This window comes from Astyanax mexicanus, chromosome 2 (genome assembly GCF_023375975.1).
Source record: "Astyanax mexicanus isolate ESR-SI-001 chromosome 2, AstMex3_surface, whole genome shotgun sequence".
NCBI lineage: Eukaryota > Metazoa > Chordata > Actinopteri > Characiformes > Acestrorhamphidae > Astyanax > Astyanax mexicanus.
This window is the reverse complement of record NC_064409.1, coordinates 47,462,624-47,584,519: the sequence shown is the minus strand read 5'-3', so window position 1 is coordinate 47,584,519 and position 121,896 is coordinate 47,462,624. Positions and strand designations below refer to the sequence as shown.

The following is a 121,896-nucleotide window of genomic DNA, read 5'->3' as shown; positions in this document are numbered from 1 at the left end:
TTTTGCACATTGCAGTGAAGATTTGATTGCATTAAAGAGGCCAAGTTAAATGATGAGCTTTGGATCACAAACTCCACTTTGACTCATCCTTGAAGAATTGTATGGAGCACCATCAATCCAACTGACGACCATAGACCAATATGAAGAGTAGATCCGGAGCAACCTATTCTGGAAATAGGTTCTGGAATTCTGGAAATAACTTATACTGAAATATCAAGCTGATCAGTTGAACCCCTATTACGAATGCACTTTGACATTGTGTACATGCAAGCTCAGTAAAAAGATGATTTAGCCCTAAACAGAGTAAAGTAGACCTTCAATAAACAGACCACACCCCAAGTTGTAGGTTTTACGCTTTCTTAACATTTGCAATATGATACATAAAGGTAGTCCAGTGTTATATATCACTTCATGCAAATCACATATAAAAAAAAAAGAAACAGACCACACAACTGTTGAGATCCAGTAATACAATTGTACAGTACCTGATACATCAATGAATGCTTTGAACATTGCATTGAACATTGCATTGAACAACACTTATAGTAACAAACCAACCTAACCTGCACGATGCAGAGTGGTCCGCCACAAACATACTGCTCTTCAGACAGTCTCTGTTACATAGACACTCTGTTACAAGCTACTCTTTACAGTAGCTCATGTCAACTTACATCAACTTCCTCTCTTCCTGCCTTTTCACATTACATTAACATCCTCTTCGTTATGTGTTGGATGCAAGCAGATAAGATTTCTCTGTTTGCTTCCTTATATATATATATGAGTACAGCAAGTAGCTGAGAGCTTAGTTCAGGGTGTGGAGCAACACCTGTACATTTTCTTATGCTTTTTCTTTTACACACACTCGAATCCACATCATGGCAAACCAATTAAACCACACATCTCTTTCTTAACAAATATCTCAGATATACTGGAATGGTCGGCATTTCAAGACTAAAGGCCTAAATAGTAACAATGTTTTAGACTCTTATCTGAACTGAACTGTTGTTTTTGTCTCATGTCATTCACCTCTTTTTTCAAACACTCGTCCTAAAAAGAAAACTTATTTACATAAATTATTACATGTCTGATGTACGTCCTGATCTATCATAATACGTACAATATTACATTACATTTTAAACCTATTGATCATGTACAGAGTTCAATTCTCAGGTTTACAGGTGAGCTACAAGCAAAAGTGTAGAGCCTCTACCTCATGAAGAACCACGAGGAGACTACGTTCACATTACAAGACTCACTGACTAATTTAGATTTTTTTGCCCAGATCGAATTTGGCAGATCATATTCATAAATGCAGTAGACCTGTATCTGCTTGTAAAGTGAACAAACCTGTCTCTAAATCAGAACACCTAATAAAGACTGGTTAAAATATGATTGGGAGTGTTTGTAATGTTCAACATGCCGTCTCTTTAGGGACTCATTATGGAGATGTGCATTACTAAGTCACAGTTTACAAACTATTCATTGGAAATACATTAAAATATTTGTATCCCCAGCAGCACTGGACAGCGCTGCGTACAGGCAAACAGATTCATAAAATATGATCTGACCGCCCTACTTTATGATGCATGCCCACAAATGGGACACACATCTAGGACCGCATATGAAAGTAATTAAAATCTGATGTGATGTTGTCCACAAAGCCCTGAAAATTGGTTTCAAAATAGGGCAAATAAGGCACTTGACCTGTTAATGTGAACATTGCCACATTGTGAGGAAGATGCTAAACAAATGCTCTTTACTTTTTGACACCCGTCATAACAAATAATGTTAGTTTGTAATAAACAACTCAGGCTGTGTTTGCCTCAGTCTGCACAGACATGTCTATGGATGACGCAGCTAAGCACTACTGACAGACACAGATGTCTCTAGCACAGTTATGATGCATGTCATTCATCTGTGTACATTTCAGCTTAAATCAGGCATCACACATAAAAAACTTATTGTCTCCAGTTCTGTTCAGCTCATAAGTAGTCAACTAATAAATAATTACAACTCTTTTCCTGTTTGTATTGATGCTCATGTTGCCCCTGCTGTGATTTGAAATTCTGAGTGTGTATATTTCAGAATGGTTGAGGCTCAGGGTCCTCAAAAAGTTCAATAGCTAGACAGTCCATGTACTGAATGGTGCATTGTGCCAAGGCATAGTCCTCCAGTTAGTACAGATTTTACTTGATCATGATGGGGTTCGAACTCCCCAAAGGACCCATGATCAAACCTTCATCTGTCTCTTCATGAATAGGGAGTGGTGGAGTGGAGGCTGTAGTCTGAGAAGGTCCAGTACTGAAAGAGCCACGTAGGTTGAGGTTAAGGCAGAAGAGGTTCGGCAGCAGCTGCCGCTGGTACTGGTCCACACGCTGGAAGGCATCCAGCACAGACGAGCTGCCCCCATATACCCAGCCTGGCAGCAAGTTGGCAGCACTGAATGAAGCCGGTGCAGACTGAGCGTGTTTCAACTCCAGCTGATAGGAAAATCTAAAAGAGAAGAGCGAGAGTGTTGGCGTCTTTAATTGCGTGTGCATGTTGTATGTAGGTTGACTGCATCTGTTTTTCAGTGCTTGCAAATGTGTGTGTGTGTGTCTGAGTGTGGGTTCTTACCGTGCAGACATCTGTTGGGATACACTCCTCCCAGCATTTTGTACAACATATTGCAGCAGCTTCACTGTCTGATCTTTAATCCAGCCCACATCCTCCTGTACATCAGGCAGCCACTCCAAAAGTCTGAAATTGAAAGAAAGAGAGAAAGAGAGATTGAGTAATTATATACTGCTGTTCTATTCAGTCCAAGTTGAGCATTTGGACAAAACAATACTTTTGCCTAGAGAAGTCAGGACCAGTACGTCCTTTTCCAAATCCAGTGCAGACACTGAAACATATAATTTTCTATAAAACACAATAAGCTTCAATATAAGCTTTTTTGACTAAAAAAATCAGCCCAAAACCCCAGACTGTTACTTCACAGTCCTAAATCATTATATTTAGCTCCAACCCACAACCATAAGATCTGCTAGGTCTCATTTTGTGAGAATTTGGTGTTCTTGTGCAGCTCAAACTGGTGTCGGTTTTCGGTCTGGTCTTTTGTGACAGGAAATAACTGACTAAAAGCATTTCAAAGATGACTGCAGAGTGAACACACTTTCCTATAAGAGCTTTGGTACCAGCGCATTTCAAGCCCTCTGCCAGAAACAGGTAGATAGATGAATTTGGCAAGCCAGGAAGCTGAGAAACAGCTGAGAAGCTAGTGGGTGCTAGAAAAAATCTTGTTGTAAAGTTGTGAAGGTGCCATTTAAATATGCACAACACTCAGTGTAGCACAACTGACAGAAAGGGGAAAGCACCATTCAGAGAAGCACAGCTGACAGAACCACTGAGGACAGTCACAAAAGTATTGTTTGGGGGAGCACAAGCAATAGCTGTAGAAAGAGGACATTTAGGGAAAACACTAAGGCTAGCGCCAATGCTAACCGAGCTGTTGAAAATGTTGGAAATCTAAGCTTACTGTGAATAAACGGGAGAGCTTTACTCACCCAAATAAAATGTTTTCAGGAGAGAAATCTGTGTTGACTAATATTCAGTGCTCGTTTGACTGAAATGTTTTTTCTTTTAAGAATTTTTTTTACCTAGGTGCATCAACCGGCTAGAAGGGAAACATGGCGACACCCTTGTTTCTTACTATTGTTGCTTAAAATGCGGCTTATAATCCGGTGTGCCTTTTGTTTAAAAATAGACCAGAAAATAGACTTTCATTGATAGTGTGCCATATTTCTTATACATCAATAAACACCTTAAAATACTCAGTAAATTAAGTCTGACACCTTTCAAAACACAAACTAGATAATCATGCTGTTAATACTCAAGCCACCCTTCTTTGCCACATAACACAATGTTAGTGTGTGCTGACAGTAGCCACAATGCGCTCAGTAAAGTTTAGCATTATCCTGGTTATGATTGCTCACCTCTGTCTCTAAACTTTAAGATTTTTCTTTAATAGAACCACCAGAACATCCTCCCACTATGAGAAGATCTGTAAACTGTACTAACTACTTTAACCAAGAATAACCGTAAATCACCTGATACTCATCGAGACAGCTGACTCCAGTGGGAGGGTATAAGGGATCAAGATGGTTGACAGCATCCTGACAGGAAACATATTACTTAGAGACTCCAGGAGGGTACGTCTTTCTCTGCAGGCCTCCACCAGAGCTGGAGAATTAGAGAGAGGGATGGGCGTTAACCAGAGTAAAAATAAGAAAAATAATTATAGCATACTATTATATGTAAAAAAAAAATGCTTTCAGTTTTAGACATTTTTAATACCTCTGTGCAGTCGTGGAGGTAAATGTTCAAAGATGTGTTCCTCTATGTTGGAATGAGCATCATGGTGTAGCTCCCCTTCTCTTGTATGCCTTTCCTCTTCATCCTCATTATCAGAGTCTTCCTCACCCATTACAGCCCCGTTCCCCAAAGGACGGTGTGGCCGCCGGTACTGTAACAAACCTAAAAAACATTAAGCAAAAACACACACACACACACATATATTTTAGATTTTTGTGAGGAACATTACACACTGGTAGGTGTGCAAAGTGTTTTACTTCCCCTAAACTCTAAAGTCTAAACTACTATCAGAGACCACTAGAGGGCACTGCTACACTGATGAACACAACACCACGAAGCACTCTGGATTTAACCCCGCAATACATCACAGTGTGATAAGGCATATCAGTGACTAACATTCCCAAGAAGAAGCAGCTAGCAGTTATGTTGATCACCCATTATCAAAATATGATTACAGCAATACCTAACCTGTTTTCTTCCCTACAAAATGTTTTATGATGTTCAGTTCAGGGGGCTCTTTCCAGGAATAGTTCTGGTAGTAAATACCTGTATCCAGTGGCAGCCACACAACTATAAACCATGACTGATCAACCCCTACGCTTTTCAACTGCACGCTGCTTCGGAAAACACTGTTTGTTACCTCAAAAATACCTTTACTGATTGTGATTGAGTTCAGTTTTTACTTCATCAGTTAAAAGTTACACTGTGTGTAGATATGTATGGTGAATTCCATTTGTGACTGAAATTTTACGCATGTAGTTATATGGGACTTCTGCTTGTTTTACCAGCTTACGAGAGTCCTCTTTGGCCTTGTTTTTCATTTTCTCCTCAATTTGGAAGGCCCATTTCCTCCTATCACCTAAAAATTCCCCAACACTAGGAGGGTGAAGACTAGCAGACGCCTTCTCTGCTAGATGTAAGGCCAGCCACTGATTCTTTTAAAATGACCATTGATGCAGCGTTGCTGAGAAGGATCCGTGGATTACTGCCTGAATCAAGAAAGCTATCTGATGCACATGCATGGACTGGAAAGTTGTTTTTCCGCATTAATCAGCTTATGAAATACATTTGGTGCCCAAATTTTCACCTAAGGTCCTATCCAGACGGGATTAGTTTCTCTTGGGGATGTCTGTGAAAAATATTTCACACTTTTAGTCAGTAATAAAACTCTTGCATCCGGACTGCAGTTTTTGGCTTTCTTGGTCACATGACTTTGCATTGTTACGTGAGGAATTGGTTCAGTAACTTCTCCATTTCCACTCGCTGTTGTATTCATTAGGATCTCTGTGGAAACACATGCCCAAAGTGTGTGCCAGTGGACAAATACCTATTTTATCAAACGTGATGTGATGAAACTCAAGAGATTTGAGTCCGGACGGGACTAAAATTGTGATCATGAGTTCATCGAAAAACAGTAGGTAATTCAACCTGTCATTTTCTCAGAGAACATCTGAGAAAAACACTTACATGGTCATTCTGGACGAGAATAAAATCACAGAGGACCCCCCATAAAAGAGAAAATTACCCCAGGACCCCTGAGAAACTAATCCCGTCCAGATAGGGCTTTGGACTGTGTATATCTCGGTCTTACCGTTTATCTTTAGAAAATGCAGTGCATCTTTGTATCCTTGCTTGCACATGGTCTTCATCACCTGACAAGGTAACAAAACAAGAAAATATTAATTTTAACAAGAAGGTCAGTGTTTCAGTGTGTAAAATAAATATCATATATTATAATAAGCGCCTGCATTTGTGTGTATGTTGTCGTATATGTATGTGAGTATATGAGCACATATGTGTTAGAGGTTTACCAGTGGGTCAGGAGGAAACAGTGCTCTGGTGACTCTGTACAGGTTGGAAAGTGTGAACTGGATGGAGGTGTTGGTAAATCGGAGCTCGTGCAGGTTGGTGGAGCTGGTGTCTCGTGGGCAGATATCACTCTCCCCAGAGAACGGAGAAATTGTGATGGTGTTCTTCAGCTCATACTGAGGCAAATTATCACTGATTCCACCATCCACATACCGCTAGAGAGAGACAGAAAGAAAGAGAGAGAGAGACTTTTATAAACTGTCACTAAGTAAAATAAGAGCCTTTATGACATTAAAAACCCAACAAGCTAAAGTAGAAGCAATTTGCTGTTGTAGGTTTTACAGGGTGGGTGAATGAGGTGGACAATTAGGTAAAAACAAATATCATTATATCATTTATAAAGAGCTGATGTATCTGAACCGAGTCGATGCGCTTTCCTCCGAGCGCGCTGTGATGCTACTCGGCAATGCTGCATCAGCAGCAGTTCAAACAGAGGAGGTGGCTGACTTCACATATATTGGAGGAGGCATTACTAGTGAGGGTGTTGAGGCATTATTAATGATAGGGGGAGACCTAATGAGTGGGTTGGGTAATTGGCCGTGTAAATTGGGGAGAAAATGGAAAAAAATAAAAAGTTTAAAACCAAATAGGTTTCATAGCTCTATGGAGAAGATCTATGGAGATGTGCCAGTTTTAAAATCTGTTTTGTTTTCTTTATATGTGTGAGTTTTTTTCTGTGTTTGTGTTAAGCCCTTTAAATTGCCACTGTGGTGCCAAATTAACATGCCTTGTTTTGCCTACAACCTATTACAAAATATGTTGGAAATATGCTTATTTGTAGAGGTTAATAAACGATTCCAAATATATGCATTTTTCTATTTAACAAGGCTTTGTGATTGGCTAAAAGGAAGTGATGGAAGGGTCTCCGACCCTGGTCATATGATATTTTATTTCTAGGTACCACATCAAAAGGAAAAACAGCATCCTTAGGAACACTGTGACTCCTCACACACTTGGCAGTACACACACACGCACACATCTTTGTCAGCAACAGAGAACACAAGACACCCACACGCACAAAGGGCTACTCATACACACACATTTACACACTCGCACAACCCCAGAATAATGTTCTGGCACTGCTCTGCCCGATCACTGCCAATCCGCAGATACATGCACACACACGTACACACACCCAATTACATCCAAGCATCCTCCCTCAATGGCACACGTGGCAGAGGGAAGGCCTGTCTGTGGCCAGCAGCCTTGCCAAGACCCACAGGACACGGCGCTGGTGTATCACAAAGCCTAAAGAGCTGATGTGAGAACAGTGCTCCTTCTTTTACATCATGCAGAAAAACAGCACTGTTGGGTAAAGCCTGCTGTCAAGAGCAGCCAATACATCAGGTCTATTTTTTCAGTACAAACAATTGCAAAATAAAAATCTGAATCCTCCCTGAGGGGATTTTCTTCCCCCATTCAGTGACTCACTCACTCTGGACTCGTCTGAACTGCAGGCCTGTACCATCACACTGTGTGTGTTTTGTGTACAAGGTCCACAAAGTTTAGGTCTGCTCTCTTGAGTTTCTCAGGGTCATGTACATTTGCCTATAGCCTAGCAAATACTGCACATATCATAAACAAGTGAAAATAAAGACAAAGAAAAAAAGAAAGAGTAGAGAAAAGGGGCAACTCATAATATCCACCAAGGAATAAACAATACAAGAACAAAAGGTCAGAGCATGTCAGAGGTCGACTTTTACACACATTTCTATCCAACAGTCCAAACAGTGTTTTCAGTCCAAATATTTATTTATACCAGATGTTTTTTTAGGTACTGATCTGTTTTTAACTTGTAATCTATATATTTTTCTTTAAAACTCTTATAAATAATCTGAACCACAGAATTGTTCCTCTTTTACAATGATGAATCCCACTCTTCTAAATAAATAAACTGAACAAATCCCAAATGTGAAAGCATTGATGAAAGCCAGAATCTTTGTGAAAACTACTTTTTAAAAATGCTTTTTTTCCTTGATTTTTTTTAGTTAATAATGTCAAAAAAAGAAAGTACGGTAATTTCTGTTGATTGTATCATTGTTATGGCTAAATCTCGCAATAAAAATATTTGTAAAAAAAAAATGCTGTTATTATCGACATATGGAAATTCAGATATCACACCATAATTCTTATGTTTTCCATATTTTCCCATCAGCTGAACAGATTTAACTGAATAATGAAAAATTTAAATTGTCTTAATAATTTAGACTTTCTTTAGAGAATATTTGAGAACCTCATATGCTTTTTTGAAGAGTTTCATTTAAGAACATTGGGCCTTATTCACCAACTATTAATTTATGTCTTTGTTTTCTTCTACATTTATACCACCCTTGTGTCAGGACACAATCAACTGTAGCAAATAGGAAGCTAATTGTCATCTGATGAGGGGGTAGTGGCAGGCAATTAAAAATAGCTTAAACTAAATTGAATAGTCTGATGGTCTGGACCAAACAAGTTTAGGTGTGAAGGCAAAGTAAACTGTCTTCGTTATTCCTGGATGTTTTATCAACTGGTAATAATTACCAGCAATTCAGACAGTTTGCATTGCTTTATATGATCAATTAGCAATCCTTTCAGTGTAGTAAAAGTCACGGAACATAATGAGTTAACGGTCACTTTCTTATATTTCGATTTCTCTATTTTTTTATTTGTAAAAAGATTATACATAATTAATTTTAGCTCATAACCAGCTGATGTAGTGCATGTAGATACTGTTCACTAAATACTACACAAATTACATTATTGAATACTGTAGTGTATTTACAATCAGATTCAATATCAAATTATAGTTTATGATCTGGAGCCAACATACTCAATAGTGCCTTAAAGCATATATTGGGAGGCATTTTACAGCCATAGCTCTTATCTTAAGACACATTGTACATTTTTTTCCTTGAATCCAGCCCTGGATCTGTTTACACAGCTCTCTTATAGATTTGTCTGTGTTTGCACTTTGACATGTACAGATACAATTCCAGGTAAAGAACTGTTACAAACACATTAGATCTTATGAGACATCCTGTGTCTCTGATTTGAATAATCCATCTTTACCACATTACATAACTTTATTAGATTGATATTATTAGATTAGTCTCCCATCTTCAAAATAATCTCATACACACACTATGATTATAGAAGGAATTGGAAGGTTTATCTCCATGGATACAGACTTTGCTTTGGTACATATTAACTGTGATCACGTTCAGTGAAATGGGTTTATGAGGAGGATGACACATGAACACAAGCACTACTCACCACTCCCTGCAGGGTCGGAGGTATAAGGCCACAGTACACTGGAATGTATGCACTGCAAACACATGCCTGAGGACACACACAAACACACACACACACACACACAAACACACAAACACACACACACAGTAGAGTTTATTCTTGTACTTTTGTTTACAGACCACAGATATTTTATTTTGCTTTTGCATAGTCGAACCACTTTCTATTGTACAAGTTTCATTTTGGACAATCAGTAGTCATTAGTCATCTGAATAACTCTGTAATCTCTGTTTATGACAGCATTTAGTCCAGGTGTCACTGATCCCTTGAACTCAGATTGGTGGTAAAGTGAAATGTTTTTGCACTGAGTTGTTTCCCAGTGGCTTAAATTGAGAAAACTGTATGTGGATGTATTGTAATGTTATGAATGTAATGTTTTCCTGTGTTTATAATTACCAGTGAAAATATTAATAAATCATTAATAAATAAATATTATATACCAAACATATAATTATTTTCGAGCACATGTGTTTAATGATGCCTTTGGGTTTCTGTTCATCCATATCAACTGAGCTTCAAAGCTAGATTAAATTAGTAGCAGAGTTTAGTAAAATAGACAACTGAATTCATAGTAAAAAAAAACACAGCCTAAGTGATTCCCACCATCCCACAATTGGTATTGCCATGGGTAATCCAAGGTGGTTGCCATATAGAGGTGCTAGGTGGTTGTAAAGAGTTGCTTGTTGGGTGGCTGGTTGAAACTATGACTAGGTAGTTGCTAAGGTATCCGAGGTGGTTGCAAAGTTGTGGCTATACATTTGCTATGGAATTGCAAATATAGTGCAGTTATGTTTTTTATGGGCTGCTAAATTGTTCCTAGATGGCTGCTAAGGGTTTGCGAAGTTTCCAGGGGGTTGTTAAGGGGATGCTGCTGTGTTAGTTGTTATGGCGCATTTATCATAGGTCTATGAGCTTATGTATCATCATTGTATTTCCTTCCTAATAAACTTCATGCAGAGAGATTTCTGAAATCACACCCTTTTTGTCATAGATATTTAAAATTTATTTGGGCAACCACAAATGTTCCATGCAATGTAAAACCTTGCCTGTGAACAAGGGTACTTCTGGCTGGTTTCACTAAGTGCATTTAATTACACTCAATATTCATAACTATTTACATAGATAAGTAAACAAACAGCATACTGATTTCTTAGATCTGATTAAGACCTAGGAATTTTATTTAGTAATTGTATAGTGCATTAAATGGATAATTATCTATTTTTTGCAGGTATAGTTATTAAGTGGATGTTTGGGAATCCTGGTCTACTTCAAAAATAAGATTTCTGAGTTTTGTTTTTTGAGTATGACACAAAAACTTGACTTAAATACATCTTAAATGCAGTCTCTGACTGGTTCATGTCTAAGTACAATTTAGAGAAAGTCTATTTTGACTAAACTCAATTAAAGAGTCCCAGTAGAGAACCTGGATTTGAATTTATGTGACAGGCCAGATTAGAACCTCTATGAGTCTGTATGTTTCACACCCCTTCTATAATGTAATCCTTGCTTGAAATCACTCTCTTTTAAAATGTACCTGCAGTCTGATTACTTTTTTACTTTTTCACTGGGATTACAGTTATTGTTTTTGTATCCAGGTTATGTAACACTGTTACATATATTCTATTATTACCCAAATCTTCACAAACATTTTATAATTACATAATTATTATATATTATTTAAACAATTACATATGTATTATATATAATAAATAATAAATGCCTGTCTGTCTGTCTCACCTGCACCAGTTCCTCATTGCTGTTGAAGTGGGTCACTAGTACATTCTCCCCATCTGTAACGCGGGTCAGGGAGATACCCAGTCTGCCTGTGGCTTTCTTATAAGCATCAGGGGGCAGTAAACGGTGCAGCAGGATTCGCAAAGTCTTCACCAGGTTAAAGGAGGGATGCATTGGCCCAAGAAACCGCTTCCTTGCTTCCTTTGCTACATCAATGTTGCTTGCCCCGACCTCCCCTAAAAACAGAGTGAGAGAGACTTAATGTATTGGACATACAAATCCAGGATGAAAGAAGGTGGACTTTAACAAATATCTCATATTTCCTGTTTTATAATCCTCCTGTAGTCCATGATTCTGAGTTTTCCTGCCCCAACACGTCTGATTTAGCTAAAGAAGGATTTGCTCATGAGGGAAAAGCACATGCTGCCCCACATAGAGAATATGCAGCATATGTTAAACATGCACCAAGTGCACATCAAGTGTCACCGGTGGACGTCAGTGGACAAGACCTCATCACATAGCCTGCATTTTTAGCTCTTTGCCAACACAACAAACATGCTGGCTGCAGAAACATCCTCATTTCTGAGATCTACCAGTTCTGTTTTCCTGTGGGGTTTTGCATCACAAGATGACCAAACAAAAACTTAACATAGTGCACAATGTCACTATGTAAAAGCACCCATATCCTACATTTATCTTCTATATTATATTACCCTCTGGAAACCAGTTATGAATATTTAATGTATTTTTGGGCAGAGTGGCTGCCATTATGTGTTGTTTACCATTGCACTACACAAACAGTGAATTATACAGCATAATATGTCATTTTTGCATTTTTGATAGTTTCCATACAATGACAGAATAATACGTTTTTGCATTTTAAGTGTTGACATAGGATAAATAAACAAAATTCAGCCAGTTCCCAGTTGCATAAAACACCTTAAGTGAATTGTTTCACTTAAAGTTTGCCCTTAACAATCATTTAAAGATAAGTGTGTTGTAGATAAAAATGCCTTACGTGCTATCTAAAGGCTTTCTTAAGGGAAACCCATAAATGTCAAAGTTCTCTTAAGTAATTCCCCAAGTGTTGCATAAAGTTCCTTAATTGTCGATTCCCTTAGAATGATTTAAGGGAGCTAAAACCTCACCTTATCTCCAAAACAAAATAAAATATATATATAGAGTTTTTGAAATTAAAGATTTATACAGCTTACAGTTAATAATTTATCAGACAGGAGTGCCACATATATTATGTTCAATTCAGTTCAAATACTGCACTGTTTACACATGCATGTTCGTGTATGTGTGACATTTATCCAGCCAATATTCAGCTCTGGAAAAGAGAGCACTTCAGTTTCTGAATCAGTTTCTCTGATTTTGCTATTTATAGGTTTATATTTGAGTAAAATTAACATTTTTTTTATTCTATAAACTACGGATAACATTTCTCCCAAATTCCAAATAAAAATATTGTCATTTATTTGCAGAAAATGTGAAATGGCTGAAATTACAAAAAAGATGCAAATCTTTCAGACCTCAAATAATGCAAAGAAAACAAGTTCATATTCATAAAGTTTTAAGAGTTTAGAAATCAATATTTGGTAGAATAACCCTGGTTTTTAATCACAGTTTTCATGCATCTTGGCATGTTCTTCTAAAATAATGAGTTTCTTTGAAAACCTCTGGAATATAATCAAGAGGAAGATGGATGATCACAAGCCATCAAACCAAGCTGAACTGCTTGATTTTTGCACCAGGAGTAAAGGCATAAACTTATCCAAAAGCAGTGTGTAAGACTGGTGTAGAAGTACATGCAAAGATGCATGACAACTGTGATTAAAAACCAGGGTTATTCTACTAAATAATGATTTTGGAACTCACGCACGGGTATATTTATTTAATTCATGGCCCACTTGTAAGCCTCATTGTATTGGAGGTAGACATGTCTTGTAAAATTATATTACAAAATAAATAATAATAAATAAGATGTGGTATAGAATTATGCAATAACCAAAAGATGGGTTGTTGCCCTCGTGGCTTAAGGCTTATACTTATGGAAAAACTTTGTACTGGAGCACAAGGCAAATGCATATAATAGTAATGAAGGATTATTATGCAAAATCTTTACTGTTTCTGTTTCACTTCCACTATATAGTGAGTTATCTGACCAAGAGCGTGCTCGCTGTTTAGAGAAAAAATAACTCGCTTCTAAACTAAACAAGGCACTAAAGCTGTCTTGAATAAAGGAGGAAATGTGTAAATGTGTAATTTCAGGGTGACTCGGTCCTCCAGGGTCTAAACAGGCTCTGTTGTTGTGAAACTCACCCATACAGGCTCCGCTGACCAGGGCAGAGGCGGTCAGGGCTCCGGCCGAGGCTCCATAGATGTGCCGGGCGTTCTCCACCAGAAAGGGCGCCTGTTCCTGCAGACAGCTGGCGACCCCCACATGGTAAATACCCAGAAACCCACAGCCGGCGAAGGAGATATTCCAGGGCGAGTCGAGGGGAAACATGCTGAGTTTATCTTCTTCTCTTAAAGCGCGCTATGAGAGGTTAAAGTCGCTCTGTAGTCTTTAGGTTAATCTGGACTCTAGTTCAGGCCTTCATTTCACAACATAACACACCAGGTCACATCCTCACTCTGAACACATGCAGCTCTGTGTACCGGGCGTCAGCTGCTGCAGTCCGCGCTCACGGAGTGTAGATCTGTGTACCTCGGGGTTCACCGCTGAACAACGCTGAACCTGGTCCAGAAAGCTGCAATAAAGCGATTTAAAACGTGTTAAAATGGTTATGACGGGCAGTTAGCAGTCCTCGTGTCCCCCAAACCGCTTATCTGCGCGCTGTGGGTGTTGTTCAGTAAGTTCTCGTAACGCGGCTGGTTAAGTAACCTGTTTTGGAGAAGTTTCTCTCCTTCATAGCAAAGCTGTCAAACTCCGCTGAGGAGGGCCCTTCACTTAAATAGGCGGGTAGAGCAGCTCCGACCAGCCAATCAGAGGCCAGGAAACCGGATCCTCCCGAGCTGTCAATCAAACCGAGCGGCTTCCACGAACTGCTGAGTACTGACAGTGTTTTCAGGACCACAGCTGAGAGCTGAAGCGTGTTTTTACACTTTAATACACGAAACAGCCGTGCGTATTTCACTCATCAATACGTCACTACCCCTGGCTGTCCATTAACGTACTGAAATCAGTGTAATCTGAAGCACGTTAATGGTCTAATCATCATCATTACATGGCTTTTTCATTTGTTATGAATGATGTTTGCCACATTTGTTACAGTGTGAACGTCATGTCCTTTCTATGCTTCCCTCAAAATGCGATCTGTGAAAATAGGCATTCACTGGGGATTTTAAATCTAGAACACACTCCATCAAAAGCAGCAGCCAGTGTTTTTTCCTCAGTTTTATTTTGGTAAAGCTCTTTTTTCATCATCCTCTGTCCCATCATGAAATGTCCCCTGGGTGGGCTATAACCTGCCCTGCACATACTCATGAGTTCATTTAGGGGTGGAAGGAGACTGTATTTGTTATCTTCTATTATAAAGGGCAAACATCTTTTCACATTAAACCTGATTCTCAGCACAGCAGCTCCTCCTCCTCGAAATACGCCACTTCATCAGGAGGTAAACAACACAGCAGGACCAGCCAAGGTCTTTATTTCACATTTTAAAATATGTTGTAAATGAGTTAATGGACTGTATTGGATTATTAGAGTAGTAGCCTATGAAAAGCCCATGAGCTCAACAGTCCAATTTCTAAAAAACATTTTGCGGATAGGGTATGTTGTAAAGAGCACTCCAAACCTTAGTAAGATGGAAGCCATACTTTACAGGTAGTGCAGAGGCAGGCAACAATAATTATTTACAAATTTACAATATGTTTTGACTAGGAACAAAAACAAAGAAACTCTACAAACAGAGACAGCAGGGGAGCCAAAAGCAATGTGGCCTAATCTGTGTCTGTGTCGAATCTCAGTCATGCAGCTTGCCATCAGCTGCTGGAGGCCTGAGAGAGCACAATTGGCCTTGGTTTCTGTACAGTATTGCACAAAATTAGCCATTTCACATACATTTTTTGCTGTCCAACAACATAGTGCCACATTTTCAGTGCTATGTAACAATTCAGCGGTGCACTTTAATATATGTTGTGAAAAACAATGCACCATATCGAACATGGAATAGCTATAATCATTGGGTTGTTTGGTTTGGAGATTCATGTACAGCTTCTCTGAGAAAAGTTGATGGTCCTATTGTTGTATTATCTGACGCAATTTGCTGTTGCCCAAACTGCACACTACCATGTCAAACTCTGTTGCTCATAGTCGACATCATATTCCAAAAGTATTCACTCACCCATCCAAATCACTACATTCAGGTGTTGCATGGCCACAGGCATGTAAAACCAAGCACCTAAGCATGCAGACTGCTGCTACAAACATTAGTGAAAAATGGGTCACTCTCAGGAGCTCAGTGAATTTCAGTGTGGTACCGTGATAGGATGCTGTCCAGTTGTGAAGTTTCCTCACTACTAAATATTCAGCAGTCAACAACATTCATAAAGTGGTTGCCTATGTAAGATGACAGAGCGGGGTCAACAGATGCTGAGATGCATAATGCACTGAGGTCAAGAACTTTTCATGTGGCCTTTAGATCATCTTACCTAGTATGTAGAGAGCTTTGCATGGAATGGGTTTTCATGGCTGAACATTCAAGTCTTACATCACCAAGTGCAATGCAAGTGTTGGATGCTGTGGTGCAAAGCACGCCACCCCTGGACTCCAGATCAGTGGAGATGTGTTCTCTGGAGTGACAAGTCACCCTTCTCTGTCTGGCAATCTGATGGATGAGTGTAGGTATGGCGGTTGCCAGGAGAACAGTATTGTCTGACTGCATTGGGCCAAGTATAAAGTTTGGTGGAGGGAGATTATGGTACTCGGCCCATTAGTTCCAGTACAGGACACTATAAACAGTTTAGGGATGGCCCTTTCTTATTCCAACTTAACTGGCCTGCACATAGTACTAATGGAATGTCACTCAAGTTTATATGTGTGTAACGGCATACGAGTGAATACTTTTGGCAACATAGTGTATCTCCATTTTCTCAGTATCTTTTTTAGGTAATGTGGATCTGGCAGTAGTTCTTAACATTGTGTACTACACATTGTTGATAAAAATTAAATAAAAATGCTTAAAAATGACTTAAAATAAACACTAAATAAATGACATGGACTTCCACTGAAAGACAAAAAGGTTTTTTTCTCTACTGTAAAGTAAGGAGATCTGATGTTTTGATACAATACTGATGACATATTCACTATATGACTATAATACAATTTTGCTATGGTGTTGTTGCTGGTATAGTGTATATGCTGATGTATTTCGAAACACAAGTGATATTTTCTAAGAATGTGTTGTAAATGTGCTCTGACAAAAATATTACTATCCTTTGACCTCCTTCTAGTAGGCCACATCTTGCCAGATGTGTCTCGAGGAAAAGGTTTTACCAAGTATATTTGAGAGGTCAATCAATGGGCATCATAAGGGGGTAAGGCATTTTAGCTCATTTACTCTATATCTCACTTTAAGTTAAACACATTTCTCACATATGTAATCTGCAGTAGTTTTGTTTTTCTTCTCTTGTGGACCACCTGATTATGATTAATAGTCTTGCTTTTCATTTTCCATGTCAGGCACACCCAGTTCATAATGCTATCATCAGACAGCTCCAGTGAAAATAAAATTCTTTGGATTCTTAGGTGATGATAACTGCATCCGCTGCTGCTTCTTCTCTTCCCCCAGAAGAAAAGTAACGGTATCAGGAAAATATGCTGTCAGTCTCTGGGGCAGGACGAATCTCTGAGCACAGCAGCTGGGGCATGCAAACGGAACAAAACAATAACACAACATGTCCAGGCAAGGAATAATAACAACCGAAACACCAGCAGTTATGTGCAGTAATGTCTGAATGATCCTGTGTTTCTAATATTACTCTTTTCCTCTTGGACTACATGGCACTGCCACTGGTGATTCATCGCCAATAACTCTTATGATCTAAGACAGGTTCTAAATATGGTTCTAAGCTGGAGTTGGGAGAATGGTGTGTTTCTGAGCGCAAAAGTAGGCTAATCTGAGACTACATTACATCATAGGGATTTTCTTTTCAAAAGGGTTTTTAATCATATTAGTCTTATAAGAGGAATCACTGAACAGCACCCAGTTACAATAGGACTTGACTAATGACCTACAATAGGCTGCCTTGGCAAATGACGCCGTTTAGAAGTTTACGTAATATCATTATTTTACATTATTATATATGATTATATGGTAGTAACATAACACAGGAAGATGATACATCCTGAGCCTCAGCCAGGATGTATTATTGTTCACTCAACAAACAACACCAACAACAATTTAATACTGGCTTAACAATGATCCAAAAGCACAGAATAACTCTTGTGTTCATGGTCCATTACTTTAGCTGCTGATAAGTATTTAGCTATTGTCATTAGTTATTAGCATTTTATTCCAATAAAAGGCCAGATTACTCAGCTTCAATTCAGACATGACAAAAGTAATTTGATTCTTTTAAAAAAGTAATTCAGTTCTTTTGCAAATGTAAAATCAAAAATATTCAAATCTTTTTTTAAAGGTGATTTGAATCACTGTTTAAAAAACATTCTGGTCTTTCCATTGATGCAAATATTTTTATTTGATTATTTTTTTATATTTATTCCTTTTAATTTGATATTTAATATGGCATCTCAGGATAATAATCTCGAGATAATTAAATACATAAAAAATACAATAAAAAAATCTCGGCTGCATTACCTGCTCTAGCATTTAGATGTCATCAAAACACTATTCAGTATAATCAATTTTTTAAACTGGGTCCCCAAGGCAAAGTGGTCCCTAGAGAAGAGGGTCATTTAAAATGTGTTTTAAAGGAGCAATTTGTAGAAAATTATGGAGGACCAAATCTGCCAAAATAAATAAATAAATAAAATCGTATGTAAATCACTTAATAAAAGTAATGTGGTGATTAAAACTGTAAAGAATAATTGTAAATAATATAAAAATAAATACATATACCTAAAAATAAATATCTTAATAAATTGTTTTTTATTCATGTTTATGTTTATTTATTTACATAATTTCTGCATTCATTCATTTCCTGGATAATTTATTTCTGTATTCATATATTCGGTATACTCATAATCAGACACCACAAGTCTGCTTCTCCATTGTCACTGATTGCAGGTCACGTTAGCACCTGTAGCATAACATGTTCATATGAAATATCGATATAAAATCACCTGTAGTCAAGTGATATTTCATCTATATGTCCTGTGGGCGTGTTACAGTAGCATTTTTTACAGTAAAAAATAAATAAAAATGTGTCTCTAAAGACTACAAGTGATTTTAGATTGATCGCTGCAGCGATTCCTGCTATTTTCAGCAAATTTCCTCGGAGAAAGGGAAAAGTTGGGTGTTTTGAGAAAATCTAGTGTTTGTAGTTTGTTCTCTGTTCCTCTGTCATTTGAAAGATATCATTTGAGAGAGTTTAGGAGGTTGCATGCGAGCAAGAGAACGTCCGAAACGCGAATCTCCGCTTAATGTCGAACAATAAATTAACTTTACCAAGCTGTTAATTTAATGCCATATAACCAAGTGTTTACCTGCGTTAATCCTGTTATTTACAAATATTTTAAAACATTTTTTTTTACCAATATTCACAAAATATCATGTACTGAAAATTTCAAAGGTATATTAGGCAAGCTGTAAGCATAAGTCTTCCTAAAATCTGACTTTCTGTAATTTGCTTCCGCACAGTCACTGGTTGTTTACCAATAAAAGGAAAAAAAAAAAAAAACACATATACTTGGGGGTTAGATCTGAATATTGAAGCTCAGACTGGACTGAGATGTTCAAGTCTGAACACAACCTGCAGATTATCCTCAATTTATTTCACCAATTCTCACTCATTCTTATTATTTTCTAACCAATTCTCACTATTATCTTAATACTTTTTATTCATTTTTGTCATTTCTCTCTATGTCTTTTTCAGGGTATTTTTCAGAGGAGGAGCTGCTAGACTACCTGGACTGACTGGATGAGCACCACCCTGACATTGTTGTTTTCAGTACCCTGGCTTTGGTGTTCCTCTGTCCATCCTTACCATTCCAAGGACCGGATGGCTTTTATCAGTGCAAATAATGTGAGAAGACTCCAGGAGCAAATAGTAAATAGTACTCAGGCAGAGAGCATAAAACGTACACATCAAGTTAAAATCAATAAGTTAGTGAACACGGAGCTTACTTTTTCATGTAAATCAGCTTTATCAACTAATCAACTTTAAAATGCACACAAACTTTTTGTCATTTTAAAATTAGAATTAAATATTTTAGTTAATTAGCATTAAAAATCCATATTTAATTTTAGAATATCTTGATGTCCTGATTTCCTCTTGCCACCATTGTAAATAGGCCTCACTGATTACAGTAATCTTGGACACTAAGGCCTGTATAACACTCACTTTAGCAGCCTTAAAAAACAGAAAAGATCATTATTTGTGAATATAAAAAAAAAAAAAATATATATATATATATATATATATATATATATATATATATATATATATATATTATTTATATATATTTATATATATATATATTTGTAATGTTAAGTTATTATAGTTAGTGTCTCACTGCTGCATTTTGGTTAAAACTGATGAAAGTTAACATGGTCTGTAAACATTCAAGCTCATTGAGTACAATAATAAAATATATTTGTTACTGTGTTCTGGTAACCCAGGACACTATCAGCGTTTTTTCCCACGTAGCTTGTTTTTAACACCGCAAAAACGCACACTACAGTCGCCTGAATGGCGAAAGAGCAATAGGTGCAGTTAGTGGCTAATGCTGCTGCACCCAGCCTTAGTGATGGAGGAAGTTTACTGAAAACTCACCCTTATATTGCTGTCTATAGTGCTGAGTGGCTTTACTGTTTCTGACTGGTAGAATTCATAAATAAGGTGCATCATTTTTTGGGACAATTAAAGGATTTTAAGATTTGCCTTGTAGTCCGAAAAATACGTGTTTCACACTAGTAGCTGGTTAGTATTTTTGGTTACTGAAGTTAAAGGAGAACTCCGGTGTAAAATTGGTCATTATCAGTACAGTGACGGTGGCGCCCGGTGATTAGCTAACGCTACGAGTTGTAAACAGTGGTTTTTAATAAGCTTCTTGAACACTTTTAATGTTATTAATGCCTCATTTTGTATGTCAGGGCTCTCTGGGTACTACCAATGAGGTGTGGAGCTACTTTTAGACAGGATAACGGTGTAAAGAGCAATTAATCAGGGCAAAATATGCCCCGATACTGCCGTGCTGGGCATAAAGCACAAAATTACTGAAATATCAGAAAGCTGTAGGAGAATAGAGGTGTGCTATTCAACAAAGGTTAGTAAGTTAAGTTACTCTTTATCATGTTTTACTACACCATTTGCTTTAGTGGTCATTATGGAAGGTTCTTAAAACAATATTAAAACAACCTGTGTGTGTGTGTGTACTGTGTACTGTGTACTGTCTCTTTAAGGAGCTGTGTCCCGCCTCGTCCTGAAAGTTCCGCGGTGGTTATGATTCTGAGTGGCGGGTGAAATATGGGGAGCACTGTTTTGACAAGGAAGTAACTTAACTAATGTTAGTTTAACAGCCTATCTTCACCACGTTCAGCTTCATTTGGCAGATTAACGCGTCTTTGGGCTGATATATTTAACGCTATATTTACTGGAGGCGGAGAAAAACCCCTACAATCTCGGAGAGGTGAGTGTTTACCGGTTATTTACACAGCTAACCGGCTAAAGCTTAGCAGGAAAGTTTTCTATCTGAAAGCTGCTGGGAAGCTAACTCATCTAAACTAGCATGGGTTAACTGTGTTCAGCACAGGCCAGTGTGGGTGTGTGTTCTGCAGTTACCTAGCCAGTTAGCAGACTGGGCTGTTTAAAAACTTCTACACTCTCTGCTGTAACTAACTAACTTAAATGTGATTAATATTAACAGCCTACTGTCAGTGTATGACAGCTCTCCATCTAGCTAGCTGGTAAGCTTAGTTTGAAAACAAGGCAGTGATTAGTTGTCTATAATTAACAGTGTCACTGTAGGCCTGGGAAATGAGCAGAGGTGCTGTTTGAGTTAAAATAGAAATAAAGCTACCATTTTGACATCTGCTTGTCTTAAGGTAAATAATCTCTGGTATCATTCTTAGTTCAGCAGTCTTTTAACAGAATGTCATTCATTAGTCTGACAGTGCTGTCTAGTAAAATTATCATTAACACAAAACACTGAAGACAAAGAACCACGTTGTTGTATATAATTACCTGCAGACAAGCAGATGTTTTATTTACTTTACTTTACTTAATAAAAGCTGTTTTAAACACAGGTTCATAAATTAGTTTTTATTTACTGCTGTTCTATTTCATACTTTCTGCAGACATAGGGCATTCCCAAATTGTACCCTGTTGTATTGATGTTAAATTGTGTGATTGCACTGGATCCCTACTTCACTGTATGAAAGTGTTCACTGTATATTGATTGATGTGCTTGTGTAGTGCTACTTTTGTGTTGATATGATAAATGTTTATGCATACTGGGCCAGCAGTAACGACTTTTACTCCTTAAGGTTTTGCATTATGTGGAGTAAAAAGTACGATAAATCCTATTTTTTTTCACAATGTGAGTTTTCAGGATTAAATTAGAAGGGGTGCAGTAGCATTGTAAATAACAGAAAACCCAAACTTCATTACCTGCAGACACCAGCAGAGGGGGCTCTTCATCCTGCAGACTGTTATCACGTAACCTCACTAGTCTGAGGGAGAGTTCATCAGTGGGCGACATTGCTGTAAAGTACTATCACAATATTTTAGGCTATTTTTTTTAACAGTATTCTTGGCGCATTGATATATTTAAAGTATATATTACATCAACAAAATAAATATTAAAGTTTTATTTATAAATATTAGAGTATAAATATTAGAGTTAGGTGTGAAGAGACTCATCTCAGGAGACCAGACTGAAATGTTTACTATATAAATATTTGTTTTGGTTACATAAACCTCGCGAGACACATTCAACACCTGTCAAGGAATATCTCAAGGCAAGAGATATTGTCACACCCCTAATTAGTGTGTTTAATACTAGACTAACACAAATAAAGTAACAACAAAAACCTACCGCAAAACTAAAGTGCTGCATTTTTAGTGCGTGCATATAAACTGCAAACAAGCAATTAAAGTAAATACTGGAAATATTAAAACAATGCTAGACATAGTAACTCGCAAGAATATTGCGATATCACAATATACATTTTCTATCGTGTCAATATGTTTTGCTATATAATTGGGTACAATACAATATGACACACCCCTAGTATGCACATCAAACTACTTTATGGTCTGGGAATATGAGTGCTACAAAGTTCAGAAAGTTCAGTTTGTTTTTTAGAAAAACAAACCTAAATTATTAGGAAATTCATATAGGATCATATTTTTCAAATCAATATTAGAATTTCCATGAACATTAAGAAATTCAGATTGCAACATTACATTTTTGTCTGTTTCGTATACCCCTGGTAAAAAGTAAGATATTTGTCTTTTGATTTGATATTTGAGAGAATAAAAGGTAATTCAAAATTGACATACTTCAGTATTTAAGTATGGATACAAGCAAAAACAACTTAAGTTAAACTTCATTCTTTTATTAACTGCACTTACTGTGTTACTGTCCTTCACTGAAAATATAAAAATGTTTTTTAAATGTCCTTTAAAATGTGAACTGTTGAGCAACTGAGATTTGAGATTTATTCACAAGTCTTTCCTTTCTCCTTCACCAAAGGCAGCTTTAAAACTTATAAGGCCCACATTTGAAAAATACCCTTATCCTATGTAAGAGATTTGCTTTTAGTACAAGGTGTTGAATGGTACTTTCAGTATAGTGCACCATATGTGTAAAACCTATTTACGCTAAGAAGATTTTAATAGCTATGTTCACTGTGTGTGTATGTGTGTGGTCATGTACTGAGGCCATTGCAAATGTCTTGGAAAAAGAACTGAGAAAAAATAGTTTTCTAAAACGGGTGGGAGCTCTAATTGGTCCAGTAAGGAAACAAAAAAACATTTGAGAAGCCTCTTTCATTAGTTGCATGGCTACTAGTGTTTTCTTTTTTTTGTTTTTAACGCTTCTCAGTCTTTTCAATTTGCACCTCTCTACTGCAGAATGAGTGGCGTCTCACCCTCCATGCATGGGCTTGCCTGGGCATGGTCTTCTCAGCGTGGACCGGTTTGGTGATGTGATTGAGTGCCAGCTATGGAACTGGAGGCTGAGATGAGGTGTCACATTTATGTTGTGACACTTCTACTCTCTGCTCTCTCCTTTCTCATGCAAAGGATAAAGAACTGAAAGGAAAAAAAAGAAAGGAGAGAAAAGGATGGAGAGGGAAAGGATGGAGAGAGAGAAGACGTATGAAGAAGCCTTTACAGACCAGTATGCAGAGGATAAAGGGCGTGACGTGTCCACAGGAGAAGATCAGGGAAGAAGGGATTCTGAAAGGATTTTGGAAACAGTTGGAGTGATGACTGTGGAAACCAGGCCTGAAGACTTGAGGAGTAGGAATACTGTCCAGTCACTGGAGGTGGAGAGTAGACCTGCTTGCAGTGCAGGTCAATATACAAATGAAGTGGAAGAACTGGGAAATGATGCCAAACTGAAGACGGAACTTTTAGCATCAATACAAAAAGCTCAGCGAATGCAGGCGGAGGATATGAACACAGCTGGAAATGGAGAAAGCTTTCTTTTCCTTCTCTCTGCTCCTTCTACCTCTTCTTCCTCATCAAGTCCTTTGCCCTCCACTCTCTTCTCTGCTCTCTCCATCTCTTCCTCCTCTCCACAGCTGTCTCTCACTCCCCCTCTGCCCCCTTCAGTGGAGCTGGATGCAGTGTTAGTGGAAGGCAGGCTGGTGTTGGATGTGTACCGGGGCGGGGGGGCAGTGATGCCCGCTCTGTGGGAGAGTGTACCCGAGCGGATGAGGTGGCTGCAGTACGTTCGGCTGGGCTCTGAGGATGAAGAGGCTCTGGAAGCAGCTCTCAGAGTATTGCCCTTACTCACTCAACTACGCTCATTAACCATTCGAGGTACCAATGCAGTAACATACTGACATAATCATTAAGCCTTAAAAAAAAAAAAAAAAAGCTGATGACAGAACTACATTATTTTATATTTCAATTTCATGTCTGAATATTACTAATAATTAAAATTATTTATTAAAATAAAAAATATATATATTTAAATGGGTGTATTTGCATTAACTTGCTATTATATCTGTGATATTAAAGTTGCATAAAATCATCCTAAAATGGAAATAATATAATTTATCACATTTATTTCTAGTGCAATTTTTTGTCCCAACAAAAATAGCTATCCTGACTGAACTAGCAAAAATTCTGGTGCAAAGTATAATTTGAATAATGCAGTTATCTCACCTGTCGTGAGTCTGCTCTGCATGTGTAGCGGCATTTTTATTTTTATTTTATGTATTTGTCATTGCCTCTCACAAAGAGCGGATAAGAGAAGAACAGCACGACTGACTATATTATTGCTGACAGACATTCTAATATAAACAATAATTAAAAACAAAGAGTGATATGGTGGTCAGTAAAACATTATCTTATACTATAGGTCAATAACGTAGTTATTGCAACAGGCCTGAAATTCATATTTGTTGGGGTCATAATTTTCAAACCAAAAGTGCTTTTACACTGTTTTTAGGTTGGTCCAAACCATAATAGCTGGTGTGAAACCCTTGACAGAACCATGATTTAGTTTGTTTGCAGTATGAAAACTCTTGTGTAGATGGCTCAGACCAATTATAATTCGGACCAATTACAGAAAGTTAAAGCAGGCTGTTATCACCCATTCAGCAATAGAAGAAGAAGAATGTGGCTGGTGAAATACAAAAATCTTACATCCCTTTGCGTTTACTTTCATCACACAGCAGTAGGGGTACAACAGATTATAGTTGAGTATATTTATCTACTGTAACTGTAAATAAGCCCTTATTTATTAACAAAGGGAATCCGAGGGGAATATCTTACTATTTTTCTTTGTATCGCACATGCACAAAATGGGCAGTTGGATTCTGACATTGAGCCAGAATTCAGCACAACATCTTGATGAACTGACAGCATTTTACAAACCAAACAATAGCAGAAACATAGCTAGCACGCCTGTTTCAATGGCTGCAGCACATTGTTTGCGTGCTGTTGTCTATACCTGGCAACCCTGAGTGTGGAAATGGGAATGAGGAATTGGCTGTGAACAGATTCAGAGGTGTACAGCACAGTTTAAATAAAAGCATACTGTCTGAATCTCTGCTGAAAAGAGCTGCCAGTGATTAAACGTATTTGATAATGCATCCTGTTTATGAATTGCTGCAGAAAATATAATCCTAAATGGTCCTTTATCTCCAGCTGCTGACAGTATCTGCATGATATTGTGCTGGTTGTTTAGACAATTGCATGAATGAGTAGGTGTTTAATTGGCGTTCGTAATAAAAAGCTTGTTCAATATATTTAATATTCAGACATGGGATGCAGTGTAAACTCTGTTTTGACAACCTAAAAAAATATTCCTTTTTGTCTCTTCTCTCTTCTCTTATCTCACCTCCCCATCTCTCTCTATCATGTAGGACACCGCTTCTATGATGCCCAAGGCGATCCCCTCCCAGGCCTCCTGACCTCTCTCCCTCCCTCCATCTCCTCTCTTTCACTCCTCGTTCACCTGGATCTCTCCTTTAACCGCCTCTCCTCTCTGCCTGATTGTTTGCTCTCTCTGCCGCACCTCTCAGAGCTGCTTCTCTGCCACAATCAGCTGGTCATGCTGCCAGAGGAGCTGGGTACTCTGGTGTCTCTGCAGAGGCTTAATTTGCTGGGGAACAGGCTGGAAGCTCTGCCTCCAGGAGTGGGGCTTCTGCTAGAGCTACAAGAGCTAGACGTGTCTTTTAACCAGTTGGATGGTCTGCCCGAGGAGCTCGGCCTGCTACACAATCTGCATACGCTGGAGCTCTCCAATAACAAGCTCCAGAAATTACCAGAGACCCTGGGTGAGTGAGAGGGAGGAATAAACCCACAAAAAAAGCTCTGGCCATAGATTCCTAATTATGTCCTCATAAAATTTGGATTCCATTTGTATAGGAAACAATTCAATGTCTCATAAATTGTTAAATTGGGGCAGTGGTGGCTCAGAGGTTAGAGCACCGGGCCATATACAACAAGGTTGTGGGGTTGAGCAAGACCCTTAATCCTTAATGGACATGGGTTCTCATAAAATCACTGTGTCTCTTCTGAATGAACTCACTAGTGTGTTTGTGTGTGTGTTCATGGCACAAATGAGTTAAAGCTGAGGCCAAATTACTTCTGTGCCCGGCACAAGCATGATTTATAGTTCTTGTCTTATCTTGAATGCATAAATGTAACTAAAGAAAGTCAGTATTGAAATCAAACAATATTCCACTAGTGTTCTAAATTATATAGGAATATACAGCCTTTTTAAGCTCCAGCAACACTTGCGCTACATATCTGCTTGCCCCCTTAAATTGTGAGAACTGTAACTTGTAACATGTGTAAAATTGAACTTGCAATTGCTATAACATGTAGAGCACATGTCCACTAAGAATTGCCTTAAACACATTCTGCCGTGCAGGATCTCTCGGTTCACCATGGAGCGTTTCTGTGACGTTTTATAATTCAAATTAACCAACAGAAATAGGCAGTCATAAGTTTAAGATTTTAATTTTTTTATTTAACCTGATTGTAAACTATTCTTCTATGAATCCATATTCTGCCATTTTCAGCTTCTCTTCTGCGGTTAAAAGACGACATTTCGACACAAAGCAAACCATCATGCACCACGGCATGAAGCGGCACTCTCCATTGGAAAGACACGTACCATTAAGAGTGAATTTTAACTGTATTAGTCAAGATCTCAAGAAAATAAGCCATTATATGGATCTGTTCAGACAAAAAAGTGAAAGGTGATTGTTTCCCACCTGTCCGACAGGACTAGGTTTGCTAATGAATCTCACATTACTACCAATCTGAAAAAAAGTGGGAAGGCAAAGCATATGTTTTTTTTCTCCCTTTTATCAAAATGGGGGTGCACATGTTTTAATATCTCCTGTGCTACGGCACTAGTGAAAGCTAAAGGGAGGACTAATAATGTTGTGATGATTATAGTTACTGTAGACTGTCTCTTTTCTTTTTTCTCTTTTCTTTTTTCTCTTTTCTGTCCTCTGTAGGTTCTTTACACTCACTGAGGGTCTTGTCAATCCACAGTAATGAGTTGCGGAACATTCCTGAGTGCGTGAGGTCCCTCCCTCTGCTAATCAGACTGGACGATGGGAACAACCTGCTGGGTCGCCCCCCAACCCCACCACCACTCCCTCCTCCACCAGCAGGTTATCTAATGCACTCATTTGGATTCACCATCTGTCTCATGTGCTCTGTGCTGTACTGAACAATATAAGAGAGATTCTGCTTCAAATAATATATACGTAAATAGTATGTATGTATATAAATAATAACTTTATGCTGCAAATCTATGAACCTCTCAGCTCAGGTTGAGGCGCCAATTCCGGAGCTTCACCTCGCATTCGACCAGCACAGGTAAATTGATTTCACTTATGTTTAAAGGTAATCACAATAATTACATTATCGACTTATCGTACAATAAATGTACAAAATTGTACAAAATCTTACAAAATTATACAAAATGAGTATAATAATGTCCTCAGTAATATTTAATAAGCGTGATATCTATTGTGTTTATTTGTATGTTTGTTTACAGTGAACAATAACATTTAAACACTATTTTAGTCAGTCATGCAGTGATCAATGTTTCAATAACTGTGATTTCATATATGGGGTGGGCGATATGGCCCTAAAATAAAATCACAATATTTCATAGTATTTTTGCGATAACGATACTCTTGGCAATATGACAAAACACTGAATAAAACATTTCTTAAAGAATACACTACTGCAACAAAATTAAAATTTAATTTTATTACTGCATATGATGATTATATGACACACCCCTAACTGAGATAAAAAAAAAATACAAGAATTTTATCAGAAGTCAATAATCCAGAATGTCATGATACTAATAATGCACTCCAAATATCTCCATATATCCAGGATTAAAGTAAGAAAAATGATACTGGACATATATAATCTGTTTCTAGTAGATCTATAATGGGAAATGAGAACAGTGTGATTTTTTTTTTTTTTTGGTAGAAACAGTATAAAAATTAGTACCCTGTTGTGATAATTAGGGGTGGGTGATATGGCATTATATTTCAGGGGATCATACTGATCATCATAAAATCATATTCACAGTAACATTATTGGTTTGGACATATTTAGATTTAACCCTATTTATGGTCAGAATTCCCAAATCAGCCCATTCCTATCATTCCAAATATCTTTTTCTCTTCTACCACCTTTTTGCTGCCCTTCACGTTATCTAGATTTATGTTATCTCCTGCTGGATGCCACGTGTTCATTCCGGGAGGAGCAGAGCTCCTGTTTCCACGCGGATGTGTTCAAAAGCTTACACCACTCAAGTGGGCTGAGAGGAAACCAGACAAGAAGTGGGTACAGCTGGAGGAGCATGATGTTCTACTGAGCCGTCCTTTAGAGCTCCTCCCACATGGTGCTACATTTGAAAAGGTAACTTGAGGCGTATTTATTCAGATAAGGATATGATTTATTACTGTGGAACTGCTACCCCTGGTTCATTTAATGCTGTGAAGCTAATATCAGAGACAGCAGAAAGCATGTACAGCTGGATGGTTGCAGTATGATGTGTAGCGTCACCTGTCCCCATATGGATTAATGACAAAACATCCATTTTACTATTTTAATTATCTTCTCTAAACTGTCTTTCCATTGTCAAACAGTTAGTTTTCTTTCTGCTAAACAAAAACAACTTAATTCCAAAAGCTGTAAGACTCTTAATCTTCACCTAGCCAACACACTGCACTGATACTTAACAAGGACAATTACATATTTAAAACAACACTGACACTTTACCCACACTGAGACACTTTATCATGTTACTGCTCTTCATTCACACTTATCCGTGCAGTCTGGACTTCATGTTGCTGCTGCTTGCCTACTTTACATATTTTTGTGTATTTATCTTGATATCTATTTTTTTCTATTTTATTTGATTCTATTTCATTTTATTTTATATTTATCTATTTTAACAGTTGCTCTTTTGGGTGTAAACTAGAAAGTGAGATTACAGTTTCTGTATCACATGACGTGAATGACAATAAAATCTCCTTAAATCCTTGAAAAATCCTTCATATTTTTTAAAACATTATTCTGTTACATCATACGAAGGAGAGCTTACACTTAGGAATTACTTCATCGATATCCTTTGCTGGTTAAGCTCATCAGGTGTACCTGAATCACACCCATTATTTTGATAATATAGCATAACTGAGTATCCAGGGGAAAATCTGCCTTTCTTCTGTGGTGTGCTGTAAGCTTATTGAAGGCAGTCTGTGAGACAACCTAATAAGTACCTAATAAGTACACGTATCTGGCCCCACCTCCTATCTCTACTGTGCAGACTCTGATAACATGGTCCATTTTGTTGGCCTTATTACTACAGTAGGAAAGGGAATGGGCCCCCACAGCTGTGTTTTCTACAGTCATTTTAAAATCACTTCTTTCTTTTTTTTGTCCTTCTTCTCCTGTTCCACAGCCTGTAGAAGTATGCGTTCCCTATCACAGGACTCGTAAAGGGGAGGTGGTAGTTCGGAGGTATGATGGGCGGTCCTGGAGTACATTACTTACCAAGACGAGAAGAGGGAGCCATAAGCACAGTAGCAGACCCCTGGGGCGACCTGCACGGGTAACACACCAGTGATCTTCTTTCAGCTAAATGTTTCATATTCTTTAATTATTCTAACAATGTATGTGTTAGTTGGACCTGTTTTAATTTCTGGCTTGTATGTTTGTGTTTGTGTGTGTACAGCTTGCCTGCTGCAGTGTGACACAGTTCTCCTGGTTTGTGGCTGTTTCTCGTCCTGTCCGAGACAGTTGCCCTGTACCTTCAACCGGAGCGCTGCTTGTGTCTCGCTATGACTCCGGGATCAAACTCACCTTTCCTGCCAACTGCACAGCACAGACACGCATCGTCACACTACAGGTGTGTATCTGTGTGCAGAAGAGAATATACTCAACATTACAGAGGGTGCTGTTGTAGTTATGCCTTTTGTGTTTTAGGAAACATCATATTCATTTAATAAAGACTAATTAAAAAATGGAGGGTGTCAAAGAATGCATTTATTAAATATTTTAAGGTGTTATTTGATGTATTTAATAAAGTTTGTGACTCTTTTTGTGAAAAATCTTAACATACATTATAAGCCCCGACAATACATTACACAGTCTGGTTATTTTGCAACTAAATAATTTGAGTTTATGTGAAAAATGCTTGAATGTTACATTATAAGCCATCTTACAACCATGTTATTGTACTATACTATAGCATTGTTTTTGTTGTGTCTTCTCTGGGCAATGTACTGTTAAAAGCTAAAGAGACAATAGTCAGTTTAGGTTTTAGCCTTGCCTCGGCTCACTTTCTGTTTAGTGTTTTTTTTGAGGGAGTAGGTGGTGAAGAGAACAGCTTGTAAAAGCTAGCATTGGCTCACATTAGCTTTTAGTCTAGCACTGACCCTGTTTGCTCCCCAATCTTTTCCCCAATAATTTTAAGAGCAGATATAGGAACAGCCAGTCACAAGCCCTCTTTTACCTGGTAGCAACATGTTATTACATAACTAGCAGTGTCTGGTGATTAACTGCTCTCCTGTAACATCACCACCATATTCACCCGAATGTGCTGTTGTGTTTTACAGTTTTGTGCTTTTTCTCTGCCCCAGGTGCTGCAGGTGGCGCTGTCTGAGCTACAGATTTTAACTGGAGACCCCCATGCCAGTGCCAGCCCCCTCCTCTGCCTTTCCCAAACCCCTAGCATGCACTTCCTCCAACCAGTCAAAGTGCAGATCCCCCTGCCTCCTGGACTCACTGGTAGATGGTTCCTGCTCACTTTCCCCTTTCTCCCTTTTCTCTGTGATCACATTGCTCTGTCTGTAGAGGATGTAGGGTTAGGACAGATGTGTGTGTGTGTGTGTGTGTTTGTGTTGCAGGACACACAGTGGACATGTCTCGTTTGCACTTGCTGCATGGTGATCCTGTAGCTCACACCTGGACTGATGTAACAGCTCAAGTGTCTCTCTACATCACACACCTCTATGCCATCTTTTCTGTAACACACTTCTCTTGGTGAGTAGTGCTAGGCCCATGTGTAACTGTTTACTGTGTGTGAGTTTAGATAAAGCCTACATTAGTGTGAGTGCTGTCGGTATTGATCTTCCAGTGGAAATCCAAGAAGTGCTTCATGGATGTTCAATGGATATTTATGGAAGCTCTTTGTTTTTGCAGGTACTGGCTGTGGTACACCACTCAGAGATGCATCAGTGGAGTGGTGAGGAAAGTGTATCACAGACTAAAACAGTTCAGAGTTCAGTTTCTGGTGCTGCAGAGAAAAACAGACCTGGCACAGGTGCTGCTTCAGTGCCTACCATCAGATAAGGTTTGTATGCACGTGTGTATGTGTGTGTATATACAGCTCTGGCAAACATGAGAATGGAATATAATCAAGAGGAAGATGGATGATCACAGGCCATCAAACCAAGCTGAACTGCTTGAATTTTTGCACCAGGAGTGACGGCATAAAGTTATCTAAAAGCAGTGTGTAAGACTGGTGGAGGAGAACATGCCAAGATGCATAAAACTGTAATTAAAAACCAGGGTTTTTCCACCAAATATTGATTTCTGATATTATATATAATATATATGCAATACTTCAGTGCTTTATACAGTACCTGTCAAAAGTTTGGAAGTTCTTTTTACGTTTTGTAACATTTTGTAAATTTAAAGTTGAAGACATTAAAGCTATACAGGAACACAGGGCAAATGACTTTGTAAACAAAAAGTGGTAAACAAAAAAAAAAAACAATATGTTTGTATGTATCTTTGAGAACAGATCTGCACGCTCTTGGTATTTTAATCTCAGTGTCTTCGTGAGAGAGAGTCACCTGGAATAGTTTTTTTAGTGTCTTCAAGGAAGAAGTTCCTGGAGGCGCTGAACAATAGCTGCTGCTTTTCCTTCACACTGTAAAGCTCCAGCTCATTTTAAAACAACATCTGTTTAGGTCACAGACTTTCTTTTTGTTTACTATGTAATACTATATGTGTTCCTTATTTTTTATGTCTTTAATGTTAGTCTACAGTGTAGAAAATAAATTAAATAAGAAAATACAGAAAATACATTGAATAAGAAGGTGTGTCCAAAGCTTTGACTAGAAAGTTTTTTTTTTTTTTAATATAATAGATCCTTTTGAAAACATTGTATGTGTGTGTTGTTTCTGTGTGTTTGTGCAGGTAGATGGTAGGTTAGCTTCTCTGGTAGATCAGTATGATGGTCCTCAGCCATCGGATGTTTGTAACCTGCTGGAAGGCGAACAGTTTTTTGCAGGATTTGAGAGGGGCATTGACATCAGTGCAGGTGAGAACACACACACACACACACACACATTTTGTATCAACTATTTAAAAAGAAACACAGGTTATAGGAAGATTCAGTCTTCCACTAAAACTTTCTTATATGAGGTTTGTTTGGTTTACAATTGCACTGAATAATTCTGCACTTCATGCAGGTGCAGTGTGTGCCTTCAAATTTAGTTTAACCAAAGACATCACCCCTAATATTTGTGTAGTCTGTTACCCCACTATCCTGCCACTAACTGCTGTCATTACTTTTCCTTTTTCTTCAGCGAGAAAGTCATAAAAAGTCATATGCACTGTGATCTTGGTGTTTAGAATCACATTGTGTCGGATTTGTGTCTGATTTCAATAAACAAAATCAGTATTAAAAAAAAATCTGTCTGCTTTCATCTAAACTACGTGGTACCTAACCCATAAGAGCCCAGACCCAGTTTTTAATATTGAGTTTTAAAAACAAATTAATTAAATTAATTAGGCAGCATATTCATTTATTTTATTTTTCTTATTGTAATAAAAGGTTAAACAATTTTTTAAGGTATTTAAGTTGTTAAATGATTGAAACAGACCTATAGAAGTGTCCTCTCCAGCAATAATCCAGTGCTCCTATATTCTGTAAATAAGGTCACAGGATTACACATTAGCTCACTGTCCTATGATGCTCTCATGATGTTCAGGAACTTTGCACAGCTCCTAAAGTGTCTGTGACACATACGCCACCATGGGCTCTTTAGGGATAAACTGGAAATAGCTGTAACACAGTATTTGGTTGCATTTTGTTAGACCGACCAGACTGCAGTGAGGGCAGACTGGCCTTCACCTTCTACTCCCACCTGAAGAACATCAAAGAGGTGTATGTCTGTCCCACCGACAAACAAGAGGGCACTATCCGAGGACAGGTGAGAAGGTTGAAACCCTTTAAATAGATGTGACAGTACTTCTGTTTCATGTCTGATCATTCATAGAAAAACAGAAAGACAGGATCTGTGTATTGAAGTCCTACATTGCTGTAATGGGATGTTCTCATGACTTATTGAGTGCTTTATTTATATGGTATAGAAATTTCTGTCCAATACGATTAAATAATTGCTTTAAAAAAATCATGCGTATGTAAAGTAATATTTGACTTTAGAAAGCATTTTTTAAATGTGCATATTTTTTTTTAAATAGCCTTTTGTTTTATTTAGTCCTACACTTACCAGTATTTGTGGTTTGTGCTCATTTTTTTTTAGGTTTCATTCTATAGAGGTGAGGTTCCCAGTGATCTGCCAGAGGAAGTGGCACGGAAAAGGAAAGGCCATGACAACCAATGGATGGCGACACTTCCTCTCAGACTTCCTGTAAGATTGCTGCAGTGAATATAAATGTGGAAGAAGTTGCCCTGAACACTGATATTATGGCCGGTTTTCCATATAATCCAGGGGTGTACAATCTTAACCACAAATTACCGGTGTGGCTGCAGGTTTTTTATTGTGTAAATCAGTGGAAAAAGGTCTCCTTCTGCTAAAATCCACTTTTTCTTGTTCTTTGTAAAATACTACAGGTCTCTCTGAGTTGTATATGGATGCTGCACATGAAACTTCAACCTTCCTTGCCTGCAATGCCCATTGTGCAAATATCACATTAGTGTTATAATTTAAAGCAGTAATTTAAAGCTAAGGAACAAATGGTTAGAATTTATCTATGGAGCACCACCAGCGTAGTACAATTGAAATACGTAGGTGTGTGTTTTGAACCGTTCTGTTTACACTAGTTAAAAGTAAAAATCCACCTCAGGTTTTGTTTCAACTGCCTGGGCGGCTCTGCTGAGGCCCAGCCAATAAAACCCTGGGGTAGATTTTTACTTTTTGGACCTGATCTCTAGTGTAGGGTGTAACTATAGGATCTACATAAGATTTTTGGTTGATTTCGCAGGGACTCTAAGACTAGGTCAGTGGCTTAACTGCACTTAGCAGGGTATTACACATGTTGCAAAGTAACGTATGGCATTGCAAAGACTTTGTAAAAAAAAAAAAATCTTTATTTTAAAACGTTTCTAACCGCTGTCCGTCTCGCTTCCTCGTTATACCGGATCACCGAAGCACTTTTTTCACAAAAAAAAAAAAACAGTTTACATGAGACCACAACTAGACATTTTAAAATGAATGTAAAAACGATGGAATGAGACCTTTTTTAAGAATGAAAAACTGAAGCCAAACTGGTAATTTGTAGATAATATCAGACAAACCAAGTAAAATGATCATACTCAGTAGAATTATGTGCTAATAAAAAGTAGAACCCTAAACAGATGAAACCAGTAGAACTTGCTCTTGTAAAAATGTATGTTGGAACTCTACTCAGACTTGTCAGTTGAGGCTGAAATAGCATCAGATTCTTCTCTCACGACCTACATATTTCTGTTTCTCGCTCTCGTTTTCTCTCTACCACACTCTTCTTATTCTCTTTCACCTCCAGGGTTCTGACTGTGAGGGCAGTTTGTATTTGGAGAAGCAGTATCCTCCTCTGAACCTGGGTGACCCAGAGAGTGGCTATCTGACTGAGACCAACCTGCTGGCCATTTCGTTACGCATCAGCCAAGACTGGCGCTGCATTGGCATGAATCTGGGCATCAGCTACCAGGAGCTGGATCGCATCCAGTACAAACACAGGTGTGCAATGGAGTGAGCAGTTCCAAGACAGCAGGGCCTGGAGTGCTGCCTACCACCAGATGGTGCTGGTACACACTCCAGAGCCTGACTTAGGGCATAACTACTGCGCTATTATTCAAATATTTCTTCACTGTTTTTTGTGCATGTATATGCACCTTATATGTGTGTTGGAACAGTGAAGGTAACTTTTACTTCTAGGAATTTTACTGAACATTCTCTCTATTCTCTCTATTCTCTCTAATTACTGATAATAATCAATAAACTAATAATAATAACGATGATGATAATTCTACATTAAATGAACTATATTCTTTGGATCCAAAACATTCATTACCATGCACACAACAATTAACACTTCTTTGGTCCACTACTTATATTTGTGAACACATATGTACATATATATTTGTGTGGCTATGCCTTTATCTACATGCCTATATACCTACATATGTATATTTTTGTATGTGTGTGTATGTTTGTGGGAGTAGTGAGTATGCTTAGTCATGGTTGTGTTTGTACTGGTAAGATAATGAGGCGAGAATATGAATATGCATGGAGAGTGAGAGAGAGAGAGAGACAGAGAGAGAGAATGAGACATAGAGAGATGGCAAGCAAGGGAAAAATTTTGCGTGTTTTTGTTTAATCTCTTCCCTGTCACTCATCAGTGAGCCATCTGGGACACTGCAGGAGATTATACACACACACACACACACACACACACACACAGAGAGCAAAAAAAAAAAAAGCTCAATGTCATTTCCTCTGTTGATTCGTTTTCCCCTCTTTGCTCTCCTCAATCTTGTCTTTGTCTTTGAATCTCAATATCTCTGTCCAAACGTCAGCCCGCCTCTTCATATCTCACTTATTCTGCCCATATTTATGTGCATACATATCTCCCTCCCCCTCACTCCTGCATTCTGGCACTCTTCCTAGTCCTCACTCTCTCTTTTTTTTTTTTTTTGCTCTCAGCAATTTTCACATGGTGGTCTAGATTTCTCTTGCCTGTGTCAAATAAATGGTGGACTGAATTAGAAACAGTTCCACCAGTGCTCAACAGACTGATCCCGGCCTTCAGAGCATCTGTGCTGCATAGCACACACTGTTGCATGTTCACTGCACTACTAGTATGCACACACACATCCTGTTATTTGCTATACTCACTGTACTTACTCACATAAAGTAATAATTGTTTTGCTGCTCTACCTTTTAAAAACTGAACGGTTTACACACTTTACACACCGTCTGTGTGACCGATTCTGTTTACATTTCACTTCATCTGATTTAAGTATTAGGATAAATTCTAAATACCAGCCACATAAAATGCAAATGTAACCCCCCCCCCCAACACATTTATGTATGAAGTAGTAAATTGAGGTTTGCTTTAGATTCTGTGGATGCAGCATAATAATTAAAAAATATATTACAATTCACTTTTCTAACATATGGGACCTTAAATGTCTAAATCTCTCAAAAGGTCTTATACATTCATATCTGTTCTTCCAGAGACAACCTGGGAGCGCTGGTGTTGGAGATGCTTTTCCATTGGGCGAGAGCACAGCAGAAGGCCGGAACAGGGGCAGTCCCTCGACTGATTGACGCGCTGGTGGAGAGCGGCAGACGGGACCTGGCAGAGGAAGTGGAGGACATAGTGAATCTGGGGAAGAGGAAGTACATAGAGTCCCTAAAGAGAGTGGGCTTAGAGACAGAGAAACCAACAAGCTCTGCTCAAGCTGAACCAAGCTGACACACACAGGGGAGAGAATATCTCCTTACCTCCACATAATGTACACAGAATCACACTAAGTGTGCAGGACACACAGACAGTGTATATAATAAACAATGGCAGAACTGTACAGTATTTATCACAAGCCTCATCCACACCCACAAGCAGCGTCCAGCAGGGTGTCCCAAGGGGCTGGGTTCTCACTCTGTGTGTTGTTGCTATGGCTGTGCTGCTGTTGGGCTGAATCAGCTCCTCAGAGAGATCTTGCTTAAACACACACTCTGACTTCAACTACCTGAGCCTTAAAGCAATCTGCAAAACTACACATACAGGTTTCCTGAACCACCTAGTGAAACTGGTACCTAAGCAGAAACTTGAACTCTTGTCAGGGTGACTGTTTTATGACCGCTGTATTTTCTGTATAATTTTAAACTCGTCTGGGATGGCTAACCTGAAAGCACCATAGCAAGGGCTGCACAATATTTAAAAAACTGACTATTTAATTTGCAATATTACGTTACAACATACCAGACTTTTCACTAGAGGTCACCAAAAGTCAATGATCCAACATGGCATGACATTACTAGTGCACTTCATTTGTTTTTAATATTAGAGTAAAATAAATTATATTGGGCAGATATAATCTGCCTGTGGTAAAAGAATAGTGTGATTTTTTTAATTTAATTTTTTTTACATCAAGCTGAAAAAGTTTATTATTTAATTTAAATGTCCCTTACAACCTGGCCTGTCACAATAACCGTTTTGGAAGATATATTGGGTCTTTATTTTAATGGGATAAACAATATTATTGTTATTTTAAGACCATTGTATTAACTCTTAAGCGATTAACTTTTCATTATTTAGAAAATAAAGACATTAGAGTTAGAATACATATACAGTTTTAGTCAAAAGACACATCTCTTATTTCAGTGTGTTTCTATGATTATTACATTGTAAATTTAATATTGACGACATTATAGATGTACAGCTGCACATGCAGAATTACTTTGTAAACAGAAAATGTTAAACAAACCAGAACCACACTTAGCTTTGAGGACTGATCTGCCCACTCTTGGTATTTTAATCTCAGTGTCTTCATGAGGTTGAGTCGGAGTCGGAGTCTTGAAGGATATCCTGGACGTGCACAATAATATTTGCTGCTTTTCCTTTACACTGTTCTCCAGCTCATCCCAAATCACCTCAATCCAATCTCATTTGGGTTTAGATCAGGGTCAATAAAAACATAATTCCATAATTTCCCTTAATTGTTTATACCTTTGAAATTAAACTACAATGTAGAAAATAAAGAAAAACATTACATAAAAAGGTGTGTCCAAACTTTAACTGGTAGTGTATATCATTTTAAATATCTTAACACAAATAAAATAAAACATCACTTGTTAAAAATACTGTAAAAACTGGGCGAAATTGTTTTGTAGTCCATATACTGATATGATAAGTTGATAGTGTAATTATTGTGACAGGCATAACTTTTTTTTTTATTATAATATTATGTTTAATTAATTTTTCCCAATTTCTTCCCAATTTACACAGCCAATTACCCAACCCACTCATGACAACCCCCCATCTTCTGATCCACTCGGCACCCAACAGGCATAATTTTACATGACATTTCACATGCCTACTTTATTATGATGATGCTAAAGTAAAATATTGTGCAGCCCCAATCTTAGCACTAAAATTCTGTACACTAAACATTGATGTTAATCTTAAAACTAAGAGGCTTTATAGACAAAATCATCCATAAAACCTTGAGACTTTTGGACCAAAACAGAATATGTTTGTTTATGTATTTGTAATTATTTAATGCCAGCCTGTCTGGATATTTTAAGGAAATGGACTGAATAATGTTTATTAACACACTTATAAATTTGCTCATTAATAAATGTGCAGTCTAGTGTTGCTTTTTGCCTTTTCTTCTTTGTGAATTTGTGTTTTTATATTTTTTAAATAGAATAGAGAAAGAGAAGGTAGAGCAGCATCCAGCCCCGCACTCATCTATTATTTTTACCTCAAGGTCATCGAGTGCGGGGGCGTGGCCTGACTGTGACTCACCGCTCCGGCCCCGCCCCCTCTCCTCCTCCTCTCCTCCACTCTAGCGTAGCGCCGAGAGACTGCAGTGGCGCGCGTTTCCAGCAGAGGGCGGGAAACAGTCGGCGCGCGCTTCATTCCTGCCTGCATTCCTTATAATCACCTCTCCTCACATCTCCTCTTCCTCCCACCCCTCAGCGCGCGCGGCCCCCTTTCTCACTCACTACCTCCCTCCTCCTCCGTACGGCTCTGTGGGACGTAAAGGCTCGTAACGCCGGCAGCTTTTAACTCCTCTCCTCCTCCTCTCCCAGACTCTCTCCTCCTGATTCCGGCTGAGGCTGCGGTGGACGAGCCGAGGTGTGTGAGAGTCACAGCGGGGAGATAACGGCGCTCAGCACGGTAAGGTAGTTCAGCTAACGGGTCCCCTCAGCCCGCTCTGCTCTGCTGTGCTGCTGGAGGCTGTGCTCCATAGTAACGTCAGGTTAGCTATAGCTATAGAGCATATGCTAATTCTGCAGGGAAGGATGTGACTGGGAGAAGAAGGCGTGTGTGATGGGAGCGCAGATTTTTTTTCAGATTTTTAAATTATTTATCTGCTTACCACTGTGTAATTACTTATAGTAATATTGTTGCCCACATTTAATTTTTTGTTCTTGGGGATGTTTGAAAAAAATGTATATATATATAATAAATGGTTTAATCTGTTAACATGAATGATACATGATTTTTAACTAGTTGTCATACAGGAATCTAATAGTTTAGATTTATATTACGCATATTTAGCGCAGCTAAAGCTAGCTTTATATACTCTAATACAGATTAATGGCGCAAACATCTGTTTTCACCTGAGAGGTCGTGTATATATGAGTATTTGTATTTGTGTGTCCTCTGATTCACCGCTCTGTGTGCTTTTCTCTCTGTGGACAGTGGGGGGGGGGGGGGGGTGTTGGGGGGTTATCCGTTATGTAGCGCTTTGCTCGCTCTTTGCTAACGCTATTATTGCGCTTTTTATCCCTCGAATATCGCTAGCTAGGTTAGTTAAGCCGCTGAACACAGACACGCAGAGCTGCTGCTGCTGCTCTTTCCCGTCTAACGGTTTCACATGGCGGTTGTAGCTGTAGAGAGAGAGGGGGGTGTATATCGCAGCGCGTCGTAGGCTACGTAGGTCCGTGCGTGCGCGCTCCCGCTCAGCGTTGCTCACGCGCAGCCGGTGAAGCCGTGATCCAGCGGTGTTGTGATGCAGAGGAGGAGGCAGAAAAAAAACACGAAACGACTCTCGTCACGCGCTCCCGGCGGGATGTTCTGCAGACTGCCCGCCTGCTCGCTTCTCTCTCTCTCCGGCCGCCTGCAGTGTGTCAGCACGAGCCACGCAGCAGCAGGCTCGACCGGAGCGAGCTGGTTGGTTCAAACAGAGGCGGGTCCAGCCTCTCCTTCCACACTGAACTCAATAACCAGCCCAGTTACACCGAGAACTGATGATCTTACAGGAGTCTCTACACAGCTGAGCTAAAAAGAGGGATAGCAGGGTATGCGCAGTGTGTGCACGTGCAATATTCACACCACAAGATGAGCACGAGCATCTGTCACAAGACAATTAAGTCATACATTATCATGTCATGCAACAACTTGCTTGATATAAAAAGAAATTCTGCACTTTTCTCATATTAAAGGTAATATCTACCAGAAAATCTATTTAATCCAGTTGTGGCAACACCAGAGAATTTATTTCAGAAGGGTACCCCCAGACTTGTACTGGGACCCCAAACTGGCCCCCACACTAAAAACCTGATTGGCTAACTCACAGACTTATTTCAGAGAACAGGCCAATCACACAGGGGGAGCCTTTCTCTCCCTCAACTTTTCTTTTACAGGTTATGGGGGAAAAAGTATGTGGCGCTTGCATGCGCGATTGTGTTCACTCTTGGGCCAGTTGTTGTAGATTCTGGGAGATTTTATGTGACTTGCGAGCATCAGGGAGCCATTATTGATATGCGGAAGACTCCCGCAAATTCTGGGGGACTTGGGAGGTCTGCCTCACAGAGTATATTATTATCATGACATGTTGGATAATTGGCTTTTGTGAAAATCTTTGATAAGTCAAGTCAAGAGGCTTTTATTGTCATTACATCTGAGTACAAAGTACACAGTGTACAATTAAATTACGTTTTTTTCCGGAACCGGTGCAACATGAAACAACAATAGAACAGACAGCATACAGTGCAACTGTGCAATGAATGTGCAAAATGGAACTATGAAACTACAATAAATACAGCAGACATGAGTCAGTTAACAGATTGGACAGTGCAGTACCAATACAGTACAATTGAAATGTGTGTGGTAAGGAAAAGGTGCAGAGATATGTAACATACTGTAAGGAATAGGCTATACATGATCACAGCAGTTACTAAGGTAATATGGATAAGATAATATACAGTACGTAGTAAAACAGTACAGTCTTTGTGTGTGAGTAAAGAGCGGTGGGGGGTTTTAGTTCTATAAAATCTCATTTTTTTAAAATACAGTGCAACCCTATTAAAAAAGCTAAATGGGTGAAAGAGGGTCTGATTAAAAAGTAGAATAAAGACTGCGATAGCAGTATATAATAACTGGTGGTCTTTGGTCAAAGGACTGTAGCTAATTAAGACAACATCTGAATAAATGGCCCTGAGTTTTATCAGCAAGGCCATTCCCACTGGAATGGGTGTGACCCACCAGTTGATAAGTAGGGTCAGGTGCCCCTGCTGAGGACCCTATCCAGCAGTAGTAGTAAAGTGCAGCGTATCATATTGTATTGTTCAATACAGTCCTCTCGATTCAGTGCACACAGGCACAGAACAATACGTTCAGCACTATAAATTATTCAGAGATTATACTGCATGAAGTGTTTTGTGAAAAATGAAACAAGCAGGCATTACAGTGGCATGTGGAAACATTGTACACCTCTGTTCACATCATCAGGTTATATTTGTGCAATATCAGTTTAGATTTTTCTCCAATCAAAGTGTAATATTTTCTTGATGTGTTGGAACTTTTGAGGAAATCTGTAAAAAAAAAAAAAAAATATATATATATATATATATATAATCCAACATTCCTTTTCTCACTTAGCTTTTTACTAGGGTTGCACAATATTGGAAAAACTGATATATATATATATATATATATATATATATATATATATCAGTTTTTCCAATATTGTGCAACCCTAGTAAAAAGCTAAGTGAGAAAAGGAATGTTGGATTTCCAGAAAGAATAAAAGTAAGATAAAACATTTCTTTTAGATTTAGAGCAAAATCATGTATTTCTATCTTTTACAGTTTAGCAAAAAAGGCCAAGAGCAAAAGTTTGGGCACCCTGCATGGTTAGTACTTACTAACATTTTTGGAAAATACCTTAACTTATAAATGCCTTTTCTAGCAGCTACAAGTCAGTTTCACTTCTTGTTTGGGGGATTTTTATGTATTTCTTCTTGCAAAAGGCTTCTAGTTATGTGAGATTGTTGGGCTTGCTGAACTGCTCTTTTTCAATGATATTTAGATCAGTGAATTCTAAGAGCTATGGCATCACATTTGTGCTGTGCTTCTTTTTGTGTGTTATTTTGAGATGTGTTCAGGATCCTTATACGGCTTTAGAGGCCGGATCTTTTTATCAACTCCAGCTTTTCTAAACACAGTATAATGTTTGAAACTGAATAACCCAGTTACAATGAGAATGGATGACTTTATGGAAATCTCCTCAGAGCTGAGTTAAAGAAAGATAACAGGGTTTTATAACCAAATGTTTGTACTCCTGGTGATCAAAAGACTGTGACAAAGGTCACTGAAGATTCATGTTGTGTTTTTCCCAGTTGGGAGGATGGCCATCAAGCCTGTTAACAGTGGAGGTGATGTGACCCAAGAGTTTACAAGCAGAGTCCTCTTCTAAGAGCCCTGTTCAGTAGCAGTAGCGTGCAGCGTATCATGTTATGTTGTTTAATTACAAGCCCCTCAATATAGTGCACACAGATAAAGAACAATGTTCAGCACTATGAATTATTCAGAGATATACTGCATGAAGTGTTCAATGAAAAATTAAACAAAAAGGCAAATTTGGGAACCACTGTTTAAAATATCTGTTTCTGTCAAGAGTATGTGTAATATTCACACCGCAGGATGTGCAACATTAAACACATCATGCAACGTTTTAACATAAAATCTGATACTTGATACAAAAGGAAAGTTTCCACTGGTCTCATTTTACATGGTGTACCTACAAGGTTACATCTGCTCAGCATTTTTTATATGACTCCAGTCTTCAAGACATTCTTCTGTTTTTAATATTGTGAAAAGAATGACTAAATATCACAATGTATTTTTTTAGTATCATGCAGCTCTAGTGAGTAAAAATGACCCAATGTCCAAAAAAGTATGAATGTAAAGATAACTCATTTTTAAAATATTTATAGCAAGATCACTCTAAGTTAATCTTTTGCAGTTTAGCAAAAAAGAAAACGTGGCCAGAAGATCCTGCAGGGTCAGCATTAAGTAACATCCTCTTTGTTGAGTATCGCAGCTTGTACATGCTTTTTTCAGTTCTTGTTTGCATTCTTCCTTGCTAAGGTTTTCTAGTTCTGTGAAATGAGTGGGTCACATTTCTGCACTGATCTTTTGAGTTCTCCTAACATATTTTGGTGATGTTTAATACAGAAGACTGAGTGCTGCTTGAGATAGTCTATTGTAAAATCTTAGGTTATGTTTGGGATTATTATTTTGCTATATAAAGCCATTGCCTTTTCATCTTCAGCTTTTCTGAAGACATATGTGATGTTTTGCTTCCAGAAGTTACTGAGATATAATTATTTCCATTCTTCCCTCTATTAGGGAAATGGCCCCTCTATCAGTGAAATAGCGCCTCTATCAGTGGTTTCAGTATAAGCCCAATTATATGATTGATCCTTTCCAGTTCTTTATGTTTTTTCTGGACTCATCTTTGAAGGTCATATTGAAGGTGAATGTGTCAATGCACAGTAGATCAGTGTCCTTCTACTCCAGAGTCTGACAAATCTTTCTCAAGGGGTTTGTCAAATCAGAATTTGAATTTCCTTTTCTAGCAATCCTTCAGTCAGTTCTCTCAGACCTTTTTTAGTCTTCTAGAACCTCCACCATTTTTGTTAACCATCATTACATAATTACAGTGCAAACCGAGGCAATTACTAACTAAAAACCCTTTGCTATCTTCTTATAGTGTTCTCCTGCTTTGTGGACATGTTTGAAATCAGTGCAGAGTGGGTTTAGGTAAATGAAGATGTGACCGGTCCAGAGCACAGAGTGGTGTATGGGTAGCATGGAGGATTAAAGTAGGAGTAATGGAGTTATCAAAGTCTTCAACACTGATGGCCTGCATTCTTCACAGTCTGTTGAGGTAATGAGAGTGAGATGTGACAGTGATGTGAAAATGACAGAGGTTAATAGAGTTACACATTTCCAGTGAAGTCATGAAGATGTGCAGCCAGCCAAACCAGATGAGGAAGAATTAGACAGAGGCAGAAGTAAAACAAAACAAAAAAAAAGACATCTAACATGTGTTTGAAACACTTATAGGGCATAAATATACATTATAACATTAAAATCTAGGCAGTGATGCATGTCTTGTAACATTGCTTCTGCACATCACCTGAGTGAATTTAGGATGAAGCAATCGTTTAGGAATTTCAGCAATATTTCACAAACTCCCTTCACATTCACAGACTCAGAAATACTCAGAAATAGTTGGGAAATTGACTGATAAGCATGCTCATGGTAATTTATTTGCTTTTGTTTAATTATTAGACACATAAATGAGGCCATAATTAGATGGGAAATATAGACCCATCAGAGAGGATGAATGAACAATTTGGCTGCGCAATATTGAAAAAAACTTACAATGTTATACATTTGTAGTTCTGCAATATATATTGCAGTATGAATATGAACCAGTGGTCAGCATTCCTAATGCCAAGCATGGGCTAGATTGGTATAAAGCCCAAAAAGTATTGAGTTAAGGGGTAGTCGATCTCTGTGTGCCTTCATGTTCTCTGAAATAAACCCTTTTTTAAGACTTTCAAACCTTTGAAAGAAGGAATAAATAAATAGGTGTCTCAGTACTTTTATCCATTTAGTGTCTTTCAGGGCCTGTAAATGGACTGTGTGTACAAATGGCTGTCATTTCTAAATGGTGAATGCAGTAAGCTGTTGTGGTAGTCCTCTTGAATTATAGCTGGATGTTTGTAGCTTCATTTCAGGTCCATGTTTGTGGTGTACAGAACTAAAATGACAAAACATTTTTTCTCTGTCCAAATACTTAAACCTGGACCCACAAAGGTCTAGATAGTGAAAGAAATACAGTTCCCTCAATTTGTATTTAAAAGGTCTTTTGGTTTTTAGCTGTATGCATTAGCTGTGTGTTATTGGTTTGATATTATTGGCAGATACTAAATATTTTAATTTTTAGAAAAAGCAGTATTGTGCCATCTAGGGGTAATATTTAACCAAGTATCAATTAAAACTGACATTCAAACAAAACCAAGTTAAATTTTGAAGTAATATGTTCAAATAATTGTGCTAGTAATTTGAGATCATATCATCCAGACATCCTGCCATCTGTACAGAAGGTACTGTGACTGCTTAGTTTAATCAAATTAAGGTAGATGAAAGTGGCGACATGAGCGTTCTGTACTTCCCTGAAAACAAACCTAAATGTGTGTGTAGTTCAGCAAAGAACCCTAATGCACTGCTGCCTGGTTCATGAAGCAAATGCCTAAATAAACAAAGTGTGGACCTTTAATTACGCAGCAAAAATGTGTTATTCACAGTGGCACAGTAAGGCAAGGAATCATTCAACATTTCATATACTGTATTCATTTTAAGCAAAGTGTTTCCACTATATGTATTTATTGTCACCACAGCTTCAGAATCTGATGAAACCTCATGAAATTGCAATTACAAAACATGTAAAGCATGTCAAAATAACATAAATAACATAAACATAAATCTCCCTGACACTATTCTCTATAGCAATGCTCTGATATGCAACGCCATACTATGCTACTGATGTTTATCTGCTGCTGGGCATTTTAAGCCTGCCGCCACTGCTGAAAAATTCCTACAGGAACCATTAACATGGGTTCAATAGTTGACCTAGATCTGGACAATATCACAATTTATTTCTTAAGTGTGGTCAACATATGATTAAATTCAAGTATCAATATGAACAATATAAAACCCCAGAAAAACTGATTCTGTAAATAATGTATACTGAAAAACTGAAAATTTTGTAAAATTTTTCCTATCATGATCAGTTGATTACACTGATACAAAATTACAAAATTACTGTCTAGCTCAACAGAGCCTTTTTTGGTTCTATGTACCATTTTGATCAAAAGACTTTTTTTTTTCATGAAAAAACAGGCAAATAATACATTTCAACTTTCAAATGGTACTTTTTGTACCTAAGAACCCTTTAAGAACTCCTTTTTCTGCATGTCTTGTTTTATTTTTTTTTTATGTTGTTTTGCTACATGTGGTGTGTTGCAACTATCATTGGGTTTTTAGCTTAGCTGCTGGTTATGATGACATTTTATAATAGAGAACAAAACACAAGGTCATCTAATATTCATAACACAGATAGAATGTTTTCAGCCAATCAGATTGTGTGGTTGGAGCTATCTCTACTGTATGGAAGCAATTTATAAATGCATTTTATCCTAAATGAATTTGCATCCGCTCTAAATATTTAGCAGGCACAGGAGTGTAATCTGTGATTTAAGGCCCTCACTCTCCTCCTGATGTCTGCATATTTACAAACTACTGACATTGCAGCATTACTGCATCCCTGAGTGCAATCAGAGCTCATTTACCCAGAGCGGAAAAGAAGGGAATAAGAACTTGGGCAGTTTTCACTGTGGGCTCCACTGGACCTGCATATGATACAGCTGGATCCAGACTCTAATTCCCATGCGGAAGGCAGATCTCTGCACTGCTAAGCTTGTACTGGAAGAGCCAATAGGGGATTTTTAGTCTGGACTGTGAAGGCCTGAGTCTACTTTACAAGCCACTGGCTTAGATGACTCTAAATCTCAGTAGGAAGCATTTATACTCCCGCCTAATTATTCAGCACATTGCTCTGCAATTGCCTCTTTCATTCCCTTTCTTTCTCGTTCACTCGTTTCTTTCTTCCTCAGTTCCATTAACACTCACCACTAACAGTCAGCCTCTCTCCAGCACAGTCAGTAAGTCAATCAGCAGGCACTATCACTGATTAGCACTGGTTTGTTTCTCCTGCGGTCGATCTCTTGATGGAGCACACGTCCTCTCGAGCTGGACTCTCGAGTTCATTGCTAACTGAGAAGAACGCCGTGCTAGCCAGAGTTCAGTGGAAAGCTTTTTTTCTGTTTTGTTTGATTTGATAGACTAACTAAACATTTTCATATGTCCCTTTGCTTTCTGTGTAATTTATTATACTTAGGGTTGCAACGGTATGAGATTTTCACGGTATGATAACCGTCTCAGAAAATACCGCGGTATCACGGTATCACAGTTTGTTACATATATTATTAAACTGACCCTTAAGGAAATTACAACAAAGGTTTTTTGTTCAATTAACTATGTATTGTAGAAACCTGGAACAATAATATAGATAATGTCTCCTTAAAAAAAGAAGCTGTACACCATCAGGTGAAGAAAACCAGTTTTTTCCACTACTCTTAAGGACATTAAGGGTGTATATAAAAAAAAATATATATATATATACATATGGATTATAATATATATATATATATATATATATATATATATATATATATATATATACATACACACATGTTACACACATTACATGTACTCTAAGAAGTAAAGATCCTGTATTTAAAATATCCAGTACAATTATTTAAGTTTAAATTATTTAATATCTGATAAACTGAGCCTGGGTCAGTGTCTGATCAACAACTGTTGTAAACGTCCGTTTTACTGCCAAGTTGGTATATAAGCAGATACTGCAGAAAGAGGGGATTTATTTCTGACATGATCCTCACAATAGAGATTTCTATTTTAAGGCTTTCACACCGAGTCTGGTTTTAACATATAAAAAACAGGCACGTCAGAATTTTAAAATGAACGCATGTAAATGAATGGCGTCTTTCACATCCAGTCCGGCCAGGACCTTTACACGGACACGTGAATCCATTTTAGCACGCACTTCACGCCTGTACCTGCGTGCCCAAATTTCGGATAACTCAGCGCTTTTGCGGGCGCTTACCGCATGGGTTGTGCACGACTACAAAGAGGTTTTATTTAGGTTCAGATTAAAATTATAAACTAAACACATACTTCGCGCTGCACAGCGGGGTGGTGTTCTCGGAGATGGGAGAACAGGTTTGACGTATGTCCACCTTTAGCTGTGACTTTACGGCCACATTGATTACAAATCAGATAACCATCCTCAGGTGCGTTCGGCGGATATCCGAAATAGTCCCACACTGCTGATTTTAGTTTAGCCTTTTTGTAGGCGGACGGAGATAATGTTTAGTCTGATGCACTTTCTGCTGTTCTCACCGCTGTGTGCTGAGGAGCTGAAGCGGAGCAGAGTTGCGCATGCGCGGGTGAGTTTCTCCGCTGGCTTGCGTTTTACCGGTAATAAGCAAACACACACGGTATGATAACCGTGCATTTTAATACCATGGTATACCGTGAAACCGGTTACCGCTGCAACCCTAATTATACTATAATTATTTACTTTTTGATCATATACAGGTGCATCTCAACAAAACTGAATATCATTGAGAAGTAACAAGGTTTAAAGCACAGTTAAGAGTAATTTATTAAAACAGTAAGCTATTGATTCTTTTAGTTTTAGAAGTAAAATCCATATAACCTTCTACATGTTTACCTGGAACTTTAACCTGGTGTTTTAAAGAGTGAAATAAACCACAACAAATTCTGAGAATGCTTGTGCCCATCATCTTTATCTCAGCTTGGGGATTAACACCATATTGAGTGACACAGTCGAGAGAGGGATCATGACCGCTTAGTCTCTTGTTCTTTTGTAACGTTATGCTAGACATAAACCCGCAGCCCTTATGTTTATGGATAATCAGAAAAATTACACCATACTGTGATACAGTTATTGAAGAGAACAATGACTGTGAACACATGTAAGCTTAAACATGACATAATTTTCAGTACAGGACTACAGTCTTGTCCAAAGATATTTTCCAGTCTGTCCAGCTTTAGCAGGGTGTGATGTTGCCCAGGATAAACACTGATTCACAGATTGTTGTACAGATTATTGTCGAGTCCAATGACACCACATGACATCACATCCTTCGATTAAAGCAAAGGTGGGCCACATGATACACTGGGATTGTTTTGGAGCTCTGGACTAATAGACTATTTTTTTATTTATTTTTAAAATGCAGTATGTATAGTTTTTATAAACTATTATACATTGCGATAAAAATGTGAAGCAGGCATAGTTGAAACCATATTATTATTTGTTCCATCCATCCATCTATCCGTTTGCTGTCCGTCCGTCCATCCATCCATCTACCTTCCTGTCTATATTTAATGTTTTTTTCATCACTTCAGGAAATGCTTATCTAGTTATGACTCTACATTTTTGGTTTGTTTCGTTATCACATTTTCCTTTTCTCTCATGCAAACACACACACATTTTGCTCCTCTCACCACTTTGAGACCATGTTGAAACCATGACAACAGAAAGCACTATAGCGAGCGAGAGACACAGAGAGTCACAGAGAGTGTAAATGATATGTCTGTGGGCACGTCCACGCTTCCACATGACCAGGAGTTCCACTTCAGGCTGCTGGGTAAAATAGACGCATATGAAATGATTAACAAAATTATCAGTGCTATTATCATGTTCAAAATTCAGTTAGAGGGTATCACATGAGGACATTACAGAACCTTAATTACACTACAGCTCACACTTTCCCAGATGGCAAGGTTATTTCCATACAATTGTCTGCTGGAGTAGCTTCTAATATTACTGAATATTTTACAGTACTAATTAGATTCTGCACAGAAAGCAAGAACACTGTTAAAATTGTATCTATGGGGTCCTAATGTTTAATGGTTGGTAACCAAAATAGTTTTAAATTGCTGCATTGTGATTTTCTTCAGGTCTGGCTCACTCATTTTGCTCTCAAATCACCATTGTCTCACTAGAATCTTGTATGTTTTATATTTACTTCAGTCAAAGTTCATCATCAGTTTAAAGAACAACTTGCCCATTCCCACAACTTAAAATAAAGACAAACCATCGTTAAAATATATATTTTTCTTATTAGGTGAAGTACTACTTAGAGATGCTGTTATGTTATTTAGGAAAAACAAGTAATTGAAACGGTTAATGACTATTCTAAGATGATTTATCATTATTTTGAGATAATGTCTCATTATGATAATTTCTTGTTAGGATGCTTGTTTGTAGTTTTGGAACTGTTCCTTTATATTTAAGTTTATTTGAAGACAATTTTCATTATTTTTAAAAACTTTCTCATTATGTTGAGATACTTTTTAAATGAAAAAAAAAATCTTTATTTATAAAAATAAGATGAAATATAAAAAAGAACAGAATATTGTTTTTTTTGCACAAAATTGAGCCGATAAATTATATGTAAAGACAGTAGGGCTTTGGGGAGAGTCATGGTGAACAGCAGGTCAGAAAGCTGAATGTGAGAGCGCTGATGATGAGGTAAATAATGCAGCTTAGGATGTGAGGCAGTAGTCAAACAGAGAGAGGCTGTGTTGCTCTGAGAGACCAGTGATCTTTGCTCCTCAGAGAGCGAGAAACGCATCGGTGTGAAAGTTAGCATTAGCGTCGTTGTGAGCGCGTGATCACGTGTGCTGGTCTCGGATCCATCTGAATAATCTGCTCAGTTAAAATGAGCCTCATGTGCCTTTAATTTATGGGTGACACACACACATACATGAACTCGCACTCACAGATGCTTACACAAAAGAACCGCTCCCTTATCAAACCTTTGCTTTTTTGGACCACTTGGACTTCTTGGTCTCGCAGCCTTTTTTTTTCTTGATCCTTTCTGCCCATTATCCACAGTTTTTATCACCCTATTTCTTGTCTGCTTGTTAATTGAATAGCATGTTAATTGTGTAAGTAAAACAGACCTGTCTGTTAATGCATTCAGGTCTGTGTATATTCAAGAAAGAGAAAGAGGAAAAAGAAAGAGAGAAGTTGTATTTTAACCATTTTAATAATTAATGTCACTTGAAGCAGTATTGCATGTGAATTGTTATTTTATGCTCTGAGCTAAGGGACACAGATTTCTTGACAAGCTGAAAGATGTAGAATGGCACTGAATGTGAAATAAGGATGTGGAATGATCTTGCAGGTTTTTATACAAATATGTTGGATCACACAGAATTATGCAGGTCTTTTGAGCTTTATTCTGCTCATTTCGGCTTTATTTAAACTGGATGTTTGCCAGCATAATAAAAAAACAAGCTGTACAGAACTAGAACAGTAATTATAGCTGAGGTAGCTTAGCCTTAGCATCTATTTGGTTACCAAACTGTGTACATTTTATGTAAATGGGATTTACTGTGGGTTTCTGTTGTCTAGTTTAATGTAGTAGTGTCAAAATTCTGTGTGCAATTGAACAGTCATAAAGTGTCTGTGCGTTGGTGTTCAAGAAGCTCTTAATGCATTGTGAATATTATTTTTGACAGTAATGCCTGATTAGCTTTTTTAATTAACCATTCTCTCCTCTCCCTGTCTTTTTTTTTTACCCTTTTGTCCTACTTCCTGTATCCCATGTTTCAAATGAAAAGCCCTCTGCAGAGTTTTGTAACTGCGATTTCATGCAATTTCATAAAATGCTGAAGCAGCAGCGACCATAGTTTTGCAGTGGTGGCCTGAGTTAGCAGCATGCTGAGCCTGGAGTAGCACTGATAGAGACTGTATTGTTCCTATTACATTTGAATGGAGGGAATTTCAGGGAAGCAGTACAGTCACTTAAGCTGTGTCTGAAATGCAAGAATTGCTGCATATTCAGACAGGATTCTGAGTCAGGAAGGAACACAGTCATGTCTGAATCAAAATTCAGTAATCTGGCCTTCTGTTGTATTAGGGTAAACAGCTAATGATAACACAGATAAGTGTTCATAAATATCAGCTGTTGACACTTTGGCCATGTCAGGAATTTTTTTTCCTGTTGCTTTGGATACAAAGACCTTCACGACTGCACTGCTTTCCCCTAAGCGGGATGTGGGCAGCAAGGCATTAAGTCAGCAGTTTTGTGTTTCAGACATAGAGGTAGGTAACCAGCAAACGGTGCAAGATCCTCTTTCAGAGGCTGAGCATGTGATGTAAATACGTAAAGACATGTGATGTGACCAGAAAACTCCCTACAAAAACCTCCCAGAATTCTGTGTTTTCAGAATACACAGTATATATTATACGTTACAGTTTAGAAATACTAATACCTTCACTTCAAATAAAAAAAAAAAAACTTTATAATGTTACATACTGCTGCTATAATTGAGCACTTATTCCTCTCTCTCTGATGGAAGCACTGGTGTTAGCAGTACTCAGTATTCAGAGTTCAGAGAAACTGACTGCTGCATTTATATTCTCCTCTATTGCAGTCAAGCTTACATATTCACACTCCACAGTACTGACAGACCTAGATATGTTTGCAGGGATGTGTTTGTGTGTGTGTGTGTGAGTTATCGTAATTTATGTGTCTGCAGAGGACAGCTGTCTATGTAGGACAGTGCATGGTCTTAAAGAGGTAGCTCAGTGGATAATAAAATGTACACCTTTAATTTAATCAATCAACCTAGCACTATATGCACTGGAGACACAAGGATAACGTAAGCTAAACGTAATGGAAGCTAATGGCTAACACCACAATTTTTAGTTGGAATGTGTGTCCTTATGGGAATTAATCATGCTGGTGAAGAAAGTTAAGTATACTTTATCTAGCTTTACTTTAAAAGGCAAGGCAAGGCAAGTTTATTTATATAGCACCTTTCATACACAACGGTCATTCAAAGTGCTTTACAAATTAGAAAATACACAGAGAAATCAAATAAAAAAAAACATGTAAAAGATTAACAGTAAAAATGGAAATAAAAACTAAAATAAGAATAAAGCATGATTGATTAAAACATGATTAAAACAAAGAGGATTAAATTAAAAACATGTAAAAGAACAACAAGGAATTAATAAGAATAAAGCATGAATAAAACATAATATAAAAGTGCCGTTACAGAATATAAGTGGGCGGAGCTGCAGTGTTTTAAGCTGAGCTGAAAGCCTGGTCAAACATGTAGGTTTTCAGTCTAGATTTAAACATGTTTAGTGTTGGAGCTCTTCTAATGCTCTCTGTTAACTGGTTCCATTTAAGAGCAGCGTAGTAGCTAAACGCTGCCTCTCCGTGTTTAGTTTTTACTTTAGGCGGCTCTAACTGAGCAGTTCCTGATGATCTGAGAGTTCTGCTCGGCTCATACTGCTGGAGCACATCAGATAAATATGCTGGTCCTGCACCATTAAGACATTTATAGACCAGTAATAGAACCTTAAAGTCTATTCTGTAACATACTGGTATCCAGTGCAGGGATTTAAGGATGGGGGTGATGTGCTCCCTTCTTTTACTCCTAGTCAGAACTCTGGCTGCTGAATTCTGAATCAGCTGAAGCTGTTTGATGGTCTTTTTTGGGAGTCCAGTTAGGAGTCCATTACAGTAATCAATCCTACTAGAAATAAAGGCGTGGATGAGTTTCTCCAGGTCTGATTTAGACAGAAATCAGGTGATAAAATGCTGATTTGGTGACTGCTTTGACATGACTGTTAAAAGTGAGATCAGAGTCCATTTGTACACCAAGATTACGCACTAGTTCTTTAGATTTCAGGCTTTTTGAATCCAGATAGGCAGCTAGTCTGTGCCTCTCATTACTATTCCCAAATAAAATAATCTCTGTTTTATCTTTATTTAATTGCAGAAAGTTCTGTCCAATCCATTTATTTATCTGCTCAAGGCATTTACACAGTGAGTCAATGGGACCATAGTTGTTTGGGCAGAGGGCCATGTAGATCTGAGTGTCATCTGCATAGCTGTGGTAAGATATCCCATAGTCACGCATGATTTCCCCCAGAGGAATCATATATAAATTAAATAAGAGTGGCCCAAGAATTGAACCCTGGGGTACACCACAGGTCACTGGCACAGTCTCAGAAACATTATTTTCCATTTCCACAAAGTATTTCCTTCCTTGAAGGTATGAACTGAACCATTTTAGGACAGTTCCAGAAATTCCAACCCGGTTCTCAAGTCTATCTATGAGAATGTTGTGGTCAATGGTATCAAAAGCAGCACTGAGATCAAGCAGTAGTAGAATAGACATTTTTCCTGAGTCTGTGTTTAAGCGAATGTCATTGATAACCTTAATTAGCGCAGTCTCAGTACTATGATTGGGCCGGAAACCTGACTGAAATTGGTCTAGACAGTTATTTATGGACAGGAAGTGCATAACTTGCTTGAAGACAATTTTTTCAATTATTTTTCCAATGAATGGTAGATTAGAGATTGGTCTGTAATTGTTCAATAAGTTTGTATCTAAATTTTTCTTTTTTAAGAGAGGCTTCACAACGGCTGTTTTTAATGCATTTGGAAAAACACCCGACATGAGTGAGGTATTTACTATTTGAAGAATGTCTTCTGATATTGAGTAAAAAACATTCTTTAAAAACTTGGTTGGTAATGTATCAAGACTGCAGGTGGATGATTTGAGGTGACTCACTGTATCAATTAAAACTTCTTCATTAATAGTGCTAAACTGGCACATGTTGACTATGATGCTTTTGCATGGTTTTGGAGAGCACATGGGCTCCTTGGTGGATAGAGATGTACTGATGGCTTGTCTGATATTGTGGATTTTAGTATTAAAAAATTTAGCAAACTCATTACATCTCTCAGTTGAAACTAGCTCAGGGGTCATATATATAGGTGAGTTAGTTAGTCTGTCAACCACAGTGAAAAGAACTTTGCTATTGTTAATATTATTGTTAATAATGCTGGAGAAGTAGGTTTGTCTACATGTGCACATTATTTTATTGTAATCACGCAGTCTATCTTTAAAAATGTCTTTGTGAATGTGAAGCTTGGTTTTACGCCATCTGCGCTCAGCCTTTCTGCATTCTCTCTTTTGGAGCTGAACTGCAGCATCATTTCTCCATGGTGCTTTCTGCTTGCATGGCATGGTTTTAACTCTAACTGGTGCAATCTCATCTAAAACTCTAGCAGTTTTTGAGTTAAAACTATCCAGCAGAGTATCTACAGAGTCTGATGGTTTGCATGGTGCAGAGCACACTTTGCTCACAAAACGTTCAGCTGTCATGTCATTTATCTGCCTTTTCTTGTACCTAATCTGTCTGGTTTCACTGTGTATTGAAGTCCACATTTCAAAGAAGACACAGTAGTGATCTGACAGTGCAACATCCTTAATAGAGGCTGATATGTTGAGACCCTTCGAAATAACCAAATCCAGGGTGTGACCATGACAGTGTGTGCTTCCAGTCACATGCTGAGAGAGTTCAAAAGAGTCAAATACATCATAGAGTTCTCTGGCATAATTATCCTTGGAATTATCAATATGAATGTTAAAATCACCAGCAATAATAAAATGATCAAATTCAGTAGAAATAAAAGACAGCATATCTGTAAAATCATCAATAAAATCAGCATTGTACCTTGGAGGCCTGTAGACAATTATTAGTAATATTCTTTAGAATTTAGCCATGTCTCTGTTAAAAACAGAAAATCAAGCCCATAATTTGTAATAAAATCATTAATTAGATAGGACTTGTTTGTAAGAGATCTGATATTTAGTAGAGCTAACTTACTAACCTGTGCATTTTGTTCCAAAGACTGTGGGTTACAATTTATATACTGCAAGTTGGATATATTCACATTATGTGACCTATACTCTCTGTTCTTTCTGCTTCTGATAAGAACTGGAATGGGGGAGATAACTGGCACACAGGGTCCGTACTTGTTTTGAAAACATGTACTGCTGACTTCACCATTGTAGCAGCACGGACCCAAAATATATCAGTTTGCTGGATTACTTGTGGCGGCCTCTTCCCTTATGGTGGAGGGAGGTGGGAGGGGCTCCTGCTGGTGAAGAAGTCGAGAGCGGAGCTGTCTGTCCGGTGGTTTAGGAGCTCGTCTCTTCTTTTTGGGTTGTGGGGGGAGTTTGTTTAATACTTCCTCATGTTCATGTTCACTGGGCTTCATTTTGGTCCCCTTTTCTAACTCCTTGATTGGGGAGTGTAATGGTGGTGAGAATGGGGGTTGCTGGGTCCGTGAGGCAGTAGGTGACTGTGGAGGAGAAGTTGTGCTGATTTTTCGCTGTACCTGAGGACTCGCTGACAGAGAAAGCGTCAGTCTTGTCCCTGCAGATACCAGCTTCTCCATGGTTGCTGGGAAGTTCAGGTGGGGTGATGATGGGGTGGAGATGGAGGATGATGATGATGAGGTGGAGATGGAGGATGGTGTGGAGTGTTCATGCAGTTGCGGTGTTTCCGGCAGCTGATACAGCAGATCATGGCTCCCGTCCGATAACTCCGCAGTCTCTGTGGGGGGAGGATGTTGTGTCTCTGTAGTGCAGACAGTGTCCTTGGGTGTTAAAGCTGACGTGTCTTCACCAGTGGGAACAGAGAAGTTGCACAGAGAAAAAATGAAGTTCTCTGACAGGAATTTGACTCCCCTCTTGTTGGTGTGCAGTCCATCTCTCCTGAAAAACTCTCTCTTCCCAAAAAACAGATTGAAATTGTCAATGAAGTTCAGTCCAGAGCATTCCAGAGTATTTCAATCTAGTCCAATATAGTAACTGACCAGAGTACTCATGATAAAATCTTGTTTCTGAGAGAGGGAACACTTAGCTAGCTAGATCACTAGATACATTTAGCTACAGGCTAACTACTTAAATCACTAAATTCTATATTGTCGCTGTCCAATGAAAAACACTTATCTCCAAAACAGCTACTTTACAGGAGAGAGAAAAAACCTTGTAAACTTTCAGTGGAATTCAATGTAAAAAGAGTTTATTTCAGGTCATTTTAAAGAGTTTCTATTGGTCCATTCATCAATAAATCTTGGCCCAGTGTAAGGGACAGTTTGTAAAATATAGTAAACTAAAATTGGACAAAAATAGAGATGTGTTTTTCATAGGACAGCGTCGATATGCAGGTTCATGGTGTGACTTAAATTCATTAAGGGACACCAGCCTGTGGCCATCTTAAATGCACATAAATGAATGAGTCGGCAGAAATTTGGCATGTAAGACACATAATATTCGTACAGTCCTCGTTTGAAGATACCATTAACATGTTTTAATATAGCAGTATACGATGTTACCATCATACTGCACAAACTTACTTTCTACTAATACTGATAAGATTACAGTACAATTACAAATCCCTGTTTTAAATCCCTGTTTTAGATAACAGCATGCCCTACAGTGCTAAAAAACATAACAATTAGCCTATTTTAGATATTTTAACAACTTAATGTAGGACATTGTGTTGCTGCAGGTAACATGTGTTACATTTTGTGGGTTCAGTGCTCAATCCCAGCCAACAAACTCATGTGGGGCTAACATGAGTGGAATGTGTGCTAGGTGGGTCTCAGGTGGGCATGAGGTCTGAGTGGATTTGTACATGTGTTGTTACTGGGAGATGGTAGGGCTTCCCAAATGGGTCCAATCAATGCAGCCCATCTTAATCTCACATCAGTCCTATCTGGGCCTTTTGTGCAGTGTACAACCCATATGAAGCCCATGTTTAACCCATCCCGATCCCATCATTGATATCCATATGTGTGACCAACACTGAACCAGTGGACAAAACCTCCTGGTTCCCTGTTGGGCTGCCCATACAGGCCCCATATGAGTTTTCCTTTTGGTACTCTGTTTCCATCCTGAAAAACAAACATGGTAGGTGAGTTGACTAAACTGCCCCTAGGTGTAAATAACTAGGATTGGAGGGAACCCTGTGAACCCTGTGATGGACTGGCATCCTGTCCAGGGGGTCTTCCTGTCTCGTGCCCAATAGTTTTAAGTAGGCCTTGGACCCTCCATAAACCTTACTAGGAAGAAAAGGCTCATAAGAGTGGAGGTCTGCACCATGCTAATTGCTACGTTGTAAGCTTCTATTTGTTTTGATTAGTGCTACATGGCTAAAATAGCCATGTCTTTTGTTCAAACTTTAAAGAAGCAAGAAATAGCTACTCCTAAGTGTGTGTGTGTGTGTGTTTGTGTGTTTTATGATCTTGGGTGTGTGCAGATGATAGGTCGGCTTGTGAGTAAGGTCAGTAAGGGGTTTAGAAGAGTTTTTATAGCAGTTACAAAGTGCAGAGTCTATCTACAGAGAGCAGTGCAAGGTTTACACCATTCACAAGTTGCTTACTCACTATTTTTTTTATTTGCCAACTGCTTATCTGTTTCAGTTCCCAGTCAGTATCAGGAGAGACTGGCTCTCTGTGTGCCATGAGAGCTTGATTGTGTGTGTTTGTGTGTGTGTGTGTGTGTGTGTGTGTGTGGTAGGAGTAACAGTGAGTAACACTGTGAATCTGAGTCACGTTTTGACATTTTTATGTTTTTTTTTTGTATGATAAACAAACACTCCATCCTTGCCCAATGCATTTTAGGTGGAGATACATGGAGGTAATTCAGAAATCAGTGTTTTCACTGTTGTTTTTATGGCAACAGGAAAAACTACATTTTGAAAATGATGATATCATGATGTAAGCCTGCATAAGCTTGTTCTCATCTAATAAGAGAGTTCTTAAGGGACTCTTTTATAATCCTGCACAAAACATTCAGAGCTCAAATCCATTTAATTTGACCATGGTAAAATATATTTATATATTTTTTAGATTTTATATAAGGTTTAGAGCCCTTAGCACCCTCTGTTGGGCTGGTGTGTTCACACGTGTGTAAAGAATAACATTTTCAACAATATTCTATTTAAAGCAGCACTTCTTTTCTTGCATATGTGTAATGTGATATATAGTTAGGACTATTTCTGATCTGTTTTGTCAGTAGCCTTGTTGCTCAGTACAAACCTGTATTCAAATGTGTGCCTATAAACAGTGTTCACCCATTTGAATAGTTTACCCTTTTATTGCTTTTATAAATGGGATCATTGATTTTTTTTTATTTTTTTTTTACAAAAATTCTGTAGACAATTTCTATTGAACTGTGTCCTCACTGTTCATGAGGCTGGTCTGCTCTGACCTGCTCTGCAAATTTACATTGCCATATTGTCAAATACATGTGACATATTCTTTTCATTTCTTAATGATGGGTTTAACTGAACTTAAGGAGATTGACAGTATTATATATTTATATTATTTAATAAATGTATTAATTATTATTTATAATAATACTTTTATAGTAATAAATAATATGTTTTAAATGTAAAATTAAATAATAAATACGAAATATATTGACCATAACCAATTTATAACAATTTATAAAATCCAAAAGGGTCAATATTCTTTATGGGCATTGTATGTACTGTATATAAGCTAAGTATTAAACTGTGTAAACTGGACTAATTAGGGGGAAAGTAGAGTAACCTAAGTTCTTGTTTGAGTGGAGGTACATGTGCTTGTTTTACAGTCCCAGCAGGAGAGTACAGTGAAGCAGAGCAGCACTGAGGGAGGGAGCATGAATGAAAAATAAACTACGGCGACGGGAAGGAGGAATATGAGACGAGGCTAGAGTTCAGCAAGAGAGAGGGATGGAGAAATCAAGGTCTAGAGATGCAGGGTGAGGTCAGAGGGAGAGTTAAGGAGGAGAGGAGATACAGAATGAAAAACAATTACAATTTTGAAAGAGTGTGAGCAAATATGTATTTAAGTATTTATTTACAGGTATGACCATTAAGAAAGGTATATTATGTACAGAAAGAGAGAGAGAGTATTTGGTCATTTATTCTCACTGTATTTCCTGTGACCTGCTTTGAACTCTAACACACACACACACACACAATTCAGCATGAGGTAAGGAGAGATAAAGGAGGGAGATGAAAGCAGTTGAGAAAGAAGTGGTGCAGAGATCTGAACGTGACTTAGCAGAAATCAGAGCAGTAACTGGTAGCAGGAGAGAGGTGAGAGGGAGAGGGGGAGCGAGAGGGAGAGAGAAAAAGGAAGGAAGGGCGGAGAGGGGAGGAGACGGAGCAAGGGAGGAGGATGAAGTTTGGTGTGATTGGTTGGAGGGAGGGGTGGAGCGAGCGAATAGTCTCCAAGGCCTCACACACACTCTCACATCTGATAAGCATCACACTTACAGCTTTCTGTAACTGTGTGTGTGTGTGTGTGTGTTCTGACAGTGTGTACTTTTCACTGTGTGTTTTAGTGTCCAGCAGAGCACTGGCAGGGAGGAATACAGTATTTCTACCTCTTCCAGATCTATACTTCAAAAGTAGTGATACACCACAGTAGAACACAGCAAACACAGTGAAGCACAGTAGAACACTGAGAACTCTGAACGTTTTTAAAACGTTTTTAACACTTTGCAGTGTTTTGTAATTTAATTATACTAAGAAAAAGGGTTACAGTTCTAGTTAGTTTATCTTCAGCTTAAAGCTGGAATCAAGTGTTCCGGACAATTAAGTTTTCTATCAAAATTGCAAATATTTTTAAAACAGAAGGAAACAGCAAAATACTAAACACTTAAAAATCTTAAACATTTTTTCCTTACTGTGAAACAGAAGTTTTTTTTTTTACCATTCTTTTCAAATCAGATTTGAGTCATATGTGGTCGTAAATCAGATACCTTTTCAATTTTGTTGCCATGTGACATCAGATCCAATTTCATGCGTCTTTTTGTCGAGACACGTGCGTTAAATCCTAACAGATTTAAAAAATAATAACGTCAGCTCCAAATATATACAGTACATGTCACAGCTAAGCACAATATACCCACTATAGGAGTTTGAAAATCGTGACCCATATAAAAATTTTAGCACATCTCACACTCAATGCCTGCGCTGGATGGTGATAGAGGTAATATTAATTAGAAATACAGTTCAGTTTACAGTTCACATTCACAGGTTCTTAAAGGTATGAGGGAAAGAGATATTATTCTAAAACTTATGCCTTTTCTATAATGCAAGTTCGGTCATTTAGATCATTTATTTGAATAGAATTAAAACATGTAAATAGCTTTTTGCAACATTTTTTTACTTTTTCAAGTTTTATTACATTTTTTAGGTTGAGGACCTCTTCATATTAACTCCTTAAACTCACTGAAACCACTGGTAGTTCCTTGCTTTTCCAACAGGTATAACTGTTATAACTTAGTAACAACTCAACTTACTTTACATTGCTTTGAAAGTTTGTACAGATTAGTAATCCTTAGGGTGTAATAAATATTACTTTGATACTCTGAACTTTGTTCTGAACTCATGTAACATTATTGTTCTAATTTTTGAAACCTTGACAAAATGACACAAATCAAACAGTGCCGTCCTTTTATACATTTATCTACAACCCTGTTTTATTTTCATTAAAGAAGTTTCACATTTCTTTAGTAGTAGGACACATTGAAAGCTTTTTATACTTATTATCTTTGTTAATTTTGCTTTCTGTAAAAAAAATGCAAAAGAAAAACTTAGGCTGATCAAATTCACCCCAGCGTATCATGGGCACTGATTGAAAAGCCACTGTAAAAACAGAGAGCTGTATTGGAGACTGAATAAAATGTTCATTATGCAGTGTGTCTGGATGATCTCCAGTGGGAGACAATAGCTAAAATAAATCAGAGAGCTATTCTGAGAGTTACAGAGATATGCTGGCAGACTCTAAACCAAACTGATGCAGTGACATGAGTGTGATGCATCTTTCGCTATTTTATAGTATAAAATAAATGCATATTTTTTGCAATTTGGTCAAGTAATGGTCAGTAATTGATCTTATATGACTGATTTAGGAAAAAAAGGATTCAGAAAAATTCAGAGAAAGTCTGAAACCTTGAGCCTTCAGTTTTAAACAGTTACAGCACACACACAGTGTGCAAATGATCAGGACACACACTGCTGTGCTGCAACATTAGAATTGCAAAAGCCATCCCTGCAATAATGATTAACAGACGATATATTGAACAGCCCTGATGTCTGTGTGTGCGTGTGTGTGCGTGTGTGTCAGCTGGTGTATCTGGTATGACACAGATGGGGTCTTGGCCTGCTGCAGGGAGAGTAGTGGAGCTGAGTGAATGATGTAAGTGAAATTAGGGGAAAGATCAGAGGATGATCCGGCACTGCTGATTAAAATATTCCTGTGGACAAATAAGGAGCTGAAGCTAACAATACACTCTCCTTCAGCATTTAACCCCCATTCACTGTGTATCTCTCTCTCTCTCTCTCTCTCTCTCTCTGTCAGATACCCTCAGCTTAACCTGGACCAGCGGCTGGACTCACACACTCACCCCAAATCCCTGCAGGATTAAACAGACTAACTGACCAACAGACGGACAGTCAAACTGATACCCTAAAAAACTCACACAGACAGAGGAGTTGTGGGCCACATAAATGGCTAATAAACAGATCAGGTGAGCAGCTTTATACTGTATTTCTCATATTTCTAGCTATTCCATATAATTTGGTCTTATTTTATTAATTGAATTCTAAATTGTAATTGTGTCTCTTTCCTTATCTCTTATTAAAATTGAATTATTTGACTGATTATTCTAGTTTGCCTGCCAAGTTAATAAACGGGGGAGTCGCTGGGCTGATTGGTGTCACCTGTGTGTTTCCCATTGACCTGGCCAAGACCCGCTTACAGAACCAGCAGAATGGATCTCGGCTCTATACCAGCATGTACGCGTATACAACCCTGCTCTCAGCATGCCTTCACATACAGATATATAAAAATTACACTCTAAACTGTTCTAATGATATTTTGGGTCTCTATATATTTGTTTATACCTATGTGTGTGTGTGTGTGTGTGTGCGCAGGTCTGACTGCCTTATCAAAACCATTCGGTCGGAAGGGTATTTCGGGATGTATAGAGGTGGGTGCTCTTGTAAACGTTTTCAAAAGGTCCCACCCACAATATATATTTTTTTTCACTGATCTTTTTGTTGTACATTTTGAAAAACTTTAGAACAAAAACTCAAACATATTAAATATCAAGAAACATTTATATATCATAAACTAGCAGCAATAATAAAATAATAATATAATGGAAATATGAATAATTTAAGAAAAACAATTATTACATCTTGTAACATAAATTATACTAATACTAATGGTCAATAAGCTTTTGGTAAATGCTCTTTTAGGTGGAGCTTTATAAAAACACTGATGTCAAAACACAACACAATATCTTACTCCCTATATAGTGATCTAAATAGAGGCTTAAACCACAAAATCTACGTAAACACTGTTCTATTACAAATATTTTCTGTTCTAGTTAGATTTTGTATTGATAATTCTGTGACTTGCCGTAGTACACTACAGTGCGGGATTCAATCTATGTTTTCTTTTTCTTTGTGGTGTTTTAAGTCACTGTTTATGAGGTATTTTCACGCCATACAGTGCTAGTTGCTTCACTGCAGTGTTTTAAAATGACTGGGAGCTAAATAATAAGGGCAGTAAATCGGACTGGATTATATGATATTAAACACGTGATAAAACGGTCAGCATGTCTGTTTAAAACCTGTTTTAAATCTGTCCAAAATGTCACATTATATGAACTGTTTACTAAAGACAATGTGATTTGACAGCAGTTTAATTAGCAGCACATCTTATCTAAACTGTGTGGCTGTATTATTTATAGAAACACAACACTTTGAGAGAGATCAGTGCCAACCAATGCTCAGCATTTAAAAACACAGACCGGATTAGGTGATAAAAAACTGAATCAGGACATCCCTGCTTAATCATGTTTTATTCTGCATCCTGTTATCTAAAAATGTCAAGCTAAGCTTCCTCTGAATGGAGTAGGTCAGTATTAGGTGCAGTAATCTGTGTCTGTTCTGCTGACAGGTAAAATGTTTCCTGTCTCTGTTGTGTTTTTTCAGGGGCTGCGGTGAACTTAACTCTCGTTACTCCTGAGAAAGCCATAAAGCTGGCCGCCAATGATTTCTTCAGATTCCACCTCTCTAAGGATGGGTGAGACACATACACACACACACACACACACACACACACACACACACAAACACACAGACAGACAGACATATACTTTATGTACAGTATATGCACTCACAGTGCAGGTATTCCCACACACATCCATTCACACACAAAGGGAATAATTGTGTTGCATACCGTCATCCTACGTGTGCACTCGCGCTGCATTACAGTGCATGCCTTCACTGCAGAACATCTGGAATCAATTGTTCATAAGGGAAAGCATAGTGTTTCCAAGCTCAGCCTGCTATCACATGGCAAACATTAATATTAAACACAGGCAGGCCACTGTAACTACCCACAATCCTCTGCTCGAATGACACCCCACTCGACCTTCACTGGCCAAGACTGCCGTCCATGCCAGTCTCCATAGCGACCAGAAACAGTGCCGGTGAATTATTTACTGGCTGGGCCGGTTCACAATGTGAATTATTAATTTGGATCAGGAGTGCATGTGTATTTCTGTGTGTGTGTGTTTGTGTGTTTGTGTGTGTGTGTGTGTGTGTGTGTGTATTGTTTGCATGCATGAGTGTGTGTGTTGTGTTTGTGTGTGTTAGATGTATGGTCAAATTTAGTGGAAGCGATTAAATGCACATTTTCAGATGCACATTTTCAGATGCACATTTTCAGTTTGCCTCACAGTAAAAGTTAATATTGCTCTGAATGTCTTTCTCCTTTTCTCTCTCTCTCTTCCTTTCCCTTTCTCTCTCTATCTCTCTCACGCACACACACGCGCACACACACACACACACACACACACACATATACAGTGTGTCTCACTGATTCACTCTCCGTTTCAGGCAGAAGCTCACGTTGCTCAAAGAAATGCTGGCAGGCTGTGGTGCAGGTACATGTCAGGTCAGTTCTCACACACACACACACACACACACAGATACAAGCACCCTCCTTCTGTTATTCCACAAACAATGGCCAACTTGTGCTGGGTGTTCACAGAAGGATAATTAGTCAAGTAACAGCCTTGAAGCTCAACATGAAGGCATTAAACAGAGACACACACACACACACACACACACACACACAATAATACACATAATATTAGCAGACACATTATCTATGCAAATAGCTGGAGATTTAAACATAGTTGCAGTGATTTACCACTACACACACACATACACACACAAACACACACACACACATGCTTTTCATGCTTTACTTTTCAGACAAACCACAGACTCCATAAATATCACTAGAGCAAACTGTTCCCCAAATATCATCAGAATGATATTAATAGAACTGCAGGAGTGCTACACCTGGCCGGTAGAAGTGGAGGCCCAATAAATAAGCCCGTTCCCTCTGAATCCACATTTTTACATTATTAGCTGGTCTGGATGGTTTTAGGAACGGAAATAATCAGAATTGATGAGACATAATAATATCAATAACTGTTTTAAGACTAATGCACTTCTGCACTAACATATATTAGTGTAAGTGTGATGTTTAAAGGTTTCTGTACTCTAAATATGTCCTCTCTGCATAGAGTCACCAAGAGTTAAATAAAGGCTTTCAGAAAGGTTTATGAAATAATTAATTCTGGAAGTTCTGAGGAAACCGTGGGCTGGTCTACAATGCAAATGCAGCCATTTTATTTACTCTTAAAAAAGACAAATCTTTGGTACTTTTGTTTGACACAGTGTAGAGACACTTATGTGTTTTCCAGAGCTGTACAAGTGTAGCTTTCATTTTTGGAGTCCGGGGCACATGGCAAGGTCCTGCTCTCTTTGCAATTTTTCAACCAGGCTGCTATTGGCTGAAGCATGTCCACTTACAAATGTTGTTTGGACAAATGATTCAAATTCAGAAGCTTTATAAACACTCTAAATCCTTAAATCTTGTCGCAACTATGCATAAATATGGGCACCACTAAGCAGCTCCCTAGCACTCTGATGACCACAAAACAAGAGAAGACTATAAATAGATAGTAGAGTTTTTAGGGATCAGCTTCTGCAGTTCATAGTATAATTAAGAAACTGCAATAAACAGGAATAGTTGAGAAGGGGGTCAAGAATAAGATAAGTAAAAGAAGACAACTGTTTGTAGGATTGCTAGAAGGACAAAGCAAAGCCTGTTTGACTGCAAGTGACCATCAAGAAGATTTAGCAGACTCTGGAGCGCTGGTGTACTCTTCTACTGTGCAGTGATACCGTTACCAATATGACATAAAGTACATGGTACATGGCATTGTATGTATTTGTATAAAATGTATGACAAAATGTCAATTTTAGACTAAAACTTTATTTCTGCGCTGTTGTGAAACAGTGTCTCGGGCAGTAGCCATATGATAGCACAGCAAATTTATTTAACGTCATTAAAAGTGTCAGACATCTGGTTTATATCACTGTCGCTGTGAAGTGTCTGTAGAATGGAGCATTTTGCAGGAAACTACTCTTGAATGACGGTAAATCTAGTCCGTTAAACAGTTAGACGTTTTTACGTCCTCTGTAACTAAGGATGCTGGTTCTCTACTAAACCACTTACACTTAAAGCTGTGCTGCTTATTAAAGCCACCTCATATGGTCTTGGTATTATGGTAATAAAATTGTAGTGGAAAGTACTACAGCATCATTTGAGTATTTGGAGCTAGGCCAGCATCAGTATGCAACATTAGCGTTCACCTGCGTTCGCTTGTGTATGATACAGACAGCTGTGTTGTCTGTTCCGTGTTCTTAATGCGATTAGTGAGACAGTACCGTTCTCCTGGTCATGTGACACTGTGTGAGTCAGTCAGGTGTGATTGGATTCCTCATCAGAGAGGACAGTGTCCACTGTGGACTAAATGATGGGATTACGATAGTGGGCAGTGATTGTGGATTAGCCTGCATTGAGCACATGGTCTTTCTTGACACTCAAATCTTTCTCATAATCCCATCAACCTGTGACTGGTGAGGGTGAGAGGAGTAGAGTAAGAGAAGCTGATGAATGAAGGCTGTTTACTCTCTGCGTTCTACAGGATTAAAGCTATGTTATCTTAATAGCTGCTTGTCTCGCAGATGGGTTAACAGCATGCGCTTGAAGGTGACTTGCTCGTGTAGCATTCTGTGTGTGTGTGTGTATCCTGACTCATTCCTTTCTGCTGACTCTATCACTATGGTCCAAGGTCTGCGTCTGCACATTATTTTTTGTAATGATATTGCATTATTTTCTGAGAATATTACAGAATATTCTCAATATAACACAGTATTATATAATATAATTCTGTAGTACTTAGTATGCAGTATTTATATTATTTAATTCTGCCTCTTTTTTATTTTATTTTTTTTATTATGAAAATCATTAAAAAATATATACATTTCTAAACAGTTACAAAGATACTGATGGTGAAACTGAAAAGTCAGGTGGCATTAAAAATCACAATCATTCTTGTGTTTTTCAGAAGAAACATACATGAGGGTTTGGGTTCACTACTCAACAACTAGTTGAATACACACTTGGAATATACATATTATATTATATTATATATATATATATATATAATGTGAACGTTTATTTTTTATGTAACATATTGACAGTATAGAATTAATGGTAATAACACTAAATAAATTAACTCCATTAAAAGGAAGAATACCTTCTTAAATTACTAATGTTTCCAGACATCAACATGCCACTCTTCCCTCAATAGTTTTCTTTTAATGGTTACGACTTAAATTACCTTTTAAAAATCCTTTCAAAAATAATACACTATTATGGTAATGATTGTGATTTACTATATTAATAAACTATGCAACTCTTTTATAAATATTAAGTATATAATTAGTTTTAATGTGTCTTTTTGTTATAAAGACACATGTTTTTTTTTATTTTAAAAAATTGATCTCTTTTTTCTTTGATTTTATTTTAAGTCTGGATTAGAAACAAGGCCAGAGTAGCAAAAATGTAAAGGATATTGATTTTAGTTCATTTTTATTTTGTGGCTAAATTATGCATTTAATACCGAAGCTATACATTTTCTAATCGAAGAAAGATATATGGTACATCATCAATTTTATATACATGTACAGTACAAGTGAAAAGTTTGGACACAAATTGTCATTAATATTTGTAATAATTACTGCATTGGAGCACATGCAGTTAGGTTATAGACAAAAAAAAGTGTTTAGATTTCATAAACACCGGACATACAAACCCAACACAGGTGGTTTAGGATGAGTTGGAGTGCAGAGTGAAGGAAAAGCAGTTAAGAGCTCAGCGCCTCTAGAACTTCTTTAATACAGCTGGAGAGCCATTCCAGGTTCTGCCGCAAGAAGCCAAATGAGAGAATAATGCCAGGAGTGAGCAAATCTGGGACCAAAGCAAAAGGTGATACTTTAAAGAATCTAAAGTATAAAACATATTTTAGCTTTATAATTGCATGTGCTTTCCTTCATAGTTTTGATAGTTTTGTCTTTAATATTAATCTTCAATGTAAAAAATAATGTAAATGATGAAAAAATATTAAATGACAAGGGAAGGGTCCAAAAATTTGACTGGTACTGTTTACGTAATTTTTTCAATCTTCTAAAGCTGTGTTGTGGCCACATGTGGAAAGCTGCTTTAGTTTGGTGATTTTTCTCTCATTTTAATGGCTCAATTTTTTAAATCTAATGTGTACTTGTGTATGTCTGTGTTTGATTGACAGGTCATTGTTACAACGCCAATGGAGATGCTGAAAATCCAGTTACAGGACGCAGGGAGAATTGGTGAGAGGGCTATTGGACAATGGTAAAGGTGTTAAAGGAGTTAAAGAAGAAGAGAAATACAAGGACAGGGAAATAGATGGTGGGGTGAACTGTGAATTATAAAACACTGCCCTCATGTGTCCAGCATCACATATAGCAGGTTTTTTTTTAGCTGATGTAAATGTTAGGAGTCTGCTGAAGTAGGATGATAATATTGTGTCAAAATGGAAGAATCGGGGAGATTAAAGGTTCTCATTTGTAGCTCTTTATTGAACTTCCTCTCAAAAAATGTGTGTTCTGCAAAGCAGAAGACCAGATTGTCTGATTTACCCACCTGCATTAAACCCCAGCTCTTACAACTCAGGAAAAAATAATAGATCACTTAAAAATGATGAGTTTCTTTGATCTTACCAAAGATGGATGATCACAAGCCAAAGCTGAACTGCTTGAATTTTTGCACCAGGAGGGGCATAAACTTATCCAAAAGCAGTGTGTAAGACTGGTGGAGGAGAACATGCCAAGATGCATGAAAACTGTGATTAAAAGCCAGGGTTATTCCATCAAATATTGATTTCTGAACTCTTAAAACTTTATGAATATGAACTTGTTTTCTTTGCATTATTTGAGGTCTGAAAACTCTTCTGCAAATAAATGCTCTAAATTACAATATTGTATTTGGAATTTGGGAGAAATGTTGTCTGTAGTATATAGAAAAAAAACAACAATGTTAATTTTACTCAAACATATACCTATAAATAGCAAAATCAGAGAAACTGGTTCAGAAACTGGGGTGGACTCTTAATTTTTTCAGAGCTGTATTTACTAGTCTGTGTGCCTCAGGCCCACATACTGTATAACACAACCACTATATCTGATTAACACTCACTAACTTCAAAAACCCACCGTTAACTATTTTACACAAGGAAAGCACGCTCCCATTATTGCCTTGAGTTTCTTATTACATCAACGAACTTATTAACATTATAAAACACTCCTTTTTAGGCTTTTTGTCTGAGCTGCTACACCACAATGTAACTAATGTAGGTACTTCAGCCAATCCAATGAATCAGCATGGAGTAAATTGTAGGTTAAATTTGAATAGGCTCGTTAATTGCATTATATAATTAAAAATTTGATGTGGAAGCTGCCTTATAATGTTAATTTCATCATTACAAAAATGGCAGGTCAGGCAGGTCATTTAATGATGATTCTTTATTCAGTTTTTTACTTCTAAGGCTTTTTTATACTGTTAAGTGCTGTGCTGTTTCGGTGGCTGCTATGAAAGCGTTGTGTAGTTATAAGAGTGCCCCATTAATGGATCTCAGAGCTAATGTGTGTAATCTCTAGCTCTAATTGTACGTACTGTATGTCTGTGTTCACAGCTGCTCAAAGGAAGCTGATGCCGGAGACTGTGGCTCCTGGGGGTCCGGTGGAAGTGAAGAGCCCCACTGCCATGCAGCTCACACGAGAGCTGCTAAAGGAAAAAGGCATCGCTGGACTCTACAAAGGACTCGGGGCCACACTGCTCAGGTACTAGAATTATTATACACATCCTTTTTCTAATTCCCAGATTTTCTTCTTTTACTGATCAAATTTTACCTCTTCCCAGGGATGTTCCGTTCTCAATCATCTACTTCCCTTTATTTGCTAATCTGAATAACCTGGGGAAGAGGGGAGCAGAAGGTCCTGCTCCGTTTTACGTCTCCTTCGCATCAGGCTGTATCGCTGGCAGCACGGCCGCAGTGGCCGTCAACCCTGTAGATGGTAATTTGGGTGTTGTTTTGTGATTTTTCAATTCAAACTAACAGTTGCTTGTTTATTTAAGCAATTACAACACAATTTTTTAAAGCTACACAAACACCATCGCGGCAAGTAGTGTGCTGTTAATTTCACACAAAACCTCATATCTCTAAAACTGCTAAAATACAAGATAAGCAAAAAAACCTTAGATGGAACCATTTTGCTTCAAAATGATTTAAAGTGAAAAAATTAAGAGAGCACTTCAGTTTCTGAATCAGTTTCACTGATTTTGCTATTTATAGGTATATGTTAAGCATTGTTGTTTTATTCTATAAACTATGGACAACATTTCTCCCAAATTCCAAATAAAAATATTGTCATTTAAAGAAATAAAATGACAATATTTAAATTTAAATTTAATAGAAAATGAGAAATGGCTGAAATAACACAAAAGATGCAGAACTTGCAGACCTCAAATAACGCAAAGTAAACAAGTTCATATTCATGACGTTTTAAGAGTTCAGAAATCAATATTTGGTGGAATAACCCTGGTTTTTAATCACAGTTTTATTGCATCTTGGCATGTTCTCCTCCACCAGTCTTACACACTGCTTTTGCATAACTTTCAAGCAGTTCAGTTTGGTTTGATGACTTGTGATCATCCATCTTCCTCTTGATTATATTTCAAAGGTTTTCAATTTGGTAAAGTCAAAGAAACTCATCATTTTGAAGTGGTCTCTTATTTCTTTTGCAGAGCTATATATAATGTCAAATGTGGAGATATAATGACAAAATGGAGATTATAGATTTTGCATGATTGGATTAAGGAACATAGTGTCATTATTATTGTATATATTTCATGTAACATATATGATCATAAATTCATTCTTTATATTAAAAAACGTTGATAAGGACTTTGATCAGGAATGTGTAATAACAAACATTACTATTACAGTCAAGAAAAAAAATATTATTGCTGACACAGAGCATTTTAAACATCTACAATTTACAATAAATCCTGTTTTAGTTTAAAGGAGTTAGTTGTTGGAGAGCAGGTGAGGACTGGTAGTATATTTGCTATTGACAGAACATAGCAGAACAAGAATAAAGTAACAGGACAGAACTATAATCAGAGCCATAATGTAAATGTGATAAGAGAATTAATTATGTTGAACTCCGGGAAGTAGCACTTAAACTTTGCACTATGTGACAGTATTTATAGTATGTATAACTGTACTTGACATACTGTATATATGTGTGTTTTGTGTGTGTGTGTGTGTGTGTTACAGTGATAAAGACCAGGTTACAGTCGTTAACACGCGGCAGTCAGGAGGACACATACAGCGGAGTGACTGACTGCATCAGGTGACTATATTCTTTCCTCTCTCTCATTGGCTGCCGATAGTAAACTCTTCCTCCGGTTTATTGGCTTTGACAGTACGAGTTGCTAAACGTCTCAAGGTCAAAATCAATGAGCTAATCTTTCAGTTCCCAGGATATCTCATGCTTTATCAGTTAGCCTAGCACTTAGCACATTGACCACTGTCAATGATTCTGCTCTGTCAACATTATTCCCAAATCTATATCTGTTTCTAAATCCCTCAGAACAACAGGACAGTTCTGTTCTATTTCTATTCTTATAGACGTATCAAAACTGTTTTATTCGAAATTTACGTTACACACTGTTTTAGACATTAGATACTGCAGTGTTTAAGACATCGTTCACATTGCCAGATGTTTGAAATCAATTTGTCACAATCAATCTTAATTCACAATCATAGATGATACAATGTAAGTTATAACATTATAAACCAATAGATGTTCTAGCTGTTCTACTTGCTATTTTAAAGCAAACAATTTACAATGTAATAATGAAGGTCAGATAATCGGAAGAATTTTAAGAATGAAAGTATCTGCAAAGTGGAGATGCAAAGATTATCAAATGGTGTGATGAAACTGGCTCTCATCAGGACCGTCCCAAGTCAGTAAGAGCAGGAGTTACCTCTGTAGCGTCGGATAAGTTCATTAAAGTTACCAGCCTCATAAAACTTCAACTTAACAGGTTGATTTTGGTTTGTTTAAGTGTACTTCATGATCCTTACATGTTATTCATAATTCCTTCATCGTATGGATGGCTTCAGTATTCATTTACAATGTAGGAAAAGGAGAAGGTGTGTCCAAACTTTTGGTACTGTATATTATCATTTTTAAAAGAAATGAATGCACAATATTTTTCTTGAATATGATGACCCATATTTCCAGGTAAAGAACCACTAAAATTATAATATTAATGGTGAACTTGTCTAACCCCCTCTGTTCCTCTTGCACTGCAGGAAGATTCTGCGTAACGAGGGTCCTGGTGCTTTCCTGAAGGGGGCGTACTGTCGCGCTCTCGTCATCGCTCCGCTCTTCGGCATCGCCCAGGTGGTCTACTTCCTGGGCGTGGGTGAATACATCCTCAGCTTCTTGCCCAAACGGAACAACTAACCAATCAGCTCCGCTTTCTGCCTTCCCATCTACACACACACGCTGCACCGGTCAGACCTCGTCCCTCCTCACCTCCACATCTCAGCTGCCCAAGTCACCTGGAGGACCAAGTGATGTGGAGACTACATTAGGTGTTTTGTTTGTATGTGTGAGTGTAAGTGAGTGTGTGTGTGAGTGTGTGGGTTTTGTTAAAGTGGGTGTATATTTCTAAATGAATGTTGTAATCATATGGAGTTGGGAGGAGATTCAGGGGGAGCGTTTGCCAAGCTGCCTGAGGTGGCCACTTAGTCCTCAGCTCAGACTTAAGACCACAGGGGAAGATTCTCATTCATGAAGTTTTAATTGAACACATCAGTGTAGTTTTATTCATTGATTTTGTGGTTTGTGGAGATTTGTATGATTTGAATCTCCTTTTTGACTCTTCTGAGGTATTTATTGTCCATTTGACTGATGATCACAGTGTCAGTTACGACAATCTGAAGAAATGATATCTCTGTTCGCTATGGTTTAAACTGTCAAACGGACTTTTAATGTTGATTTAACATTTCTGGAGAGGAGCCAAGCTCACTCGAGAACCTTGACTGGATTATTTTGTGTTTGTCTCCCAATATTATTTATCTGTGATACAGTATGAGTTTTCACGAGCCCAGTCGGAATGTGTTTTTGGCCATGAATGACGTTTTTTTTTTGTGTGTGTGTGTGTGTACGTGTGTGTTTGCGGGTTAGTGTGTGATGTGAAAGCTGTTTACAGTCCCGGGCTGACGGCAGCTTTGGGTAAACACACTCGCACACAGAGCTCAGTGTCTGGTCAGATGAGCAGAGCTGGGAGCACTTCGTACAGGAGTGGCACCTGACTGATATCATCTAAGTGATCTGTGCACAGATACTCAATTATACAGAACATATCATGGAGAGGAGTACAGTTTCAGAACCATGAAAGCAGGACATGACTATGTGAATTATTATCAGCTTATAGATCATTAAAGGAGCAATAAGTAAGAGTTTCCAACTGTAAAAGTACATGCTTATTAATAGGACAAGTTCATTTATTCTGCCATATTCCAGATCCAAATTAAGATCCAGGTGCTTTAACTTTTTATGTATTATTTGTTGAGTAAAATATGACCTGATATGCAAAAGGCATAAAGTTAAAGATGGCACATTGCTTTATTTACATCAAGCAAAAGTATTAGGCCACCCAGTTCAAGTTTAGAATATGGTAACGCCCCACTGTTGTCAAATATCACAGCTTGCAAACTTTCTAATAAGTTTGAAATAGCTGCTAGTTTCTCAGTTCTTACCAACAATGAAAAGACAGTACCATATATGGGCATAAACCAGAGGGCAAGAGTGAGTGTTTACAGTACCATATATGGGCAAAAGCAAAGAAGAAACCAATGTTTTAAACCAGAACATGCAGTGAGAGACAAAGACAGATTAAAAAAACTGAGATGGCCAAAAGGAAAGTAACAACTTGTATGCAACAGGAAAAGTTGGCAATACTTCGCAAAGTAAAAGAGTCCAGAACAGAGAACAGTTTCTGATTGGTGGGTTGAGAACTAGGGTTTGTGATATTAGGATGAGAAGAATTATAGGGTATAGGGTATAGATGGAGTTGAAAGGAAAACCTGGTAGAATGGAAAAATAACTTAGGATGCTTACTATTTTGCATGATGCTTCCTTCCTTTTTGCACTCTATAATAGTCCAAGACAAAAATAACACACTAACTTTACTCAAATTGTTGACAATAATGTGCAACTTTGTTCTCTTTTGCGGATCAGTTCATCTTCTACTCACTTAACTATTCACAGGAACAGAACGTTTAACAAGCGATGCTTATGTTGAGCACATGTGATCAGTTTAATTCTGGGATGTGAGGACAGCATATTTGAGAAGCCATTCTTGCGTGCATTGCCAGCAGACCCGTTCTCATGAGTTGGCAATTCCTCTGAAGCATTGTTATTTTTGGGAAGTCTTATTACAGTAAATCCAGTTGCTGCTAGCAGGCTTTTTGTGAGCACGACACAAAGCCTGTAGAAGGATGCTGCATGCTGAGCCATCGCTATGTGTCACTGTGAAACACACAGTGACAAAAGTATCTATTCCCATCACCATTATGTAACACATTTCTATTCTTTTATTCGTTTATAATTTTAGGCAAAACTGTTACTTATTGCTCCTCTAATCTGACTTGAAAAGCCCACTATACTGCTTCTGCTATACATTACAAGACTTTAGGCTTGTAAGTATGCTAACATTAGCTGCGTTTCAAAGCCTCAGCTGCAGTCAAGGTAGGCCTGGTCCAATAAAGAGTGCTTAACAGTGCTTTGTAGACTATTGGTTACAGATATGAATGAAACAGAATGATGATGTTTTAGGCTGATATCTCATATGATCACCTCATGGTGCTTATTCATTTTGTAACATAAATTATTCACATTAATTATAATTATAAAAACTAACATTTTAAAACAAAGTTTGCTCCTGAGACTTTGTATCCTTCCATTTTCGCTCAGTATTAGTTTTTCTTTTTTTTCCCCTTCACACATGATGTACACAGTGATTTGTAGGTCGTGAAGGATCCTCCAGATCGCTCTGAACACTGTCTGCATTTCTCGCTCTATACAAAGGGTCCTCTACTTTATAACAGCAGCCTTTTATGACCGAGGAAACCGCCAGCTCGGCTGCAGCCTAGACTTTGGAACGCAGCTACAATCTTTACACTGTTAATAATATCAGTGGTGGCTGCTGGCAGTGGTTTAAAGCCGCAGTCAGGAGCCACTTTCAGGCCAACAACAAAGGATTTCAAATAATAGCAGAGCCACCCGGGGGTGGATGTGGCACTGTTTCAGCTTTTTCTCTTTTTTTTTTTTAAAGCTTTTTAGAAGCTGGTGCTACAGAGCAGGGGGTTTGAATCCAGTCCTGGGGGGATCCCCAGCAGTCCACAGGCCACCCTTTTCTGACATGTTGAATTTCCTAACACACCTTAGCCTAGTAATCAGCATTCAACAGCCTGTGTGGCCTGGCTGAGGTGTGTTTGGAGCTGTCAGAAGCTCCCTGAGGACTGCATTGAAAACCCACTGCTACAGAAAGAGATTGAAATCTGTTCCCCTCTCCAGTCAGTCTCCACACACTGACCTGCAGCTTTGAAGAACTGCCGTTGGGATCTTCAGATCAGTGTCGCTGCTCTACAGCTGACAGATGACGCAAGCAGAGGTCTGTACTTCTCGAAAGCCAAATGAATGCGAAGGATGATTGTCAGGTAGCTCTTCCTAATCAATGAAACGGATCAATGAAGGAATGATCACACTCATTAATTGCCTTTGCAATTGTGTTTTTTTTTTTCCCTTTGGGGATTTTTGTTCATATCCAAGCCTCCCACGATGAAGTGCACACATTTGTGGTTGGGTCGTGGCACGTCATTGGCTGGCGAGGGATGAAGGTGACTTTGAAGAATTGTGATGTCAGGTCACCCGTCACCTGCTCTCTCTTATGGAGGCTGTGTAGGGAAAGGGCAAAAGCACATTGAGAAGCAGAGTGATGTTCCAAGAAGACACTCTCGCTTATCTGTTGAGAGTGAAAGCATATTTATCGAGATTCCTTACAGTATATATATATAAATATATATATATACATATATATATCTATATATTTGTATCAGTTGTTTTATTGGTGTCTCTGTATGTTCATTGTCGATTGCTGTATGTTGTACATTTGCAGATTATTATCAGATTTGATTGAATTGAATTTTGATTTAGTTTTATTTTCGTATGTTTTAATTGTACTGTTTTTTGGTTTGTGTTCTGTATATATATATATACACATATATAATGGCTTATTTTGCACACTTACCTCCCCCTCCTTATGCTTTGTTGGTGTCTTTGTTTTCAATTATTATTTCAGTGGCATTTATTTTAATTCAGGAACACTAAATCTGAGGGCACTATTTAAACTGCAGACTGTAAAACAGAACTTTCTGTGGTCTCTGGATGAAGGTACCAGACTTCCTGTATGCAGGAACCAGAAATCCAAAGTGAAAGAGCCTCCTGTAGGTTAGAGTAAGTGCTGACCCGTGTTCTGCAGCATTAGGATGTCTGTAGCTTAAGCAAGGCTTAAGACCTTCTGACTTGGCCAGAGCCTATTTCATAACTGCCAAACAAAACCTTGACCAAATCCCTGCTCCAATCATCCTCGCTCCCGAGGCCTGCTGCCAGCCTACCTCTCTAGTGATTAGCCGATTAGCCGATTAGCGACAGTGTGCTTGTAGATCTACAGGAAAAAGCCATTTAAAGCCGAGGTTTTTCACTGCAGGAAATTTGGAAAGCAGAAATCTGTTTACACGGACCTGACGCCCCAAAGTTAGCTACTGGCTCTGATTCATGGCCAGCTAACATTAATCAAGCTAGCATTAACTACATCACCATGTGAGAAACATATTAATTATTTAATGAATTGAATTTGGTGCTAGATAAAGGAACGCACAAAACCCTTTGTAGGGTAGAGTTTAGCTCTGGTCCTAAATTATAACATTTGTAACAAACTGATTTGTGTAATAAAGAGCTTTAGGATCTTATTAATAACAGTTGGAACTAAACTCTACACTTTTAAAAATAAAGGTGCTTTAAATGCTTCTTTAGGGGCTTTAAATGGTTTAAATGGTACTTCTATGGTATCACTATTTGAAGCACCTTTTTTTTTAAAGAGTGAATTCTCCACTGTAAAACTGTATAAAATCTGCAGAAAGAGGGTTGGGTATCCTTGCCCTGTTTTGACCTCATTACATGAGAATCAGATTTAGCTATTTTATTATATGCCATGTTTATTAATGTACCCTAAGGCCATCACACACTGGTTGCGCAAGCCATGCACTGAAGCATTGGAGTAAAAACTGAAGATTTGTTTATTTTTAAAACGTTGCAGTTAAGCGAACTGACAACATTTCATGATTATTTCTAGATATCTAGATAATTTATTGTCAAATGAGTCATCTTTCCCAGTTTTCCGCATCTGTCACCCAAAAGGGATGTTGTACAGAGCTTTACAGAGCCAGTCTACTCTAAATACTAGAAGAAATTCCTTTAAAATCTGGTGTGTGGTGGCCTTTACAGTACCTGGGTTCTTTCAGAGAATTCAGTTTAGAGTTGAAACAGCTGCAAATTTGAGGTGATATAAAGCATCTTAATGGGGAAAATGGATTACTAGACCTGCGTTTACATCTGCGTCCTTCTCACTGAGCTTTCCTCATGTGTTTCTTCTACAGTTCAGAGTTTTACACCTACAGACAGAGTTTGAACATGTGACAGATCTCACTCTAGTGGCTTCCTAACCTTGTGTATGTAACCGTGCCCTTGCTCTCTCTCTCTCTCTCTCTCTCTTTCTCTCCTTCTCTCTCTTTCTCTACAAATTTGCCTTTTGCTTCTTCTCTGCGCATTCCTCTTCCTCGCAGTGCACTTTTTTCTTTCTTTCTTTTTTGTTTGTGTGTTGTTCACCTAATTGTTAGTGCGCTTTTTCTTTCTTTTATCTTTTGCTTTATTGTTTTTTTTCTCGAATTGTGCGATTTTTAAAAACTGTTTTTAATTGTGAAGATGTCAGATTGTTTTATCAGCTGTGAACGTTCCTGTAATGTGGAAAATGGTGGTGTTATTGTGTGGTGGGGTTGTGTATGGTGGTGTGTGTGTGTGTGTGTGTATGTGTGCGCACGTGTTTATAGACGTGCGTGTGTGGCTGTGTAGTGCAATTTCAGTTATTTTTGTTTTCCTTTCTTTTCTTTTTGTCATTGTAATGCTGAATTGTATGTTTTATCCCCCCTCTCACTATCTCACTATCTGTCCTGCCTTTGTCTGGAATGGAGAGGCAAAGGATATGAGGGGCAAACACCAAAAAAAATAACATCTATTTCTGTCTATTTACAATCGAAACGAAGCAACAAGCACAAAGAATAGTCAGGCACAACAAGCACTACACTACACACTGTCACGCTGCACACATGCACTCTGATCTATTGATTTATAGCCTCTTGGGAACATACTATATACTGTAGGCCCTCATTGATTTAGTCTTTACATCAATATCTAGATTACTGTAGTGTGGAACCAATTAGTTGTGTTTTAAAAATGTTTTTTTTCTTGTTCACAGCAACACAATCGTACCTAAATATCAGTGTATCGCTTACTTATTTGAAATGTTATGACAAGCCAGAGAATGTACCTGAATACTATATGACCAATGTTGAGGAATTTCTCTTCCAGTAGTTTAGATGTTAGATATATAAGGTCTGACCTCGTGTCACGTCTGTTAAGAGTAATATTTATAGAATATAATATGATAACCAGCTTAATCTATATGCAATAAAGAGGAGATGAAAAACACAGTTCATAGCAGCAGTAAAGCCCTCACATATCTGCACATCAGCCCAACACTACTATATATTATATATCGCAGCTCTTACTGATGATTCTGTCGTAGGCCGTGGATCCCCCACAACTTCTCTTCCTCCAAGAGGAAGAACAGTACAATGAAGCACTTTAAAACACTTACATATACACACACACACACAAACATACACACACAAAAGTCCAAAATCCCTCTTCTTGAAGTCCATATCTCTCTGTAATGAATGGGGAGATTAGTGTGTGTGTGTGTGAAAACACTTGAGTGTGAAAGCTATGAAACTGATATTACTGCAGTCGTCTTAGTCTTTGTTTACCATGCAAAACGTGAAGACAGTCCAAATGTTGCATTCCTTGTCACAGATTGTTGTTCAATAAAAAAAATGATTATGATGATGATTACGATGTGCCCTCCCTGTTTGTGCTTTTGCTATATGAAGAGTCTGATCACTATTAATGCTCACCTAGTTATTAGTATACAGTTAGTATCTGATCATTATTAATAAAGCATTTAGCTGGAGATGAGCTCATATAAGCAGTGTGTTTTTCCAAAGTGATGATTGGAATAATCATCTATTTTTTTATAAATAGATCAACTAATATATATATATACAAGAGACCATTTCAAAATTATGAGTTTCTTTGATTTTAACAAATTGAAAACCTCTGGAATGTAATCAAGAGGAAGATGGATGATCACAAGCCATCAAACCAAGCTGAACTGCTTGAATTTTTGCACCAGGAGTAAAGGCATAAAGTTATCCAAAAGCAGTGTGTAAGACTGGTGGAGAAGAACATGCCAAAATGCATGAAAACTGTGAATAAAAACCAGGGTTATTCCACCAAATATTGATTTCTGAAATCTTAAAACTTATGAATATGAACTTGCTTTCGTTGCATTATTTGAGGTCTGAAAGCTCTGCATCTTTTTTGTTATTTCAGCCATTTCTCATTTTCTGCAAATAAATGCTCTAAATGACAATATTTTATTTGGAAGGAATGTTGTCTGCAGTTTATAGAATAAAACAACAATGTTAATTTTACTCAAACTTATACCTGTAAATAGCAAAATCAGAGAAACTGATTCAGAAACTGAAGTGGTCTCTTATTTTTTAACAGAGCTGTATATATAATGCAGGCTTTTCAAGGTCATTGCTGCAGGAGTGTTGTTGTTTCATGTCTGGCCACCAGATGTCACTTGAGCACTACTAAGTCTTTTCCTTTGGGACAGAGACTGTAAACGTCAGCATGAGGATGGGAAACACACCTTCCAAAAAAAAAAAAAAGTACTCTATGTGCTGCTACACTCTACACATTGTGTGCTTCCTCTCATCTAATACAGTTGGTTCCGTTCAGTAACTAACTAATACATGTAACAAGTGCACCCTCACCATCTTTTTATTAAAATACATAAATTAAAATATAAAAAAAATTAATGTATGTATTAATGTATGTGTGTGTTTTAAGTGCAAAAAAACAGCTCATAGATAGATCATTTTTATAGTTGAGCATTTCTGCACATTATCTTTTGCATTCCTGTTTCTAGTTCTACTTTCTAAAAAGCATGACTGTCTGAGCAAACCTGGTTGTTCAGAACCACAATGTGTACGAGTGAATCTGAATCAAGCTGAGTCAAAGAGTCGAGTAGAACACTGAATGAGTCGCTCTGATTCAGTGAAAGGACAACTGTGAAAAATGTCTGGATCTGATTCTCTGCACATTTTGGAAAGAAAACAACCAAGAAAACAACTTCAGGGATTTCTTGTGTTCAAAAAGACATCTTGTTACAGCTCACAAAAATATGCAGCATCAATACTTTATAGGACTGACTTTAGGGACCACTGGTGTAGGTTCTAGAAGATGCCTATGGATGTCGCTAATAAAATATGCTATATCTCTACCTCATTCTACACACATTCTACAAGAGCCCTCTAGTAAGAGCCAGTGGAAACATGCAAAATATCTACATAGGACATACTATAGGACAGTATTACTATGTTTAGGACAGACTTTCAGCACCACTGATGTAAAAGATCTGTGTAGATGTAGCTAATGGAAATGGTTATCACTTTTTTTGGGATGCAACTTCATTACTTAATGTCTTTCTAGTTTCAAGAAGATGCCTATGGTTGAAGTTAAGGGAAATGTGCAATATTGCTAGTATTAAGGACCTTAAGGACCACTTGTGTATGCCAGTAGTTGTAGTTGATGGAAATGTGAAATTATCACAACATTTGAGACTGACTAAGGAATCACTAATGTGGGCTCTAGAAAATCCTTGTAGTTGTAAAATGATATGTGCAGTATTACTCACTTACTTACTAATTATCAGAAATGTGCAATATCATTCCCTTTGGGAACTGACCTTTGGGACTACAGATGTAGGTTTTCCTACTTTAAGGACCAACTTGACGGACCACTGGTGTAGGTTCGACAATATGTCCGTAGATATTCCTACTGAAAATGTGCAATATTTTCATAGCGGCTTTGGGGACCACTGGTGTGGGATATAGTAATACCTGTAGTTATATCTAATAGAAATATTAAACATATCATTACTTTCAGGACTAATGATCAGTAGTTTAGGTTCTATATGATGCGTTAAGGTGTAACTAAAGTCAATGTGTATTAACACTACTAGATTTGAGACTAATTTTAAGTATCACTGATGTATGTTCTGAAAGATGCCTGTAGTTGTAGCCAATAAAAAAGTGCAATATGATTATTTTTTTTAGAACCTACATTCAGTGACCAGTGGAATTGGTTCTAGAAGACATATGTAGTTGTATGAAAGTGATATTAACACGTTGCGGTGTGCTGACCATGTTCATGGTAGATGGGGGAAGGGGAATTCGAGAAATGTGGGCTGGAGTTCTGGGTGGCTTCATATGATGGAGAATGAAGCTTGAACCCCCTTTCCTAAAAAGACAGAGAGCATGAGATGGAGTAGAAAGAAGAGCTGGAATTGTGGTGGGGTTTGAATTTCTTCACAAGATGTTATTTTATAACTCCATTAATGGGGCCGACTTATTGTTGGACCACTGGTGTGTATTCTAGAAACATCTAGAAAGCTAGCAGTTGAAGGTAATGGAAATGTGCTATATCACCACTGTTGGAACCAACCCACTGGTGTAGGTTTTAGAAGATGCCTGTAGTTGTAATGAATGAAGATTTGCATAATCTCTACCTTTGGGAGCATCTTCAGGGACCAGTGGTGTAGGTTCTGGAAGATGCCTGCAGTTTGTACAGTAGTTAATAGAAATGAGCAGAATCACGACTTTTAATCACTGCATCGCTTACAGTATGTTTACTGCAATTATTAGAGGAGAATTATTATTGGAGATCTGTGTAGAGAGGAACTGTGCACACACACACCTACACTGAGATGAGTAACACAGTCTGCAGGAGGCTATTATTTCATAGTCTGGTTTCATATTGACTGGTGAAACAAAACTCTAGTAGAATTGGGTCATCATTCGATGCTTCGTCTCAGGCCACTGTTTACTACTATTAGCACTCAATACAAACCCACAGCTCACAGCACAAAGGAGTCATCATACTGTCCACATACTGTACAGAATATATAGAGTATTGCATGTCTATTATACAGTCAAAAGTTTGGACACCTTAAATTCAGTGTTTTTTTCATTATTTTCATTATCATCCAAACTACGAAGTATGAAAACATATGAAATTATTCAGAAAACATGTTAAACAAACCATAATATGCTTTAGATTTTAGATTCTTCAAAGTAGCACCTCTTGCTTAGATGACAGCGTTGCACATCTTGGCAGGATTTTCTCAGTCAGCTTTATGAGGTAGAGTCACCTGGAAAGGCTTTCAGTTAACAGCTGTGCTGAACTCTGACGTGGCTTTGACCATTGCCATCAATTATGAAGAAGCTGGTCTGTTGTTGAAGGAACTTAGCAAAGGAGTCGCATAACTGAACTTTGGAAAATTGAAGACAAGTTGCGCTGCTCCATTCTGAATCAGCTGCAGTATCCTGATCGTTCACAATAGAAGACCAGCCAGAAAGAATTTGCAGTAGTCAAGTCTTGAAATGGCAAGAGACTGCACAAGCAATTGAGTGGCTTCCTTAAAAAGAAACGGTGGAATTCTCTGGATGTTTTAAAGGAGAAATCTTGCATGACTGAGGCAGATTTGCAACATGGCTTGAGAAGAATAATTGGTCATTCATAACCACTCCAGGGCTTTGTTCTTCTGCCAATGGAGTGACCAGTGAGTTCTGAAAACCTGTAGATCCTGGAATGAACAGTAGGTCAGTCTTGCTGGGGTTGAGTTTCAGGTGATGAGCAGCCATCCAGCAGCCTAAAGCTTCTCAGCGACACACAGAGTTCTTTTATGCCTTTGTGGCGTGAGGAGGCGGGGGAGCTGTGGGTCCGCCCCACGCCAGAACGCCCAGCCCTGTCTGTCCCAGCTGAACGGCATCAGGACTGTTTAAGCCACCAGCTGGGACAGGCATAAAAACCCATCCTCAGCCCTCATTCGGGAAGACTTTGGACTGGGGAGCTGAGAGCTGAGGCTGCACAGACTTTAAAAAGAAAGCTAAAGTTACCTCTACAGACTCTAGAGCCCCATTGGGCTAGCGTTATGCTGCCTTAAGTTTGTTTTGGGTGTGGTGGAGGGTATTCAATAATAACCGAATAAAGGAATGATTTGAATTAATTTACTCCCCGTGTCTGTGTTATCTGTGTGCTTCCTGCTGCCGGGTCACAGTGGCCACGCCCCTAACCCCAGGGGCCAACCACACCTTCTTTTTTTTTTTTTTTTTTTTAACACTGATGCTTCAATACTCAAAGCTAAGTCTCCTACATGCCCATTTGCCTATATGCATAAAAGACAGAATAATGCAAATAGAATTTCACATTTAACTTCAATTTAAATTCTCCAGCAATGTCTATCTATTTAAACAGAGTAGGGACAATACAGCCACACTCTGTTACTTCAAAATTAAATACATTTTTACGCAATGTTGACGTATTCTCAGTTAGTAGGTCCCCCGGTTCATCTTTATTCCACGCTTCCTTTCTGGGCTTTCTTGAAGCTCATTGTAGCAGGGGCTCGATCTGGTTTCCCAGCAGTGAAATATTGAGCTGACCTCTCGCTCTGTTCTCTCATCATGTCAGGCCTGTACATGCCATACATCTCCATTATTGCGCCGTGTCATTGTGCTGTCCTTGGCAATATCCACACGGCCCCTTCATCATAATGTAAAACTATATAACCTAATCATATCATCTCACTCTGCACAGAGCTCTGCCTGCCTTTGTCGTGTCCTTGATAATGCACAGTTAATTAAATACATATCCGTACAGAATTGTATGTGTGAGTGTGTGTGTGTGTGTGTGTGTGTGTTTCTGTGACTGTATATTGAAGATCCTCCTTCCCTTGCTTCTTGTGGTCGCTCTGAGCCTCCACCCTGAACTATTATTAGCCCTTCCTCCACTCAAGCCCGAGAGAGAGAGAGAGAGAGAGAGAGAGGAGGGGGGAGAGGGAGAGAACGAGGGAAAAGAGAACACAGGTAGGATAAGTGGAGCTGAAACTAGGAAGAAAATAGAGGGAGTGTGTGTACGAGGAGGTGAAGACAGCGGGATGACCGCTGATGCACGGAGTGAGGTGCGGGAGGGAGAGAGACAGAGAGAGAGAGAGAGAGAGAGAGAGAGAGAGAGAGAGAGTGGTGATGTGTATATAGGTCACTAAATCAATAGAAATCAGGTTTTTTTGAGAGGAGGAGAAGATGGGGTGGGATATTTACAGAGAGAGGGAGGGGGAGAGAGATAGCGAGAGACAGAGGGAGAGAATAAATGATGCAGGCATTATACACACACTCATACATGAATGCATATATATATATATAGTATAGTATATGTAGTGCTGATTGCTCAGTTTCAAATAGGCATGCATTTTAATAAAAACCCACAATATTTCTGTATAGCAGAGACTGCATGCAGCACCATCAAAGGACACACAAATGTACAGTACCACTGAACACAGGACAGCGCCAGCCACTATAGCTGTTAAGAACCATTGTGCATCAGCCTCAGGCAATGGCTTGAGACTGATAAGCTCTGGAATACAAAAGAGCATCAAGCACCTGGCCAATGTGGAAAATGTGCAGGCAGCACATGCCTAGTGTTCAGAGATTTCACACATAGGTAGAAGCTTCAGTGCAGGCAAACACTTGCCTCGCTTTACCATCACCTGTACTGTAAAGATACAAGCAGCATCATGTCATGCCTAATAAAGTAAAGCCTAATACCATAACCGTGACTGTACCACTGAAAAATCGCCCCCTATAACGCCTGGCCTCAAGTAACCTATGCTTTTAGAACATGCAGGCTAAACATACAGGCTAATATACAACAGTAAATAATGCTGTTATTTGGGCCAATTACCCATCCCACTCACCAGGACTCCTTTTATCATACTGACCAACATCACTTTGGGAGTAACATGGGAAGAGAGAGAGAGCACCATGCACTAAACCTAAAAGAAAGCACGGCCAATTGTGCTCTTTTTTAGGACTTCGGCTGCCAATGGCAAGCAGCATGACCCGGAATTTGAACCGCCAATTCTCAGATCATGGCGGCAGCAGCGACAGAAGAAATAGCTTCATAACTTTTAATTAGTACATTAATATTTTTAATAGTTGGTTTGACATCACGAGGTCACATTTTGTGAAAGTTAAATGCATTTACTTGTTACACATTTTATCCTGTATTTTTCCTACGGACCCAAACGGGCCAATCTGTTCTAAAGATATGGCCTCATTCTTGGTCAGATATAATCATATACAAGATATATTTAGTAAAATAAAAGTTTTAATAGTGATGGATATAGTTTATTGTTTATCATCATTTGAACTGCATTCTGACAAGCTTCAAGAGTTCCAGCCAAGGAATGAAGTCAGGACCCTCTTGAGGGTCGCAACCCCCAAGTTTTAGAACCCCTGTATTACTTTATAACACAGAACTGGAATGCAGCCAATATCTGAAATAGCAAAACAATAATCTATTTTATAATTCTTTGGCCATTAACATGAATGACATATTTCAAAGCATAATAAAAGAACATTTGAAAGGAAAAGGACACATTGTCAACTGTTAGGCATAGTGAATTATATTTTGTGTTGCAGCCAGTGACACAGGCTCATATTCTGCCGGTGTATTGAAGAACTGGATCTTACTACATACTAGAATACAGCAAATTCGGGAAGTAAAATGTGACACAAGTAAGTCAAGAAAGTGAATTTTTGAGAATTTGAGAATTTTCAACTGTCTCAATCCTGATCCAATCAGATTTCAGAACCAGAACTGTTTGAAAATCTGTTTTTTTTTTTAACACAGCAGCCAGCATTGCTCCTTAACTGGCTTCCGAGTTTACCATGCCCCGCTGAGCTGAAAATGGTGGGGTTTTTGCCCACGCTCTAATTTACTGTGCGATACTGAGAGGAACATGCTTAAAGACATGAGATTACTCTGGGTACGGTGGGAGGGGGCTCTGAGCTCCTCCGCTGCCAGCCAGCAGATGGGAATTAGCGAGGTGCTTTGTGTCCACTGTGGAACTCCAGTGATGAATGCAGAAAGCCTTCTGACTCGGATTCAACCACAGCACGGCCCAGGAGGAGGTCAGCTGCTCAACCAATATACAGGTACACCACTGCCAAGCAAAACTACTGTCATTCACAGCCGTTTTATTCAACTGAAAGGACTGGAACATTGTGTGGTTTATAGATAACCCCTCCATTCTGCTCAAAAAATTCAGACAATGACTGACCTACATCTCCAGCCAGTCATCATGGTTCTGCCTCTGACCCTGAAGCCAATCTGCACTAAGCATGACTGAGCAGAAGCCTTTAGGCCTGAGATTTACAGAACTGGGCCCTGCACGTTAGGAATGCTATATCGCAGGCACAGAGCCAGGGGCCAGCTGACATTATTACACACATCACTGACTGTGGAGCCATCCATACAGCAGCTTTATGCCACTGTAATAGAGGTGTGTTTAAAGGTTCTGTGCTGTAAATGCTTTGGTGAATGACCCTATGCTTAACCCTTTAAAGGCTTATTATCCAGCTATTAATCTTATCGCTCTTAACTTTTATGTAACCACAATAAATCATTCACCAACATCTAGCCGCAGCATGTAGTGTATGGTCAGATGTTTGGATGCTTCACTAAGTAAAAGTTAAACAAATCTGTTTACGTAAAAGTCTATCGGTTGGTTTTAGAACACCAATATTTTTTACGTGTCTAGTAGTAGTGCTGTATGACCCTGACAAGCTGCTTTTTTACTTTCACATATTAGCAATGATTTTATTACTGCAATTCACCTGTCAGACCTCTAATACTTCTCATCACTGCTGAAACTACAGAGACTTAGTCCAACATTAAGCTGAGCTAAAGGCATTGCCATGTGGGTCAGCCAGACCTGTTCCTGTAGCAGTTTGACATCTCCAAGTGTCCTTTTGGGCATCTCCAAATGTCATTTTTGGAATCTCCAATTGTTCTTTTTGGAATCTCTAAGTGTCCTTTTGGAAATCTTTAAGTGTACTCTACGCATCTCCAAGTGTTCTGTGGCTAGCCAGCAGATGAGGAAATAGCGAGGCACTCGGTGTCCACTATGGAACTCCAATAATGAATGCAAAAAAACCTTCTGATTCAGATTTATCCACAGCACAGCCCAGGAGGGCATCTCCAAGTGTCCTTTGGGCATCTCCAAGTGTCCTTTTGGGCATCTGCAGGTGTTCTTTGAGCATCTAAAAATGTCTTTTAGGGAATCTCCAAGTATCCCTTTTGGCATCTCCAAAGGTCCTTTTTGGCATCTCCAAGTGTCCTTTTGGGCATCTCCAAGTGTACTTTTGGGCATCTGCAAGTGTTCTTTTGGGAATCTCCAAGTGTCCCTTGGGCATCACCATGTGTTCTTTTTGGCATCTCCAAGTTTACTTTTGGACATCTACAAATGTCTTTTTGGGAATCTCCATGTGTCCTTTTTGGCATCTCCAAGTGTCCTTTTGGGAATCTCCAAGTGTCCTTTTAGGGCATCTCCAAGTGTCCTTAGGGCATCTCCAAGTGTCCTTTGGGGATCTGCAAGTGTTCTTCTGGGCATCTGAAAATGTCTTTTAGGGCATCTCCAAGTGTCCTTTTTGGGCGACTCCAAGTGTCCTTTGGGCATCTCCAAGTGTCATTTGGACATCTCCACGTGTCCTTTTGGGCATTTCCAAGTGTCCTTTTTGGCATCTCCAAGTGTCCTTTTGGGAATCTCCAAGTGTCCTTTTTGGCATCTCCAAGTGTCCTTAGGGCATCTCCAAGTGTCCTTTGGGGATCTGCAAGTGTTCTTCTGGGCATCTAAAAATGTCTTTTAGGGCATCTCCAAGTGTCCTTTTTGGGCGACTCCAAGTGTCCTTTGGGCATCTCCAAGTGTCATTTGGACATCTCCACGTGTCCTTTTGGGCATCTCCAAGTGTCCTTTTGGCATCTCCAAGTGTCCTTTGGGGATCTGCAAGTGTTCTTTTGGGCATCTCCAAATGTCATTTTTGGAATCTCCAATTGTTCTTTTTGGAATCTCTAAGTGTCCTTTTGGGAATCTTTAAGTGTACTCTACGCATCTCCAAGTGTTCTGTGGCTAGCCAGCAGATGAGGAAATAGCGAGGCACTCGGTGTCCACTATGGAACTCCAATAATGAATGCAAAAAAACCTTCTGATTCAGATTTATCCACAGCACAGCCCAGGAGGGCATCTCCAAGTGTCCTTTGGGCATCTCCAAGTGTCCTTTTGGGCATCTGCAGGTGTTCTTTGAGCATCTAAAAATGTCTTTTAGGGAATCTCCAAGTGTCCCTTTTGGCATCTCCAAAGGTCCTTTTTGGCATCTCCAAGTGTCCTTTTGGGCATCTCCAAGTGTACTTTTGGGCATCTGCAAGTGTTCTTTTGGGAATCTCCAAGTGTCCCTTGGGCATCACCATGTGTTCTTTTTGGCATCTCCAAGTTTACTTTTGGACATCTACAAATGTCTTTTTGGGAATCTCCATGTGTCCTTTTTGGCATCTCCAAGTGTCCTTTTGGGAATCTCCAAGTGTCCTTTTTGGCATCTCCAAGTGTCCTTAGGGCATCTCCAAGTGTCCTTTGGGGATCTGCAAGTGTTCTTCTGGGCATCTAAAAATGTCTTTTAGGGCATCTCCAAGTGTCCTTTTTGGGCGACTCCAAGTGTCCTTTGGGCATCTCCAAGTGTCATTTGGACATCTCCACGTGTCCTTTTGGGCATTTCCAAGTGTCCTTTTTGGCATCTCCAAGTGTCCTTTTGGGAATCTCCAAGTGTCCTTTTTGGCATCTCCAAGTGTCCTTAGGGCATCTCCAAGTGTCCTTTGGGGATCTGCAAGTGTTCTTCTGGGCATCTAAAAATGTCTTTTAGGGCATCTCCAAGTGTCCTTTTTGGGCGACTCCAAGTGTCCTTTGGGCATCTCCAAGTGTCATTTGGACATCTCCACGTGTTCTTTTGGGCATCTCCAAATGTCATTTTTGGAATCTCTAATTGTTCTTTTTGGAATCTCTAAGTGTCCTTTTGGGAATCTTTAAGTGTACTCTACGCATCTCCAAGTGTTCTGTGGCTAGCCAGCAGATGAGGAAATAGCGAGGCACTCGGTGTCCACTATGGAACTCCAATAATGAATGCAAAAAAACCTTCTGATTCAGATTTATCCACAGCACAGCCCAGGAGGGCATCTCCAAGTGTCCTTTGGGCATCTCCAAGTGTCCTTTTGGGCATCTGCAGGTGTTCTTTGAGCATCTAAAAATGTCTTTTAGGGAAACTCCAAGTGTCCCTTTTGGCATCTCCAAAGGTCCTTTTTGGCATCTCCAAGTTTCCTTTTGGGCATCTCCAAGTGTACTTTTGGGCATCTGCAAGTGTTCTTTTGGGAATCTCCAAGTGTCCCTTGGGCATCACCATGTGTTCTTTTTGGCATCTCCAAGTTTACTTTTGGACATCTACAAATGTCTTTTTGGGAATCTCCATGTGTCCTTTTTGGCATCTCCAAGTGTCCTTTTGGGAATCTCCAAGTGTCCTTTTTGGCATCTCCAAGTGTCCTTAGGGCATCTCCAAGTGTCCTTTGGGGATCTGCAAGTGTTCTTCTGGGCATCTAAAAATGTCTTTTAGGGCATCTCCAAGTGTCCTTTTTGGGCGACTCCAAGTGTCCTTTTTGGGCGACTCCAAGTGTCCTTTGGGCATCTCCAAGTGTCATTTGGACATCTCCACGTGTCCTTTTGGGCATCTCCAAGTGTCCTTTTGGCATCTCCAAGTGTCCTTTGGGGATCTGCAAGTGTTCTTTTGGGCATCTCCAAATGTCATTTTTGGAATCTCCAATTGTTCTTTTTGGAATCTCTAAGTGTCCTTTTGGGAATCTTTAAGTGTACTCTACGCATCTCCAAGTGTTCTGTGGCTAGCCAGCAGATGAGGAAATAGCGAGGCACTCGGTGTCCACTATGGAACTCCAATAATGAATGCAAAAAAACCTTCTGATTCAGATTTAGCCACAGCACAGCCCAGGAGGGCATCTCCAAGTGTCCTTTTGGGCATCTGCAGGTGTTCTTTGGGCATCTAAAAATGTCTTTTAGGGAATCTCCAAGTGTCCCTTTTGGCATCTCCAAAGGTCCTTTTTGGCATCTCCAAGTGTCCTTTTGGGCATCTCCAAGTGTCCCTTGGGCATCTCCAAGTGTACTTTTGGGCATCTGCAAGTGTTCTTTTGGGAATCTCCAAGTGTCCCTTGGGCATCACCATGTGTTCTTTTTGGCATCTCCAAGTTTACTTTTGGGCATCTACAAATGTCTTTTTGGGAATCTCCAAGTGTCCTTTTTGGGCGACTCCAAGTGTCCTTTGGGCATCTCCAAGTGTCATTTGGACATCTCCACGTGTCCTTTTGGGCATCTCCAAGTGTCCTTTGGGCATCTGCAAGTGTTCTTTTGGGCATCTCCAAGTGTCCTTTTTGGCAACTCCAAATGTCCTTTTGGGCATCTCCAAGTGTCCTTTTTGTGCTTTTTGGCATCTCCAAGTGTCCTTTTGGGCATCTCCAAGTGTCCTTTTAGGTGATTCCAAGTGTCCATTTTGTGCTTTTTGGCATCTCCAAGTGTCCTTTTGGACATCTCCAAGTGTCCTTTTAGGTGATTCCAAGTGTCCTTTGGGCATCTGCAAGTGTCCTTTTAGGTGATTCCAAGTGTCCTTTGGGCATCTCCAAGTGTCCTTTTGGGCATTTCCAAGTGTCCTTTTTGTGCTTTTTGGCATCTCCAAGTGTCATTTTGGGCATTTCCAAGTGTCTTTTTGGGCATTTCCAAGTGTCCTTTTGGGCATCTCCAAGTTTCCTTTTTGCCATCTCCAAGTGTCTTTTTGGGCATCTCCAAGTGTAGTTTTTGTGCTTTTTGGCATCTCCAAGTGTTTTTTGGGCATCTCTAAGTGTCCTTTTTGGCATCTCCAAATGTCCTTTTTGGCATCTCCAAGTGTCCTTTTTGTCCTTTTGGCATCTTCAAATGTCCTTTTGGGCATCCCCAAGTGTTCTTTTTGGCATTTCCAAGTTTCTTTTTGGGCATTTCCAAGTGTTCTTTTGAGCATCTCCAAGTGTCCGTTTGGGCATCTCCAAGTGTCCGTTTGGGCATCTCCAAGTGTCCGTTTGGGCAACTCCAAGTGTCCTTTTGGGCATCTCCAAGTGTCCTTTTGGGCATCTCCAAGTTTCCTTTTTGCTATCTTCAAGTGTTTTTTTGGGCATTTCCAAGTGTCCTTTTTGGCATCTGCAAATGTCCTTCTTGGCATCTCCAAATGTCCTTTTTGTCCTATTGGCATCTACAAATGTCATTTTGGACATCTCCAAGTGTCCTTTTAGTTGATTCCAAATGTCCTTTGGGCATCTCCAAGTGTTCTTTTGGGCATCTCCAAGTGTTCTTTTGGGCATCTCCTAGTGTCTTTTTGGGCATCTCTAAGTTTTCTTTTTGTTCTTTTTGGCATCTCCAAGTGTCCTTTTGAGCATCTCCAAGTGTCCTTTTTGCCATCTCCAAGTGTCCTTTTTGCCATCTCCAAGTGTCTTTTTGGGCATCTCCAAGTGTACTTTTTGTGCTTTTTGGCATCTTCAAGTGTTTTTTTGGGCATCTCTAAGTGTTTTTTTGGGCATCTCCAAGTGTCCTTTTTGGCACCTCCAAATGTCCTTTTGGGCATCTCCAAGTGTCCTTTTAGGTGATTCCAAGTGTCCTTTGGGCATCTCCAAGTGTCCTTTTGGGCATTTCCAAGTGTCCTTTTGGGCATCTCCAAGTGTCCTTTTGGGCATCTCCAAGTGTCCGTTTGGGCATCTCCAAGTGTTCTTTTGGGCATCTCCAAGTGTCCTTTTGGGCATCTCCAAGTGTCCTTTTTGTTCTTTTTGGCATCTCCAAGTGTCCTTTTGAGCATCTCCAAGTGTCCTTTTTGCCATCTCCAAGTGTCCTTTTTGCCATCTCCAAGTGTCTTTTTGGGCATCTCCAAGTGTAATTTTTGTGCTTTTTGGCATCTTCAAGTGTTTTTTTTGGGCATCTCTAAGTGTTTTTTTGGGCATCTCCAAGTGTCCTTTTTGGCACCTCCAAATGTCCTTTTGGGCATCTCCAAGTGTCCTTTTAGGTGATTCCAAGTGTCCTTTGGGCATCTCCAAGTGTCCTTTTGGGCATTTCCAAGTGTCCTTTTGGGCATCTCCAAGTGTCCTCTTGGGCATCTCCAAGTGTCCGTTTGGGCATCTCCAAGTGTCCGTTTGGGCATCTCCAAGTGTTCTTTTGGGCATCTCCAATGTCCTTTTGGGCATCTCCAAGTGTTCTTTTGGGCGTCTCCAAGTGTCCTTTTTGCCATCTCCAAGTGTCTTTTTGGGCATCTCCAAGTGTCCTTTTTGGCATCTGCAAATGTCCTTTTGGGCATCTCCAAGTGTCCTTTTTGTGCTTTTTGGCATCTCCAAATGTCCTTTTTGTCCATTTGGCATCTCCAAATGTCGTTTTAGACATCTCCAAGTGTCCTTTTAGGTGATTCCAAGTGTCCTTTGGGCATCTCCAAGTGTCCTTTTGGGCATTTCCAAGTGTCCTTTTGGGCATCTCCAAGTGTCCTTTTGGGCATCTCCAAGTGTCCGTTTGGGCATCTCCAAGTGTTCTTTTGGGCATCTCCAAATGTCCTTTTGGGCATCTCCAAGTGTCCTTTTTGTGCTTTTTGGCATCTCCAAGTGTCCTTTTGGAATCACCAAGTGTCCTTTTTTGAATCTCCAAGTGTCCTTTTGGGCATTTCCAAGTTTCTTTTTGGGCATCTCCAAGTGTCCGTTTGGGCATCTCCAAGTGTCCGTTTGGGCAACTCCAAGTGTCCTTTTGGGCATCTCCAATTGTCCTTTTGGAATCACCAAGTGTCCTTTTTTGAATCTCCAAGTGTCCTTTTGGGCATTTCCAAGTTTCTTTTTGGGCATCTCCAAGTGTCCGTTTGGGCATCTCCAAGTGTCCGTTTGGGCAACTCCAAGTGTCCTTTTGGGCATCTCCAATGTCCTTTTGGGCATCTCCAAGTGTCTTTTTGGGCATCTCCAAGTGTAGTTTTTGTGCTTTTTGGCATCTCCAAGTGTCCTTTTGGGCATTTCCAAGTGTCCTTTTGGGCGTCTCCAAGTGTCCTTTTGGGCATCTCCAAGTGTCCTTTTGGGCATCTCCAAGTGTCCTTATGGGCATCTCCAAGTGTTCTTTTGGGAATCTCCTAGTGTCTTTTTGGGCATCTCTAAGTTTCCTTTTTGTTCTTTTTGGCATCTCCAAGTGTCCTTTTGAGCATCTCCAAGTGTCCTTTTTGCCATCTCCAAGTGTCCTTTTTGCCATCTCCAAGTGTCTTTTTGGGCATCTCCAAGTGTACTTTTTGTGCTTTTTGGCATCTTCAAGTGTTTTTTTTGGGCATCTCTAAGTGTTTTTTTGGGCATCTCTAAGTGTCCTTTTTGGCACCTCCACATGTCCTTTTGGGCATCTCCAAGTGTCCTTTTAGGTGATTCCAAGTGTCCTTTGGGCATCTCCAAGTGTCCTTTTGGGTATTTCCAAGTGTCCTTTTGGGCATCTCCAAGTGTCCTTTTGGGCATCTCCAAGTGTCCGTTTGGGCATCTCCAAGTGTCCGTTTGGGCATCTCCAAGTGTCCGTTTGGGCATCTCCAAGTGTTCTTTTGGGCATCTCCAAGTGTCCTTTTTGCCATCTCCAAGTGTCTTTTTGGGCATCTCCAAGTGTAGTTTTTGTGCTTTTTGGCATATCCAAGTGTTTTTTTGGGCATCTCCAAGTGTCCTTTTTGGCATCTGCAAATGTCCTTTTGGGCATCTCCAAGTGTCCTTTTTGTGCTTTTTGGAATCTCCAAATGTCCTTTTTGTCCTTTTGGCATCTCCAAATGTCGTTTTAGACATCTCCAAGTGTCCTTTTAGGTGATTCCAAGTGTCCTTTGGGCATCTCCAAGTGTCCTTTTGGGCATTTCCAAGTGTCCTTTTGGGCATCTCCAAGTGTCCTTTTGGGCATCTCCAAGTGTCCGTTTGGGCATCTCCAAGTGTTCTTTTGGGCATCTCCAAATGTCCTTTTGGGCATCTCCAAGTGTCCTTTTTGTGCTTTTTGGCATCTCCAAGTGTCCTTTTGGAATCACCAAGTGTCCTTTTTTGAATCTCCAAGTGTCCTTTTGGGCATTTCCAAGTTTCTTTTTGGGCATCTCCAAGTGTCCGTTTGGGCATCTCCAAGTGTCCGTTTGGGCAACTCCAGGTGTCCTTTTGGGCATCTCCAATGTCCTTTTGGGCATCTCCAAGTGTTCTTTTGGGCATCTCCAAGTGTCCTTTTTGGCATCTGCAAATGTCCTTTTGGGCATCTCCAAGTGTCCTTTTTGTGCTTTTTGGCATCTCCAAATGTCCTTTTTGTCCTTTTGGCATCTACAAATGTCGTTTCCAAGTGTCCTTTTAGGTGATTCCAAGTGTCCTTTGGGCATCTCCAAGTGTCCTTTTGGGCATTTCCAAGTGTCCTTTTGGGCATCTCCAAGTGTCCTTTTGGGCATCTCCAAGTGTACGTTTGGGCATCTCCAAGTGTACTTTTGGGCATCTCCAAATGTCCTTTTGGGCATCTCCAAGTGTCCTTTTTGTGCTTTTTGGCATCTCCAAGTGTCCTTTTGGAATCACCAAGTGTCCTTTTTTGAATCTCCAAGTGTCCTTTTGGGCATCTCCTAGTGTCTTTTTGGGCATCTCTAAGTTTCCTTTTTGTGCTTTTTGGCATCTCCAAGTGTCCTTTTGAGCATCTCCAAGTGTCCTTTTGAGCATCTCCAAGTGTCCTTTTGGGCATCTACAAGTGTCCTTTTGGGCATCTCCAAGTGTCCTTTTGGGCATCTCCTCGTGTACTTTTTGTGATTTTTGGCATCTCCAAATGTTTTTTTGGGCATCTCCAAGTGTCCTTTTTGGCATCTCCAAATGTCCTTTTGGGCATTTCCAAGTGTCCTTTTTGTGCTTTTGGACATCTCCAAGTGTCCTTTTGGGCATCTCCAAGTTTCCTTTTTGTGCTTTTTGGCATCTCCAATTGTTCTTTTGGTATCACCAAGTGTCCTTTTTGTGCTTTTTTGGCATCTCCAAGTGTCCTTTTGAACATCTCCAAGTGTCCTTTTTGTGCTTTTTGACATCTCCAAGTGTCCTTTTGGGCATCTTCAAGTTTCCTTTTTGGCATCTCCAAGTGTCTATTTGGGCATCTCCAAGTGTTCTTTTTGGCATCTCCTAATGTCCTTTTAGTGCATCTCCAAGTGTCCTTTTTGTGCTTTTTGGCATCTCCAAGTGTCTATTTGGGCATCTCCAAGTGTTCTTTTTGGCATCACCAAGTGTCCTTTTTTGAATCTCCAAGTGTCCTTTTGGGCATTTCCAAGTTTCTTTTTGGGCATCTCCAAGTGTTCTTTTGGGCATCTCCAAGTGTCCTTTTTGCCATCTCCAAGTGTCTTTTTGGGCATTTCCAAGTTTCTTTTTGGGCATCTCCAAGTGTCCTTTTTGCCATCTCCAAGTGTCTTTTTGGGCATCTCCAAGTGTAGTTTTTGTGCTTTTTGGCATATCCAAGTGTTTTTTTGGGCATCTCCAAGTGTCCTTTTTGGCATCTGCAAATGTCCTTTTGGGCATCTCCAAGTGTCCTTTTTGTGCTTTTTGGCATCTCCAAATGTCCTTTTTGTCCTTTTGGCATCTACAAATGTCGTTTTGGACATCTCCAAGTGTCCTTTTAGGTGATTCCAAGTGTCCTTTGGGCATCTCCAAGTGTCCTTTTGGGCATCTCCAAGTGTACGTTTGGGCATCTCCAAGTGTACTTTTGGGCATCTCCAAATGTCCTTTTGGGCATCTCCAAGTGTCCTTTTTGTGCTTTGTGGCATCTCCAAGTGTCCTTTTGGAATCCCCAAGTGTCCTTTTTTGAATCTCCAAGTGTCCTTTTGGGCATCTCCTAGTGTCCTTTTGAGCATCTCCAAGTGTCCTTTTGGGCATCTACAAGTGTCCTTTTTGGCATCTCCTAGTGTACTTTTTGTGATTTTTGGCATCTCCAAATGTTTTTTTGGGCATCTCCAAGTGTCCTTTTTGGCATCTCCAAATGTCCTTTTGGGCATTTCCAAGTGTCCTTTTTGTGCTTTTTGGCATCTCCAATTGTTCTTTTGGTATCACCAAGTGTCCTTTTTGTGCTTTTTTGGCATCTCCAAGTGTCCTTTTGAACATCTCCAAGTGTCCTTTTTGTGCTTTTTGGCATCTCCAAGTGTCCTTTTAGGTGATTCCAAGTGTCTTTTTAGGTAACTCCAAGTGTCCTTTTGGGCATCTCCAAGTTTCCTTTTTGCCATCTCCAAGTGTCCTTTTTGCCATCTCCAAGTGTCCTTTTTGTGCTTTTTGGCATCTCCAAGTGTCCTTTTGGGCATCTTCAAGTTTCCTTTTTGGCATCTCCAAATGTCCTTTTAGGCTTTTGGGCATCTCCAAGTGTTCTTTTTGGCATCTCCAAATGTCCTTTTGTGCATCACCAAGTTTCCTTTTTTGAATCTACAAGTGTATTTTTCGGCATCTCCAAGTGTCCTTTTTGTACTTTTGGCCATCTCCAAGTGTTCTTTTTGGCATCTCCAAATGTCCTTTTGTGCATCACCAAGTTTCCTTTTTTGAATCTACAAGTGTCTTTTTGGGCATATCTAAATGTTGTTTTGGGTATCTCCAAGTGTCTTTTTTGCCATTTCCAAGTGTCCTTTTGGGCATCTCCAAGTGTCCTTTTTGGCATCTCCAAATGTCCTTTTAGGCTTTTGGGCATCTCCAAGTGTCCTTTTTGGCATCTCCAAATGTCCTTTTAGGCTTTTGGGCATCTCCAAGTGTCCATTTGCCTTTAGGCAAATCCTTTTAAAACACTTAGCTATTGTTAATTTTCAAAGTAGCCTAATAAAAAGATTGAATCTAAGTATTACCTTTAAAAATTGCAATACACCAGTTTATTGTAAAACTACTCATGTGAGTAACTAATTCCTCACTAGGTTTACTTAATGCCGCGTATGAAGATTTTAGTTTGTTTAGTTTTTTCTGTTCCACCCATAGACTGTGTATTGCTGGACAGAGCAAAAGTGAAGCCACCACATGTTGGGCGCCCCCTGCTGTGGTGTAACCCAACCAATCCCCAGAGGTTTCAATGGCAAAACAGACAACTTCCAATCACATTTTTTTTCCAGTATACTGTAATTGTACCTCCTTTATTTAAATGCAACAGCTAGTGTAACCTCTGCTTATATTGTCTCATTTTTATATCCCCACAGAAAATCGTTTTTGAAATTGCTATTTAGCTCTATTCAAAAAGGTGTGGTTATTGTAAAAGGGCTGGGTTACACCTAGCCGGGGTGGGACCACTGACTGTATGGGTGGGACCATAGACTGTGTATAGCTCTGTGGAGGCAGCCCTCAGGGGCGGATTTATTTAAATGAGTAGGAGCTCTCCACAGTCTTTCTCCCTCCTCTGGTCTCTACTGCGCAGACTCGGGAATCAGGATCGCCAAAATGGTGGAAGATTTTGACTTCATTTTCATTGAATGAATGGGAACGGCGACATCTTTTTTACAGTCTCTGGTTCCACCCTAAATGCCTGGGTGCCGCAACAGCAGCATTTAAGGTGGAACGGTAAATTAGCAGCAATTAAGGTGGGGTAGGAAATTCATGTGAGTTATTTTTAGTAAAATTGTGTTTAAAGTGCATTTTTAAGAAAGTGTTAAAGATATTAAATATTTATATCAAATGTATTCTTTCAGTTAATCATGCATAATGACATTTAATCCTAAAACCTTATTATGATTAAGAGAGTGAAGTGTCATGTGAGTAAACTTGTTAGTGCTGACCCAAGGGTCTGAAACTAGTGAGTTGTTTCTGGATATTTGAACTGAACTGTGTATGTGGGTAGATGTGCATAGGACAGTTAAGCTGACACCTTAAAACTGAATGTCCAGTCTGTAGTTTGTAATGCAGAAGTCAGCGCCTAAGCAGCGCTTAGCAGGTATTTTTACCAGTTGGTAGGCAACAGGTAGAAAGCGGTAGTAAACAATAGATAACATTTTAACTCAATCAGTTAGAACCAGTTTTTGAGGAACCGTTTCACTGACCTTTACACAAAGTCTGGGGGGGTTTGGGGACATAAGGTCTTGCAACTGTAAGGATCGTTGAACCTCTTCTCCTGAAACCCTTTGTGAGTGAAAGGGGTTGCCAAAGCTCTGTTGAAATAAATAGCTAATTTGCTGAAGATCTAAGTATCCTGTTTCTCTATCAACTCTACTTCGGGCTTCCATCAAAAGAATCAAGGAAAACACACTGGAGCAGTTGAGTATAGTGCTGATTTTCCAACAAAAGCGAAGTAGATAACAAGCTACTTACATGTAATGCTGTAGCTTGAGCAGAGTGCATACCTTAACTTAGACTCCACCTGACCAATAATGAGGCAGGCAGGTAAACGGGAGAAATGCTTATTAATGGTATGATCCACTTTAGGGGTGCTTGAAATCGTATCACTATATTGTTCCAGGCATAGATACTGTATTGTTTGTGTAGTATTTAACATTATATGTAAGAAATACATTTAAATGTTTTGCCCCCCTCAAATTATTGTGTTTACCCCTTTAGAGGGCGTTGAAGTTGGGGTTAATTGGGGGGGGTCTGACCCCTCTCCAGGTACATTACTGTAAGTCCTTGTTAGCATCTTCAAATGTATGAGAGCCTAGGCTATGCTATGCTGAACTCTGATTTGCAGCTGTGGGACATTCATAATCAATAACATCATCTGCAGTAGCTGTACCTAAGATTGATTTCTTAATCTGTTTTATTCTAGCCTCAACAAACTAGCTAAAGATAACAATAAAGCAGTTTTGTATGTTGCTTTGGATAAAGACATAAAGATAAACACAAAATGCCTTAAATGTAAATGTAAACAAATAGCTTATACTTGCCACTGACTAACCAAAAGTGACTGTGTTACAACACCCCATCAGTATCCCATATTGTGTGGAAAAAGTGTTGTCCATTTGAGACAGCATATAGAAGTCTGGGAGTCTGGACAATGACCTTAAAGAGCCTGAATTCACAGAGTATGCATTCATGTTTTAACACTATGTTTAATTTTTATTCTTCCCATTTGATTTTCCAATTTAGCAATTTTCAGTTCCCACTCACTAGCCAGGAGTCTCCTCTATCAAAACAATTCTACAGTGCAAGGAACCTTATAGATGTCTTTCCTCTAATTTAATCTTTCATCCAACCACATGTTTTTGAACTGCAACTAAACTTAACATCAATGAACAGCTGAACCAGCTAGGAGAAAATGAATAAAATTATTTGGCCACAAACTCTAATACTGTACTTTAAAAAGAAGAGCAGTGTTTAATAAAAAAGTATACCGTGCCAACTGTTGCACACATGATACTGTATTTATTATGATTTGTGTGGCAGCCAGTAGTGGAGGCATGTCACATGTACATGATAGAAAGAATTATTCTTTATTCCAGATAATCCTGTAAAGTAAACAACCAAATCTTACATTATGTAACATTTACTAACACAACCAAAAATATGTAGTCTATATCTGTGTCAAATTTTGTGTGTGGTATTGATTTGGACCTTATGCGATCTTATTACACAGCCACACTTGCTGTTACCCCAAACCTGCCTGCTCTTTAAGTGTTGCAAATGAAGAAGTAACTTCCCACTTGACATCTATTAACACAAAGATCAGCTCCCAAGAGAGGTACTTTGTGATGAGATTGCACGAACCCTTACTTTGCAATCTCCATCTCGGGCCTTTCAATTTATCACTGCCTCATCTATCCTGGCAAGCCTACAGCTAGGACACCTCCTAACTTTAAAGGCCATTGCTTGACTGAGCAGAGTAAGGGGACGTAGCCTCAGACACTCATTAACCCATAGACAGAATTAGGCATCATTAAAGGCTGTGTATTGTATGAGAGGAGTGTATGGTTTAACTTATTATGTAAAAGATGGAATTGCATGAGATACATGGGTTAACCTGATGGTTAAGATTTTGTCCTGCTGTACCAGGATGAAGTTGGCATTCATACTAGTAGTGTAATAATACAACAAATATTGTATATCTCAATTTTTGTTGATTTTTACTTTACTACACAATTTAAAAAACCTCAAACTGTTTCTTACACTGTCAAGATTTCCTGCAGAATGGATCAATTAATATTCTGTATTTTTTTACAGAGTAGATTCATTTCCTTTGAAAGCAAAAATATCTTATGTCTCTCCTGTAGAGCTGCTGTTTTGAAGATCATGACAAATTTCTTAGCTTTTGGCTAGTATGATGGCTAGTGTGTCATATCGGGACACTAATAAACATTATGATAACCATGTGATTAAATAAAACAAAATGTAATGTCCTGACAAACCTAAATGTGGGTGCTACAGACCCATGAGTGGGTCGACATGTCTAGTTTAAGTTGGATCTCAACTCAAACTAAAATCAGCAGAACAGCAGTGTAAAGTGTGTGATTCCCAGAGTTAGTTCATAATCATAATCTTTTATGACTTATTTGAAGAGTGTACCCAGTACTACCCACAGCTTTAGTAGGAAAATAGTTAATGTTTCCTGTTGGGCTAACAACTAATCAGTCCATTTAGCCCACAGCAGTCTCCTGTGCCTATTCATGTTTTAATCTAAAAGAATGTTTCAGCCAAGGTTGGACAAATTTCTGGACAGCCAGTCAGTACAGAGCTCATTTAAAACTCGTTTCAGTTTAAACTGTGCAGTTTAACAATTCCAGCCTATATTTTTAACAGACATTTGTGATGTGGTGTAAGGAAGAACTATGATGATTGTTTCTGCAAGAAATAAGACCATATGTGAAGAAAAACATTTGAAGCACCCTTTATTCTTGCTTTAGTGAAAATATTGTATTGAATTAGGCAGTTGCTTGTGTGCTGTATTGATTTGTATTGAACCAAATTATGAATGTTTTAATTCGTTGCACATCTAGGTTATGGGGCTCTGGCTAGCTCTACTGGAGTCACTTCAGGGATTGGTGTGTGTGTGTAAGAGAGTGTGTGAGAGAGAAAGAGAGAGACACGGGCGTTGGAAAGAATTAACCGCCACCTCTGTTGCAAACGTCTCTCATATTTGTCAGGGAAGGGCGGGCAGCCAGCAGGCCCCCCAGAGCCCAGGGGTGGGAGTCAGCTCTACACTAAAGCCCTCAAGGTTATGGCTTCTAAAATCTAAGATTACTGACGACCGAAATTAGCCGTCCGTGCGCTGACATTTCCAGGGTTCTCCAGCCACCCAGAGGTCGTCCTGTTTTTGGAACAAAGCCCCCTCAGTATCAGTTTCTGTCGACATAAAAACGACATAAAAATAAACCCAAAGAGAAATTAATGACATAAGCGGTGGCTAATGACAGCTGCAGTGGCGGCGAGGCTCCGCTAGAGGTCACCAGTCTGACACAGAACTGCCGCTCTGCTCAGAGAGGGGGGCGTGAACCGCCTGCACAATGAGCCCCTCTCTCTCTCAGAGTGACGAGGCGGATGAGGACACACCTGGTGAACCCGGTCCCACTGGGGAGACTCCACTCCGCTGCTCACTGGTGTGTGATGATAATTGGAACCGGTTCAGTTAGTGGTTCCCTGTTCCAAACATGAACACACACAGGTGAAGAGTCACCCCCCAAAAAACAACCTGTAGAAAAACCAGTGCAGACTCTCTGTAATACTGACTGACTCCTGATCTGCACCAGAACAGCTCAACTGGACAGAACTGGACCCAAAACACACAGACAGACTACTACAGAGAGAGAGAAGGGAAAGAGCTGGGGGGAGAGAGACAGAGAGATAAAGGAAGAAAAAAGTAGAGAACAGAAGAGAATAGGAAGGGGAGAATAGGAAGGGAGAAAAAATACCTAAAGCAACCAGTGAGCCAGAGAGAGAGAAAGAAAGTGAGAATAAAGAAGGACAATAAACAAATAAAGAGAGGGACAAAGAAAGAGAGACATGGGGGAAATGTGCTGGAGAAAGAGACACAGGAAGAAAGGATAGAGAGAGAAAGTAGAGATGGAGAAATGGTAGAGAGACAAACAGAGCAACGCGTGAGCCAGGCAGAGAGAAGGAGAGAGAGAAGGAGCGAGAGAAAGAAACAGAGAGAGAGAGAGAGAGAGAGAGAGAGAGAAGGAGAGAGAGGGAGTGAGCGAGAGTCTCACTACCTGATCGAGCGTAAGCGCGCGCGCTCTCTCGCCGAGCAACAAGACCATAAACAGTGGAGGTTAAAAAAAAGAGAAGCAGCTCGTGAGCGCGGTGAGAGTTTCCCGCCTGAGGAGTAGCCTGAGCCTCGCTCACGCGCGCGCGCTCACACACACGCACGCACACACACACACACACAGGCACCAGTGAAGAAGCGTCGCCTCGGTTGAGGAGTGAATCAACAGCCATGTATCTGAACAGGGAAGAAGACAATAACAAAGGTAAGACTGTTTCTGTGTCAGTGTGAGTGTGAAGGTGTGTGTGGACGGGGGTCCCGCCGGTCAGACCCTCTCTCTGTTACAGTGTGTGTGTGTGTGTGTCAGTCAGAGCGGCGGGTGAGGGGGACGCGGGGTAGCCGTTAGCCGTGTGAGGGTCACCGCCTCGGGCTGCTCTGAGCGGTCGGTTCTCTGTCAGCTGGACGGACAGTCTCGCGGTACGGCGCTCATGAGTGTGTGAGGTACTGTCCTCCTCGGCTCCGGTTCGGTTCAGGCGGGTTTAGGGGAAGGTCCCCCTCTCCTCAGACACACACAGCGGTCAGCTGGGGTCTCGGAGTCGCAGGTGAAACGCGCCTAATGACGGGGACTTGTTGGGCTTCTCCGCGAACGAGCTCCGAGCTGTGAGTGGAGGCGGAGGAGCCCCGAGAGAAGGAGAAAGCACAAGGTCAAAGCAGTCACGGCTACAGGACACTGTCCCCCCTTCAGCCGGACGCTCAGGGGGTCTCTCCGGAGGGGGGAGGACGGGTCTGCGGGCGGGAATAAGCCCTGTCATGTGCTGGAGGAGAGGGTGTGAGGCTCGCTAATTTAACCCCTCAAAACACGTGTTTCTGAGGCGTGATCCGGGGTCTCGGTGTGTGTGAGTGTGCGTGAGTGTGTGTCCTGCTGACCGTCCAGGACAGTCTGCACCGGTGTCCCCGAGGAGAACAATCCCTGAGAGAGAGAGAGAGAGAGAGAGAGAGAGAGAGAGAGAGAGAGCTAATGACAATTAGAAATAAAACCTTCAGGATAGACGAGCAACACCTGCTGCCCCCCTGCCCGGAGAGAGAAAGAGAGACCGAATGAGAAGGAGGGAGTAAAAGAGGCAGAGTGACAGGTAAAAAGAGAGAGTGGAAGAGAGGAAGGAAGACAGGTGAAGAAAGAGGAAGGAGAGACTGAGAAAGAGAGAGAATATAAAAGGAAGATAGACAGGTGAGGAAATTTGGGAATAGGTAGAGAAGAAGAAAGATGGATTAAGAGGGAGAGAGAGAGAGAATGCCAGAGAATAAGGAAGTAAGACAGGTGAAGTAAGAGGGTGGACAGAGACTGAGAAATATGGACAGAATCTGAGAGGCAGAAAGACAGGTGAAGAAGGGAGAGAAAGATGGGGAGAGACAGAGAGAAGGGGTGAAAAGATAAGTAAGAGGGAGTAAGAAAAAAAGAGAAAGACAGGCAAAGAAAGATTAAGAGTGAGTGGAGGAGAGATGGAAGGAGAAAGAAAGGCAGAAAAACAGCTGAAGAAAGAGGGAGGAGAGAGGTTGAGAAAGATAGACAGAATGTAAGAGACAGGGAGACATGAAGAAAGAGGCCGGAGAGAGACTGAGAAATATAGACAGAATGTGAGAGACGAAGAAAGACAGATGAAAGAGAGAGAGAGAGAGGGAGATTGAGGGGAAAAGACTGGTGAAGAAAGAGAGAGAACCTGAGAACGAGAATGTGCGTGTGTATTAGTGTGTGCGCGAGCGCGCGCGCTCTCGATTCCCTGTGATGTGAGGTAATCGTTCTGTGTTGGGTCACTGATACGATAAGGAGGCGTGGATGGGAGTAGTGTGCGTCTGTGTGTGTGTGTGTGTTCAGGAGAACAGAGGCACCTGGGTTCAGGTCTTTACAGTGCACGTGCTGCACATACAGGTTGTTATCTAATGAAGCACCGAGCTTTATCCCCCTTTTACTGACATCATGAATCTCCCTCTGTACATACACACACACAGGCACGCGCGCGCTAAACTACTGTCAGCGCCCTCTCTCTCCCTCCGCTCCGCTTGTTCATTCTGGCGCGCGGACGCGCTGCACGTGAGCAGGGTGTGCGTTTGATTGACAGGCGTCAACCGTCTTGCGCGCTCTTAATTCACGGCACGTCTGGAGGCGCGCGCTGTGGGCGGAGCCGCGGAGTCGCCGAGGAGCGCGAGGGCTCGGCGGAGTGATCACGTGCACGGCACATCTGCGTTTACTCTCTTCTTTAGAGCCCCAAGAGGTTTTATTAGTGATAAATCAGGAGACAGTTATGAGACCGAGTGACGTCACCGTGTGTTGTTTTTTATTTATGAGTTTGGTCATGAAATAATTTCAGGGTGGAGCAGAACACAGAAGTTGTGCTTTTGAATTAAAGCTCCCTCTGAAAAGTCTGGCAACCCAACCCACACTACTCCTACCCCCTACTGTACATTGGGGTTTAGTAATCTGAGTAGTAATGCTTCTGGTTTGGACTCTTTTCTGGATTAATACAAAAATATAATAGCAGACTGTAGCAGAATGTAAGTGCAGGTGATGAAATGTTTGCATGCATAATTTTCTGATATATAGTTGGATTCATTCTTGTTTCCACCAGTGAAAGAACTGATTCTACTGTGGCACTGGCTGCAAAACAAGAAAAAAAGCATGATTGATCCACCCCCATGTTTAACAGTTAGAGAGTTATTCTTTTCATGAAGTGCACTCTTTACTCTAAACGCATGATTAATTCATAAGTCCACAGGATTTTTGCCCAAAATGCATCAGGTTTTTTGGTCATTGCTAATGAAACACCTGATGCTGTGGTGAAGACACAAGATGTTTATTTCTAATGACCCTTTCAAGAAAGTCATGTTTGTACTAGGGTTGTCACGATACCAAAATTTTGACTTCGATACCGATACCAACTGTAGTATCACGATTCTCGATACCAAAACGATACTTGGAAGAAAAAAAAAACAATAAAAATATCTCAACATAAAATGTTTATTTTTGACTGAACTGGATTGAACACTGAACAATAGGTGCAAACGTTTTTATTCTAAAATGAAACATTTGAACAAAAAACAAGTTTCGTTATTATAACCTTAACTATAACATAATTATCTAAACACTTCCTAAAAACTAAAACTAAAACCAGAGGTAATGGTAGCCTGACTATGTGAACCTGACGGGCGGGCAGAAGTTAAGTTCTGAATAAGGAAAATAAAGAGACAGAAGAACATTACAATGTTATGTTCATTTTAACACTGCTCCGTTTTATTAATCAACCGTTTACCGTTTTTAATAAGCAGTCGCTAGTAAATCTTAGTAAAACTACAGACAGAGTGTATCTTGACTAACTCCACTAACCTGTCGACTTCTCAGCTCTTTGTAGAGATCAGGGTGCTTGTCTGCTATTATGTTAAATAACACTGTAACATAGAAGCATAGAACTATTATTTAATTAAAATGATTTTTAAGAACAGCTAAACACACTGCTGCAGGTCAAACGCGGAGGCGTTCACGTGCGAGAGAGAGAAACAGAGAAAGAGACACAGCGAGAGTGAGAGAGAGAGAGAGATTTGCGTGTTCTGATGTGAGCTACTCACAGGTAAAGGATCTCTTTTATCTCCTCGTGCTCATATTCTAGTCCCACACATAAGTCTGCAGCTCCCTCAGTGTTTTCTGTCGTATTTTGCGGCTAGCGCGAGCGCTTACAACTAACACCGCGGACCGCGAGGTGCCGCCGCGCTTGTGCCGAATCCGCTACTGAATACGACTCCCGCTTCGCGGACAGAATCGGCACAACACCCCCCGCTGTACAACTGCGGGAGTGAAAACAGCGCTAATAAATAAAGTAGTTTAGTTTCACTTTCAGTTTTCGTTATTTTCGTTATTTTCGTTATTTTATTTAAAAATAAAAATATAACTAAAAAACAGATGCCTACATCTCAGACTATTTTCCCACACTTCACTCCTCGCGCCCGTTTTGTCCACAAGTCGCGGACGAGAGACATCTGTTATTTTAGCCGTCGCCATTCTACACTCGCTGCTGCTCTGCTGGCTTGCGCGTGAATCGATTCATTTGTTCAGAACACTAAGTTTATCTGAATCCTGCCACACCGACTGCTGCGGTGTGAATCAGTTTTCTTATGAACTGAATCAAATCGCGCATACTAATTTGACTCATTTGAAGCTAGTGACTGGGCTATATACAGTATCGAAAGCATCGAACGCTAAAGAACCGAATCGTTTGTGATGACGTAGTATCGAAAAAGAATCGAACCTTCGGTACACCGTGCAACTCTAGTTTGTACAGATATTTGCAGAGTAGTACTATCAATCCTATGACCTTCTCTGAAACCTTTCTATGTTTTTCAGACCTTAACTTTATCTCCACTGATCATGTTTTTACCATTTGCTGAGTTCATTATAAACTAAGGAAAAAAAAACCTTTTTGATAACACATTCCTATTTTTATAGCATTCCCCCGAATATGGGCCATCTATTATTTAAATTTCAGAGTGTTAGGCAGCTGCTTAGAGTTGGGATTGTTGAGTTGGAATTAGAGTTGGCTGCAGATTGTTGGGACAAGGTTTGAGGAGTCAGGGTATTTGCCTTTCCCAGTTATTGTAAACAGGTTATTTTAGTGAAAAACTAATGCTAAAACTAATAATGTTTAATCTACATGCATTTTACATTACATCACAGTGACAGGAATCTTGACAACTTAAAAATGGTCAGTGGCAAAACAAATTAGCCATTAAATAAATAATTTAATGAGAAGGTTTTTCATGGTTAAAGAGTTTTAAGTACTAGAGGAGTGAAAATGCATCATGACATTTTATGAATGTGAGTGTAGCTTATTTAGTTGAACTTGATTAAACTTGAATTTTCTTTGTTCCATCTCTTTAAATTGCACATGCTTGGATACCCTCAGTGTATGTCTGAGTGAAACTAAAGGTTGATTCACTGATTTGATTGATTGTGATGTCTAATATAATTACATTGTTTGAACACCAATAAGCAGGATCAATCAACAACTCACTCCAGCGTGGTCATGTTGTACCTGTGTCCTGCCTCCTTAATCCAACCCCATTAGTGCATTATGCAACAGCTGGATGCAGCCTTCATCTTATCTTCATTAAAAAAAAGTTTTGAAATATTGTGAATTGAAATACTTTTTATTTATTTATTGAATCAGGACTCCATATGTCTAATAATAGAACAGAGCAAGGGCAGCACATTCCTCTGCCACATCTTGACCTGAGCTGCTCTGTGTGCTTTCTGGAGAGAGTGCTTCATGTGCTCTACTACTCCAGTGTTTCCAACTAAGTCCTTTGGGACTCCCTGAACCAAGCTTTCAGGACTGCTGTACATGTGGTGTTCTGTCTCGTTTGCGTTGGAAAACACTGCTCTGCTTTGTCCTGTGTTGCTGTCACCAGACCAACTGATATACTTTAAAAATGCTGGTGTCTTCCCCCCCCTGCTTAGAGGGCAGGCTTATGTGCCCCATGTGTCATGTGGCCCAGTTGGGACTTGAACCTCGGTCCCCACTGTAGGGCATGTCATTCCATCTGCAGGTATCAACATGTTCTGTCATGTTTATGGCTGAGGAGGGGTACCACTCAAACCTATACTTGCAGTATTAAACATCATTCTAGGGTTTAATGTTTATTCCAAATCCAGACTTTATTATGGAATGCATGATGGTTTGGACTAAAAGGAGTATTGTGTTGAAATCCAATTGCTGTTTGTTATGCAAAGATGCTAAAAACATTTGCATTTAATCTGACAGATATTGTCAAAGGTGGGACTTGCGGTTTATCTCTCTGCACATCTTATCGTTACAAGATACAGAGCCTTTGTTCACAGCCACAGCATGAATGATCCTCTCTTTATTAATTTTCCTTTCTACCTTATCTGTTGGGATGCTCACATTTGTATTTGGTGGCAGTCATCCAAAAAGTCCTGAATAATTCAGACAGCAAGTAATGAGTAGAGAGCCGGGACCGGATGTCTTATTTTTATCAATCGCTAATGTACTTAAGCTCATTTATTTCATAACCTTATACTCACAGGCTATTACTGGAAGGGTTATGAGTCATGAGGGCAATCTGTTGAAGACACTGTACAGCAGATACTCTAAAACAGTTTAGATAGAACATCTGTTAGAAATATTGACTTTTTATTAACTGTTTGTTTACTTTGTAGTTTGTAGATTTGTTTTTTCACAACGTGAGAAGATCATTATAAATATAAAAACAAATGAAAGTTAATGAACACTGATATATACTTTAAATGTAATTTTGTAATAAGTTTGTGCATCCATTTCATAGAGTATTTCCATCATCACTGAGAGCTACAGTCATAATCTTTAGGGGCCAACAGCTCTAGTCCATTCCTTGCGGCCTATAGCCCTAATTCAGTCATTAATGCCTCAAAAACTTATGCAGAAATTGAAGCCTATACAGTCTTATTTTAGTCTCTGAGGCCTTCATTCATAGCCCAGTCTATAAGGGCTATTGTACTGGTGCCTTCTTTGATACCATTGAGTTTGATATTATTAAAAACAAAACAATAACCATCCCCAAAATCCACTTTATATTAGCAAAAACACACAGTTAGCTTTGAGACTGTCCCTAATACTGTTAAATCCAGCACAGTACTGAGGGAAAATGTTGATTTTCGATTAAATTATACTGACCAGAATAAATGGAGTGTTTTATTGGTTGGGCCCTCAGGGAAGCAACTCACTTACTGTATGTTGAGTTACTAAAGTTAATGGACTCTGTAGATCATAAACATACAGTATACACTCTGTTGATTTAATTATCTACACAGTGTGTGTATTGATGAAATTGGTCACTCCAGGACTGGTTTTGTTTCTATATTCATAACTATTGATGAAATATGGATCTATTTATGGTGTCCAGGTGTGTGTGTGCACATGTCACGTAGGGAGCTTGTGTATCAGTATATTGACTGATTATGTGTGAGGGAGGGACAGATTGTGAATGCACTGGTTGAGAATGGAACAGAAGGTGTGTGTGTATATGTGTGTGTGTGCGCGCAGTGTCATTTCATGGCTACAGCAGAAGAGATGACAGGAGGAGTGTAATGTAGGGGAATGATTGACAGTTCATGTATTATTCATGCTATCCTGTTGATTTGGGGTGTGGGGTGGGGGTGAGGAGAAAGACAGACAGACAAATGGAAAGAGGAAGATAGAGAAACGGTGAAAAAGAGAAAAATGAAAATGTTACCTGCACTGTCAGCTTGCACTATTCTGTGGAATATCCACAAGGCAAAGAGGCAGTATTAAATTTGGCCAGAAAATGCTAAACGCTACAGTGAATGTCCGCTTCTGAAAGCACTTCAATACAGGTGGGATTCGGAATGACCCAGAGAACCCTGGGAGCTCTCTTCCCTGGCATTTTGAACTGAAGAATATTACCTAAAGCCGGACTTGCATGTCACAGTAATTGGAAACCTGCAGAAGGCTATTATGCTGAGGATAACCGAGGAGACACATTGATTTTAAGCTCTGTTAGATCCTGCCTTGCTCTTATAGAATAAAGCACAGGCATAGTAAATTGATTCCCAACTTAAGCCTTTTAATCATCATAAATATTAGATATTGGTAGTTAATATACACTGCTCTAGACTCACATTTGGCTTGATATTAAGTGTCTGCATCTATTTCTCACAGTATTCCCATCATCTTTCAGAACTACTGTCCTAGTCTATACTTTCCTTTGAATTCTACAGTCCTTGTCTAGTATTTCAGGCCTAGCATCCTTGTTTGAGGGCTGCTGTCCTAGTCCAATTTTTATGGTTAACAGTCCTAGTCCATCTTTATGGTTAACAGTCCTAGTCCAATCTTTATGGTTAACAGTCCTAGTCCAGTTTTTGTGGCCCACAGTCCTTGTTCAGTCTCTGAGGCATACACTCCTAGTCCAAAATTTGAGGCCTACAGTCCTTGTTCAGCCTCTGAGGTCTATAGCCCTGGTCCAATCTTAAGGGCATACAGTCCTATCAAATCTTTAAGGCCTACAGTCTTTGTTCAGTCTCTGAGGCCTACAGTCCTAGTCCAATCCTAAAGGCATACACTCCTAGTCAAATCTTTGAGACCTACAATCATAGCCCATTATTTAAATCCTTTAACCTTAGTCCAGACGTTGAGGTCTACAGTCCTAGTCCAGTCTTTGAGGACTGCTGTCCTAGTCCAAACTTTAAGGCTTACAGTCCTAGTCAAATATTTAAAGCATGCAGTCATAGTCCAATCTTTCAAGCTCACAGTCATAGTCCAGTCTTTAAAGCCTGCAGTCATAGTCCAGTCTTTAAAGCCTGCAGTCATAGTCCAGTCCTTAAAGCCTGCAGTCATAGTCCAGTCTTTATAGCCTACAGTCATAGTCCAATCTTTCAAGTCTGCAGTCATATTCCAGTTTTTCAGGCCTGCAGCCCTATTTTTTTTAATACGGAGTTGACCTTGAATGAAATGCAGTTTTCTGCAGTGTATTTTCATGCTGTTTAAGTCACATTCACTGCTCCTCGGTTAAACTTGATTATTCCAACTCGATTAGGTTTGATGTACACATGGAGGACTTGGCAGCTCTGAATCAGAACAACACAAAGGTCTGTGTCCTTAAGTTGCTGTTCTTAATGTTACAATGGAAGAAAAATTATGTCATTTTTGCCATTAAGTGTTTTTGTCCTGTCAATAGTGTCAATAGTTAAGGCTGTCAGTGGTTGATATGTTTGAAATTCAAAGTGTTTCTGGACTAAATGACCTTATCAGTGAGGGTTCTTAGAATTTAAGAGCTGCTTTTATTCAAGCGCTAGACTTAAGGTGTGTCCTTCAGTCTTGATTGGCCTCCTAAAACACTGCTACAAGCTCTATCAGATGCACCTCTGTGATGAACGATTAAGTGGTTTGCTCAGATATTGATTAATGCTAATACTGACTCCAGGCTCAGAGTAAATCACAGCACAGGCCAAATGCACCAGCCTGAGTGACAACTGGTTTCCATATGGATGATTCAATAATATCACTGGCTACCAATCGGGAATTTATTATTACATAAATCAAGCTGGTCTGTCTAGGGAATGCAGCATCATAGACATTATTGTTATGTAGCATCATTAGTCATCATAATGATTTAAATAATTTGACATAAAGGTCAGTGTCCTCAAAAGCAGAGGCATTATTCACAATATAATTAAATATACATGTGAATAAATGAATATATACATGTGAATTCTGTTCAGGAATATCTTTATATTTTTTTATTTTAAAGGTTTTACAGATTTTGGGTCCTTTGAAAGGTGCTGTTCAATTGTTTAACATTTACTGTGCTTAATTTCAAGGCCAGGTTTCAGGGCTGCTTTGTTGTCCTCTAGTTGGAGGTTGCATTTTTTACATTCCTCCTGCCTGTTTGGCTGGATTTAAAGCAAATCTAATTGGAAATTGCTGTGGTTCTTTAATATGCATGACAGTGTAGTGTATTAAACTGAATTGGGGGATGGAAGGAGAACAGCAGGACTTTCTTTAAAGGAGAAATAAAAGGGTGGTAAAGCAGTGTTGAAAATGTGACTAGTGCAAGGAGACAGCTGTATGTCGGCAAAAAAACAGGAGCTTTTTGGTATTTGTAGTAAGCACAGATACTCAAGATAAGCAGATGTCTAAATGTTCTAATTCTCTTTTGTTTGCATTCTTTGTTTATATCTAAGTTTACCTTTTATTGTTAAATTCTCAAAAATCATAAGGCCCTGCACAAAGCACTAATTACTCTTTCTGACTGCATGTGGAGCTCAGAAACAAGACATTCGTGTTTGATTTCTTTAAAATAAGAATTTTATTGTGTGCTTAACATCTCAAATGCTATCACTGGCCTGATACTGTCACTGGTTCATTGGTTGTCCTTTCTCAGCCCACGTTTGTTAGGTACTGATCACTGCATGCCATAAAAACCCCACATGACCTGCCTGGTATTTCTGAGATTACAGTTTCACCCTTGTCAAAGTTACTTGATGTTGAATTGACTGTTTAGTTTATGGGTAATAAGTACATCCACCCTTTGACAGATGCTACTGGAGAGTAAAGTAATGTTTTTCGTGTTTTCCACTTCACCTTTCAGTGGTGCTTATGTTATGGCTGATCTGTGTACCGGGGACGGTAAATCAAGCCAACAGATTCTAAATCTCCCTGAGGTGCACATTCTCTTTGCTGTGCTGTGATTCTATATTGGCTTATTTGCAAAAGCTAGTGAGTGGTTTTCTCAGTTTTTATTGCTGCTACCTGCTGATTATTGCTTCCTTATGCCCAGCCCACCCATTGAGAAGGCCCTGAGGGGAGGAGCCTGTGTGTGTATTTTGTATCGTGGCACAATTACAAACACATTATAGTCAAATGATGATAATATAAGTGAAGTGGAGAGAGATACAGTGGAAAGCTGCTGAAGGTAGGCCACTTTGCACAGCGAAAGAGTCCCCCTGAGGGTTGAGGCACTACCGGCTGCCGTCATCTCTGCTTTGTCTGCAGCTCAGAATAGTTACCCCTCCCATGTGTTAGGGGTGTGTTGGTGTTTGGAGACATTGGCTGTGTTTATGCGTGTGTGTGTTGTTTAGAGACAGAGAGCGACGCGAGACATCAAAGTGAGTTTGAGGGATTGTTACTGTACTCTGCAACGGAAACTAATTACAACCTTTGTGCGTAAACACCTGCTTTCTGTCTGTTGTGTCTGTCTGTGTGAGTGTGTGTGTGTGTGTGTGTGTGTGTGTGTGCAATTGGGTGTTCAAAAGCAGCCTTTCTTTAATCTCAGCTGCATACAGTAATAAGAATGAGATACTGTAATAATCTAAAGGATACAGTAGAAAGCAATTGTTGGTACCTTAGAGAAATAACCCAGGCTGGGTGAAATCAGCTCCAGTGCTCCCATTCACTCAATGTTCTTTCAGAGAACAAAGAAACAATGAAATATCTCAAAAACCTGTAATACAGCAGTGGATGTGTGCTTCTATTAAGAGTATGTTCTAAACAGCCTGAAATCGCGTGACTACAGGCTATTACACATCCTTCAGGAGGGGGAATCAGAGACAGTCTGGGGAAATCGGTTGCTCTCCAGGGTGCTGAACTCCACAAGACTGGATTCGGCACGACTGTTTGGGATGCAGCTCCCAATCACCAGGAGCTGAAATCATTCGCCTACACATCACACTGAGAGATTTCCAGCACAGAAAGTAGACAGCTGAGTGGGAACTCATGCCCCTCATCCTCTGCCACTGTTTTCATCAAAGGCTTGGATCAGGGTCGTCTATAGGGTTGTGTTTTGCAAGAACTTGCAAGAGATACAATAAAGGAGTTATGATTCAACACACTGCAATATATTCAATATTGTAAGCAACACAAATTATTGTGATTGTTTAAATCAAATTTGACTAAAACTACCAGTATTAAAAAAAAACACACTATCATGTTTATATAACTTAATAAAAGAAAAGTGTACTTTTATGTGATAATAATATATAATATCTGAAGGCACAACATACAACTCTGAGGTCATGTAAAGGTCAGGGTTTAAACAAAACACTAAATGAACCACTTTCCGATTTTAGCATGCAAACTAAAAATTTTAAATTGAACCTGTATTGCAAAACAAAATAGTGTGAAACTTTGATATATTGCTTTTTATATCATATTTTTATTTTGCCAGTTACTCCAACAAAAGCAGTATCATCTGTTTTTTTATACCCTTGATTTCCAAGAAACAACAACTGAGCAGACCCAATATTTTTGTCCATATAGTGTATCTTCAGATTTACTGGTGTTGATTTCTTTCTTGGTACTGCAACTTTTGCACTAATTTATTCTGTATTGGTTGCTTGTTTGTTGGCAAATATGAAAAATAATTAATAGATGATTAATTTGCATAATATAAAAATGCTTGTTTTTGCAGCTCCTCAGATAGTAAAGTGATCTGTTAATGAGTGGTTCAGCAGTTGTTATTAAGCACTTATATTTAGCAGCAGGATGTTACCCGCATGTAAATGGTTCTCATAATATTAAAGCAAAACAATTAAGCACAAAATTCATATTTGTCTTTCTTGATTGACCTTTAAGTCAATCGAATCTAGCCAAGTTTTGGTCACAGAAGATGCCCTCGCTATTTATTAGAGCTGAGCTGAGGAACTCCAGTGGTTCATTTCAATCTCCTTACTGATGATGCATTATCATCTAAAGGCAGTTGGGTTCTCTGTGCTGGAAATGCTGTCAGTAAGTATAGGGGCCATACAGTGCAGTGAGAGAAATAAGAGTTTTATCCTGTAGCCTTCATGTTCCAAACAGAGAGCCATTAGGGGCCCTGCAAGAAGGAAGATGTTTCCTCCAGCACTCCTAAAATTGAGCCAATGCACACTGAGCCAAAGCCCCAGGCCAGCCGTGACTGTGCCAAGGCATGGCTAGCTAGCGGCATGCTCAGCATCATGCTCCTGCTCCAACCCACTGACTGTTTCTGAAGAGAATGCTGGTGACACTGCTTATATACTACAGCAGAACAATCACGCTAGCTTTCAAACAGCTCAAGTGGTGGACAATGCGTCCTGTCTTTTGTGCACATGCGTATTTTCACAGTTTGAGTTAGGTTAGAAATGTGTAGGTGAGGGGAATTTGTGAGGACACAGAGTGTGTCCTTACAGTGGGAGTACTGTCTGTTTTCTATTGGTAGAAAGTGATCATCCAGGCAAAAAAAAAACAGAGCACTGCAGGGAAGTGTTAAACATTTTTTTATACCATCATACCTTGTCAAAACATTACTATGTTTTACATTACTATGTTTTGAGCTATGGAGCTGAACACAGCAAAAACAGTGGAGATGAGAGTGGACTTCAGGAGAAGCCCCCCAACCCTTCCAGCACTCACCATCCTCAACAGTACTGTGATGGCTGTGGATTCCTACAAGTTCCTTGGTACAACAATCTCCAAGGACCTGAAATGGGACTGCAACATCAGCACCATCATCAAGAAAGCCCAGCAGAGACTGTACTTCCTGCGTCTGCTGAGGAAGTTCAACCTGCCCCAGGAGTTGATGGTGCAGTTCTACACCGCCACCATTGAGTCTGTCCTCACCACATCCATCACAGTGTGGGGCAGCTCAGCTTCCAAACATGATATCCACCGACTGCAGCGCATCATCAGGTCTGCAGAGAGGACCATCGGTGTGAAGCTACCCACCCTGCCAGATCTACACACCTCCAGAACCAGGAAAAGAGCAGAGAACATTGTCTCTGATGCGTCACACCCTGGACACCACCTGTTCCAGCGTCTCCCCTCAGGACGGCGTTTTAGCCAACTGAAGATCAAGACCACCAGACTACAGAGAAGCTTCTTCCCACACGCCATCACTCTCATGAATAGCTGAACACTACAACATAACATCCAGGATACAGTCTGTTACATCCACACAAGACTGTTACATACATCCATATCCATGTCATCCCTCTCACTCTGTTCACCCTCTGTACTGCACTTTATTAATCTGGTGATAGTGGCTATAACACACTGTACTGTCTCTGCAAGTAATTCTTCTGTTCTCATATTTATATGCCTTTTAACTCAGTTTAACTTAATTATTTATTCAGACTGCACCAGTGTCCTTACTGCTGCACTCAGCACTTTACTGTAAATATACAACTCTGCACACGTAAAGTTAGGTTACAGGTATGTTTGTATGTGTGTGCGTGTGTTTATGTGAGTAAATGTTTTACTTCTGTAATGTTATTGTCAATTATTGTGCACTGTGAGCTACTGAAACCAAACACAAATTCCTTGTATGTGTGAGCATACTTGGCCAATAAAGCCCGATTCTGATTCTGATTCTGATTCTATGGTATATAGCAGGGGTCGGCAAAAGACGGCCCGTGGGCCAGATGTGGCCTGCAAGCATGAAACATCTGGCCTGTGAGGTTGTTTGAACTATAATGAATGTTAATGAAAAAAAAAATGCTTATTTGGCAAGCTTTTAAGTATATTCCTTTGTACATTGTCTTTCTGTTGCGCTTGGCGTGACTTTACTTTCCACCTGTTCTCATTTTTCCGCCCGTTCTTGGGCTCCCTTTGTCCTTATAAGTGGTAGTGTATTGGACCGCGACCCTGATGAGACAGGTTTGATCCCACGTGAGGAGCTGTGGGTTTACCTGCTTTGAGATCAACTGTTCTGCAATTGAGTTCAACAACCCTCTGGGCTGGAGAGCTATTAGTCTGTAGCACTCCATCACATTATACTTCATTTTCCAAAACAGATTTTTTTTTTGTGGCCCGCCACATAATGGCTTGGAAAATATCTGTCCTGCAGCCAAACTTAATTGCCGCCCCCTGATATATAGTATTTCTGTGTTCACATTATCCACATCAATACCATAAAATTCGGGGTTATTTTTCTGCTGAAAAATTATCAGATGCAAAGTTCAGTAAACACTGCACACAATTTGAGGTTAAGTCAGTGATACAGTAAATGTTAAACATTCAGTCTGATGATTAAAAAATGTTTAACATAGCCAATCAGAGAACTCAATTAGCTTGCATGATCCGGTTGTAAAGCTCAATTGTTAAGTTAGCCTCTAGTACAGATACACAGAGGGTCAGACAGCTCAGTACAGCTGTTTTTGACTAACTAACCTGAGCAGTGTTGGTTAAAACTGGTGTCTGAGAGAGTGAATTCTTAGCAGCTAGCTTGATAACAGTAGCACAGAGCGTGTTTCTGCTAAATGAGGCTTAAATTGTACACGTTTATAAGTTAAACCTTTAAACACTAAGTGTTTTGATGCACAATGTGCAGACTCCTGTTTTTTAATGTGCAGACTCCTGTTTTTTTTTTTTACCATTTTCGGAGAATAACTTCAAATCTGTCAGAGTGCACCCCATCTTGTGCCCATCTTAAATGCACATGAATGAGTGGGATATTTTGGCCTGTATTATCGAGACACAAAACAGAATGACAGACATGACAGAGAATGACAGAGAAGGTCAGACATGCCATATTTATGAAATACTGTCCTCGTTTGGAGTATATAGTATCACCAATGTACTGCCCAACCCCACTGTAGCTTGAATTACAGCTCTTTTGTTGACCACCTAGTGGAGGGACATGATTATGTATGGGAATCAGGGACACCAAGTCAGAGATTCTACCTTATTCAGTGAACGGCTGGTGTGAAGGCTTGCGTCTCTAGGTGGCACCTCTCTTTTCAAGTCACCTCATTTCAGATACGGAACTAGTTCCCAGCATAACAGCATGGATGGGCTTTCCCATCATCACACCATGCGGTCAGACCTGTCCTGGTTTCCTGCTCTCTCCCGCATGTCTTTGGGGGAGGGGTATTACTTTAATGACGTTCTGTGTGGCAGAAGGTGCTGGTATCTCTGTGAAAGAGCCTGTTGCTCTCCAGGGTGCTGAACCCTGACCGCAGCTCCTGATTCAGCAGCACTTTTGTTTGGGACAGCCCTGGACCATGAAAAATCGGAAAGGAGACATGGTTGGTGGCTCCTGATTACCACCAGCTATATCCACTCACCTCACCATCAGCCTGGCCACAACAGCCCTGTGGAGACGATAGCAAGGCGAGGGGAAAATGAGATGAGCACTCGCTCCTCTTCCCTTCTCTTTTTCACAGACAGCGATGAATCTGACAAGCCTCCCAGCGCCACAAAGAATACCCTGCATTCTCTTTCCAAATTACCCTGCAAAATAATAAACCGCTGCTTCTGAGCTGACACAGTGCTGTCAGATCAGTACATCTGTTTAATACTGTCAGGTCTATTTGCTTGCTCTTATTTTATAATAGTTTAAGATGGAATTTTGCTGCTACAAAGTTAGTTTGTTATCAATGTTCAGAAGTGGAAAACTGACACAGTTTATTTTTCTATCCTCTGAGTTTCTGACCATTCATCATGCACTAAAAACAATGTCAGTACTAATCATCATCTAGTGCTGTGTTCACATTACCAGGATAAAGTGACTCAAATCTGATTTAATTCATTTTAGCTGTGTTCACATTAACCAATTCAGATTTTTGTATTGGTTTGGAAAGGATTTGAAAGGTTGACAGTTGATATTCATAAATGTAAATGAGCCGCATTTGTTTGTAATATAAACAAACTGTTCCAGAAATTGTATGCATTTACACATTGTATGTATGTCATCTCTGTTGTTTTGCCATGCCGCCAGTGTTGTCCCGAATTTTGACAATTCTGCCATAATCCAACTCCCCTATACTCCTTTTTTTGTGAAAGAAAACTTAAAAGTCTGTAAGTGTATAATGTATAATTTCACAGAGCATGTGAAATGTGTGAATGAATCTGTGAATTCACATTAAATAAAGAGAAGATACTGAATGTGATTTAATAAGAATTCTGTTATGCCCTTATTTAGCTCGCCAGCTCTCCTCAGTACTAATTTTGCAATTCTTTGAATTAACTTTTCATAAATAAGAAGATGCACACTGAGTTTGCTCTTTCGGCATGTCCATGTTCGCAGTAGTTTTTCTGTCAGCATTATTAGCAGCTGCATGTTTTCTCAGGTAACCAGCAAAAGCTATTATAGCAACAAAAATGTAAAAGACCTTCCAGACACCCTGATCTTGAATAAATATATATGAGGCTTTGCAGGAATAGTATCAGAAGCACAATGATGCCATTTATTACACAACTACTTAAGGACTACTTAAAAATTTAAGGACTTTTGTTTAATACTATTAGTTAATTAGTTAACAGAAACAACAGGAATCATGAGCTTGATCTTCTTTGCCTTGTGATACTTATGCACGAAAGGGGATTTTATCACTAGTGATGGCTAATGACGACAGCACTAAGCACATGCATGCAGACAAAAAGATGCAGGAAATCTGATCTGACCGTTCACAATCATGTTACATGTGTAAGAACCGAATATGTATCCATTTTCAGACTATTATGAAGGTGACTGAAATCTGATTGTGTACAAAGTCCTGAAAAAAACAGTCCTGTTACAGGACAAAAAAAAAAAATCAGGTTTGAGTAACTTCAGCCTGGTAGTGTAAACTTAGCCTTTCATATGTGGTTTTCCCACTAGCAGATCAACCCAAGATGATTGAGTGTGAAGGGAGCAGCATGTTGAATACTATGAAAACTCCAAGTCATATTTTGACCAGTGACAGGTCTCTGCATTATAAATGTAAAGGTGCATAAATTTATGAATGTGCCATACAGCATTTAATATCTGTACTCCTTCTCTCCTTCTGCTGTGTGTCTCCAGCATTCTTATTTATTTTAACTTAATTAAATGCTTTAATTTGGCTACATACAGAGCGTAAGGCTATTATTAAAATCTGTCTAGTACCAGCAACTCCAAAAAAATATCAACTTCAGCTTCTTCAAAAAAAGTCAACTTATACCTGCTGGGGTGGGCAATATGTCTATCCCTCTCTACCCATAATACCCAGCTCTAAGATGTGTCTGTTGGTTGTCATTAGAGAAAATGGAAGATCTGTGTGTCTCTGTGGAAGTGCTCTGATGGTTGTGAGCCCCCCTCTCCTTCCTGTTTTTTTTCTCAGTTTGTTCAGACAATATCTTGAGACTGTCTGACAGTGGGGATTTGGGAAGTGTGCAGGATTAGTGTGTGTGTGTGTGTGTGTGTGTGTTTGTGTGTGTGTGTGTAAGTGTTTGTGTGCATGTGTGAAAGAAAGTGAGCGACAGAACACCCTGGAGTGGTATACTTGTGAAGGTCATACAAAGGAAAGAGAAGGTGTGTGTGTGCATGAGAGAGAGTGAGAGAGAAAGAGAGAGAGAGGGATGCAGGATTTGTGAAAGTTTTCTATTTTGAGGTGAAACAGAGGTGAGAGCTATTTTGGAGAACGGATCACTGGTAGTGAGTGTGTGTGTGTGTGTGTGTGAGCACAAAGTCACAGGGAAATATTACACACAAATGGGTTAATACCCTGTTCCCCACTTTGCCTCAGATGTGTGTGTGTGTGTGTGTGTGTTTGTGTTAAAGAGTGTGAGAAATAGAGGGAAAAATGAATTCAGGCTTGATGTGAATGTGAACATGTACAGCGGGTGGGTTGTGTGTGTGTGTGTGTGTATGCACTAGTGTGTATGCAGTCACACAACCCGCTTACTTTCAATAAAATCAGACATGGAGTGTTCACACCCTTCCTCTTCACTCCCTCCTCTCCTCCTTTCATTTTCCTCCATTCTTTCCCCCTTTCCTCTTCTCTCTTATTCTTTTGGCTCCTCTTTCCCCCTCTTCTCATGCCCTCTCCACTCCTTTTCTTCTCCATTTTCATTTCTTCTTCTCTGCTCTCCATTTAATAT

General features: G+C 39.3%; 4 protein-coding genes across 6 annotated transcripts in view; 3 read left to right on the top strand and 1 right to left on the bottom strand.

The window, feature by feature from the left end:
- Nucleotides 1-340: 340 nt before the first annotated feature.
- On the bottom strand, nucleotides 341-14,196 carry pnpla2 (patatin-like phospholipase domain containing 2). The gene is made up of 9 exons (XM_007235126.4): nucleotides 13,573-14,196; nucleotides 11,251-11,483; nucleotides 9,478-9,543; nucleotides 6,165-6,377; nucleotides 5,945-6,005; nucleotides 4,336-4,515; nucleotides 4,089-4,221; nucleotides 2,617-2,739; nucleotides 341-2,493 (listed from the first exon to the last, which is right to left on the bottom strand). The coding sequence occupies exons 1-9, from the start codon at nucleotides 13,757-13,759 to the stop codon at nucleotides 2,187-2,189; spliced, it is 1,503 nt and encodes a 500-aa protein (XP_007235188.3). The 5' UTR covers nucleotides 13,760-14,196; the 3' UTR covers nucleotides 341-2,186.
- Nucleotides 14,197-20,874: 6,678 nt separating this feature from the next.
- On the top strand, nucleotides 20,875-39,222 carry pidd1 (p53-induced death domain protein 1). Its single transcript, XM_007235125.4, has 16 exons — nucleotides 20,875-21,067; nucleotides 23,515-24,429; nucleotides 25,983-26,396; nucleotides 27,591-27,749; nucleotides 27,906-27,957; nucleotides 28,821-29,022; nucleotides 30,068-30,217; nucleotides 30,341-30,514; nucleotides 31,248-31,395; nucleotides 31,515-31,650; nucleotides 31,810-31,960; nucleotides 32,812-32,935; nucleotides 33,715-33,830; nucleotides 34,164-34,271; nucleotides 35,386-35,579; nucleotides 37,080-39,222. The coding sequence occupies exons 2-16, from the start codon at nucleotides 23,727-23,729 to the stop codon at nucleotides 37,318-37,320; spliced, it is 3,072 nt and encodes a 1,023-aa protein (XP_007235187.3). The 5' UTR covers nucleotides 20,875-21,067; nucleotides 23,515-23,726; the 3' UTR covers nucleotides 37,321-39,222.
- A 230-nt stretch (nucleotides 39,223-39,452) lies between these two features.
- slc25a22a (solute carrier family 25 member 22a) lies at nucleotides 39,453-80,235 on the top strand. 3 transcript variants are annotated; one of them, XM_022672399.2, is made up of 12 exons: nucleotides 39,453-39,750; nucleotides 60,033-60,182; nucleotides 62,795-62,963; nucleotides 63,106-63,231; nucleotides 63,370-63,425; nucleotides 64,438-64,528; nucleotides 65,347-65,404; nucleotides 69,180-69,240; nucleotides 70,602-70,749; nucleotides 70,829-70,983; nucleotides 72,249-72,324; nucleotides 73,293-80,235. In XM_022672399.2, the coding sequence occupies exons 3-12, from the start codon at nucleotides 62,944-62,946 to the stop codon at nucleotides 73,444-73,446; spliced, it is 945 nt and encodes a 314-aa protein (XP_022528120.1). In that variant the 5' UTR covers nucleotides 39,453-39,750; nucleotides 60,033-60,182; nucleotides 62,795-62,943; the 3' UTR covers nucleotides 73,447-80,235. The 3 variants fall into 3 exon arrangements, with proteins under 3 accessions (XP_022528120.1, XP_007235185.2, XP_015457326.2); XM_007235123.4 differs by lacking the exon at nucleotides 60,033-60,182; XM_015601840.3 differs by lacking the exons at nucleotides 39,453-39,750; nucleotides 60,033-60,182 and adding an exon at nucleotides 62,581-62,632.
- A 23,140-nt stretch (nucleotides 80,236-103,375) lies between these two features.
- The window catches only part of syt7a (synaptotagmin VIIa), a 235,351-nt gene continuing 216,830 nt past the window's right edge, over nucleotides 103,376-121,896 (top strand). The window contains exon 1 of the mRNA XM_007235122.4: nucleotides 103,376-103,805. Within this exon, the coding sequence (XP_007235184.4) occupies nucleotides 103,772-103,805 (34 nt within the window). The 5' untranslated portion in view covers nucleotides 103,376-103,771. The remainder of the gene's footprint in view (nucleotides 103,806-121,896) is intronic.

Bases quoted from the DNA above. Each gene is read 5' to 3' on its own strand.
- pidd1 (XM_007235125.4), top strand. From the start codon at position 23,727: ATGGAGAGGGAAAGGATGGAGAGAGAGAAGACGTATGAAGAAGCCTTT. The intron at 30,515-31,247 runs GTGTGTATCTGT...TCTCTGCCCCAG, and splicing joins CACGCATCGTCACACTACAG to GTGCTGCAGGTGGCGCTGTC. The intron at 31,396-31,514 runs GTAGATGGTTCC...TTTGTGTTGCAG, and splicing joins CCTGCCTCCTGGACTCACTG to GACACACAGTGGACATGTCT.
- slc25a22a (XM_007235123.4), top strand. From the start codon at position 62,944: ATGGCTAATAAACAGATCAG. The intron at 70,750-70,828 runs GTACTAGAATTA...ACCTCTTCCCAG, and splicing joins CTCGGGGCCACACTGCTCAG to GGATGTTCCGTTCTCAATCA. The intron at 72,325-73,292 runs GTGACTATATTC...CTTGCACTGCAG, and splicing joins GGAGTGACTGACTGCATCAG to GAAGATTCTGCGTAACGAGG.
- pnpla2 (XM_007235126.4), bottom strand. From the start codon at position 13,759: ATGTTTCCCCTCGACTCGCCCTGGAATATCTCCTTCGCCGGCTGTGGG. The intron at 2,740-4,088 runs GTGATTTACGGT...TTTCAATTTCAG, and splicing joins GCTGTCTCGATGAGTATCAG to ACTTTTGGAGTGGCTGCCTG. The intron at 2,494-2,616 runs GTAAGAACCCAC...CTTCTCTTTTAG, and splicing joins TCCCAACAGATGTCTGCACG to ATTTTCCTATCAGCTGGAGT.